We start from the raw sequence: 144179 nt of genomic DNA, 5'->3' as shown, positions 1-144179 counted from the left end.
TAAATTAATAAGCAATTCCCCAATTAGGTGATTATTTTAATTTTTTATTTAAAATAGCAGAATATGCATATTTGCATAAATAAAATCCAACTTAGTGAATTTAGAATGCTTAACTAGAATCACACTAAAAGCATTTAAGTCTTGTATTTTCATTAAAATCATAAATACCTATACCAATTGATTTAATAGCTTTTTTATTATTCAATTTGCAAAAAGAATTTTTACATTCATATTCAATATTAATACCTATTTTTATCTATCGAAACGCTTCTCCTTTTTTCTATAGTATGGTTTCATCTGATTATGGATTATCATTTATAATAGGCCAATGCCATTCTTGTATATTATTAAGATCTTCATCTATATTTTTTATAGCATATAATGGGATTTCTCCCGTATAGAGAGGTAAACCGAATCTCATATTGTCGTTTACAGCTATTAGCTTCATGTTATTAGTATTTTCAGTTTATGTTAATATTTTTGTATTTGTAGAAGTTTACTATATTTTATATATTTAGCAAGAGTTTTTTTTAATTTTAGGATCTTATTGACATAATTAGTGTTTAGCATCTTCTATTGTCATTGAAGGAAATACTTAAAGTGTTATACTATTATTATTATTTGGAGTTTAAACTAATATTGAATAATAATCTTCAAAATCAGCTTTAATTTTAAAATATGCAGGAAAGCAATCTCTGTAATAATTAAGGGAAGAATTTTAATTTTACATTCCAAATAATAATTATAGATTTATAGGGTCTGAACTAAATGCTAAATTTACGTATTTAAAAACAATATCAAATAATTTTACAAAGATTCTTTTACTGTATTTATTCTTACGATAAATGCATTATAAATGATTTAGAAATATCGTTTCTACACATAAATATAAATTTATAATCTTGGCTTTATATAACTTCTTATTCAGTTGTTATTATGTATTACTTTATTATTTTATTTAGTTACTCTTTTTAATATGCATCTAAAGTTGATATTTTTGTTAATGTTTTATATGAACCATTATTATTATTATTATTGTTAAAATTATTAATTACATCTACTAAACTTTTTGGAGAATCTCCTTTTATTTAAATAATATATATATTCATCCTTTTTTTATATATATATAAACTTTGATTTTTAAATTTTATATTTTAATTGATATTATTCTTTATCAATAAAAAATATATAAATATATTATAAAAATTATAATATATAATTTATCCTCTTGTTGTTAGTTAAATAAATAAATAATTTGGATCTTTTTATTTAATAAATATTTAATTATTTAAATATTTTATTATTCTTTATTTTTATTTAAATATGTTAATTACGATAGAACATGCCTTTAATAATGTTTATATAATTATTTTATTTATTTAAAAATATTTGGCAACAATTTTTTAAGTTATTAAATTTTGCATTTTTTAATAAAAAATATTAATTTTTTCTAATAATACAAAAAAAATTTATATTTTAAATTAAATACTTTTTTTTAAAGGGGTTTCTTTATTATTGCCATTATCATTAATTTTACTATTATTAAAATTAATATGATTTTGAGTATTATTTTAATTGTTATTTTATTCATTATTATGATCTGTTTCTTTATATTTGTTTAATTATGATGGTTATTTAAAATTTTTATATTTTTACTTTCTTCATTTTTTTCATCAAATATATTTTCTTAATCATTTTAACTTAGATTTTATTTTTAATAATTTTTATGTGCCATCAATATTTACTTTTTTTAAAATAAAATATTATTTTATTTATAATAAATGTATCTTTATATTTTATATCTAAAAGTGTTTTATTTTACAGAATAATCTTACTCCCTATCTAATTTTTTTTCATCTGCACAACAATTACCCATTAATAATTTAACAATGTAAAAAATTAATTAAAAATTATTAAATTAATATAATATTTTAGTGAAAAAAAATTATATAAATATAAATATTTATTAAATATACAAATAATAATAAATAATATTTGCTCATATATATGTTATATTTTAAATATTAAAAATTAATTATTTATGTTTAATGAATATTTTTAAATCGTTTTAAAATTTTATTGATTTGCAAAATTATCATAATTATCCCTATTTGGTTAGTTGACTTTCAAAAATTATATTTATTAAATAGAAATATCTCTTCTTTTTCTAGCAACACATTAACTAGCAATTTGTTAATTTAATTTATATTTAAATGGAAAGCGATGATTTTATAATAATATAATAAATTTTACTAAGACCTGTTGCCTTTGAAAAGTATTTATATTATTTCTATTTAAATGTCCTTAATAATTTTATCTTGGTCTAAATATTTAATTTTATTAATCTTCAATAGCTTAAACACAATGGGCTCAACCTGCTTTTTATTTGAAAATCCCATAGCATTTATAAATTATATTTGGGAAAAGTTTGTTTTAAATAAAATATTAATCCAATAATCCGAAAATTTTATTTTTTTAAGTTCTAATTAATTAACGATTAATTAATTCAAATATAAACAATTTCTTCATATAATATTTTACCTATAATTGCCGTAGAATCTTTATTTAGATAATTTTAATGTACAAATCCTTTATTTCTTTCTATTTATTATATGTTATATGAATTATTGATATTTTCTAAATTATTTTTAATACATTTTTTTTTATTAGACTTTTATAATATATTTATTAAAATAATATAATATATTATTAAAAAGTAAAATAAATTAATTACGTATTTTAAGCCATTTTAGGCTGCTAGAGCATCTAAAATAAACAATAAAAATTACTACCACCAAAAGAAGCAATATAACTAAACCAGAATTAGTGTAATTAACTTTATGTTTTGTATGAAAAATAAATAAAACATCTAAAAATTTAACTGTTTATTTATTCGGAATACATGTTTCTTAATTAAACTTATATAGCATATATAATAAATTTCCTGTATATTTCATTTATGTTTTCGGTTTATTTGATGATATTTGGATTTTATGAGAATAAGCGCAATCACTAAACTTGAAATTTTTCACTAAATTTTATGAATTTATTATTTTTATCTAATGGATTATCATTATATATTATTTTTTTTAGGTCACCATTCGAATAAATAGTTGACATTGTAAATATTGGTTTATAAATGTAAATTTTTAAATTATTTTTTATATTTTATTTTTTTCTAACTTTTCCTTTCAAAAGCTATATTGGATTTTTGATAGTAATTATTTATATATCAATATAAAGCTGCTTCTAAAAATGTAGAAGTTTCTAGATATTGTTTAATGAATAATTATATATATATGTAATGTATAAAAAAAAAGTTTTGTAATACTTATTTTTATTTAAAAAATATTTGGTATAATATTAACTTCAAAAATATATATTATTTTTATCAAGCATTTATTCTATATGCTTTTATAAATTATTTTTTATTTATTTTATTTATATATTCATTTAGTTTATCAATTTATAATTATTTATATTTGTAATATTCTATAAAAAGTTATTTAAAACATATAATTTTCAATATCATAATTTAATTTTATTATTAATTAAACTATTCTCATAAATAAATTTATATATCTTATTTTTTTTGTATAATTACTAAAATAATATTTTAATATATTAAATCAGTATTTTAAAACTAACCTTTTATATGTGACCAAAAAATAATAAAATACTAATTTTATTTTTACCAATTATAATAAAGCTAAAAAAGATTATTAAAATAATATATATTATATGATTGTTCAACACATATAATAATTTAACATTTTTATTTTAATTAATAAAAATAAGATATATAATATATTAATGTGAAAAATATTTTATAAATAAATTATTTAAAAGTAAAATAAAAAGTTAAAATGAAAAATATTTATTATTTTTAATGTATTTTAAAAAATATAAATTAATTTTATAAATAAAAAAGGAAAAAAATAATTATATTAATATATAAATATTAAAGAAAAATAAAAAAAGAAATAAATATATATATATATATTGCATAATTAAAAATATATATAATTAAAATAAAAATAAATGATTAGTCAAACTTCATTAAAGATATCTTATAATTTGAAGCTTTCTAATTTGAATTCAAATGCCCTTGTAATGAAATCTTAATTCAATAAAATTGCTTGGGAATCAAGTAATCCTTACAATAAACGTTGGGAATATAAATTCAAACATTCTTATTATACTTATCCGAGAGATTATGAGCACACACACGTTAAAAAACCTTAAGATTCATGGGATGTAGTACCTTTATATTATGCTTATTTCAAGGATTTTGTTGACAGATGGATTCCTGGAATGAATATGGTGTGGTAAAGACGTAATAGAGTATTTGATAAATTTAATGTATATTTTTTACCTGCAACTTCCTTATTTTTTTATCAATTTGCACACCTAGCGATTGGATTTAAAGTAATAAAATATAATTTGAAAATTGATATTATAAATATTATAAGGTTTTAGCTGCATATCCATTATTCCTTATTTACACAAGAATTAGAGATAGAACTTTAGATCCTGATTTTAAAGAAACGTAAATAAATATAAGATTTTAAATAAAAAATAAATATATATATATAAAAATATATATAAATATATATATATATATATATATATATATATATATATATATATACATATATATATACATATATATATATTAATAAAATGAAAATTACAAAAATTATAATTAAAAAAATCGATAAATTGATTAAATAAATAACTAAATTTATTGAATAATTTAAATATATATAATTTTTTTACATTTTTATTAAAAAAAATTATTTCAGTTTTACATTTGTTATTTTTATTTTAGATATTTGAGAGATATGCTTTACTAAAATTCTGAAATTTCTAAATACTTTAATGAAGAAACTATTCATGTGTTAGATTATGATTTCGAATATTTACCTGGATACTTAGATACTGCTAAATTCCCTGAATATGAAAATAAAGTATTCTAAAATTAAAAATATAAATAATATAAATAAAGGTATTCAGATTCTTTAATACTGATACTTCTTAATGTTAAGGATTTTTTAAATTCGGAGATGTTGAATCAGGTGCAACAATGACTCTTAAAATGAAAACTATGCCAATTCCAGGAAAATATAGATATTAAGTAGGAGAACCTTACTACTTTTATGATTTAAGAGGTATTTTTAGTTTATTTTTAAAATATTAAATTATAATTTTTAATATAAATTATTACCTATTTTTTTTTTTTATTAAATAGCTGAAATAACTCATAATGGAGTTTTTAAAGAAGTTGTTTTAGTTGATGAGAACGAAACATTAAAAAAAATTCGTCCTTACTTATTTTTAATTTGATGGAATTAATAATATATTTTTATTTTATTGCTATTTTTTTATAAATATGTTATTCGTTTAATATTATTTTTACAGACATCTAAAAAAATAATATGAAAAATAAATAAATTTTGTAAAATAATAATCTATTTAATTTATATCATTTATAGTAAAAATTAAATACAAAATTATTTTATTTTATATTTTCTTTTTTAATTATATTAATTCTTTGTTATTTTTTATTAAATTTACAATTTATTATAGTTTTTAAGTGAAAAAAATAAAATATTAACTTTAAAATAAATAATCCACCAAATAAAAGTAAAATTTAATATAATTTTTATCAAAAAATATTTATGACTTTTCTTTAAAAATATATAAATTATATTTTATTATCATATATCATATTAACAAATTCCAAAATTAAGCGATTATAATTTTTATATTTGTAAGAATTTCTTTATTTTTAATTATTATCGTTTGATTAAAATTAAGTTATGTTTTTATATTTAATTTTACAAATATATAGTAAACTAGCAATATTTGGTTTGAATGTTTTGATTAGAAGAATTTAAATTTTATTTTTAAATTTAAGATTATCATAAATAATCTATATTATTTTAGCTTTTCATAGTCATAGTTTCTGATCTTTATTATTTTAATTAAATAAATTATTTTATAGTTATTTATAAAATTAAAAATAAAAAATTAAAAATGGAATTTTAAAATATAGGAAGAATTTGTACTGTCTAAATATGCCATAAAAAAAATTTTTTACCATTTAAATGCAAATTTTGTTTCGCACCTGTAAAAAAATAAATATTTTACATAATTTTTATAATTAAAAAGTATTGTTAAGATCATTTTAAAGTAGACGATCACGGTTGTAAATAAAAAAATAATTTAGCAAGTAAAGCTATTTCTTGTCCTTATTGTTTAAAAACAGTTAAATATTTAGGTTCATTAAATGAAAATGAAGCAGTAAAATAAAAAAAAATATTTTTATTATTAAAAAAAGTTGGATATACATTAAGCAACTGAATGTAATCCAGAAGATATAGAAAAAGTAATGAAAGAAAAAAAAAGTGTATTTTGTGAATCTGAATAGAATTGTAATAAAAAATTAACTACTTTAAACACTTATGTTTGTAAATAGTGTAATAGATAATTATGTTTAAAATGTAGATTTCCGGAAGCACATATATGCTAGAAAATAGATAAACCATTAAATTAAAAAAGACTTGTTTAAATAGAAGATTAATTAAAGCAAATAAGAATCTAAAATTAAATATAATCGAACAAAAATATGATTGGAGGAAATGTTAGCTTAAATAGAGAATATAAAATGAATTTATACTAATAATAATAAAATATGTTCAAATAACAATAAGAGGAACAAAGAAAATAAGAAAAAATAAAAGAATAAAAAAGAATCGAAGAATAAAAATAATAAGAAGAATAATAAGTTAATTAAAATCATTAAACTTAACATAATTAAATATAGTAATAAGATAATTAATAAAAAAATTAACAATTTGAAATATGTAATTAATGTGGATTATAGTTTTAAGATCTTAATTAATTAGTTTAACATATTGACACTTAGCATTACAATTAATAATAATAAAATACAAAATAAAAAGTTGTTAGAGAAATTTGTAATGTATGTGGTAAAAGCTTTATTGATTTTAATGAATTGATTTAACATGCAGAATAAACACATTATATTTAAGGTATTATAATAACTCAATTTATTTATTTTTATTTTTAAAGGCTGATATAAAAAGAAAATAATCGCTATGAATGTATTTTAATATGATTTTATATTCAATATTATATTGTACATTTTATATTTTTCACTTTATATTTTATAAAAATTTGAGCATATTTTTTATTTTTTTCTAGTTTATTATTAGTAAATAAAAAATAATATGTTAATATTCATTTTTTTTTTTTGAAAACTATAAAAAATTTATAGTGAATTATTTAAATAATTTTCAAAAATTAAAAAATCAACTTTAATTTAAAATTTTATATATGTAATATAAATAAAATATTTGTAAGTTTATTAATTAATAATATTTAAATGATATTTTAGAAAAAAATTAAATCAATAAAATATTCCTTAACAAAAATATTAGTATTTATCAAACCTTTTAATAATAAAATAATAATAAATTATTAAAATAAGTACCATTTTGCTCTCCAATTATCTAAAGATTTATTTATTAGACTATTACAATGTATTCCTAATTCACCTGTATTCTCAACATCTTTAGGGTTAAATCTTTATTCTAATTCTTAAATACATTTTTAACCTTAATTTGAATTTTAAAAAAGTAGATTATAATGTGATATTAATAAAATACCTATTTTAAAGCAAGGTAAAGATAATCCATGTCCACTATACATCATTTTAACAAGAACAAGTATTTTATCTTGATGCTTCATTGCTGCTTAAAATCCTTTGAAGAATAACTTTCTAAACTATTAAAAAAGTTCACTATCAATACCTTCTAAAATTAATATATATTCAGAAAGAAATTTAAAGGGAATAATTTATTCAAATCCTTTACCAGGAGCATTTGATAAGAAAAATCCAAAATCAATATGTATAATATTCCCTTTTTTATGTAAAAGTATATTTCCATTATGTCTATCTTTTATTTACAAAAAGTAACAAATTAAACTATATCCTACTAATGAATAACAGAAATTTTTTCTAGCTTCTTTTATATGTTTACCATAGTATGCAATAAAGAACTAATTCAAATCTTAAATATTACTATAGCTTTCATATATATTTTTCTTTAAAGAATCTAATGTTATTGCGTTTTTACACATTTCTATAATTCCTGAATTCGGATCTAATGATAATATTTCATAGGGAGTTAATTTATAATCAAGTCCTTCCATTTTAAAAATTTAATCAAACTAGTATATTAATTACAAAGCAAATTATTCTTATTTTAAATTATCTCCTGTCTTTTTTTAATATTTATATATATTTAATTAAAAAAAATGTTAAAATTACCTTAACTATAAAATGAACTAATTTCCAACTTTTAAAGTGTCCAAAAGGAGACTAATCTTTTATTTTTTTTCTTATTCTTGTAAATCTTCCCCAAAAATATTATATTCTATTTCTTTCTGTTCCTCTTCGTTCATTAGTATTGATTATTTTTAGTTTGTGTCTTGTTTTTAATTTAATAATTTTTGTATATGTTTATTTTCCGATGTTATTTAACTATCTTTATGGGAGTTTTTATTAATTTATTATTTTTAATCGTGTATTTTATTAGCAAAAGAATTATTTAATGTTGACTAATAAACACAACCTAATCCGTTTTCCTATATCATATATATTTATTATTTTTTGTATATACTTTTTTATTACTACTTTCTATTCTTTTTCTTCTTCTTAATTATTATTATTATAACTATTTTCTTAATTATTACTATTATTCATTGGTTCTTCATTAAATATGGAATTAATTTAAGCTTTTTTTAAAAAAAAATAGTGTAAATTTCAAATTTTATGTAAAAAAAACATTGATATTTTTATTGATCTATAGATTTATATCCTTAGGGATTTTTGTATATTTATAATTAATTCTATTTAAAATAATATGAATATAATTTTTATTTTTATATATATTTTTTTTTTTAATTAAAAATAAATAAATACATTAACAGTTAATAATTAAGAAATTTATATATCATTATTCCAAACTGTAGTATGGTTTCCATTTTTAAATGTTTAAAGTAAATAAAGACTTTCTTTATCTTAATACTGCTTTTCTTCTGGTCTAAAAATTTCTAAACAAATATAAAACGGAGCTCTTTCTTTTGTTGAAAAAACTTTGCTTTCCAAAGCAACTATATTAAGTATAGTATAATTTCTTATATTACCTAAATTATAAGAAAGAAAGAAAAAAATATTTAAAATTTTAATAATCAATCAATCAAATAAATATACTATTAAAAAATGGAATATAAGCACATGTTGGTAATTGTTCATTAATTTTCTATAATTCATGTATTAAAGAGATTATTTTAGGATTTGCATCTTTAAGTCTTTAAGCTATTTCTATTAAATCTTCAAAAAAGTTAATAGTACTATCAAAACTAGAAGAATTTTATTCTAAAAAAGTATTTTATTAGTAATTGTTTTAAATATCTTATTCTTTTACCTTTTAAAAATATTTTTGTTAAAGATAGTTATTTAATTTTATATCAGAAGGCTGTATTTGAATATTGGCGTTACTTTTATAATAAATAGTTCCATAATAAGATATAATTTATTATTTTTCAATATCACTACAAATCTAATTATCTTAAAAATTTTAATTTTAAGATATTATATAGTTTGTAATAAGCAATTTATTTTAAAAATAATTTGAAAATGTATATCTTATTTCATTTATCATTTACTTTACTCTTTTTTTATAAATGAAAAAATAAAAATTGATATATATTTATTTTACATATTTATTTCTTAGCATACTGTATTATTTTTATCAATTATTTATCCTACACTCTTAATATAAAAATATAAAAGGTGAGCAAAAAAATAATCTATTTTTCCAGCTTCTATCAATAAGTATTTTAATTAAAGATTATTAAGCTCTTCATGAAAAACTAAAAAATTACAAATCTAAGGAATATAAAATTCTAAGTCATTTCTTTATATATTATTAATTCTTAAATCTGGATTTATTCTTTTTATAATTTACAATAAATTAAAATTTAATAAAAAACCTGCAATTTTCTAATAATTTATATAAATCTTAAGATTAATCTTCTGTATAAAATCTAATTAGTATTTATATTATATTTAAATCAGTTGTAAACTTTTTTTATAATATATAAATTATTTCTTTATTTTATAAAAAAACTTCATTATTTGATTGATTATCATCTTCTAAAAATTACTGTATTAATTACTTTGATATTTATTTTCTTTTTGTAGATGTAAGTAAACTTTTGTCATCTTCCTTTAAAGAAAATTAATATGAAATATAAATTATAAATATATATATATTCTTTTTTTTTTAAATCAACTTATAAATATCTAAAACATTTACAACAAAATATTTTTTAAATAAAATCTATTTTTTATTTAAACAAAAAATAAAATATATAATATTTTAATTTTTATTAATACTATATTGTTTTTTTCTTTTTATAAATATTTATTCTTGATCATGTTAAAGTAAAGGTAAAGAATTTTAAGAAGTAATATTTTATGCTTATTATTTATTAATAATATTATTATTTTACATTTTTCAACAAATAAATATAAATTTATACACTTATATTACTTAAATTTAATTTTTTCCAATTAATATTAAAACAAAATTATTTTTAATAAATAAAGATTAATATTTTTTATTTTGTCTAAATTTATGTTAATGAATGAATTATTAATATTAAATTTTATGTTTAATATATAATATTTGTCAAATATATTTTTAGTAATTTACTTGCTTTTTATTATTTAACTAATAATATTTATTTTTAATATAAATTAAATTTTCCATTTAATTGCAAAAATATCTAAAAATAATTTTTAATAAAAATTCTAATAATATATATAAAACTATTATATTTAATTTTTTGGTTTACTATAAATATTTTTAAAAAAATTTCTACAATTCAAAAAAAAAAAAAAAGTTATACAAAAAAATATTTTATTATCCTATATTTTGAAAAAAATAAAAAAAATTATTAAATAAAATATTTAATTTACAAATGGAAGGCGAATCAATATATAACCTTATTCCTAAAGAATATGTTCCCCCACCTAAAGAAAAAAGGTATAGATCATAATATCCTCCTCATTTAGCTCCTACAGGATCTACATTAATAAATCATACTACATCAAGGCCTGGAGTATGAATAAAAAATATAAATTAAAAATAAAATAAACTTTTATTTATATAATAACAAAAAAAAAATAGGTTGCTAATTTAATTGGTGATTACAGCTTAGTTAAAGGACCTCATTCTCATAAAGATTTTTCTAAAACTTTAGGAAAACTACCAGGTGAATAATTTAAAAAACATTCATTTATATTATTTTTGTTATTAAATATATATTGATTAAAAAAATCCTAATAAAAATAAAGGATCAATATAACCTTATACTAGTGAATATAGAAAAAAAAATACTGGTACAATGGGTTCTAATAAAGTAATTATTATTTTTACTTATTTATATATGTAAACACTTTATATAGTTACCTGATATTTAAAAATTCAAATATCCTGACGAAGATAAAAGAAGACCAAATGTACCTTTAAGGGTTGAAAAACCTTTAATGGGATAAGTTTCTCATAAAAATTATATTGTTAGCAACGCAGTTGAGAATATTCTTAGTGTATTCTTTTTTTTTTTAATAAAATTGTCTTTATTTATTCAATTTAACAAAAAAAATTAATAGGCTCCTAAAATGTTAAAATAAGAATAAGATTATTTAACTAAAAAAGATTTTGGAAAAATTCCTGATTATTTAATCAAAAACAAGGAAAATTTAGAAAATGAATATAAAATGATATAAAATCTTCATTTATCAGAAGCTGAAGAAGTTGAAAAACAAAAGTAAAATAAAATATATATATTTATATAATTAATATTTTTTTTAGATATATGATGAGTGTAGCAGAAGTAAAGTAATTAAGAGATGGATTAAAAGCAAAATGGGAATCTGTTAATAATAAATATCAAACAATAACTCATATTAATAAAATAGATACTATTGGCTTAAAAAGAAAGTAAAAAAAATTAATATTTTTATGTTTCTTTATATTTTTTTTTTTAATAAAACATAATTTTATATTAATATAAAAAAGGAAAGAAGAAAGTGAAAAAGAATTAACATAATTAGAAAAAGATATAGCAAAACTAAATAAATAGTATGTATTTGTAGATACAAACATTTGATTTTACATTTAATATATAAATAATCAATTATGTTAAAAATTTATAAATAACATTAAATACATATCATCAAAATATATAATTTTTTTAATAATTTTATTTTACAAAAAAATTAATTTACACTATTTTTTTATTAATTAATATAACAATCTTAACTTAAAAATTTGATATTTAATTCAACTATATAAAATTCATATTTCTAAAAAAAAAGCAGTACAAATATTTTTACTAAAATACGATAATTTATTTTACAGTATAAAAATAAAGTGAATTAAATAATAAACGTCCTTTTAAAGTTATATATTAAAGCAGTTGAATATTATGTATGATTCAATTAATTAAAATATTATTATATAGATAAATATAATTTTTAAAACCGTATAGAATCAATAAAAAAATACCAAATAATTAATAAGGCAGGTTTATTATTTTATAGTAATAATTAAATTTAAATGCATATATTTTAAATAATTTATAATAAAAATGATTTTAAAAAAATATAAGTGTGATTTAGAGTAATAAATTATCGGGCATATATAATAATATAGAATAAATATTTGAATATTGTTGAAACGTAACTCTGGTTTAATAAGAATTAAACAATAATATGTCTCTAAAAATATAAAACTTTATTTTAAATATTTAATATGAATTTAATTAATAATATTGATTTTAAAAATAATTATTCTGATAATGATTAAATTTATATGATATATATTTAAATATTTTATAGTATTGAATATAAAAATTTATAGAAATAAATTAAGTTAAAAACAAGTTATTTCAAACATCAATTGGATTTTGTATATATAAATCTTATAAGATATTTAGTAAAATATAATTAATTAAAAAAATACTATTATAATTTTTCATTAAATAAATTTTTAAAAAATAAAATAAAATAATTATTTAAAGTTTTATTTCATGCAGTATCAGCATAATAATTAGGAATAACTAATTAATTATCATAATTATGTTTTAATTTATCTAAATTAGTAACACCCGTTAAAACCAAAAAAGTATCAAGTCCTGCATTTTATCCAAGTTAAATATCAGTTTCTAAATTATCTCCTATCATCAAGGCCTTAGATCTATCAATATTATGTTATTCGCAAAGTAGTTAAATAACAAAAGGATTAGGCTTTCCTGTCACAATAGGTTTTTAATCAGTTGCAGTAGCAATTGCATTAACAATAGTACCACCTCCAGGCATTTTTTTATCTCCAACCATAATATATTTATCTTCATTGGTAGCAATAAAATAACATCCTTACTATATATAACTGCTTGCACAAGCCATTTTGAAATAATTTAATTCATAATCAATTCCTACTACTACTGCTCCTACTTCTTTGTCTAATTCTAAATTATTGAATTCATCTGGACTCATTAATTTATTTTTGCTGTGAATATCATTACTCCAAATATATTCAATTCCATAATTTTATAACTCTTCGCATATTCCGGACATACCTACTACATAACATTTTTTTACCAAAGGAAGTTTTTCTTTTATATAACATGCTGCTATATTTGATGCCGCAAACACCTTTTTTTTATTTTTAATTATTTTTTTAATAATTTTTTGAAAATACCTTATCATTTTCAGTTTCAATTTAGTATTTTTTTAATTTTTCAACATATGTTTAACGCGATTAACTACTATTATTTGTTATGAAAAAACATTTTTTTCCTTCACTTTTTAGAATATTATATGATTTTACAGCATTTTCTAATTTTTTAGATCCATTCCACTTTATTTTTTTTTATTTTTTTTTAATTTTTAATTTTTACAAAAACTCCGTCCATATCAAAGAAAAATGCATCGTAACTATCTTTTAGCTCAATTAAATTCGATAACTTTTTTGGAAAATGTCTTTATTACATGTAAATAATAATTAAGGATTTATTTTATAATAATTTTAAATTAAAACAAATATATAAAGATATAATTAAAATAATGTTTTTTAATATAACTTGAAAAAAAATAAGACCCGAAAATAACAAATTGAATAATTAAGGAACCTAAAATATTTTATAATTATATAAACAGCTAATTAAATATATTGTAAAAGTATTTTTAAAATTTAATAAAAGAAAATTCACCGGAAATAATTAATATGTTGATTATTAAATTTCTTTTAATTTAAGTTAAAAACTAATAAATAAGAAAAATAAAGAAGTATATACTCCTTTACACTACTCCTTATAAAGGAAATATAGAAACAATCTAATATTTAATAAAAAATTGGTATAATATAATACTAGAATAAATTGATTATCAGTAATAAATACTGTTGTGTAAAATAATAAACAAATTTATTTAAGCTTATTGAAAAAATATATGTATGAAAATAATGTTTAAAATATTTTTTTTGAATAGTAAAACTATAAAAATGTTAAACCTTTGCATTGTTCTGCTTTTTAGATTCAGAAATTTGTTTAAACTTTTTATTATCTTAAATTTTTTAACTAAATGACAAACATAATATAAAAGAATCTTTTTTTAAATAAAATTAAAGAATGACTTAGTTAAATTTAGCTGTAATTGAAGGAAATTTAAGAATTGTAAAAAAATTACTATTAAAAAGTGCTGATAAAAATAAAATGGATAATTAGAGTTAAAAGGTTGAAAAAAAAAATAAAAAAATTAAAGAATGCTAGAAGAAAAAAATTTGGTTAAAAATGCTTGTATATATAATAAGATAAAAGAGAAAATTAAATATTTTCTAAGATATCTTTATTTATTTGATTTATTATTCCGTTTTTAGATAATAAAAAAAATATTATTATTACTTAATTTAAACATCTCTAAGTTTTTAAGCATTTACATTTATATTTTTTGCTTCGATATCACATATACAAGAAAAATTTATAAAAAATATAGATTATTAAAGTTATAATCTTATCTTTTTTATTAGATAACAAATAAAAAGATGATTTTTTAATTTTTATTGAATGTAAAATTTTTAAACCAAAAAAATCAAAACATTGCGAAGTTTGCAAATAATGTATAAGTAATTGTGTTAGGAGTGAAAATTTTATTTTTTATTTTTAGGGGTTATTTATTTTTACGGGTTATTTTAACTTAGAATATAAGCTTTTAATAATTTATCAAAAATTTTAAATTGGATAAAATAATATTTAATGCCTTAAATATTTTTCTATTATAAGATATATTTTTTTTGGATTTGCTTAATATACAAGCTGGCTTTTTTGGGCTCCTCTTATTTTCATATTATATATTTAGTTTACAAATATTTTTAGTAAACTACTTTTGAAAGATATAATTTTTACTAAAATGATTTTTAACAAAACTAAATAAATGAAAGTAATGAACAAACATTTAATATATAAGCTAAAAAAAATGGCTGATAAGTCATAAACTGTTATTTTATGTGCTTCAAAAATTAATATGGACTAATAATTTGGTTTTTGTTTTTAATACAAATAATAATTAGATTATTAATATCCTAACTATTTAAAAATTGATTTAATAGAATAACAAATTTTATATAAATAATTTAATTATTATTAATAGAAAATTAATTATCACTATTTTTTATTTTTTTAATTACTTAAACTTATAATCCATTCTAAAAATATTCATTATTTCTTTACTAAAATATTTATTTTAATTAATTTACTTTCTCATTAATAAATAATTTCAAAAGCCATAAATTCGCTTTAATATAATAATTAAGTTTCGTTTTAAATAACATGTACGAAATGAGTATTTTAGAGTTTAAAATATTAATTATAATTATAAGCTTGTATTAAATCTTTATTTTTTTCTAAAATATATTTAAATATTTACTAATCTAAATTACATTCATAAATTTAATAAGGAAAAACCAGTGCAATTTTTTGATTTTCCATATCATCTTAATTTTATTATAAAACATAAATCTAAATAATTTATTCATTGAATTCATATATTTTTTATAAATTAATACTTTTATTATTTAAGTTAATTAATAGTTAAACAATTGAATTATCTTTAGTACTATAGTAAAATATGATGTTATTATATTAAGATTAATATACAAAATCAAACTTTAAAATTTAATTTTTTTATATATCTTTCAAATATTCTTATTCTTCTTGATTATTCCAAATAAAAGGAGAAAAATCAAAATTTTAAATATTTAACACTATAATGCTATAAAGTTAATCTATAATTATTAATGTTTAGTTAATTAAATCATATTAAGCATATTTAATTTAAATATTAATGGTTTAAATTTTATTATAAACTTTTTAAATAAAAGAATTTTTTTCTAAAATTTATATTTAATTTTTATAATTTAATAATAATAAATGTTTTCCTATAATTGCAAATTTGTAAATGCTATTTTAAATATCATCTTAAACATTTCTTATATATTATTTCTATTCTAGAATAATAATATTTTTATTTTTATTTTAATCATATTTTTATTTTAAGAGAATTTTTTATACTGATACATCATAAAAAGAAATTAATAATTATACACTATTTTTATCATATTATACTTATATAATATCTAATATTTTACTTTTTGAGTCTAAAAAAAAATTATTTCCAAAGTATGTGTCATCTTGCTATTTTGTTAACATCCATATATTATCGTTATTAGACTAACATACAATCAATATAGAATTTAAAATATCTATAGTGTATATTAACTATATTTAATCAGGAATAATTATTGATCCTAATTTATTTATTTTCATTTACTTAAAATAATTAAATGAGTTATTATAGTTTAATTTTTATAAAATAAAATATATATTTGATTATGTAAAACTATTTATATTGATATATTTTTATTATGGAAAAGCAATTAATTTTCTAAAAAAATCATAATTTTTTTAAATATTGATAAATAATGAAATGTAATTGAAAAATTAGATTTAAAAAAAATATTTTTAAAAAATTTATTCAATATTAAATAAATTTTAACTATTAAGTATTATTTATAAATAAAAAAAAAAAATTAAAAAAATGGAAATTAATAAATTACTATATATAATAGTTTTAATTTCATAAATATCATTTCAATAAGATATTATTGATGAATAACAAGATAAATGTTTTTTAAAAAACTATTTATATTTATTACAAAGCAAAAAAAAATAATAGTATTAAATAATGAACAAGGATAATTAATAAATTTAATTGAAAAAGAAGTACTTACTCAAATTTTTAATGAAGTAGAGTAAGAAAAAATGTAAAACTCTTCTTAAATAGATACCCTTTAAAATACAATCGAAGAGTTAGTTAATCAGTCGATAAAAAGTTAGTTAATTTCAGATATTGAAAACAATTTATAGTCAATAAAAGTAAATAAATATATCTTAAAAATAAATTAACAAAAAAAAAATAGATTATTGATTAAATATAAATATTGGATGATTAAAAAGAATTAAAAAGTGATAAATTTTTATAAAAAGATGATTAAAACTAAATTATGATAATTTAATAATAAGTAGAAGAACAAAATAAAAATTAATTATAATTTAAAACTGATGAAAATATAAAAGAAATACCATAATAAATTTAAGAAACAAATTAAATTGAATTAAATTAAATTAAATCTAAAAAAGATAATAAAGAAATTGTTTAATTAGAAAACGAAATTTAATAATAATAATAAATTTTGTAATAAGAAGAATTATATCATATTAAATAAACAGAATAAATATCTCAAAATATAAATGAATTATAAAATTTTGAATCTATATAAACCAAATTAGAAGGAACATAATAGGCATAAACATAAAAGAATAAATAAGATTAATATAATTAATAATAATATTTATCTTAAAAATAAAAACCTTAATAAGATTAGTAATAAAAATTTTAATAAATAATAAATTAATAATAATAAAAAGTAAATAATAAAAATGAAAAAAATAATAATGTAATACAAGAAACTAAATTAATTAAAAAATAATATGAAGATTAATAAAAATATGAAATAAGTAAATAAAATTTAAAATAAGAATTTAAAAAGGAATAAAACTAAATTAAATAAATCTAATAAAAATTTTAAATAAACTAAGAAAATGAAAATGTATAGTAAATTGATACCGTAATGAAAATAGATAATATTTAAAAAAATATTATAAGTTAAACAAAATAAAAAAAATAATTAAATACTAAATAAAATAAAAGCTTAATTGAATAAAAATTAAATGATGATAATGTTTTAATTACTAATTTAATTTTAATATTTATTATTTTTTTAGCTATTTGTATAATTATATATACTACTAATTTAAGCATTATGATAAGAAAATAAAAAAAATAATATCAAAGATATGATGATGAATAAAAACAATAATTAATATAATGATTTTTTTTTAAATAATTATAATATATTTATTATCAGATAAATTATTTATTTTAATGTTAATTTTTTTTTTATTATTATTTTTTTTTTTTTTTTAATTTTGTAACAATTATAATTATATTAAATTTTAACATATTTTTAAGGATTTATTCCTTTTTAAAGTTTAATAAATTTATTTTTTCTTGTATTTTATTATTGTTCTTCTTTAATGATTTTTAATTTATTTAATAATTATATAAAAATTAAAATAAATATTTAATTTTTATATTTTTTATATTAACAAAACATTTATATTTATTTAGAGACATAATTATTTAAATATTTTAAATTAAGAATATAAATTAATTAAAATAATTTTTATATTTTATATTTTTTAATAATATTAAAAAAAATTAGATAAATTATACAAATATATGGACGAAGAAATTTCTAAAATACCAGAAGACAATTTTTCAACAGGACCATTTTCTTTGCTTTTTAAAGCTGTTAAAGCAAATACTTAAGTACTTATAGCACTTAGAAATAATAGAAAAATATTAGCAAGAGTAAGAGCATTTGATAGACACATGAATATGGTTTTAGAAAATGTTTTGGAAATGTGGACTGAAGTTCCAAGAGGATCTCATGGATAAAAATCAAAACCAATGAGAAAAGAAAGATATCATTCAAAAATGTTTTTAAGAGGAGATTCAGTAATATTTGTTTTAAGAAACCCAAATAAATGATAAATCTAATTATATTTTTTATAAAAATAAATAAATGCATCTGTAATTGCTTAATTTTAATTGTTATTATAATTTAAGTATTTTTATTTTATTTATTGATTCTATTTTTCTTAATTATTTAATTTATATAAATTACATAAAGATAGAATAGGTTATATTTTATTTTAAATTGTGACATTTTTCATTCATTTTTTTTCTAAAATATCAATAATAAATTATTTCTTATATAATTTTTTTTTTTTTTTTATAAAATAATATATTCAATTTTAAATAATATCTATTAATCAAAATTTATAAATGTTTTAATTTATTGATTTCTCTAAAATTAATAAAAATCTCTATAAATATTAGATGATAAATCAATATATTTTTATTATATACTTTGAAATAAATATAACTTTTTTATTTTTTTTATTTTCACTTTTTTTTTTCAAAAATAATTATCAATTTTTTTTTCATTAATTTTTTGTTGTTTATTGAGTTTTTTAAATAAAAAATAAAAATACGATATGCGCAATTAATAATTCATCAAGTAACCAATTAAATATTCTATTGAATTTAATATATATATAATTTTTATACTATTATAAAACAATAAATTAATGAAAAAAAATGTAAGAACTATTTATAATTTATATAAATAAAAAATATATTATATAATAGAAATTAATTCATGAATTTAAATAAGCATTAATATAAGAATTTTCCAATATAATATCTACAGTAAGTATGGTAAGAGATTATCTAGTTTAAGTCGTCTACTATTAAACATTATAACAAAACTTTAGCCAACCTAAGAAATAAATGAAGATTATGAAAAAAATTTGAAAGAATAATAAAATTAATTAAATTTTTGTAATATATTCAAAATACAAATTCATAATATTAATTAAAAAATCTTTTAGGATACTAATAGTTTTAGTAAGAATGATAAAAAAATTATCATATTCTCTTATATTTAATTACTATTCCCAAATAATAGCAGTTTTATCTAGTTTTTCATAATCATTACTGTCATAAATTTAATATAAATCTTAAAAACTATAAAGGTTATACAAGAAATAATTTACGCTTATAATAAAACCTTATTATAAATAACTTTTCTATATATTCATACATTCATGATAATCTATTATGTTGCTTTCTTTCACAAATTATGGGAATTTTTAAATTGTATCACATAGATTTTCATTTAAGACTTTTTTAAAAAATTAATCATAATTTTCTTATTGAAAATGATTATTTGCATCAAGCCTCTTTATTCTATTTTATAGTATTTAAACTTTAGAATTTAGTTCATTTTTTAATTCGAGAAATTTATTTTTATAATATACTTAATTATATATAAGATAATCAGGTATTAATATAAATGATAAGTAAAAATAATTAACTGAGATATTTGATGCAAACTAAGAATTCAATTCATATAAACTTGCTTTATATAAAAAAATAATATAAAATATTAATGATATTTTATTTACTTATCAAATCTATATTTGTATGTGATTCATTATAAAGTGAATTAATAACATAATAATTAATTGTAGGTTAAGCAATAATTAAAGCATAAACAAAAATCAAAAGAATAAATAATTTTGTATTGAATTTAGGAAGTTTATTAGTATTAGAAATTACTTTTTTTTTTTTATTTTATTCCGTTAATATTTTTACACTCTTTGTAGAGAATTTTTAAAACTGTAATTGATTTAATAAACAATATAAATGATTGGGTTATATAGTAGCAAATAACTAAAGAAGGTTTTCTCTTTTTTTTTAAACATAAAAATAAAGTAAAAGTAAAATAGATATGAGTATTAATAAAATTAATATATTAATAATAAATAATGCAAGTGATTAACTTAAAATGAAATCTAAATTATTAATTATTTAATCTTAAACTAAAGATTGGAAAATGCTCATTTCTTTTATAATATTAGAATAATTATCTTATTAAATACCTGTAAGATATAAAAAGTTTCTTTCTTAATCATATTTTAATACAAGAATGTTTAAATAACTTGCAAGAATTTAAAGAAATATTCCTAAAGAAATTTCAAATCTTACTTTTGAATCTTCATTATAATCCAAATATTATATACCTTTTTACATTTTTACTACAACAATATCAGTTCCTAAAATAAATTCTGTTTTTTATTAATTTATATATTAAAAATAAGACTATGTTTCTTTATCTGAATTTACATAATCAAAAATTAATTCATTTAATTTTTAATTAGAATAAACAAGTCTCTCATGTATAATTTAACTTTGATATTATTTATTCTAAGATAGATTTAGAAATATATCCTTTTCAACCAATTTTTAAAAACCAGTATATGCTAAAATAATACTAATTTAATATTTTACATTAATTGCCCAAGGCAAATAATATAAATCTTTTTATATTTGATACATTTAAATATCTATCTTTAAATAGACAAGTATTGTTAGACCCAAAATAACTCCAAAAGAAAAAAAACCAAAAAAATTTATAAATTTAATAATAATTTCATTATTTTTTTAATATATCTTTCTTAAAATTGCATTTTTCTAATTATTATGATATGAATTATTTGTTTTTACTGTACTTTACGCCCTAACTTTTTTTTATTAAAAATCACTATATTCATATGAATCATTATTTTAAGATACATGCTCTTTATAATTTAAAGAATCATTTTCGTTTTAAATTTAAAATTAATCTTAAAATGCTGATTCTTCAATTTCAATTTATATATTTTTTAATGTTGATTTTTTTTATTATAATGCATTAAATGTTTATATATCACTTGCTTATTCTTATTCTTATTCTATTTTTACAATATCTTAATTTGTTTCCTATTCTTATTTATTTTAGGACTCCAAAATATAACTTTTAGTTGTTTATGAGTGATTTTTAGATAATTTAAATTAGGTATCGTGAGATTTTTCTTAAATAAATTTAATTAATTCTTAATATTTGTCTTATAAATTTTAATTTATATACTATTAAATATCAATTTATTTAATTTCATTTTAATTTATTTATTATTGATTATTTAAATTATTAGGATTACAAAAATCTAATAATTATTAATTTTCCATATTATTACTTTAAATTAATGAAAAGCTGCAATTCTTTTAAAAAGATTAATTTAAATTCAATTAAAACTATTAAAAAAAATTCTATCTTTAAGACTTTTAAGAATCATTTTATAATATATTATCTTTATAAATATATTATATATATTATTTTTTAAAAAAAAGTTAAATTAATACTTGTATTTTCATAATCTATATAACTTTAATCATATTTATTTTAAAGAAATTTAATTTCATTCTTTATATCAAATTTAATATTAAAAAAATTTTCTAATTAATTTTTAATTAATTATAATGCATTAATTTATTCTTCTGAATTTTAAATTAATTTCATATTAATTATTTCAATAACAATATATGAAATAAAATTATTTTATTTTATGTGATACTTAAATTTAATATTATATAAATTGAAATTTGTAACTCCATATTTATTTATTTCATTTTAAAAATCTTTGAATTACAAAATTTCAAATAAAGACTAATTATAATTATAGTTAGTTTTTCTTAAATCTATTTTTGGTAAAAAAGCAATTGTTTTTATTATTTATTTATTTAAATCTTCGCTCTTTTTAATTGTGGATTACATCTAGAAATAATTTAATATTGGAATTATTCTATTTAAATATATATTCTTTATGTTTTTTTGAGAAGAATATTATTCTAAGAAATTCCTGTAAAATTATTCTGATATAATTTCTGCTTGGAAATTCAAACTTTAGGTTAAAACGAACATGCTTTAACTATTTATCTTTTTAATATGTCCAATTAACCCATAATCATTAAAAAGATGGACACTTCTAAATTCTAACTAAATAGGCACAGCAAAACCATCCTAATGTTATCCTATTAAAAGATTAAAAAAATCATTATTAATAAATTATTATTATTTTTGATTATTAATATAATTTTAAAGAATTTGATCATGTACTTTTTTAATAGACTAAGGAATAATCAAATTTATTTTTTAATTCAGAATTTAAGATTCTTCATATCCAAATATATTTTCAAATTTCGATTAAGTTTTCTTTACAGTACCAATTTAGTCAATTAAAGTAATATAAACAATACAATTATCTTTTTCGAAAATAGTATAATCTAAATTAATTTCATGCTTATGATTTCGAAATTTTTTAAATATTTTATTTTCAAAATCAAAACTTAAAAACTATATATATTTATTAATATAATATTGCAATTTTTAAGAATTATAATATATTTTGCATAATTAAATAAGTTCATTCTAAATCTCAGTTCTTAATTAAATATATTCTTATGATTATATTTACAATTTTTATAAATCTATATAATCCACACATAAATTTAATAATAGTTTTTGCTTTTGTAAAATAGCTTAATTACATTTTTATTAAATATTATTTAGTTATTAATCGAAGTTTAAGCATATTTTAAATGTTTGGCTTTTTAATGTTTTTTATTCTTTCCTTTCCTATTATATTATAGCTGTTGTAAAAGAAGATTAAGAAGAATATTTCTCTGCTTATTGATTACTTTCGAATATGTTTTTTATATTATTATATATTTCTCCCAAATGGCTTTAATCAATATAGCTTAATTTGTATTTTTATAGGGTATTTATTATTTGTATAAAGCATTAAATTTATGATTCTTTTATTTCAGCATTAAAAGTGATATATGTTAATATTAGCTTTCCATCATAAATATTACTAGTAGGTTTATTTTTTTATAGCTAGTTTATATAAAACTCTTATTTATATGCTTACTAAATATAGTATATTATATGTTATCTTCTTTATTCACTAAATATGCTGTTTTAATACTTTTTTTTTTTAAAAAAAATTATATGTATAACAAATATTATTTAAACTTTTTTAAAGCAAAAACATGTACGAAAATTATCACATAACTTTAAATGGTTAATTTATAAATGTTCTAGAATCAAAGAATTTTTATTTATTATGTAGTCTTCATATTCAGTTTTTAACTATGTTAGTAAGTTTTTAACTAAGAATTCAATATTTTTGTTATTTTTGTTTTAAAATTAATAAATTATTCTTTCTAAATTATATTGGTATTTATGAATATTTAATGAAATTTCAAAACAAAAAGGAAATAAAATAAAAATTATCATAATTATGTTTTCTAGTTCTTAAATAAACTACAATACTAATAAAAAAAAGAAATAAACATAAGTAATAAATTCGAATAAAGAAATAGAAAATTAGTAACGCTTTAGTTAAAGTAATTATATTTAATAATATTCATTAGTTTTAAGAAGTTTATAATTGTAAACATTGTTAAATCAAATAAATAATTTGAAATTCTATTTAATATTATTATATTTAAAACTTCACAAGTAGTAATTATTATATCATATTTAATATAACTTCTTTTAGATAAATAATCTTTTGAAATAAAGCTAAAGTCCTAATCATGAATTTGTATTATTATTCCTTTAAAAAAATATATAAATAAACTAATAATATATATATATATATATATATATATTAATTAGAATTTTTTTTATAATATTAAAAAAATAAATTATATGAACTTTTATAAAATAACCAATTAAAAAAGTATTTATTATATTGTATATATTAATTATTGTAAGTTATTCTTCTTTTAAAGATAAGTTAATAAACGGAATAATAATTAAATAATTATAAATTTGAATTAAAAAGCTATTTATATACTAAAATGTTTGGAGTAAATGCAAATTACTAAGAAAAACAAATACAATATAAGTATTTACAAATATTATCGCATAAGAAAATTATTAAAAATTAAAAATTTATCATAATTCAATAATTAATTCATAATCTAAAAATCTAAATCAATTATTTAAATTTATTTATTAACTCGTTTATTAAATATTAAGGAAACATTATAATAAAAATTAATAAAAATCAATATAAAGCTAATTATTTAATTTCTTTTGAATTTATGGATTAAAAAACAGAACTATTTCGTGTAATAATTATAGAAATATAATTTAATTCTTTACATTTTGAAATCAAATTATAATTATAAATTTGAATTATTTTTTATATATAATTATTTTTTGTTTGTTTAATTAAAAAAAAAATATTTAAACATTAAAAGAAAAAAAATTATTTAAAAGTTTAAATAGAAAAAAAAATATTATTTTAATAAATAATAAATTATATACTAATAAAAATAATAATCATATCCTCTATCGTATATGTATAAATATAATTTTAATAAAATATAAAAAGATAATAGAAATGAAAATAAGTAAAATACAAAAAAAAGATAAATTAATACTAAATAAAAAAAAAATTAAGTTAATATAATAAATATATGTATAATAAATTGTAATAAAAAAAAATTAATATTAAAATAATATCAGAAAAAAAAAGAAAATTAAATATTTTTTAAATGAATAAACAATATTTAATGTTTAATAAAATAAAAATATTAAAATTATTATGGATATAAAAATAAATAATAATATTAATTATTATATTAAAATTAATTTAAATATTAATTTTAATATTAAATATTAATATTAATATTGATATTAATTTATTTATTAGTATTTAATTAAAATAAAATAAATCAATATTAATATTTATTAATATATTAATTTTGAAATTTCTATTAAAATTAATTAAAATAAAAATATTTAAATTAATATAAAAATACAAATTAATATTATTAATAAAATAAAATATATTTTAATATTAATAAAAATTTTAATATATTTAATTTTTATTTTTATATATACATATATTTATATTTTAATTTATACTTATAAAATTTTAAATATTTTTTTTTATATATATAAAATTTATCATATATAAATAATTTATTTCTTTAAATTTTATTTTATATATATTTCTATAAATTAATTATATTTAATTTATTTTATTTAAAAAATAATTATAATCAATAATTATTCCAATTATTTCTCAAATATAAATCTATTTTTTTTTTACATTTAAATTTCAAATATTAATAACTTTTACATTTTTTTTTGTATTGAAAATATAATATTTATATCTTCAACAAAATTTTTATATATAAAATAAAATATATATAACTTTAATAATAATTTATAACTTTAATATTAATATTTTTTTAAATTTATCATTTTGTATTTTTATTAGAAAAATATCTTTATTTTTGTTATGAATATTTAATTTTTTTTAAGATTTTATAATATAATATAAAATCTTTAAATCTGCTTTTTAAAACATTGAAAACAAAATTTATTTTTTAGTAATTTTTTATTACAACTTTATTAAATTATAAAATTTGAAATAAATCAAATAGTAAATAAAAATAGTTATTACAAAAAAATAGAACCTATGATTTTTTTTACCTTTGAATTAAATGTATGTCATTTATATTATAATTAATATTAATAATTTGTTTTAAATTTAATATGCAATTATAAATAGGTTGAAAAGGGTTAAATCGTAACTTAATTTGAAGAAAAAATAATTAATTAAAAATAGTACCAATGATATTAATACATAATTAAAAATTAATAAGTAAAAATATAAAAAATTATAAAGCTTTTATTGAATAAGTAAACAAATTAAATTTGAAAAATAATAATATTTAATAATGATTTCTTAAAATAGTTTTTAAGAATAAGAAACTCAAATAAATATGTAAATTATAAAAATTATGAAACATACTTTAAAAATAAAAATAAGCTTTATAAAAAAAATTAATAATAAATTCCCGATAATTAATCAAATACTTCAAATCAAATCAAATAATTAATAATTATAATAAAATTATGTTTTAAATACATTAGTAATGATTTATTTATATATATTAATGTACTAATACTTTTTTGAAAAAATTAAAAAATAATATTAATATATATATTATAATTAATCTTAAAATAAATAACTTAAATAAAAGATAATTTAAAATAATAAATGTTAGAACATTAATTATTATAAAAAATTAATATACAATTGCAATAAAACTAACTTTGTTGTTCTAATCAAAAGAAATTATTTAAAAATAATCTAACTTCAAGATAGTTTGATTTTAAAAATATTAAATACTATGTTTAAAAAATAAAAAAATAAAATATAATATTATTAAATATAGAATAGTTAAAATAAAAGCCCTTTTTTTACTTAATATTAGATTCAAACGGATCAAAATAATAATGAAGGTTGTCAAGTATTTCGATCTTTGAATAATTCTAATTTAATAAGCTCGAGATCATAATCATAACATTAAATAAAAATAAAATAATAAAAAATATTTGATGGTGATTTATTTGTAAAGAAAAAGTTTTCAGAAGGAAATTTAAATAATTTGATTTAAAAATAAGATAATAAATTATCTGAATAAAATTAAAAAAAATATCATTATCAAATTTAAAATTATTTAATATTAACACTTAAAAATAAATTTCTATAGATTAAAAATTTAAAAATAAAATTAAAATCTAGAATTTGTAAAATCAATAAGAAAATGAAAAACAAACAAGTTTTTATTTAAATAAAGCAATAAAATAAAAATAAGATAAAATTCAATAAAGTTTTATTTAATAATAAAATTAGAAAAAATTATATTTAAATTATCTAAATTAAAATGATGGCTTATAAAAGTATGAAAATAATTTGATATTTGCAAATTAAAGAATAAAACAAGGACATAAGATTTTTAAAAAAAGTAAATAGATAGTATAAATAGTAAATAATTTTAAAACTATAGAATATCCAAATAAAAACAGAAACACTTTAAAAGAGGAAAATATAGAATTAACATAGGAAGACAAAACTGAATTTATAAATAAAATTTAATAATTTGTAAAAGAAATAATTTAAGAACTGCAATAATTTATAAAAATGTTAGGTTCAATAAGAATAGCAAGCAATCAAATTAAATGTTTAAGTGGATATAATATATATATTGAGAAAATACTTTTTACAAAAAAATTAATACGAAAATATTTGGATTAGGAAACTTTATTTAATTAGATAATGTTAGTTATGTAATTTTATAGGCTAAGAAAATATTTAAATTTTAATGGAGATGTAGATGATTAATTAAATTAATAATATGAAATGATTAAAAAGAAAATAAAAAAAGTTGAAGAATAGGAATTTTTTGATATTGAATTTTATAAAATGTTAAAACTTTTTTAAAAAAATCTTGAAGCTAAACTTGATTACTTAAATGATTTTTATGTCAAAAGATCATGTGAAAAAACTAATTTTTAATGTTAAGAAATAGATAAAATACTTTAAAAATATCTCTTTTAAACTTCAATTGATAAAATTAATACAAGAAAAAAAGTCTTCAGTTTACTCAAAAAGGGTATTAATTCATCGAATTAAAGTTTTATTAATCCTAATAATTCTTTAAAAAAATTAATTAAGTATGAATATAGCTTAGGTAAATTTGAATTAATTACGAGCCACTAAAGATAAACAGAAGAACAAATCACTAAATTATGTAAAATTTATAAAGAATATTGAAATTTTTCTTAATTAAACTTTTATGTGTTTTAATCATTATAAATGAGGAAATTTTAAAATAATTATTTATTTGTTTTTATTAATATATAAATATATTAATTTAATATATAAAAAGAACAAATTAAATAATAATTAATATATTATAGTAAAAATTCAAAAAAATTATAATTTATAATTAAAACTTATAAATTAAAGTCAATAAATAGACAAATAATAATATTTATTCCCGAAAGTATAAGTATAAGCAAATAGATTTTTATTAAGGTTTACATTTTGAGAAATTTTAAGCAAAATTAGTTTAAAATTATATTTAAATCTATATAAATATTATAAAAAAATTAATATCAAGAATTTTTATAAACATTTCAAAGCTTTTAATTTAATAAAAAAATAATTAAGAATATAAAATTAATAAATAATAAAAAATTAAAATAACATGAAATTAATAATTTTTTTTATCTTAATATTTAATAACAAATGTTTAGTAGAATTTAAAGCCAGTAACATGTTTATTATATATAAATAAACTCTATAATAAATAAAATTAATAAGTATAAAATATTAAAAAAGTAATTTAACTAATAGCGATGTTTGAGTATTGTGAATTTAATATATTTATATAATCATATATAGGATATAAAATAAAATAATTTAGATTTAAAAAAAATATATTATTTTGCTAAACACTTGTAAGATAATAAAAGAATTAAATATTTGGCGTCAAGATGTAAAGATTACAAATATACTTTTTAGTGCATTAATTAGAAGGCAAAATAATTGAAAAAACGATAAATAGCATAAATCTAAATGCACCCTTAAATATCTTTCGCCTGGACTTTAAATTGTTTATTATTAAAAAAAGAGTATTAGATTAATTATTATAATTATTTGAATGATTTTAAACTATTTTGTAATAATGTTCGCAGAAGTGTTAAGTTTGAGCAAATTAAAACTGAAGTTAATAATAGGTTATTTATGAATAACATTAAAATTATTTAAATGATTTAATTAAAAAATGAATAAGATTATATTAATGCTCAGTGTAAAATAAATAATTTATTAAGAACTAAGAAAAATTATAGAATGATATATAGACATGTTTGATATTTTAAGTAATAAATCATTAGTCTTAATGACACTAAAATAATTTAATAAAACATATGAGAATATAAATACTGCCTAATCATTTATTAAATATAAAGAGAATCCAAAAATTTCTAAAATAAATAAAATTTTTGTATAAATTAATAAATTAGTAATTATAAAATAAAATTTATTTAATATATAAATTCTAATTTATTTATTTACTATTTATAAATAAAAATATAATATACTTTATTTAATTATTCAATATTATATTATTTTTTTTCTTCTATATATATTTTATAATATTTTAAATAATTTAATATTAAAGACTTTATTATAATACAAATAAATACTTATATAATTTAGCACTTATTTGCTTGCAATTTTTATGAATTTAATTTAATTAATCGTTATTCCAATACTTTCTATAAATATAAAAATATGAGTATATTTTAGAATTTTTATAATTTCTACACATTACATTTCATATATAATTTTAAAAAAACTAATTTATTTTAAATTTTTTATTATAAAAATATTTATTTTTAAAAAAAATGAGAGAATCAATTAGAAATATATTTATTTAATAACCATAAATCATACAATATAAAGACAATTAAAAAATAAAAATAAAAGGAAAGTATAATTATAACATTGATATATAATTAAGAGGCAACTAATAAAACATATATTAAAATTCAAACATAGCAATAAATATTACGCCATAAAAAAATCAAAGCATAAATATTCCTGCTAAATATAAATGGTACAGAATAAATGACGAAACAAGGTGTTATTTACTTGAAGGGATAAATGGAAATACATACTAATTTAGCGCTTATGATTTATTTTCCACAATAAAATGTGAAGTATACCCTTAAGAAGAAGAGTACTAAGGTATTGCAACTATTTTAATAGGACCTATTGATTTTGATCCTAATACAAAACAAATATTATTAAATATGATTAGTAGTGAAAATTGTAAATTTTAAGGATAAGCTTTATGTTAAGGAAAATATTAGAAAGTAGAAATTATAGTAAATATGGATTTTATGAGATTCATTTTGAACGATTAAAGTATAAAATTTAAATATTCGCTTGATTTTCCAAATATTATTATGAATTAATTTGATGTACTTAAAATTTGTTTAGATTTTGATTAAAATCTTAATTTCGATGTTTGTGAAAATCTAATTTAATTTTTATAAAAAAATTTTGGCTAGTAGAATTGTAATTTAAGAAATAATAAAAAAGTCTGCCTAATTATTATTATGGAAACTAGAAATTAAAGAGATTTTTTTTATCTTATTACTAAAGCTTTTGCAACTAAAAATTTTTTAATTGATTAAAAAGTAAAAATAAATATATTTTATAAGAACATGTATTTAAAATTAATTATATTTTATTAGATATTGAATACAATTGGTTAAGATATAGATTTTTCGTAAATAAATTAAGTAGAAAATATGTATTTATTATAAAGAATGAAGAAAGAATATGATATTGTTCTCGAAAATAATAAATATTTATAAAAAAATTAAGAAAAGCTTTTATAATAAGTAAAAAGCTTAGAAGAAGAAATCGATTAAACAATAATTACATATACATAATTAATTTAATAATTTAAAAGTTTTGACGATTAAACATTGATTAATAATTCTACATTAATAAATCAAAGTATTATACAGGCTAAAAATATGTAAGAAGAATATTAATTAAAAACTCAAATAAAGAATTTACAAAAAGAAAAAGAAAGCTTATTAGCTTAAATAAAGTATATAAATTAAGAAAAGAACATTTTAAAAATCGATGGTTTTTTGGATGAATCTATTCTAATGGATTCTCCTTTAAACCAAAATAATCAACAATAAGTAATATTTACAATGAGCAATAAAGAATTAATAGAAGAAATACAATCTTTGAAACAAAAAAATACACTTTTATTAAAACAAATAAATAATTTTAAAAATAACTCTTCCGGAAATAATACAAACAATAGTATTTAAATAAATAAATAACCGTTTGAAACGAAAAAATAAATATCTCTTTTGCAAAAATCTTATTCAATAAGTGAAAAACAAGAAAGTTAGTAAATTTAGAATCTAAAATACGAATTAGAAAACTTAAAAAAGCATTTAAATGGAGAATCTAATTTAAGTAAAAATAAAGATAAATAAATCTAATAATTATATGAAAAATTAAATGAAAAAGAACAATATATTTACAATTTAAAAAATAAATTTAAGAAATTAAAATAAATGATATTAATTTAATAAATAATCATGATAAGTTAAATAATTCTTTTTTAAATTAATCTTCTATTTTTCTTGTTGAAGATTTTAATTTTTTAAACACATAAAAAAAAAAATTCCTTCACAAGAATAGTTTGAATAATTACTATGTGATAATAAATAATTACAAAACAAAATAGAGTCTTTGTAAAAAGAATTAAATAATAAATTTTCTGTTAAATAATAATAGTAAGATTTCGAAGCTTTATTAAATACTAATCAGAAGCTCATTAAAGAAATCGATATTTTATCAAATACCAATAAAAAACTTCTTGAATAAATTGAAATTTATAAAAACGCTTCTTTATCTAAATTACCTGACATGACAATTATTGTATATTATATTTATTTAATTTTAAATTATTTATGAAAAATTAATTTTTTATTTAATAAATAATAATAGAATAACTCTTTTACGAATGAGAATTTATAAAAAAAAATATAAGATTTATAAAAAATAAATGATATGTTGATTAAATAAATGAAAGAAATCAAATAATAATATGATTAAGCAATTTAAGATTAAAGCAATTCAATTTTATGTTTAAGTAAAGGTCCTTAATAAAAATAATTATAAGAATAAATATAAATCTTGCAAGAATAATGCTTTAAATATTAACAAAGGATAACAGAATTAGAATTATAAAACGGTGATGAAAATGGAAATTTACTTACAGCCTTGTAGTTAAATTTATAATCTAAAGATAAAATTATTAATTCAAACAAATAATAATTAGAATAATTAATGTAAAAGAATATGAAAATATCCGAATAGTTAATAGAAACATAAAACTTAAATAAGAAATTGTAACTAGAGATTTAAGATTTTAAAAACGAAAAATCCAAATCTAAGTTAAATAATGATAATAAGATATTTTATGATTAAAGTAATATAGAAAAAATAATTAAAATTAATGAAAAATTACAGAATGAAAATATTTAAATGACTATATAAATAAAAAATCTATAAGCAGAAATAGACGAATTGAAAAATAGAAGCTTAATGGACTTTTCTTTATATAGAGATAAAGTTTAGTAAGAATAAGAATAAAATAATTAGTTTGATTTTTAAAATTATTAGAATTAAATTATTTTAAATAATAAATTATAAAATGAAAATAATAAAATGCTTTAATAAATAAAATATTTATAAGAAGAAATTGATGAATTAAAAAATAGAAGCTTAATGGATATTTCTATTTTTAAAGAAAAATTGAAACCGAATAAAAATATTAATAAAATTAATCTTTTAATTCTTAACATACGACATATAATACATAAAATAATGAAAAACTTTTAAAATTAAATTAATAAATATAATAAGAGAATAAATAGCTTATATTTTAAATTTAAAAGCTAAATGAAGAAATTTATGAATTAAAAAATAGAAGTTTATAAGATATTTCAATTTATAGAGAAAATATTAAATAAGACAAAACATAAAAAGAAGAAGAGTTATAAAAATAAATAAATTAATACATTTAAAGCTAAAAATAAGTATTATTAGTAAACGAATAACTACAAAAAGAAAATAACTAATAAAATTTAGAAATTAAATAACTTTAAGAAGATTTAAACAAATCAAGAAATATAAGATATTCTGAAAATTCTAATTGGTAGGAAAAGCAAGAATAGTAAATAAAACTATTATAAAAGGAATTAAATGAAAAGTAAAATGAGATAAATATTTAAATTCAAAATTATTAAATTTTAATTAAATAGAATGAATAACTTTAACAGGAAAACAGTGAATTAATCGTCTAAATGAAACTATTAAATGATGAAATAGAAAAATTAAGAAATAAAAATTTAATGGATATTTCAATGTACACAGAAAAAGATGTTTATGATAAATAAAATTATCAGAAATTATAAAAGAAATTTATTTTTATAAATAATAACATGAAAGCTTATCCAAATTAAATTAATAATTATAAAATGATAATAATTAAATGATTATTTAAATAAAAAATCAAATTGAGGAAATAGATGAATTAAAAAATAAAAGCTAAATGGATATTTCCCACTATAAAGATTATTTGCAAAACTAACAATTATAACTTTTATAAGATTAGAAATAATAAATAAATGAAAAGCAATAAGAATTTAATTTAAAAATAAAAAATTATGAGATCTTAGATAAAAAAAATGAATCTTTGTAAACCGAAAATACTTATTTAATGAGTTAAATTAAAATTTTAAATTAAGAACTTGAAGATATAAAAAAAAGAAGCATAAATGATATGAAAATATATTAAGAGCATAAAGAATAAAAAAAAACTATCTCAGAAAATAAATTTTAATTTGAAAATTAAGAAAAACTAATAGAAAAACTTTAGATGGAAAATAATCAACATATTGTATTAATAAAAAAATTATAAGAGGAAGTTTATGAATTATCAAATAGAAGTTTAATGGATTATTCTATATATAGAGAATAACATTAAAAATAGTAAGAGGAATAAGAAATTAATCAGGAATAATAAAAATAAATTAATTATTATGCCGAGTAAATAGAATAATTAGATAAAGTAAATAATTAATTGATAAAAGAAAACAATTAGTTGACTTCTTAAATAAAATAATTATAAGAAGAAATTGATTATTTAAAAAATAAAAGTATAAGTAAAGAGATTCAAATTGATTAATAACAAATCACAAACTAATAAGAAGATACATTTTAAAAATAAATGTAAGATTTTAAAAATTAATACGAAAAATAAATATTTGAATAATAAGTTTAAATTCAAAATTTAGAAAATATTAACAATAATTTACAATAGTAAATATAAACTTTAAATGAAAATTAAAAACTAATAGATGATGATAATTTTAAAATTAAAAATTAAAACTTATTAACACAAATTGAATAATTAAGTAATACCAATTAAAGATTATCAAAAGAAAATTTTGATTTAATGAATAAAATAAAATTTTTACAAGATTAAAATAATGGTTAAAAATAAGAAAATATTAATATAGACTCATAAAAAGATTTCTATAATAAAATTGTTGCTGAAAAATAAAATATTATTGATAAGTTATAGCTACAAAATAGTAAGTTAGCTTAATAAATATTTGAATTATAGGATAAAATTTAAAAATTATAAGAAGAAATGGATATGATGCATTCCAACTATTCGTAAAATACTTCGATTGTAGAAAATTGATCAAATTTATGTTAGAAATAATTATAAAAATTAAAGTTAACAAAATTGTTTATTAATATTTTTTTATATTAGTTGCTAAATCAATTTTATTTTATATTTTTTTATTATTTTTTTTTGTATTTATAATATGAAAAAATTTATTTTAAATATTAAGAAAAAATATATAAATAATCTATAAAAAATAATTTTATATAATTTAAAAAAAAATATTATAAAAATATGGATAATAATAATTTATTATTTAATTAATTAATAACCCCATATGAAAGGTTTTTTGATTAAACATACAATAGACATTATTATTATAATACAGAAACGAAAGAATCGGTATGGGAACTTCCCGAAGAAATACTTGAGAGAGTAAAAGATTTCAGAGAGCAATATGAAATAGAAACACAAAGAGAAAATATAAAAAGCAATTAGTAAAATAAAGAAGAAGAAGAAGAATAAGAATAAGAAAAAAAAGAAAAAGAAAAAGAAAAAGAAGAGCCAGAATAAAAAAGTATAGACTAATTTCTTTCACCAGAGGTTTTACTAAAACTCTAAAAAAAACAATTAAGAAATCTATCATTAATGGAAAGACCATCAAGAAAATAATTAGAATAATCATTAGCAGAAAAATTTGCATATAAGGAAGGCGATCAAGAATATAATATATGGTATGGAAGGCATTTATCAGATACAAAAAGTCTAGTTAGAGATCATAAATAACCTGCAGTAACACGCTGTGATAGTGAACTTGATACAGGATATACAAAAGCAGATATAAGTGATAAATATTCGGCTTACTTTTGCCATCATTGGGCCAAAGGATGTTGTTCTGAAGGGGTCAAATGCAGGTATTATTTAAAACAAAACAACAAAAATTAATAAAAAAAAAGGTATTTTCATAGGGTTCCTAGTTTTTCTGAATGTCTTACAATAGATAATAGTAGAGATGTTTTTGGAAGGGCAAGACATTCTTAACATAGAGAAGATAGAGGAGGTGTAGGTTCATTTTTGTAAGATACTCGGAGTTTAGAAGTGAATGATTTTAAGTGTCCTCCAGAAGGTGTAAGTGGTATAGTAGCATAAATGTATGAAATTTTATATAGGCATTTTGGAGAATGGGGAGATATTGATGATATTAAATATATCCACGGATAAAATAAGGCTTTAATAAGATATTAACATAGATGTATGGCGGAGTTTGCAAAAGAGTCAATGCAGCATCAGGCATTGGATTCGGGAGAAGTAATAAATATTAAATGGTTTCTTGAAAGTAAAGATGAAGAAAATAAATTAAAATATGAAAATGAATAGTATAATATGATAAAAAAAGCTATTGAAAAAAAAAATAATGAAAGTTAAGATAAACAAAGAATGAAATAAATAAATGAAAGTAGACAAAGAAATAAAGATATTGTACCCACAGAAAGTTTAGGCGCTCAAAATAATCATGTTTTGGATTAATTAGTCAAATAAAATGAAGTCTTTGAAAGGATTGAAAGAATGAATAAAATTCTTGAAAGTATTGAAGATGCTAATAACGGAAAAAATATGCAAAAAATTATTTAAAAAGATTAAGTTTATATAAGACCAGAAATTAATGAATTACCTTTGTGTTTTAATAAAAAAAAATGATTTTTATTCTTAGATAAATATAAAAATTATTATTGTTAATATATTTTAAATACATAAATGCATTATATTTTTTTTTATTTAAAATTATTTTTATTTTTTTTCTAGATGCATTATAAATAATTTAAATATAATTTTTTTTAATAAGTCATATATTTAATATAAATATTTATTAACTTAATATATAAATTTATTTACTAAAATTTTTATTATTATAATTTGTTTAAAATATATTATATCAAAATTATACAAAATAATATTAAAATTATAATATTTTATATAATATATATTAATTAAAAAAATTATAAATAAAATATATTTCATAAATAAATTTTAAATAATTTTTTTAAATAATATATTAGCTAAATCAAATATAAAAAATAATAATAATTTATATAAAAATTATAAATTTTATTACTTTTTTAATTTAAAAAATATAAATTCAAAAATCTTAGTTTTAATCTAAACCTTCCAAACTTTAAAGCACAACATCAATATCAGGCCTTTCGGAAGGCTCTTTTAACCAACAAAATCTTATAATTGTAGCAACTTCATTAGGAAAAGATTCTCCTTTTATAATTTTAGGTCTTTGATTTTCATTAACAATGATATTTTTTATATTTTCAAAAGATAGGTTATTTAAAAAAGTTTATTATTCGGTAAAAAGTTCCAACAAAATGAATGAAAGGCTATAAATGTCAGATTTATTATTAGGTTTATTCACTATAGCTCCGCTTTAAATCAGATGTTCAGGAGCAGTAAAATAAGTTTTATTTTAATATTTTGTATTTTTAAGACTTAAGATTTTTTTTAGACTCTAAAAGCCCAAATCAGAAATTTTAACATTATAATTATCATCGAAGATTATATTTGAGCTAGTTAAATGCCCATGAAAAACATTAACGCTATGCATATTTTTTAGTATTCGAGCAATTTGTATTGCTATTCTGATTTTTGTTTTGAGGCTAAATTTATTTTGTTATTATTATTAAATAGTATTTTAGTCTGGCTACTCATTATTAATTGTACTTAAAGCAGGACTTTAACATGTATTTTATCTTATGTTATCAGAAAGGGAGCCATTTTTTAAAAATTAAAAAATAAAATAAATCTAATCATTTTATATTTATATACTTTGTATTAAACAAAGATTTTATATATTTAAATTTTATTATTCTTCTATTTAATCTTGACATTCTTTTAAAATAAATTCAGTTATTTCTTTTCTCAAAAAAATTCTGCAAGCAATATCATTACTTGATGATATTTTTTCGATTTTTCCTAGATTATTTTTACGTTAATTAATTATGAGAAATTAAGTTTATTCTCTTTAAAATTCATTACTTTAATTTTAAATTAGTTTTTTAACTATTTCGCTTCGTTATGTGCTTTCTATATTACATAAAGATCTTATTATTTTCAAATTTAAAGATAATATTATAGGAAGTACTAATGTTAATATTTGATGTACTGGGATTAAAAAATAGCTAATTATATTCCAAAATCTTTATAAATTATAATTATTTAAGAAAATGTTTTAATATAATTAATCATTATAGATTAATAATGTTATACAAAAAGCTAAATTTAATACATTTCGGAAAACCTATTAATAAAATAAAGGAATTTTTTTTAATAAAATACATATATATATATATATATATATATATATATATATATATATATATATATATATATTTTACCCAATAATATCCAACTTTTTCTATAAATTTATTATTCTTTTTACTTTCAAATGATGTATATATGCAACCGCTGAATTTAACTTTTAGAAATATAATAATAATAATAAAATACAGTAATGATACAGAGTTAAAAAAACCTATTCCAAAAACATATTATCTATTATTAATATTACCAAATCTGTATAAAAATATGTAAGCACCATTAATTAAATAATAAATAAAAATTAAAATTAAGTAAGTGTAAGTATACTTTTTTGATAAAAAAGTTATTTTATTGTCTTCGTTAACAATTCCAAGCTTAATGTGAGAATTGTAATTTATTATTAAAATTAATTGAAATAAACTAAAAAAGCAAGAGCACATTATAATTTCAGAAATATAAAATTCATTATAAAACATATTGCTGATTTCTTTAAATGTTGAGTTATTAATAAAACAATCGGCTATTAATAAAGATTCAAAAATAATTTTTAAAATACTCAAAATAAATATTTTAAAATAAAAAAATTTTATTATTAGAAATGTTCGAGAGGATTTCATTACAATTCTATTTCTAAAAAAATAAATACAGTTAATATTAAATACATTAATAATAATATAAGTATAGTCATTATAAACTAATTATTTTAATTTAAGTTAGCACTTATACGGAATACCATTTTAGTATATAAATTACAATAGAATAAATTATTATTATATAAATTAAAAATATATATATATATATATATATATATATTACTTATTTAATTAATTATTTTTAATAACTTAATTTTATATAACTTTTTATAATAATTTTAAGATTTATTTTATTATATGTTTTTTAATTTAATGATTTATTCTAGTTTAATTAAAATCAAGAAAGCTTTAAGAAAAAAAATAATAAACACTTTTTAAATAAAATAAATATTTTTATAAAATTAATATTTTTCTTTAATTATGTAAATGTTTAGTATTTCAATTTCTTAATTTATATATAAATATCTATTTTATTACTAATTTAGTATATAGATTTGTGTTTTTAACATTATTATAATATAATATAATATCTTTTTAAAAAAAATTATATTATTTATATATTTAATTTTTATATAATTGACGTTTATTACTTAACAGAAGAAACATTAATAAAATTGATTTTTTCGTTTAATTTTTAACTATTAATATATGTAATTCTTAATTTATTTAATTTTTTTAAAAAAATAACAATAAAATATAAATAAATATAGTAAAAAGTAAAAAATTCAAATAACTTCAGGAGCTAAATAAAGATCAAAAAGTAATAAATCTTCTTAGTTAATTTATTATTACTAATTATATAATTTATGATATTATTATTAAATTTAAATTTAGTTTTAATTGAATTTATTTTATTATAGAAAGTAATTATTAACATATTTAAAAGCACAATTTAAAATTGCTTTTTTTAAATAACTTTATTTCTTGTTAATTTATGATTGATATTTTTAAATATTATTAATATTTAGGATTTATTAGTTTTATTAAATATTTTAATTTTAAAATTGTATGTTAAAAATAGATGGTTTTAGGCATTTATATTTATTATATAAATTTACAGTTTTAGAAGCTTTATCATTGAAATTATTAATATTAGAAACTTTTTATTTTTAGATTATTTTTTAAAAATTTAAAGAATTTCTTTTACTCAATTCATTAACTATATCAATACAAAAATTTATTTCAGGAGCTGAGTATATTTTTCTTAATTCATAGCAAAGACATTACGGCTAAGAATAAATTAAGGCAATATTACTCATTGATATAAAAAATAAAAAAATAAATTATAAAATAATTATATATTAAACAAAAAATCTAATTCACTTTTATCAAAAATTTATTATAAATATTTATATTAAAAAGTGGGGAAAATATTTTGATATAATGTCAAATATATATATATATTATAATTATAAAAGATTTTTCGATAATTATACGTTTATTTAATAATTCATATAAAATTATATATATTTATTAATTTTTTCATATTTAATTTAATAGAAATTTAAAAAATTATATGTACAATTTAAATAATATAAAAAATTAAAGAATAAATTTTTTTAATAAAAGTCTCTAAATTTATATAAATATAATAATAATTATACAATAATTTTAACTTAAATAAAATAAAGTTATTAATATTAATATAAATATAAAAAAATAAATAAATATATAAATATAATTTTTATTTTATGTTTTTAAGATTAACATTAATTATTTTGTTTTTATATATAAAACATTAATAATGTTTTAATGGATAATTAATAATTATAAATAAGAACTTGTTTTAATTACAATTAGATTAGAATTATAGTTTTGATAATCAAGATTTATAATAAATATTTAAAATTGAATCTAATCAAAATTTTGAATTCCAATATTTTTTTTAATAAGAAAACTAAAATTTGATAAATATATATTTGACTTATAATTAAAGTTTTCTTTATAGGAGATTTGAACTTTAAAAAATGAGAGATATATAAGATTAATAAGGAAATATTTTATAAATTTAACCTTCTTCGATAAGTATTGATTATTTCTTTCTCTATAATTAAATAGAAATATAGATTTATGATAATGTAAAATATATAACATGGTCATTTTTATTATCATTTATTTTAGTTTTATTAATTTTTATTATTTTAAGAATAAATAAAATAATACTATGGTTATATTTAGATTATTATTAATTGCTTAGTATTATTTTGTTTTTAGAAATTTTTAAAAGTGAATCTTTAAATATACTACTCTATGAATTAATCAAAATTAATTTTATTAATATACCCAATGTTTTGTGGGAATTAATTATTTGCAATTTAATAGATAAATAATAAATATTAAATTATAAAAACTAAACACAATACAATAACTAATATATAAAGTCAACACTTTTTATAAATAATAGTGGAGATTGTCTATCAATTTTGTTTATTTATTTAAGTTTTACATTTATATTTTCAAAATGTAAAAATAAAATTATTAAATTTTTATTTAATTATAACGCTTTTTTACGAATATATGATATTTTATTAGTTAACATAATTTTTTTTTCACTAATAAGGATAAAAACATATAGATTTGAATTAGAAATTCTTATAATAATTGATTTTATTTTGGCAATAATAATGTTCGTTTCATACATATTCTATGCTTTTATACCTTTAAAAATAATGTAAAATTATAAAATATTTGTTTAAGATATTGAATACTGTAAGAAATATAAACATTTTTTTGAAAATCAATAGTTAGTGAACTTTTATAATAGAAATTATTGCGCTTTTAGAATTATTGTTAAAATAATAATAGTTTGTTGTATAGTTTCAACAATGTAAACTTTTTTAGGAAATGGAATTTTTTTATTTTTTTTTGCAACTTATTATCTAATTACGTTTATTTTTAATTATAAATATAATGTTTATTAATATTTTGCTCTTAATTTTACTTCACAACTTATTTATTTTAATTTTATTTTAATTTACGTTTGCTTAATTGTTGTGTGGTCTATATAAAGCTTTTATTAGGTAGCTTTTATAGATAAAGATTAATTAAATATTGATAAGTCATATTTAGATAAAGATTTTGTTACTTTCATTATTAATATATGTTGGACAATTAATGCTTTAGTTTGTGTTTGCTAAGTCATTTGGGTAATTGTCGTGGTAGTATTTTTAATAAAATAAATTAAAATTAAATTATGCAATTAAAATGAATAAAATATCTAATTTGATATCGAAATGGAATAAAATAAACATGAAAATCTAAATAAATAGTTAACACAATAATCTGTAGATATATCACTTTTTTCTATTCAAACTGATATTAATAAATAAGAAGTAAATAAAACCTAGCTTAATAATATATAAGGAAACGCAGAATTCAGATAGAGTAAAAATCCAAATTAAAATCAAAATTAAAATGTAAATTAAAATCAAAATCTCTAGTTTATTAAAGAATTAGAAGAAGAAAATTATAATTCTGTAATAAATGTTACTTAAGAAAAATTATGATTTTTTGATTAAAAATAAATTATATATTTATAAACTTAAAATAAAAATTTAGTTATAAATCAATTATAAGTAATAATAAATAATATTAACTTTATATTTTTAATTTTGTTTTTATAATATTTATATAAAAATTAAATTATAAACTTTAATTATATTTTATTTATTAATATAATATATACTTTTGCTTTTTCTTATACTATTATTTTTTTTAAACTTAATTAAAAAATTTATAAATTAAAATTTTAAAAATATTAATATAAAATAAAATAAATTAATTTAATTTTGTTAAATTATAGGTATTAATAAAATATTAATATAATAAAAAATATGAATAGAAAAAATAAAAGAATTAATAATATATAATAAAATAAATATTTATATAATTTTGTATTAATCATTTATTATTTTTTAAATACATAATTAATTTATTGATATTATTTAAATATATAGTTTTTAAATCTTTTAATAATTTAATATTTTCTTTATACTTATTAATATTTTTTTTTATTATATTTTCATATTTAACATATATATTTACATTTATTGTTTTCTTCAAATCATAAAAAACTAAATAAATTATGTAAATAAAAATTCTAATCTATATCTTTTTAAAATATTAAATAAAGTTAATTAGAAATCAATAATAATAATATATTTAATTCTGACTTTAAATATAAATCTTCTAATAATTGTATTCTATAAAGTTAATAGAATATAAATAGAGTATATGTAAGTAGGAGTTATTGAAAATCTATTAAAATAATATTTAATAAAACAATAAAATAATTAAACAAAATCTTTAAAATATAATGTAATAAAATTAATCACAAGAAAGAAAGTATGAAAATAGTTTAAATAATTCATAAATATTATAAAAATAAGATTCTTAATCTCTTTCTAAAAAATGATGAATGATGTTAAAAAGTAATTAATAAATATTAAAAAGTTCAGAAATAAATAATTTTTTATTAATTTTATTATATTTTTTTAATCTATGTAAAGTTTTAAAATAATATAAAATTAAAAACAAAATTCAATTCTCAAAAAAATATATCCCTTTAGAACTAATAAATAAATTTATAAAGCAAATAAATAAATTTAATAAAAAATTTGATAAATCTAGAGAATAGTTTTTAAAAGTTTTAAGTAAAAAAATAAAATGCTTTTTTTTTTTTAAAAACAAATGAATATATAAAACCTAATGATTTACATTAAATTATTGAACATACAACTAAATTGTTATTGCAATAAAATTATGAATAAGCGTAAATGAATTTTGAGTAAATATTTATATATATAAACGAATATTATTAATTTTATTATTTGCTTATTTTATTTTTCATATTAAAAATTTGATTTAAAAAGAAAAGCGTCAAATATCCAACCACAAATATAATAGCGAAATTCCGGTTAGGAAAATTATATTAAAAACCAAGAAAATTAGATAAAGCCAGTGAATATTATAAAATAATAGTTTAAAACTAATCAATATATACAAAGCTCATTATTAATTAAATTTAATATATGTAGGACGGAAAGAATATAAATAAGCACAGAATAATTAAGAGAAGTTCTAAAAATAAATTCTAGATTTGGAGCTTTGCTTCTAGTGTAATAGGTTTAATATTTTATACAAACAATAGCATTAAAATATTATTAGAAAGCTTAAGAATGTGATACAAATGATATAGAAGCTAAAATTAGTTTAGCCAACTGTTATTACTTATTAGAAGATTTTGATATGGCAATAAAATATTATAAAGAAATATGTATATTATACTAGAATTATCAAATTGAGTATAATTTAGGATATTATTTTTATATGAAAAACCTAATTGATAATGCCATTTTTAATTATAAAAATTCTTTGAGAATATTTGTCGTGAAATCTGATTATTTGTATAATTTAGGTAATGCTTTTTGTATTAAATAATAATTTAAATAAGCCTAGTAATGATTAGAAAAAGCTATTATTTTAGATATTTAAAATACCGCAGCTTTATATAATTTGGCTGATAATTATTATATGCTTGATAATTATGAAGTTGCTTGTGAAAAATTTGAAAAAGCGGTTGAGTTGGAATCTTAAAATATTCGAGGAATTATATTGCCTCGATATATTTAGAAAAGTAAGATTTTTTTAAATGCGAAAAATTATTTACAAAAAGCTTTGTAAATAGATTAAAATAATATAGAAAGAAATATGAAAATAACATAACTTAATATAGCTTTAGCTAAATATGATATTGATTTGGTTTATATAAATGTATTTTTTAATTTATCGCAATTAATTTAAAAGTATTTGTTTTAAATTCTACCATAAGGAAAACTAAAAAGTTAAGGATAACTATATGATTTAATCTTTTTATAATATGTATTATGTATTATTTGTTATTATATTTTTTCTTTTCAGTATAAAAATAAAATAAAATAGATAATGACACTTTTTTTAATATAGTTTTTAAAAAAATACAAAAGAAATAAAAAATATTAATATATATATTTTATTAATTAAATTAATAAAAATATAATTAAATAAATATATATAAAATTATTTATTATATATTTCATTAATAATATCCTTTTTTATTAATAAAATAGCTTTATATAATTTCAGTAGGTTTATCTTTACTTTTAATTTCAACTTCTTTAGCCCAAACAATACTGTAAGGACAATTAGGATCTTTTTCAATCCAATCTTTAGTAGATTAACTAATCATTACTTTTGCAGGATCCCCACTTGATTCCATTTTATTTGCAATTCTAATGTCTCTTCCATATACATCATATCTAACTACATGGGTTCCTAAAATACCTCCAATTATTTTTTTGCTCTTTTTATTTATTTAGAATATATATATTATTGATATTTATTTATTTACTGTATGTATTCCTATTCTCATGTTTAAAAATGTATAATCTTTTCTGATATGATTTATTGTTTCAATCATTTCCAATCCCATATTTACGACTATTTTTAATTTTTTAAATATATATATATATATATATATATATATATATATATATATATATATATATTATATATAAATATACCATTTTTAGCTTCTTAACATATTTCTTCTTTAATATTCTATCTTTCCGCAACAACGAAACTCAAGACTACATAACAATCACCAATAGTATATAGTTTAAAAACGTTATTTTTTAAACATAATTTATCGAATCCTTCAAACAAATTTTTTAACATTTTAAGGACTTTCTTAGGATCTTTTACTTTATCAGAAAATTCAGTAAATCCTTTAATGTCTGCAAATAATATTGTTACATCTTCGAATTCATCTGTTAATTCACGTTTATTATTTAAAAATACATTTTAATTTCTTAATTTATTTAATGCCTTTTAAAAAAATATTATATTTTTTAAATTTCTTTTATGTTTTTTTACCACTGCAGGTAATAATTAATTAACTAATCCTTACATTTTATCTTTCTTTTTATTAATTTTAGATGTAAAATTGTAATTTTTGTACGAATTTCGTAAATAAATATATGATTTTTAAATAATAAGAATAATAAAAGCCCAAAAAAAGAAACAATTAGTGACATTTAAATCATCAAATATCAAAGCAATAAAAAGAATGCTTATAATAGTAGAATAAACAATAATATCAATAAAGTTAAAGATACTTTTTATTAATAAAAAAATATAAAATTTAAAAATATATTAAAGAATACACAATATAAGAGGACGTCATATAAATAATTAATGCTTCAATAATTTAAATAGTTAAGAAATCATCCTAAAAGCAGAAATAGCCTTAAAGTAATGAAGGGACACAACCAAGCATAAGTATAAATTATGTTATATATCTAATTTAATCATTAGAAAAAGAATAAGAAAGAGTAAACAATACAATAACTAAAGCAAATATATAAATACCTCTAATAATAAAAATAGCACTGGAATATTAAAAAGCAGATCTAACAGTAATTAAGAACATAGTACTAATCAAATAAAGAAGTATAAGAAAAATAATCATTATTCTGTTTACATGCAAACTATATTTTTTTGTTTGATTTCTGAATTTATAAATAGAATCGTTTGGAACGTTTTTGTCGATCATGAGTAATATGTTTGTTTTTAAATCTCCTTGTTCTAATATTACATCTTCTTCAAAATCTATATCTTCATCATTTTCATCATCATCATCTTGATATTCAGTATCAGGACCATATTGGTTATTTGTCATTAATCTGTTTTCTTCATTTTATTTAATTGTCAACTATTATTATTCAGTATTTTATTAATTTAATATCTAGTTTTGTGAAGATTTATTGTTTTTTTCTTAATTAATAGGATTTTTACCTCTTAAAACATTGATAATATTATTTTATTTTTCTGAATTATTATTAGATCCACCTGTAATAGAGTTTTATTTTTTAACTGTCTAATTGTTACTTAAAGGAATTTAATTAATAGCATCTTTATGCTTATTGAGATTTTTAAGGATTCCCTAAAATTTTTTTTGAGTAGCAAGGCCTGCAATTTCATATGCAGTCATCACATCTTTACCTTTGGGTTAAAAAGTGATAGGTTTGAAGGAATGATTCATATTTTTTACTTCATCTTTAATTTTTTAAGTAATCATTATTTTACCATAAGAGCATTAAGCACAAATACGAGAAGTTGTATTTACAGTATCTCCTATTAAAGAAAATTAAGGTTTAGGATTTCCTATAACACCTGCCATTACTTCCCCTTTATTAATACCAATTTTTAATTATATTGGCTCTTATTGTTTTCCCCATTTTTAATTGCTGGCATGCTCTAACATCTCTTTTGCCATTGTTACTAATCTTTCGCCTTTTCCTCTTTACTTTATTTGTTCTGACACGTTTATTTCACATTCTTTTATACCTGTTGCTGCCATATATGTCTTTCCGACAGTCTCGATTTTCTAAGCACCATGTTTTTCACAAATGATATCAAAATTTCTGAACAATTCATCAAGTATAGAAACTATATTGTTTTATTCTTCTTCTACCATGTCATCGAAATAACAAATATCAGCAAATAAAATGGCAACTTCGTCTTAATCATCTGCCATTTCGAATTTTCCTGTATTTAATTTGTTTTGGACAAAATCTGGGACTAAAATTGATAATATAGCATTATTTTGTTCTTTGGCGTTTTTTATATCTTATTAAGCTACAAAATATTTCCTTTTCTCACTTTCACTTTTGTATATTACATATACAGATTATACGAACACATAAAAAAGCATAATTACAAATGAAGCAATTAAAAAGAAATTATAAAGATCTTAATTAGTTCCATTTTAATCGTAATAGCCTTTGTCATAATAAATAAAAATAATTCTTATAATAAAGCTACAAGAGTTCATTAAATTCAAAATAATTACAGAATAAATATTTAAACCAAAATTAAATGTAAGAATGCAAGTAGTAATCATTGTAGTCATTGAAGTACTGAAATTTGATTCGATCCAATCAAGTATTATTTTGAAAACTACCCCAATGAAAAGAAGTGAAAATGATAATGAATAATATAAATCTTGAAACTTTTAACTTAATACAAGTATTAATCCTAATACGAAAAAACCACCAAATCCTGCTCGTAAAAAGCCTCTAATTTAATCTAATTCTTTATCGGTTATAGTATCTACTATTATGTATACGACAATTATTAATACTATAATAAAATATGTAAAACGGAATATTGAAGAGCTTGAAGATGTACGTTCATATTTGTATTTATTTTCTAATTTTTAGTCATTAAATTTTAATGAATATGGATTTATTTACATATGTGTTACATCAGATTCAAATGCAGAAACCACTAATAAAATTTATTATTTTTATATAATTTGTAATTTTTTATTTACTATCTAAAACTGATTATTCAATAATACTTTATGATGTAAAGATTTTCTTAATTAAAAGTCCTAAATCAATTTCTCTTTTCAGACTTTATTCAATAATTATTTAATTATTATATTCTTTCCAATTTACTAATAATAAAAATAAAAATAAATAAAATATATATATAATAGTTCAAACATTTTTATTATTAAATTTTTGAAGCATTAAGCAAATAGGTATTAGGTTATAGATATTCGACCATAAAAACATTTACAAAATGAGAAACAATAAGAGATACAATAACATTAAAAATCAAACAACAAATAGTATCACCTCTTTTGAATATTTCACCAGTTGTCATAACCCAATCCCAATTCGAGAAATTATCAGTATCATTAGCAAAAATAAATACTATAATAAGTACCAAAACAATTAATTGACCAGCCCAGACAATTCTTACTTTATGACTCTCTGAAGTTAAGATAATTTTAAAATTAAAAACAAGTATGACACTATAAATAATAACTAAAGACATGATTCCAAAGTCAGAATTATATCCATCAATACTTAGAGATCTGGAAACTATATAAATGGATACATAGTAAATAAGAGTTCCTTAAAAAAGACCCTCTAAGACACTCTGTAGTACAAAATTTGATAAAACTCGTTATTTTTCAACTAAACCAGATACATAAAGTGAAGGGAAAATTTATAAGACGATTTTTTGGAAAGGAGTATCATATAGTCCGTATAGAATCACAGTTCCAGCATTAAATATGAAATCGTACAAGAATACCCACATAGATTCAAACATAGAAGTACCAAGAAAAGATGAATACCAATTAAAGTAAAATAAAGAGAGTCCAAAAAGTAAACTTTTATAAAACAAAAAGTATATCAAATTTTAAGTTTAGAAAAAATTATTAACTCCTTCTAGCAAAATTAGATCTTTTATATCTTTTATTTATGATAATTGTATATCTCCTCCATTACTTAGTACATGAAATTATTCTCCTGTGCAAAATTCAGTATGTGACTAAGGACAACTTTCAACTATTTCAATTGAAATGTCGGCATTTTTCATCATTTAAGTATCTTTGTAACCATCTCCAATTGCACATACTGTTGGATTAAAAAGCATCCCTTTTTTAATTATATTTACTAGTTTTCCTTTTGACTCTTAGTCAATATTATAACCTATTACTACTCTACAGAATTATAAAATAAAAGTAAAATGTTATAAAAGAGTATTATCTTAAGTTAAACATAAAAAGCTTTTACCATTTAAATGTAATTAATATTATTAATTTATTTTTTCAAGCATAATGTTTTACTATAATGCTTTAGAAAGTCTTCTTTCTAAATCTTATACTTCCTCTTTTTAATTAAGATTCTTATCAACGGTTTCTTATTACTTTTTTTCGTCCAAAGGTTATGCAAGCTCGTAATTGTTTCTTTTGGCTTTTTCTGCTTGAATTTTTTGTTAATTTTATGTAGAAAATATATCCTTTAATTATTATAAAATCTAACGGACTTAATTCCATACTTATTCTGTGTTATCTTCTGATATTTAAAAATATTATTTATTAGCTTATCTTCCGAAACCTTAACTTATTCCTATGTTTCTTTTAAAAAAAAATTATAATTTTTTTTTTTTTTTTTTTACATTGCAGTATTTAAAGTTTGTTCTTAAGTTTCGCTTGATAATAAGTATAAATTCAAATTTGATTTTTGGAATAAATTAATTAGAGGGAAAATATCTTAATTAACTCTTTATTTTAAACCAAATAGTCCAATAAATTATAAATTAACTTCTATTTCTAAACCTAATTATTTTAATTCTTCTTCTTAAACTTAAGGATTATTTTATATTTATTTATATAACTCAATATATTTATTATACTAAGCTTAACTAAGTTGTTTCTTTGTATAAACAATAGGCTAAAGGCCTTATTTTTAAAAGCTTTATACTAAAATATCAAAATTAATGCTTTCTTAAATACTAATCTACATTCTGTTTCTCATATAAGCAGGATCTCCTTTACAATATAAATAAAATGATTACTTTTTATCTTAGGTCAATTAAACTATAACAGAAAATGTTTTTTTGTCTCCTCTTTAATAATTAAACATTTTTTCATCAATTTAAACAACATTTTTTTTCTATTTTTTATTAATTTTAAAATAAAATATAATTTTTTTACACCAAAATAAATATAGGATTTATTTTTTTAAGTAAACAATGTAAAACCAGATTAACTAGCAAATTATAAAACTGAATTTTCATTTTAAAGTATACTAGAATCAACAATTTCCAAAGTATCGTGTTTTGAAGGCTCGGCATGGTTACAAATAAGAGAAGCTATTATTATTTATGATAAATCTCCTTTTATATTATTTTCATCATACATTTCTTATATCTTTTAAACATATTAATAAGTTGTATATATTTGGGCTTTCGATAATTCATTAATAGGCTATTATTTATCAATGTTTACCGTTTCTGATTTCGATTCTTGTTAAAAATTTTAACTAATTTGTTTTTCTGATATTTAAGAATATTAAATTGCTTATTTTTCTGATGTTTCAGGATTTTTTGTATTTTGAAGCTCTTTCTATAAATATTCTTTTAATTATAAAGGTAATTTATTAGAATTTTCCATTTAATTACAAAACAATTTATCTTAAATATTTTTAATGTCAAAATCGTCTGTTTACATACTTTAGTTTTAATTAGAGTTTATTGGATTAAATTAAGCACCATTCGTTTATATTTTTATATTTTATATATTATTATTATTATTTTCTTCCTTTTTATTATCTTTATATATATCATATTCATCATTTTTTTCATCTACTTCTATGAAATTTAATGTAAATTGTGCATTTTATGTTAATTAATTTATTGTTTAAAAGTTCTTAAAATCCTTATTACTGAATTCTTTTCCTTCTAAAAATTTACTAATATCATCTTTTTCAATTCTATAATCATCATTATAAGTAGTGATTCTTGCAACATCATGTATTTTTTTATGAATAGCAGTAAATTTATCCATAAAAATATAATCAATCTTTTAATTTTATTTAAAATATTATAATTTAAATTAATAAATTAAAAAAAAAATACATGGCCCATATTACTAAAAACATTTGGATCGTTAATTTTAAAGTATTTTTTTTTTTTTTTGTTTTGTTTTTCAATTTTGAATTTTGATAATATAGTAACTATATCTAAAACCCCGTAAATAGAAATCGGAATCATTTATGAATAAAGTATAATATAAGTGAAAAATCTAATGGAATTAGCAACATCCTTATCAACATAATTAATTAAAAAATCAGATTCTTTACTTTTAGCAATAAGGACAATTATACTAACAATAGCAAAGACAATTACTAAGGAAACATTTGCTAAAAAATAATATTAAATTAATCCTTCCAAATAAGAATTTTTATAATTTTAATAATTTCTATTAATCATTATTTTAGTTTTCATTCCTGTATAAAGAACTAATCCATATATCCAATCCTTACTTTTTTATAAATAAACTGTACTTCCTCTAGGAATGAAATTATCATTTGTTAAAAATTCTATTTTTGGATCTTTTTTTAAACGTAATTAGCCATTAAATTCGTTAATATTTTAATTTGGAGGTTCATATGATAATTTTAAATTTAAAATAGCCCTGTATTTATTAAAAAACGATTTCTTATAATCTTTGAAATTTATTACTTTTATTTTATTATTTATTTATTTTATATATATTTTAAAAAAATATTACTTCTAGTTAGAGAACTTGCACTTATTTACCTTAATTGTTCTTTACCATCTACTGGGATTGTATCTATATAGCATATAGCCTATTTATCCCTTATTTTATTAGAATCTAATAAAATCATGTCTGCCGGTGCGGTTTCTCCATGTTGAAGCCTAACAACATCTCCCACTCTTAATTCTTCCCAATAAATTGTTTATAAATTTTCAATTTATTCTTTTTAAGAGTTTTATATTATTTGTTCTTTTTAAATTTATGAAATTTATTTCTATCTTAAAGTTTGATTTGGATTATTAGCTTAATTTGCTAACATGATTTTTTTCCTTTAAATTTTTTTCTATTAGGTTAATGCAAAAAAATATCAAATAAAATATTAAAAAAAAATTCTATTATTTATATTCATTTACATATTCTTCTATATTTTTTATATTTCCTCTCTATATTCAATAAATTTAAAAGTTTTAATAAAAAATAATATTATTTAAAAACCTAGCATTTTTATTTATTTTATTATTCATCAATCTTTTATCTTTACAAGTCTATTATGTATTCTTTATAATGTGTATTGTGCAAAAGAACATTAAAGGGAAAAATAATAATCCAGCTATGTGAAAATAAATAATATATAAATTAAATTAAATTAAGAAAAATATTATTTTTACTTTTTAAAAGAAGATAAATCCTATCTTATTAACATAATTAATGACACTACTAAAAAAAAAATATTTCCTAATTTTGTAAAGTATTAATAAATTGTTTTAGGTAAAATAGACATATTCTATAAAAAATTAATAAAAAATTTATTATTTAATTTTTTTTTTTTTACAGTATATATATTTGTTTAAATTTTATTTGATTAGTTTTCATTTATATGAGATGTAATCCGACCTTTTTTTAATTCGATCTTATATTATATTAAATTAATTAGTATAAATTTAGGAAAAAAATATTTTTTTTAATAAAAATTATTTATTGTATTCATTTACTGATAGGTAGTGAACCTCATCTTTAGAACAATATGGACATTTTTCCTTATTTTATGAAACTAAATTTAACATTAATAATCTTTAATAGAAATTAATTTAAAATAATAAAGTTAAAAAAATTTAAAATATTTTTTTTATTAAAGATTTTTACAACTTATATTTATTATAATTGTCTATTTTATTATAATATCCCCATTTAATTTAAAATTAATAAAAATATAATTTATTAATTAATTTTTTTAAAATCTTAGATACATAAAACTTTAAAAATTAAATTTAAATTTTATTAAATAAATTTCTTCTAAATTTTATAAATATTAATAAAGTCCTCTTTAATATTTTTTTTTTTTTTTTTCAAAAATAAATTAATTATATAATTTTATTTATATAATAATATAAATTTTTAAGAATTATATAAATAAAAGAAAAAAGTTAAGATTCAATTTTATTTTGTTAAATCATTAATTGTATTCTTTTGTTCATTGTCAACTAATTTAAGCATCATTTCTTTAAACTCTTTAAATGAAATCTAATAATTTTAAAATATAATAAATATTTTTCTTAAAATAAAAAAAGATTTTTACTTATCCATCTCCATTATCATCTACTTCATTGAGCATTGCTTTCCAAACATTTTCTGATATTCCTAGTTATGTACCAAACATTTCTTTTATTTCATCTACGGAAAGACTTCCGCTTCCATCCTTATATTTTTAAATGTTAAAATAAATTGTAAAAATAAATACTTTATCGAAAATTTTAAATGCCAACTCTAATCTTTATTTAGATAATAATTATTCTCTATTGATAGTTGCCATTACCCATTCTGTATAATCAATTGAACCTGAATTATTTTTGTCCACAGTACTCATTATTCTATCTACTTCTTCTTCAGCTTCGATTTCTTCTCCTTAATTAAGTATTTTTTTATAGCCATTTATAAGTTCTTCTCTACTTAATTTACCATCTCCTATTAATTTTTTTTTTTTGAATAAAAATTATAATATAAAAACCATTAGTATCTAAAGACTAAAAAACTTTTAATAATTCATTTTTTTCTTCTTTAGTAGCTAAATTATTCACAAAAAACATTAAAGTTGCTTCTTATAATTTTTTCTCTGCCTAAAAGCATAAGATATAAATATAAATATAATAATATATATAAATATATATATATATATATATATATATATATATATAAATATAAAAATATATATATAAAAAAAAAATTTATAATTAATATATTTTAATATATATATCATCAAAATTTATACTCTAAAATTTCTCATATTTTTAAGTGAGTTCATTAAATTAGGCATATCAAGTTAAATTTTATCACTATGTTTTTTAATCCAAGGATCATTTAATGCTTCAATTGCCTTTTAAAAGTATTATTAATGTTTTTTTTTTTATTTATATTTTATTATTTTTTTACAGAATATCTTTTTTTTATATCTTTTTCTAAAAGCTTTTTTATAAAATTTTTTGCATCTTCTGATACATATGTCCATTCTTCTCCATCAAAATTATATTTACCAGTTTTTACTTTATCCATTATAACATTGTCATTACTCCCGTTAAAAGGTGGGTATCCACATAGCAAAATATATAAAATAACACCACAAGACCAAATATCACATTTATTATCATATTTTTTTCTAATACCTCAGGTGCTATATAATAAGGTGTTCCAAGCTTTTAAGTTAACTTTTCATTAGGGTCGAACGCTATAGATGTTCCAAAATCAATTAATTTCATTAAAGCTCCAGGTTTATTTGATTCATATAATATATTTTCTGGTTTCAAATCCCTGTGGACTATATTATTTTAATGACAATAATAAACTGCTCCAAGTATTTGTTTTATTGTATCAGCTGCTTTAGCTTCTGTAAATTATTTTTCTTCGATAACTTTATCAAATAGTTCTCCTCCTTAACATAATTCAGTTACTATGTAAAAAAATCTTGAATCTTGGTAAAATTCATAAACTTTTATAATATTTGGATGATCCTATTATTTATTTTATTTATTATTATTATTTTAATTTTAATTTATCTTTATATAATAATTTTTTTATTTTGAAAATAGTAAAATGTTATTTTAAAATATATATGGTTTAATTTATTATAAAATATTATAATAAAAATTTTGAAAGTTTATTATTTGAAAGTATTTTATTATATTCAGTTTATATTAATAAAAATTAATATATTTTTAACTTTTATTTTAAATTTGAATAACTACCTTATAATAATATATATTATAATTTAATTTATTACCAAACTTTTGAGTATTTCAACTTCAACTTTTAACCTTTCTTACTCTTATTTTGGTGTCTGAGCTTTACTAATAATTTTAACTGCTTTAATCATTTATGTTTATTTATGAACTGCTTTTCTTACTTCTCCATAAGCACCTTAATATTTTATTTTATATATTTTTATTTATAATTATTTTAAAAATAAAAACATTTTTAAAAATATATGCCTTTCCCTAAAGGTGGATTCATTAAAGTGTAATCATTATTAATTTTCCCCATTTTTTCTCCAACCATATTACCGGCAGAAAAGTACACATCTTTTAAATTATCAATATCTATATAAATAAGTATTTTTTAGTCAATTAATAAATAAATTAATTGGATATTTTAATATTATTATTTTTTTTTAAAAAAAATATATATATATTTTTAAAACATTAAATACTTTATTATGGGTTTTGAATTTTTTAAGAAATTTAATTTATATTTTTTTGATTTCTGTTGTTATTTTGTTTCTAATTTTAACTTTTTGATGTATTACAACCCATTTTTTTTTTATTTAAAAAAAATTATTTATTTATTATACTAAAAAAAATATTTAAAATATTTAAAATGTTTAAAATAAACAAATTTATCTATTTTATATATATAAAAAATTAATTATATATTTATATTTTTATTGAATTAAATGTATTAATATATATTTATTTTAAAAGTTCTAACTATTCATTTTTATTATATAAAGATTTTAATATATAACTAACTATTTTATTTTAATCATTTAAACTAATAAGTTTCATTATTTTAAATATTTTTATTAAATTTCTTAAGCCAAAAAAATTATTTCTTAATTAATAGCAACTAAATTATTTATTTTTATTTGTTTAATATATTTTTTAAAATAATTGACAAAAATATTATATTTTAGTGACATTATTGTTTTTAAAATTTCTCCATTCTCGAAAATATATAAAAGAGTTTTCAAAAATTACTAAAACTAATATGAGTTCAAATTTTATTTAGGAAAATTGGTAACAAATTCTTAGAAAATATTCTTTTAGAATAAAACATATTAATGATTACTTTTTTTAATTTATATATTTTAAATAAATAAAAAAATTTTACTAAATATTTTAAAATTATAAATTTAAGAATATACATTTTCATAATTTATAAATTATTTAAATTATATTATTATTATTTTTTTAATTTTAAAAATATATATTTATTTTAATTAATATTATATAATTTTTTTTTTACTGATCGCATGATTAAAATAAATTAATCACTATTTAAAATGAAGCTTTTTTTAACTTTAATTTATTTAGAATAAAAAAATATTTTTTAAAAAAATAAATAAAATACATCATCTTGACATTCTGATTCTATATTTGCTTTGAAATCTTTTTAAATAATATCACTATAAATAATTAAGTCCTTGTATTCATTGCTACATAAGGATAAATCTTTTAAAGTAATATAACATTTTTATTTTATTACTAAAGAAAAGTTTTTAAAAATGCACATTTTAATTAATGGAATAAAATCTTCTTTGGTCAAAATAAAAATTTGCTAATTAAAATTACTTTAAAGTATAAAAAGTGTAAATAAATTAATTATTGTTAAGCATTAACTCATATTATCTTATTAAATTATGTTAATTTTTAGAATTTATCTTATTTATTGCTAATAATTGATTAAAATTTGTAAAATCGTATCATTATTAGCCTCTTATAAATATTTTATTAAATTCAAATTAAATAAGTATTAGTTATTTAAATTATTTTAGAAATAATTTAAATTATTTTAATAAATTTATAATATAAATTATAATATTTTTTCTTTCTCATTATTATTACAGACCAAAAATTAAAAATAATTAAGTAAATAATTCATTTATTCTTCTTTTAATTTGCAATTTACTAATATCATACTATTTATATTTTAATTATTTTAATTATTTATAACCTTTTTATCATTTTAATAAACTTATAAATAAAAGTTTCGAGTTTATTAAAATTTTTAAGCTATTTATTTTCTTCTTAATTACTATCTATGATTATATTTAAGAAAATCTATTATATTTTTTGACATTTCTACTTTTTTATATTATATTTATTTTCTATGAATTTAATTTTTATAAAAATATTTTATAAAAAATAATAAATCAAAAATTATTCTTAATATTTTTATATAATGGAGAAAAAATAAAAACATATAATGCATATATATAAAAATTAAATAAATTATTATATATATTCTAATAATAGTATTTTATAATAATAATATATGAAATCGAAAAACTTAATGGTATTTTATCACCTTTAATTATTACGTTATACAAGCTTTAATTTTTATAATTAATTTTATTATTATTATATTTCTTTTTCAAATGAGTCATTAGATTGTTTTTATTCTTAGTATAATTGTTAATACTAATGCTTCTATCTATAGAAGTAAATACAAAATCTAATAATAATAAATAAAGAGATAGTGAGGCTTAAAGATAGACCTACAATAAAAGCAATGGTTGTATTTTAAAATATTTCTCTATTAAGCTAAATATATAATATTTCAGTATAATTATTATTAAGGGTATATATTCTAATTTTGCAATAATAGTCGTATTAAGTATCTTCTAAATTATTTGAATCGCACATAAGATACGGCAGTTTTTCTTCTACTTAATATATTTAAAGTGTATTTTTATTTAAAGTTATGAAATAATCATAAAATTAACTTGTCATACTTATATTACCTGGATATATAATTTTTGATTATTATTAGTTGTCAAGTTAAGTTTAATTAATTGTCAGACTAGAATTATATACAGTACTAAAATTTTATTTAACTGGATAGACGTACAAAGGCCACATATTATCTATATTATTAAAGCATCCAATAGTTTGCTAGAAATTATTTTTTTTAAATATAGTTTAAGGAATAAATTTCCAAATTAAAGCTACAACATCATCTTACAAAATATATAATAATTTTTGAGACATTTCAACTTTTTAAACCTAAGAGCCTAAGTTATATTTATTTTATTAAAAATCATAAGTAGTTTTTAATATTTCTAAATTACTGTTATTTTTTTAACCTTTTCTTTTTTATTTTAAAATATATTGAATATCATTTTCTGTTTTTAATTATGTTATCAATTAATTATATTTTACATTATTTATCAAAACGTATTTTTGAGTTTATATATTATAATTGAATATTAATAGTTGTTGTAAATTATATTCAAAAATAAAAACTTAATATAATAATTCTGATTATTCAACAATTTAAAGCAATTTGATTTTAATATTGTTTAAGTGATCATTTAAATATGCTTAAACTTATATATCACCAATTAAAATTAATTAATTTTAAGTAAAATTTATTTCAAAAATTAAAACTATGTTTTGATTAATGTTTCCTACAAATAATTTATCTTTATATAGAATAATTTAAGAGGGATCTATTTCTTAATTAAAAGTTTAGAAAAAAAATATATTATCTTCAATAATACACATTTAATTATTTCCAAATAAAACAAAGTTTAAATCATATACCTGATTTGGGACAATCACTATAAAATTATTTTGTACTTAATTATAAAGTATGAATTATTATAATTATTATTTAATAAATTACTAATTTTAAAAATCTAATTAAATTATTGATATATTATTTTATTATAAATTATAAATATATAATTTATTATATATATTTATTGAAATCAAGCAATCGTTTTCATTACAATATTCATTTAAATTTATTTATTGAATATTTTTTGTTGTAAATTAAGATTATACAAAATTACAAAAATATGGATGCTTGTATTTGTCAATTATATCATTTCCTTAATCAAATTCTACGAATATTGCTTCGTTGTAGTTCATTGTAATATTTGAAGGTTTCCCATAATTTATTTCTATAATTTTTTAATGTTATTATGTTTAGCAAAAATGGAAAACATAAAAAATTAAGAAGAACATATTAAATTAAAAATTAAAAATTTTCTAGTTAAATGTAATTATATTATAATATATTGATTTTGCAATTTATTTATTTTATATAATTAATTTTAATTTTATTTGAAAAAAATCATAATAAAGTATTTAAAAATATAATGTAAAGAAAATTGAAATCATAATAACTTTATATACCATAATGATTATACATAGTAGCATAAATAAAAATTATTATTAGATATTATATCTTTAATTTATTTTATTTTAAAGTAAAATAATTTAAAAAAAAAAATTTATTAAATTTTTACATAAAAAATATTATTATATTAAAATTTATGAAAATATAGAACTTTTACATTAATAAAAATATATTATTAACAGGTGTTACCGGATTTTTAGGTAAAGTGATTTTCGAAAAATATCTTAGAGCGCTTCCATAAGTTGGAAAAATATATTTACTTATACGTTCCTTAAAAGGATCGACAATATAGGAAAGATTTAATAAAACAGTTATGGATTCTGAAATATTTGAAACACTAAAAAGAAGATATGGTGAATAGTTTACTAGTTATGTATAAGAAAAAGTCCATTTAATACAAGGTAATACAATAAAAAAAATATATTATTTTATTTTTTTAAAAAATAAAAGGTGATTTACTCTAAGAAGGTCTAGGCTTATCGACTGAAGATAGAAGTATTCTAATATAAAATTTAGATTTAATAATAAACTGTGCAGCATCGGTAGATTTCAACGCTAAACTTACAAATGCAATTTAAATGAATGTACGTGGGACTTTACGTATTTTTGATTTGGCAAAGAGTTGTCAAAATTTAAATCAATTTATACATGTTTCAACTGCCTATGTAAACAGTGACAAACGAGGATGGATTGAGGAAGAAATTTACGATATAAACTAAAATACAGAATAATTAATGAATGATCTAGAAGCTTTACCTGAATAAGAAATGCTTACATAAACCAAAACAATATTAGGATAATATCCAAACACTTATGTATTTACAAAATCTGCAGTAGAAAGAATACTTAAGAAATTAAAACCTCCTTAAATGACTTTAACGATAATTCGACCTTCGATAATAGGTTCTTCAGTGGAATAGCCAACCCAAGGTTGGGTAGAAGGGGTAACAGCTGCTTCTGCAATTTTCATATTGAGTGCAATTGGAATGCTCACTCATATACATTGTGATGCACAAAAAATAGGAGATATTATTCCTGTAGATTGCGTTTCTGATTAAATAATTGTCGTAGGTGCTTTATTTTCTAATAATTAAAAATTAAATGTTTTTCATTCTGCAACTTCTTCAATTAATCCAATGACATGGGGTCTTTCATTTAAAGTTGGGAAGAATTATTATTTACATAATCCTCCTGAGAAAAAAATATAAACTATAAAGTTGCAGCTAATGACTAATTAGAAATTATTAAAATTTCATTAAATAAAGAGAAGATTAGAAGCGTTTTCTCTAGTAAAATTCGCATAATATTTTGGTGATAAAAATTAATAAAAAAAAGCAAATTCATATTAAAAAATGGTTTATAAATCAGAAGAAGTAAGTGCTCTTTTTAGTCATTTTTGCTCTAATGAATGGATTTTTAATAATAGTAAAATCATTCCTTTGAGAAATTAATTAAGCCCAGAGGAATAAAAAATGTTCTTTTTGGATTATTCCAATATTAATTGGGAATAGTATTTACTTATGTTTTCTTGGGGTTTACGTAGATTTATTCTTAATGAATAAGTTGAACCTCCTACCAAAAATATTCTCTAAGAATCATATTATTTCTCTGATATTAATTGGGTTCTTTCACATAGTCCTCCTATTAAAATAAGGCCTTAAAGTGAATATTAAATTCTAGTTCTTAATTCTCAATAAGTTTAAAGCGCTATTTAATAGGTAATTGAAGAAAGAACGTTAAATGAAGGTTATTCAGCACAATTAGTTGATTAAATTAACTAATAAGCAATAAATATAATAAAGGAAATGTTTTCTTCATATAATCCCACTTGGATAAAAATTACAGCTTGGTTTTTGCATAAAATATTTAAAAAAATATATGAAAAAATATGTATTAATGAAGAATAATTCTCTTCTTTATTAAATCACGACTCTTCAATTCATGGGCCATTAATTATAATACCTACTCATAAATCATTTATAGATTCATTATTAGTATCTTATTTGTTTTTTGCTTATAAAATGCGCTCTCCCCATATACTTACTCATTAAAATAGTTTGTTATAAAAGCCAATTCTAATTCATATTTTGAGAGCTTTTGGGACTTTTTTTTTAAGGAAAAAGCAATCAAAAAAATCTGAAAAAATTTATTCAGCTGTATTCTAATAATATATTTTATAGTTATTAATGGATGATACTCCTTTGGAATTTTTTATTGAAAATAGTAGATCAAGAAATGGAAAAATAAATAAAATCGATAATAGTTTTATTAGTGTAGTTTTCGATGCAGTTAAAAATGGGAAGATAAAAGAAGCTACGATTTTACCGATAACACTTAATTATGAAAAGGTTTTCGAAGCTGATTTTCTTCCATTTGATTTTTCAGGAGATAATTAAGATAATATGCCTAATTTAATCCAATATTTAAAATCTTTTAAAAATAATTATGGAAGAATTTATGTTAATATATGTTCTCCTATTTCTGTTTAAAAACACTAGTCTTTAAGTATTTAAGATATAAGTTAATTAATCACTTTTTAATTGAGTTCTTAATTAGTTTGTATGCCTACTGGTATTGTTTCTGCGCTTTTATTAAGTAATAGAAAAGGGTTGAGAGAATAATAATTACTTGAAAAAATATATTGGTTAAATTCTAAAATACTTTAAAGAAAAGGAAAAATATCTATACCTAATGATAAATCTGGAGCAATAATAACTTTAAGGACAGGAATGAATTTATTATAAAATTCAATAGTGAAGAATAAAAAAGATCCCTTTGAATTAAAAGAAGTAAAACCAGTAAATTCTTTCACAAGTTTATTAACTTTAAATTATTACAGAAATTCAATATTTCATGTATTTTGTACTGAAGCAGTATTTTCGGTTGCTTTGATGTCTTTTGGGAATCAAATGGCCTTTCAAGAGGGAATTCTAGCCCAAAAAATATGGAAAGAGTATTATTTTTTATTAAATTTGTTATAAAAGGAATATATTTTAAATGAAACCATAACTAATATATCAGAATTTGAGTAGTAGTATATACCTAAAATGATTGAATTGGAAATTATAAAACTTTAAGATAATAAAGTTTATGTTATTGATCAAGAATAAATAATTTTCAATTGTAATTTTATTTGGCCAATTTTAGAAACTTATTGGCTTGTAACAGTTTATATATATCCTTTATCAAGATATAAAAATAAAAATATTCCGGTTTAAACTTTCTATTAATAAATTTAAGTTTTTGGTGAAAATATGCATGACGAAAGGATAATTTAATTCCATGAAAGTTGCTAAATTGATAATATTAAGAATGGAATTGATAAATTTGTTTAAGAAAAATATTTGGAAATTGAATAAAGTGATAATAATAATGAAGTATTTATTAAATGTAAAATTTCTAATGAGTAGATTGAAAAAATTGAAGAATCTATTTATAGATTTATGAAAAAAAATTTACTTTAAACTAATTCTGTTACTGAATTAGCTAAAAAGGCTATTTTTGCTGATTATCCTATTATTTCTAAATTATGATTTATTTTTTCATTTTTTTTTATTTTTTTTTAAACATAGAATAAATAATATATATTAGAATAAAAAATTTGTTTTCAATTTTATAATTATTAACTAGATTAATAGAATTGCTTAACAAAACAAAGAGGATTTCCTTTCAAAAATCCATCGATATCGGAAATTAATCTTTTTCTTTAATATTTTAAAGAAGGAGCTTCGGAATCAGATCCAGAAAACTCAGTTCTAATAAAGTGTTTAAACATTCCATCCGAGTCACAATTATCTTTCCAAACTACAGTATCATCATTTGTGGTTATTTAAAAACTAATATGAGATTAAATAAGAAAATCCTAAACAAATATAAAATCTCTACGAGTATTTACTTATTAGAAAGCTTTTTTTTACATCTAAAAAAGTTATTCAGAATATTAATTAAATTCATTTTAATCTTATTTAATTATGCCTGTTTTTAAAAAGAAAGATTTAATAAAAGTTCTAAAAGAAACATCATTATTTTATTTTTACTCTTTAACAATATCATTTATTTATTCTTTAAATTTTTCTTTTTTTGAATTAAATTTTTCAGGTGCTAATTCTTTTAAAGTTTTATCTTCGTATTTATCTTCATTTGTAAACCTTAATTGGAATTTCAAAGTATTTTGATTTTCTTTATTATATTTATACTTATGAATATAATCATTTTTAGTTCTATCTATATTCAAACCATATATTTTTAATTGTCCTAAATTTTTTATTTGAAATGGTATATTAGAATTTGTCTGAATTTTTTAAATTTTTAAATTTTCTTTTTTTATTATTTCTATTGAATTTTCTTATATTGCTTTTTGTAATATATTGTTTATTTCTATGTTGGTCTTTTTTTTATTTTTTGGTCTATAAAAATATTGTTTATTATATTCTCATATTAATCTTTTATTTGATTTTATTCGTTTTATGTTAATTCTTCAATTAATGGAAATGATTAAAATAATGTATCTATTTTAAATTTATATTCTGTTTCGGTTAAATTATTGTTAGAAAATATTATTTTTTATTTTAATTCATTTATTAGAATTTAGTTTATATTTTAATTGGTAAAATATAAGTATTTTTTATTTTGTAAATCTATTTATTTGAATAAATTATGGATTTTTAATTTTTTTATCATATTTTTATTTTATTTATAGTTTTAAGATAGATATTACTAAATAAAAATTTATATTGTATATCATATTTTTTCAAAATACTATTTTTATTAAATTAATAAAAAAAATATATATTTATTCTAAAATTTTCTATTTAAATATTTTTATTTTTAAACTTTATAAAAAAAAAAGGGGAGAGTAGTGAAAAAAAAAGAAAACTCCGTTTCTAATAGTAAAGATTTTGATGAAAAAAATGGTATTAGACTTAATTTAATAAGTAATCATAATAATAATTAAAATTGAAATTAAAACCATAGTTAATAATGATGTTTTCAATCAAAAAATGCTTAACCAAAAAAGTAGTTTGCATATACTTTAAATTGAAATCATCAAATATCAATAATTTTCAAAAAAAAAGAAGCAAATATATCCTAAATAAAATAAAAAATTATATAATGTTTACAAAAATTAAATTTCTGCTTTTGTTTAAATTAATTATGATAAAGATTTTATTCTTAAAGTTTTAGAAATAAGATTAAAATTTTACGGCTATTTAATTGATATAGCTAATAGTGGAATTATTGCTTTATATAAAATAAATTATAAGAATTATTTATTGTAAATTTTATAAAACTATTGTTATGAATATTTATATGCCTATAAAAATGTTAATTAAATTACTTTTTATCATATCTTGTTTTAATAATATAAAATAAGTACTAAAGTAATTTTTTAGTTTTTAAAAGTAAGTATATGATTATCTGCTTGTTTATGCTTGTATTATGTTCGTTTAAGATATTGAAAAGAAATAAGCTAAATTAATTGTCTTGCATTACTTAATAACTTATTAAACTTATGCATATTTAAATAACAGAAAATATTTGGGCTTAATCTTTGTTTAAAAAATAATAAATATAAATTATAATAATTAATGATTTATTAGGAGAAATAAATATATATTTAAATTGGTTATTATTATTTGAATATTAAATATAATTGAGAATTGTTTAAAATAATTATAAGAATTTTTTATTTTTAAAAATTAAATAATAAATATAACATAAACTAATATATAAAAATATAAAATTAAAATATTAATAATAATTAAAAATTTATTTTTTAATTAATAAAAAAATATAAATATATATTTTAAACACATACGTTCTATTAAATGTATTTTAAGAATTATTTAAGTAACTATAAAATTTAAAATAATAGTAGATTGAAAATAAAAAATTATTTTAATAAAAATACATAAAAAACATCACGAATCTTTTATATAATATAAATTTGATAAAAAGAAATCAACTGAAATATATAATTCAAATAAAAAGGAAAAATTAAAATGATTAAAATATATAAATTTATATTAAATCAAAATATAATAAGGCTTTTAATATTTGAACAATAACAATACTAAAAAAATTAATATAAATAAATAAGATATAATGAGCAGTAAAGATAAATTTTTGCAAAAATATGTAAAAAAATAAATATATAATAATAAAAAAAATATGAATTTTAGATTTTTATAAAAATAAAAATAAAATTAAAGAAAGATATTAATTTATAAAATAAATATAAAGAAAGATATCAATTTTTAAGAAAAATTATATATTTGAATTTATTTATTATTTAAATTTTATAAAAAAAAAATAGAGTAAATATTAAATAAGTTTAAAAATGTAAAAAAAAAAATATATATAAAGTTATTTAATATGAAAATAGATATTTATATAAATAAAATAAGAAATATAAATTAATAATTATGATACTAAATATTATATAGTCAAATAAAAAAAAATAATAAAAAAAAAAATAGTATAAATAATAATAAGGTTAGTTAAAATATTATCTTTCTAAAACAGAAGAAATAGTATATAAAAAAAAAAAAATTAAAAAATATAATCAAAAAAATAAAAAAACAAAACAAAACAAAAAAAATATTAATAATAATAATAATAATAATAATAATAATAATAATAATAATAATAATAATTAAATTTAAAATTTTCAATATTTTTAATAAAAATAATTATTATTATACAAATATTATTATTTCAAACTTAAAAATTGTATTAAACTTAAGATTTGATTTATATATAAAAAAATAATACCATTATTTCATCTAAATTAAAAATAAATTTATAATTATTTTGCAAATACTTATAAAATCAAAATAAAAATTTATAATTTTTTTATATAATCTCTAATTTTTTTAAATATACTTAGAAAATTTTCAATATAATATTTTATTCAAATAAAATAAGGCAAAATATTAATTGTATTTGATTTTATTATTAAACAATTATTATTTTTCATAATAAAATTTTTTATTAATTTTTTTAATTTCTACAATTTTTATGAAATAGATGCAAAAAATTTAAATTCATTTAATTCATCTATTATATTATATTATATTCTTTATTTTTAATATTTTTATAAAAAATTAAATTATTTGAATAAATAATTAACAAATCAATACTTTTTTTATTTGAAATGTAAAAATAATTTGAGTTTTAACTTAAATTCCTTTATTCTTTTCATGTATATTAATAAATATTACTTGTTTAAAATAGATGATAATTATTAAATAAATATATAGTATTTCTGTCAAAAAAAAACTACCATATAATATTCATTTTATAAATACGTAAATTTAATTTTCCCTAACTATATTTTTGTAAGAAATTAATAAATTAAAGTAACTTTATAGTGAATAAATGAAAATTTAAATTTAGTTTATTTAACTAAATATCATTTAATAAAGTTGGCTGATTATTTTGAATTTTATAAAATATTAACTCGTGATAAGATAAAAGTAATTTAAATTGGTATCTGTTGATAATTTTTTGGATCACAATTTAAATAAAAGTGATGAAAAATAAAACAATTGTAATATTTTGATGCATATAGAAAATTTCGAATAATATGTATTTAATTTTATTTTTGTTTGAAACTCATTTAAAGTTTAATAGTGCAATTTTTATTAAATTTTAATTACAAAATATATAAAATAGTTTTAATTATAAAAATATATAATATTAAAATTTATAAATAATTTTTACTTTTACTCAACTTTAAAATATAAAAAAAAATTAATAAAAATTTAAGCTTATTTTGTTAAAATGAAATAAAATTTATAATTATATTTTTTAAAATATAGTTAACTAAAATAATATTTTTAATATGTAAAATTGTTCTCATACTATTTTTTTTAATTTATAATATATATTATTTTATATATAAATTTTATATATTTAATATTGTTAAATTTCTATTTATTTAATTTGAAAAAATTTAAATTATTTTTAATTTTTTTTTTTTTTTTTTCAAATTTAAATCTATTTTTAAATTAAAATTTAAATCTGTTTTCGTATTAATATTTGAATAAAAAAATAAATAATTATTATATGATAATATAACTCTTTGTTTTAATAATAAAATTTATTTTTAATATTTTCATATTTAATAATTTCCATAAAAAAGTCTTTTCCTTTCGATAATTATAATTATTATTATTATTTTATTATTTTTATTTAAAATTTTTTATTTATAATTAAGAATTTCATTATATAAAAATTATGTGTTTTTAATTTTTGTTGTTTTTTTTCTCTATTTTGATTATTTTTAATTATTTTTAACAGAAATTAATTTTTAATAATTTGAATTTCAGATTTTTTTTGTAAAATACTTAATTAAAAATAAAATTTTTTATTACATTTATTTTATATTTTTTATAAAAAAATGATAAATTAAATATTTCAATCTTGCTATTATCCAATTATGGTATAATATATTATATAATTTAATATTATTAATAAACATAAATAAATTATTCTAGTAGAACACTTAAAACTAATAATTAAATCTATAGAATAGTAAATAACTGTAAAATGCATTTTCAAATAGAATATTTGGGACAGATATATCAAACATATCTACAAATAACTAATAAATAGATGTATTTTAAAACATTAATAATATCAATATTTATTTTTATATTTTAAAACAAAATAAAAGAAAAGCAAAATGGATGTAGAATATGATCATATGAGTTAAAAATAATAAATATAAAAATTGGATATATAATCAAAGGTAGAATCCTAACAAAAATTATTTTCTAAGTAAAATCTTGAATAAGAAAATATAAGAATACCATCATAAGTCAAATAATATATAGACGAAATAAATAATTATTTATTATAAAAAGAAGTAATATAAAAATATATATATATATATAAATATATATAAATATATATATATTTATATTTATATATATATATAAATTATAATTAAAAAAAAAGAAAGAATTTATTATTGAACCATATATAGAAAATGGATACTAACCAAATATAAATACAAAAATGAGATTAATATTAATAGATTGGCTAATAGATGTCCATTTTAAATTTGAATTAAAAAGTGAAACATTGCATTTTACAATATAAATAATAGATATTTATTTATCTAAAATATAAAAAATCCAAAAAAGTAAATTTCAATTGGTTGGAATTTCAGCCTTATTTATTGCTTGTAAATATGAAGAAATATATCCTCCTAAATTAAAAGATTTAGTTTATATATGTGATGGAGCTTATAGTAAGGAAGATGTATTAAATTGTGAAGGTAATATGTTAAAAGCTTTAGATTTTAATATTTCGATGACAACTCCTTTCCGTTTTTTGGAGAAAGCTCAAATTATTTTATAATTTAACAAATAATATTTTTTTGTCGTATAATATTTTATAGAATTATGTATTTTTAATTATGAAGGAATTAAATTTTCTCCTAGTTTAGTAACAAGTGCAGCTATATATACTTTAATAAATAAAAATAGAAAAGGAAATCTAGAATAAAAAATATAGTATTTATTTAATGAATTTAATGTTTAAGAAAAATAAGTTTAAGAGATTTCTAATTTTATATGTCAATTACACATTAAAAATGAATAAAATAATCAGTAAAGCGCTCTAAAAAGAAAATTTCAAAGCGTAAAATATGAATTCGCTTATATGATTATTGAATAATTAGATTTATCATTTTGATAATTTTTTAATATTTAAAGATTTATTATATTATGAATAAATTTAAATTAAAAATCATATTTTTTAATAAAAAAATTAATAAATAAATTAAATAATAAATTTATTATTTAAAGAATTTTTATATATATATATATCTATATCTATATATATATATATAATTACATGTTTTATTAATTTATTTTATCTTATTTTAATAATTTATAAATAAATATTTTAATATTTCATTATGTTTTAATTATTTTAAATACATTTAAATATTATAATTTCAATATATTTATAATTTTTTAATTTTTTTTTTTAATGATTAAATAAATTTCATTTTATTTTATTTTATGTTATCAACTAATATACAACTGAAAAGTCTTTTCTATTTAATCCTGACTTAATAATTTATTCATAAATATATTTCGCATGAATTCCTAATGGTGTATCTGCATTAACTTATTTAGCAGCTTCCACAGCTAGCCCAAGATCTTTAATCATTAATTCAGTAGCAAATCCCCCTTCATAATTTTTACTAGAAGGTACATTTTCCATAATTCCAGGACATGGGTTATAAACTTCACTACTCCAACATCTACCGCTTGAAGTATTAATAATATTACTTAAGATTTTTGGGTCGATTCCTAATTTAACTCCTAAAGAAATGGCTTCACTTGTAGCAATCATTTAAATAGCTAATGCCATATTATTACAAGCTTTAGCAATTTAACCAGCTCCAGGTTTTTCACAGTTAATAATATTTTTTCCCATGAATTAAAGCAAATTTTTACATTCGTTAAATATTTAAATATTTTCAGCTCCTACCATAAATGTTAATGTTCCAGCTGTAGCAGCCCCTACTCCTCCACTAACAGGAGTATCGATATATTTTTTGGAGTTTTATAAAGCACTTTTGTATAAATTTAATGCTGATTAAAAAGAAATAGTTGATGAATCAATTATTAAACTTCCTTTTTCTGATTAAGCAAACAATCCTTCAGGACCTTCACATACAGTTTGAACATGTGAAGAATTAGGCAACATAGTTATAAATTTGTTTGCTTTTTTTGATAACTCCTTCAATGTTGTGCATGTCTTTAAACCTTCTTTTTAGTATTTATTTAATTATTCTTAACTAACATCATATGCTATAACCTCGTAATTACCTTTTTTTTATAAATTCAATGCCATTGGACCTCCCATGTTGCCTAAACCGATAAATCCTATAGTTTCGATTCGAAGATCTTGAGGTTTTATTGTTCGGAGAAATTTTCTCATTTATATATTTTTTTATAGAATACTATATCAATATCAATTATCTTTTATAAAAAATATATTTTTTTGGAATTAAAGATAAGATAGTATTAAAATATTATATATTACATATTATTTAGTTAATTAAATATTAATTAACAAGTAAATAATTTATTTATTAAATAATAATATAATTATAAATTATAATTTATATATATATATATATAAATAATAATATATATATATATTTATTAATATTAATACATATGTACTATATATTAATATATATATATATTTTATATATCAATATATAAATATTTATTATATATATCAATTTAAATAGTTTTCTATATTATATATTATTGAAATATTCTTTTTAGTCATAATTAATAATTTTTATAAATTTAAATGTCTTAGTTTGTACAAAATATAAATTTAATCATTAAAATTATTTATGCTCATTTATGCTCGTTTTTCTTCATATTAATTTTAACATTTTATTCTAATTATTTAATAATGTTCGAATTTTCTTAAATATACATTTAATATCTTTTCAGCTATTTTATCTTTTTTATTAAAATTATAAAATAAGATTAATAATATTTATATTTAAAAAAAATGTAAATGCTAATTTTATTAAAATACTTCATCTTAAAAATCTGTAAATTCATTATTTTCCATTTATATTTTTTTTTCTTCATCAACTAAAATTGCAGCTCTTTAAATAGGAAACCAAGATGTATCATTAGATTTGAGTTTTTCAGATACATAGCTTTCTATTCCAGTATATTCAGTACTTTCTTTATCTTATAAAAAACCCAAATAAAACACATAATTCCATAAGTAATGCTCATTTTTTATATGTTGAACAAATCCTTAATCACTTTTTCTATCAAATAGTTCCCTTATAATGTTTAATTTTATATATTTTTTAAATGTTAAAATAAATAAGACAAAACCTTGTATTTCCACATATAAAACACATCTCTTAAATATCCATAATCTTCTCTAATTCTTCAGATCTTAGCTAACTAAATTTATCGATAATAATACCTGAAAAAATTTATATTATTACAAGGTTAATACTTATATTTGCGAAACTTTCAATGAAAAATCTTTCATAATTATAATCATTACTTTATTTAGGATCATTAGATTCATAAAAACCTCCTAAACCTCCATTATTTTTGAATGTTTAATCAAAAGTTTCAAAAAAGCACAAATATAATTCTTAGCATCTTCCATGATATGCTTTATCAAAAAAAATATATCCGAATAAACTAAAGAAATAAATAAAAAGTAGAATCAAAATAAATGTTAAAGCCAAAGAAATATAAGGCTCATAAACAGCCCTAAGGATATTTCTTAAAGTGGGATATCTCAGTAAAAATTCAGTTAAATGAAAAGCAAAGAAAAATGGATGAATTTCAGTTGCTAAAACAGCTAAGGTTCCATATGTCAAATAATAAACTACTTCAGGGTTTATAATAAAACGTATTAAACTTGATACTATAATTAACAAATGTTTTACATATTATACAATTAATCCTAAATTATTTTATTTTTCAAAGAAAAAAATATTTTTAAAAATTATATTTTTACCTGTTTTAATTTATAAAAAAGCCTCGTTTGTTTACCATACTTCTTTTAAATAAAGAGGTCCCTTTTTAACTAAGAAGAAAAGTAATACGAGCATAGAACAGAAAATCATTATGTATCCAAAAATTTTAAAAAGTTATTTTGTTTATTATACTGTTGTGTCATCATTTAATTTAGGACTCCATATTCTATCATTATTAAATTCTGAATAACTAATAATTATAAAAGCATTTAATATTATTGTTAAAATAAATGCTATATCTCTCCACATATCTACATAATTTGCAAATATACTTGCAAATGTATTTCTATTGAAAAATAGAGCCAATTATTCTTCATGCTTACATATTATTATAAAATTTTTATATTTATCAATAATTCCTATTTAAAAATTATATAAATAAATTTATAAAAAAACCTTATATTTTCGAATGAATAGAATCTCTTATAACATTATTTTAAAATTCTACTTTAGTTTCTTTAGGTAAATAATGACAATAAGGTAACTTAATGAACCTAACTTTTTCAATTTAATTATCTCTAACAATTTCAATAGAAGCCGAATTAGTTTTAAAAAAAAGAATTCCTTCATTAAAGAATTTATTAATTATGTCATCTTTAGAATATTTCTATTCATTTTTTTTATTAAATTTTTTCATTATATAAGTTAAATAACTATATAATCCTGCTAAAATGGCATTTGAGAATTTCCATAATTATCCAATTATATTTTTTTATAAAATAAACATTCCCTTTATAAGTTATTATTAAATTATATTTTTTTTAAAAAAAAAAACAACCTGCTTTTGAATAAAGTTTTTTTAAATATCATCAAGCTCTTTTTTTGTTTCAATATCTAAATCTTAATCAATAACTTTATTGCCGCTTTTTAAAGAAATTTTTGAAGGTAAATCAAGGTAATAAGTGATTAAAAAATATATATAGAATCCTGTTTCTGTAATTAGAGTATATTATCTTAATTTTTCTTTTTTTATATTTTTATCTGGAGAATTTAAATTAAACTAATATATAATACAAATTACAATAACAATAATAAATAATAATAATAATAATAAAATACACTATTAAAACAATCAATAGTATATTAGTCTTTAAATGTTTTTTTATATCTTTTATAAATAATAGCTAAGTTAATTTTTAAAGTACTTAAAGGTAAACTTCTCATAACTCTTTTAATAACTAAGCTATCAGAATTTTATTCTAATAAACTGGTGACTAAAATCATTACTTTATATTTTAGCCTTTCATGTTACCATTTAAGTAATTTATCTGACTTTCCTTCTTTTTTTTTTTTTTTTTTCTTTATTTAGATTATTAATCAAATTAGTTATTTTATTCTGCAGATACTAAATTCTATTTACTTTTTTAAATATTAGATTTTCCCATTTATATTGGGTTATTATTTTTTTCAACTTTTAATATTTTTTAAGATATTTCTAAAAACTTTGAGTCAATTATTTTTTGTTAATTTTCATTACAAGGACCTTATACAAATTCAGTTAAAGTATCTAAGCATTTTATTATTTTTTCATAATTTTATTAAACTAATTTTACACAGAATTAATCCAAAAGCTAATTTTTAATTTTTTTAAAAAAAATAATTTATAAATTTTTATAATAAAATAAGAATAAAAATACATCAACAACTAATGTTATTAAATCATAAGAATTTCTACTATTAGTTTAATATCGTAAATAATTTTAAAGATTTAGATTATGTCCTTCGCAAAATAATTATAATAATCTTAATAATTACATAACGAGTTCTGAGTTTTTATTTTTTTATTAATTTGTAAATACTTCTTATTTCTAATTACTACTATCTAAGTTATTAGTTTTATTTAAAAGCACGCTTTAATTAATATTGGAAATATAAGAAGTAGCAAATCCAGAAAATTTTACAGTAGCATGATTTGTTTAATTGAATTAACTTTGTTCATTTATATGACAATTATATTAATTATAAAATGTACTAACATTATGATTAATTAATTTAATCTATTCTTCTTTTTTATACATTTCTTTAAGTTCTTCAATAAATTCAAGTAAAATATTATTAAACTTGTTAAATAGCATTTCGCTTACAGGATAACATAAAAAGTAATTAAAAATAGTTTTTTAAACTTTCGAATTACCACCTGAAGTAAGTTTTGTCATAAAGCTAAGTAAAGCAATTAATAAATTATCTTCAAAAGGGTATGTTTTTATATTAGATATTAAATTAAGAAACATTTTTGTGGCGTCTAATTAGTCAAATAAATTTTACATTTCAACTAAATTTCCTTTTTCTTCACTAATATCAATTATTTTTTCTAATATTTACAATACATATATCATGTTATTAAAATCCATACTATTTTAAACTCCTTAATCTAAATATTCAATTAATTTTTTTAATAAAAATTTAAATTAAATTTATCCTTCATATAAGATTTCTATATTCATGATAGTTTCTGCAAGTGCAGAAATTTCATTTTATTTTGCATTAAAAAAAACATCACTATTAATACATAAATTTATTAATTTTTTCCAATTCTCTTAACTCACCCATTATTATTTTAAAAATTAACATTTAACTTAATTTTATTCAATCTATTTTAAATATATAAAAAAATATTTAAAAATAAAAATATATATATATAATATAAATATTTATACATAATTATATATATAAAAATATAAATAAATAAATATATATATATTTATTTAAATATATATATAAATTTAAATATAAAAAAAAATTACTATATCTTAATTATTTTTAACCAAATCTATTTCATCGTTATTATTGTAAATAGGCTAGCTTAATAATTTTATTTAGTCTTTATATGATTCTTCATTTACTGATAATATAAAATTTTAGATTATTTCTATTTATTATACTGTAGCTCGACTTTATAAAAATAGGATTTTTAATATTTAATTGCTAAACTAATAAATTCATTAATTTGTAATCTTTTCTTCTTCCCTTGTCTTATTCACTATTTATATTAATGATTAAATTAGTATATTTAGTACAAAAAACAACAAAGTTATCCAAAAAATAATCTAAATATTATTATTTAACATTATCGTAAAATTATAGATTTTAAAACCTTTCTTTTTCATATTTTAAAAATTCAAAAACTTTATTAATATCTTTTTCTAAGCTTTCAATCATTGGCTATTTTAAAAATTAAAAATAAAATAAAATAAAAATTACATAAGAACTATTTAAATAAGTTTTATTAATTAAATTTAATATTTTTGGTTTCAAAATAGAGAATCCATTTTATTTATTTTAAATTCTTAAAATTAAATTATTTTTATATCTTTTTTCATATATTTAATTATCATTAAATTACAAAAAGTCTTTATTGTTAAAATCATCAATTAAATCATCACTTTCTAATAATAAATTTAATATGTAATCTAATTGAAAAGTACTTTTTATTTTTTAAACATTCATATTAAATCCTTCATCTCCTTCAATAGCTAATGTTAATATTTCAATAAGGACTGCATGATAAACAAAAGGGACATCAATAAAATAATTTGAGTTAATTTAATTTTCTAATAGAGATTATTTATCAATGTTCGTATAATCTTATTCGAATTCATCTTCTATAGTTAAATCGAACCTTAAATTAAGCTTTTTATTATCTACTTCTCCATATAATATTTAATCATACTTATTTAATTCTAATATTTAAGTAAATTGATTAGGTATAAGCCATTTAAATATTTAAATTTAATTCTCAATTAAATGAATATTTGAATTAAATGAATAATTTTTATAAACTTAAATTACTTTTAATATTTAAATGAACCTATAAATTTTCGATTTATTAAATATATAATATATTATTTATATAAAAATATTTTATAAAACCTTGGTTGTCTTCCGAATTCTTTAATATTATTTTAAATTTATTTGAAATTTTAATCAGAAAAGCTTTCACATAAAAACTTATTATTTGAATAAATAGCATCTAATAGGTCTAATTATCCGAAATCGAAAGCAATTTCATCCAAAAAAAATCCTATATATTGAGAAAGTTAGATTTAATTTTCCTCTGCATCAAAACAAAAATGTGTCAGAACTAAATATAAACTTTTTAATAATTATATTATTTTTTATTTAATTTAGTCAGGGACACCATTTTATTTTAAAAATTTGGCTAATTAATTTTATGCGTCTTTAATTAAATTTATTACAGGCAAACATCCTTCTAAAAAAGTGAATATTTTTTATCTTGTTTTATAAATTTATGAAACGCTTTATTTCTTAATTTTCTCAAATACATAATAACAGTTTGGTTTATTTAGGTTTTCTATATAATAATCATAAAATTAAGAAGATATAATCGATCCATCTTCATTTACTAGGCTTCCTATAAAAAATAAGCAATTAATATCGTTTAATGCATTAATAGTTTCTTAAATATTATCATTCTAATAGTTTTCTACTTTTATTTATTCTGATATTTAATTTAACCAAACTTCAGATTTTTCGGCTATTAACTTTAATTTATAGATTCTATCTTAATATACCTTTTTATAATATTAATTAAGTTTATATTTAAAATAAATCAAATTAATACTTTGTATGGCAATATATCTTCCTTATCAAATAAAATTTCTAATTACTAAAGATTATTAAATAAATGCCATGTTTAACTAAATAATTTTAATATTAATCCTAATAGATTATCTAAAAATTAAAAATCTGGGATTAAATAAAAGGTTAGTAATAATGATGGCAATATTTCTGAACTAATTATCTAAATTTTAAATGATAAAAATAATTATATAAATAAATAATATTATAATTTGTGAAATTTTACATTATTATTTGTTTAATTTCCAACTAATAATTAGTCTAAATCTGGGAAATAATTTTATTATTCATTTACATAATCAATAAATGGCTTTTATTTACTTTTAATTTTTTAATTATCTTTTTAAAAGAAAAATCTAGGTATTTTGATTCCTTTTTAAATTGGTTTAAATTAAATATCTATATCATAAATCCCTGTTTTATAAACATTAGGAATTACAGTTATTAATTTATCATCTATTATTTATTATAATTTAGTTTATAATTATTCATCATTTAATTCATATAATTTAAAATCTTTTCCTTAATAAAAATAAAATTCATAATTTTATTAATTTGTTTATTTTTTATAAAAAAGTACCTATTATATCAAACCAAGTTAAGAAATTATAAATTAAATAATCCATTCTTAAATTTTGAAAAAAATGAATGAGATTACAAATTTCTTATTTAAGATCTATTTCAATCTAATTTTTTTAATTTTAATCCTCATTTTATTGTTATCCTTTAATTAATTAAATTAAAGAAATTAAGCTTCCTATTAAAGGATTATTTTAAATATAGCTTTCACTTTATTCAGATAATTATTCGATGACTTCTTTTTTTTTTAATTACCCATTCCAATGAAACATTCTACCATTTTAATAGTTCCAATAGTTAAATTTTAGGTAACATCCATAATTTTGTTTGCAACAATTTTAAAGCCACTAAGGCCGGCAGAAAAATAACTTTAATTATGAACAGTTTGAAAGGTTTCTATTTTTTCTTATCTTTTTTTTGATAAATTTAAAGTTAGGACTAAATTATCTTAATCATATTCAAAAAGTTAAACTAAACATCTTAAAATTTCAGGATATAATTATTTTTAATTAATAATTTCTAAAATATTACATCTGATTAAATTTATAAATAATTTTATAATATTAAAAGTTAAAATATTTTATAAAATTTTTGTGTTCTATTCATTAACTATATTAAAATGCGAATTTTAAAAAAAAGTTTTTTTTTATTTTTAGAATCTTAGGATTTATTAAAGGATTTTATAATATTAATATTTTAATTAATGAATGATATGCAATCGAAAACAAGCTTTTCAAAATGTTTTTATCTTTGTTAAAAAATAGTCTTGTTTTTCTACACAGTTTTTAAATTGAATTATTTAAGAATATCATTATCTTCAACTTCTTCTATATGTTTTTATTTCTTAGAGTTATATTTTTAATATTTTGATTTATATATTCTACACATTTTCGGTAGTATAAGTAAATTTAAAGGCTCGTGATCTACATATACAGTTGATACTAATTGGCAAAAAGCACTTCTGATTTCATCATGAAGCTTTTCGTTAAATACTTAGTTGATTAAATATTCTAAAGGGAACATTTTTTCAAGTCTATCATTCCATAAGTAATTTCTAGAAAGAGAAAGATCAGAAAGAAGTTTTATTTATTCGACAAAATATAAAAGTTGTTAATTTTAATAAATAGAAACGTCTTTCCCTAGTATTTTTTCGTCTAAAAGTGTTTTTTAGTTATCTTTAAAAAAAACAAACATTTAATTATGATTATTAGGATTAATAGAAATAGGAATGAAAAGACATTTTTCTAAAGTTTATTTTTATTAGAGAAATTTATAAATAATTTCCTAATTAACAGAAATGCCTTTACCCTTAAATTTGCATATAGATCGAAAAAAATACAAGAAATTTGGGTTCCTATTTTAACTTCCTAATTATAAAACAGAGTTAATAAAATACAATAAAATATTATTATTTAGTTAATTAAAATCTAATTCTTATTATATTACTGATATTTAATTAAGTGCATTTTATTTACTTATTGTTAATGATTACAAGGATATTAAATTTCGTTTTTTTCTTTCAGCTAAATATATATCATCTGTTAAATTATTTAATATAAATTCATTTTTACCTACTATAGAAATAATAAAATCTATAGCTTCTTTTATATATTTTGATTGAAATTTTATTAGTCCTATTTTTTAACTATATACATATTTTCCATTTTCATTGTTATTTTTGCATATTTAGATCATTAGTTTATAAGCATTTTATGCTAAAGAATATTTCTATTTTAAATAAAATACATATTTTTTCATTGTTTTATTTTTTTAATGTTAGATTAATCTAAAAATATTTGCTTTTTCTTAAATAATATTTTCAGATTCTTCAATATAATATTTGGACTTATTCATTAGTTACATTTCTAGTTTTCTTATGTTTATTTTGACTACTTTTTATTTTTTTAAACAAGACTTTATTTTTAGAGCAAATTTTTATTTCCTTTCTTCCTAAAAAATATTCATTATTTCAACTAATTCCTTTTCTTTTAATAAATTTTATAATAATTCAGTTATCAAATCAATGTAATATAATTATGTTAATAATTTTTATCTTTAATAATTTAATTTCCCAAAGTTCAAAGTTTACTCTTCTATTGATATATTTATTATTTTATTTTAACAGAAATCGTTTACATCATTCAAACATTGATTTAAAGTTTTAAATCTTTCCTCAAAGTCTTATTTTATTAATTCTTTTATTAACATATTACGATCTTCAATATTTTACAATTATTTTAACCATTATATCGAAGCTTTAAGAATTGGAAAGCAACTTACTAAAAAATTAGCTTCTTATATTTCTGCAATTGTTGCTTTGTAAAGCTTAAAGGCATCTTCATCTAATGGTTAATTTATTCTTATTTATATTATTAGTTTCCCTATCATATTAAAAAGCTATTCATCTTTTATATGCTATAAAGATTAATTTTCATAATATTATTTTTCTTTTATGTGAATCCATCCCTTTTTATTTACATATTTATGTTTGTTTATATAATTTTTGATATTTTACAAAAAATTACTTTATGTAAAATAGATTTTAAATAAAAGATTGAATCTTTATTTATAAAATTGCTTGTTTCCTATTAAAAATTTAGTTGAGTAAACTGAAATAACGAACTGTGATTAGGAGCATTCAAAACATTAAAATATCCTTCAAAAAAAAATTCTTCATTATTTTGGACTATAATATTTAGATATTATCCAGTAATAAAGTTTCTAAGTTATATGATATAAATAATTTTTTATTTTAAAATATAAACCTTAACAAAAAAATATCATCCCAATTAACTTTTCCACCTTTTTAAAAATTAAGATTTTCAATGACCCACATTCCATTAGTATTACCTTCATATTTTTAAAAAACTTCTCTTTAAGTAGCGCTTTCAATAGTAACATTTAATTATTATTCTATTTTTTTCAAAATTAAAGTATTAGCTTATTCAATATGATGTAACCAAATAATATCGCCATACATTAATAAATTTTAGTCATCTTCGTAATTATTATATTTTAAAATTCTCCATTTAGATTTCTAATCTAATGATACATTAGCTTCTTAATTATACTTATTAGATTCTAAATAATTTAAATTATTACTAGAAAATCTTCTTTTTTGAGTTTAAGTTTGTCTCATTTAATTTGTTATTGATTAAGTTGAATTGGTTAGAATATCGGTAGTTTATACAATTTAGTTTTAATTTAAATTACTTGAAGGTATATTTAAATATTGTTTTTGTTAGTTTGAAAAAATCTGATTTATTAGTTGTAATCTATCTCCATATAATTTTATCTTATTTTATGTATCTACACTTTATTTTCTTCTAGATTTAAATTAATATTGTAGATTTACTATAGCCTATAAATAATAACAAATAGATTTTATTTAATATTTTTAATATTTTTTTTATTTTTTTTAAATATATAAACTTATTCTTAAGCAATTTCAGAATAAGAATACGTTGTCATTAATGAATTTTATTATTGTATTTAAATCTATTTTTGTTATTATTCTTATTGAAAATTTTATATTTATTAATATTAATAACTGTTTTATCTTTATGTGTTTTTTATTTCTTCGGTATTAATGATTTTAATTGTATTAATATTCTTTTCTAACTTTTTTATTTCTGAACAACGAATATAAGGTATTCTACCAAGATAAGAATTTTAACAACTAATATAAACTAAATCATTAATATTTACTACCCTATAAATTAATTTATTTTAGTAAAAATATTATAAAAAATATATTTGAATATTCATAAAATAAACTAAATAATTTAACAAAAACTTAGATTTTACCCATTACTTCTAATTTAATATGAATAAGAGTTTATAAATCTGAAAATTGTATTTTATGACGAAAACTGTTATAATTCTAACTTAAAGTTTTCTTTTTCAATAACTAAAAATAATTTAGAAAATAAAATAAAAGAAAATGTTTAATTAGTTTAATTAGAATTTAAAAATATTAAAATATGAAAAACAATATATTTTTATAAAAAACCTGATTCTGAGTAATTACATACTAAAAATTTATTGGAAGCTAAATGAAATAGTTAAATATCCTAATTAAAAGTTATTTCTTAACCTTTAATTTTTTAGAATAAATCAATATTATTTTTATATTCCTAAATAATATTATTTTATAAATCTTATTAATTAACAACTTTTTTCAAAAGTTTTCCTTATTTTTTAGATTCCTAATTTTAATATTATTTTTATTAATTATTTGCTAAAATAATATCTTAAAAATTAAAGCTAAATTTTGGATAAATTCTAAATAAACATCTATCAAATAGTTATCCGTTACCATCATATTCTAAATTTTTTACCTAAATTTTAGTTTAAACAAAGCCATCACTCATTATAAATTTAAAATGTTAATCATCAGGGCTTAAAGATATTACATCACCAAATTTAAAAGGGATTGATTATCTTTACTCTTGTTATTCTTATATTGAAAATATATCTGTTTACAATAAAGTTTTTAAATTGTTTGAAATTGAATTTTAATAATTAGCAAAATCTTATAAGTTATCACAAAAATTTGAATTACTTTATATTATTTAAGTGGAAGATGATATATTTTTTTATCGTTCTTTATAATTAATAGTTAAAAAATTGGTATTCATTATTTCCAAATGTTTTGTCAATTTTCTTAATAATTAAAATTATTAATTAATTTATATTTTTAAATTAATACAGAATATATTTAAAATTTTTAAATACTTTTGATTAAGGCTTGTAATAATTTTTAACTAAAATATTTAAATATATTTTTCTTTATTATATTTTTAAAATAATTATTGTTCATTTTTAATTATAAAAATATGCTTAATTTTTCATTTTAATATATTTTTTTTAATTTTTTAATTAAAAAACGTCAATTTATTAAAACACAACTTTTATATAAAAATAGATGAAATAAAATAATAATTTTTTTAAAAAAATTAAAAATAATAATATTATTATTACTTTTAAGAGCAAGAAATCAATACTTTTAACTTAAATAATTAAAATTTAGGCTTAATTAATTATAAGAGTTCCTGAAAGCAAATCATACTATAAAATTAAATGGTTAAAAATATAAAATTAAAATGTTTATGATACAGATGTTGATACCTAATAAAAATTTTCTTTCTTTTTAGTTTAATATCAATTAATATTAATTTATAATATCTAATTATACCTACAAAAATCTCTGTTAAAAAATGAAATTTTATTAATTTAAAAAACCCCTACTTTAGAATTATATAAAAAAATTTTCTCCTTATAATTAAATAATTATATTTTAATAAAAAAGATTTGAGATTCAGATATGGATTTAGTCTAATGAGGCAGAGCAAATATTTTATTTGATAATTAAACAGAAGCAAATGATAATAAAGTTATGTTTTCATGCTAAAAATGGAAAATATGATACATAATATTTAATAATTAAATAAATAAATTAATACTTATAAATGATATATATTTTAATTATTTATTAAGAATAAAGATTTAAATTTATATTATACGAACAATAAAATATTAGTTCATTATATTATTTATTTAAAAGACTTATAAAAATTAAAAAAAAATACAAATTGTAATGGTTTAGCACATATTAAATAAATTTTGATTAAAGTTTTTTATTAATATATATATTAAGTAAAATAATGTTAAGAAAAAAATTAATTAAAAATAACAATTTTTTACTTTAAGTTGTATTGTAAAATTAATTATTAAATTTGTATTTATTAATTTCAAAAAAGAAAAAATTAAAATTAAGTCAAAATTAATTAATTATAAAATCTAAATATAATAGCATTTTTTTAAATATTACAAAAAAATAAATATGTTTTTAACTTTAGACCAAGATAAATAAATCATTTATATTTATAATATATTCAATTATATATATTAGCATATATTTTTTTTTATAATATATTTATTAGTCCTTAAAATAAACAAATAAAGGTTTTTAAAACAATAGAAAGGTAAAAATAAAATAATTTATTAACTCTAAATTGTTATTTTTTATAGAAAAGCAATTTTTTATTAATATCTTAATTTTCAATTAAATTAAAAAATTTACATAATTAAATTAAAAGACATTATTTAATATTTTCTCTTGTCTTGTTTGAAAATAAAAAAGAAAAAAAAAAAGTTTAATAATTTCAAATAGAAAAAGTTATAACAAGAATGGTAAATATGTTTTTATCTGATTTACTAATACAGATGTTATTTTACTAATAATCAATAAGAAAATTTAATCTAAATTTATTTATAATTGGAAGTTTTTCTGATATTATTTAAATAAGTTGAAACTAAAATATTATTATAAAAGGATTTATCTTTTTTATTAAAAAAAAATTAAACTTGGATTTTAAAAAAATAAAAAAGATTTTTTGAAATTAAAATATAAATAATTAGATTTTAAATATTATATATATTTTTTATATTTATTTACTAATAATATATTTATAAATAAATTAGTATTTATCTTTTAATGATAATTAATTTAAAAAATATAGTTAGATTATATTAATTATTAATTGTTTAATTCCTATATGTTAGCCCATAAAAATTTATTTATATAAATGTATTTAAATATATTATCATATAAAATTTTGATTTTTTTTTTATATTTAAGATTTTTTTTTTATTTTAAATTTAATTTATTATATAAATAGAGTAATATGTTTTTTTTGAAGATTTGTATAAAAAATAAAATATAATTAAAATATTTCAAATGATTTTTTTTAGAGATAATAAATTTTGTATAATATATATTAGTTATTTTATTATTATAATGTTTTTTATGTTTATAAGGTTAATAATTTTTAAGTTAGTTAGCTTTAATTTTTCTAAAATTGAATTTTACTTAATTAAAATATGCATTAATTATCTATTTTTTATTATTGTATAATTATTTTTAAAAATTTTAAAACAATTTTTATGTTTAGGTTATAAAAAATATAACATTCTAAATGAAATATAATTTATAAAAATATTTATAAACATCGATTATATAATTAAATAAATAATTGAATATAGTATATTAAAATATAAAATAATGAGCATAAAAATAATAATCAATAATTATAAAAATAATATATTGATATCTAAATTATATTTGAATAATGTTTTTTAATACAAATAATATAATAATTTTGAATTTTATTTAGAACAAAATAAAAATAAATAAAAATGATAAAAAAATAATTATTTACATTATATATAAAGTAAAAATTATATAATTGAAAATAAAAAAACAAATCTCTTATGTAAAGATATTGTTTTTAAATATAAAAAAACTATATAGATAATAAATTAAATTAAATAAATATTGTTTTTTGATATATAAAAAATTATAATATACAATTATTATTTATTTAATTTTTAATAATACTTTATTATTTGATTTATGTTATGTTTTTGTTTTTAAATAAATAAATTTATTTTGAAAAATAATAGATTTAATTAATAATGTTAAAACTATATAATTACATATAATAACGAAATAAAATAAAAAAATAAATAATTACTTTGTTTTTTTCTTTTTTCTAAATAGCATTTAATTTTATTATTAAAAAAAAACAATAAAATAATTAAAAAATAAAATGAATTTAAGTGTTTACTCTAATAATAATTCAGGAAACAATTTTAAAATATCTTCAACAAAAAATAAATCATAATAATCATAATCATCATTATATTAAGCACAATAACACCATAAAATGATTTAAATAAAATTAAATGTATTAACTAACCGCATAAATAAATTATCTAATGAAGAATTAATGTTAGAAAGAAAAGCCTACGATACTGCTTTAAAAGCAGAATAAATTTACTAAATAAAATAAAAAGTGTCTGAAAAAGTAATTTATAAATTATATATAAAAAAATAAAAAAAATATAAAAGAATAAAGAATAAGAAAGAAAAAAAATAGAGGTAGACGAAGTTCCATTTACTCATCCAAAAGGATAATTAGATATGTTAAAATGTTAAATGTCAAAATAATAACATTATGACAATAATAAAGAAAAAAGATAAGAATTTAAAAAATAAATAGCTGAAGAATTAGCAAGAAAATAACGCGAAGAAGAATTATAAATAAACAATTTAAAAATGAAATATTAGATTATTAAGTAACAGAAATTACTTGGAAAATAAAAATAATAAAATTATTTTTACTATAAATAATAAGAAATCAAAGAAATATAAAGCAAAAAGCATGAATGGGAAATCACATAAGCTAAACATAAAGAATCTATTATTAAAAAGTTAGAAAAAATAGAGTAAGCTAAATTTTAAAAGTTAAATCATACTAAGGATAAAAGTCTTTAAGCTTAATAGTAGTTAGAATTTTGTAAAAATAATCATCCAGAAGAATATCAAGAAAAGTTTAAGTAAAAGAGCGAGACTGATTGGCATAAAGAATACCTAGAATAATAAAAACTTTAGAATAATTAAGTTTTGATTTAATTAGATATTGATAAACATGGATATACTGTTATAAAATAAAAATAATTTTGATTTTATTTTTCTTATAAAATAAATATTTTATACTTTAGTATTTTTTTTTTTTTTTAATTAAAAAAATTGTTTTATTTTATAATAAAAATATTCTTTTTATATAAAAAAATTTAAATATCATTAAAATAAGAAAAAATGAATTAAAATATAATCATAAATAATGAATCATGTAATCAAAATATAATTATTTATTTTTAAAAATTTATTCAGAAGTTAATATAATGCAATAAACGTAATTAACAAAAGATCAAAAACTTTAATAAATAAAATAAATGGAATTAAAAATGAAATAATTAAAAGAAGAAAAACAATAATTAGATTTATATATATAATAAAATTAATTAAATTCAAATTAAATATAAATGAATAAACCTATAATAAAATAGGAAATAATAAATCCTTTAAAATCTTAAAGTTAAGATTTCATAAATAAACCTGTTTAATAAGTTTAATTTGAACCCATTTAAATAAATGAGAATTAATTTTAATAAAAAGTTGATATTTTACTAAAAGAAAACAACGATTTAGTTAATTAATTTTATGTAGTAAAAAAAGAACTTGAATAATTAAAAATAATGTAATTTAGAAATTAATATAAATTTTAATTTAAATAAATAAAAAAATAAAAATGTATATATATTTTTAACAATTTTATTTATATTCTATATTATTTATAGAAAAAGTAATGAAATATAAAAAATGAGTTAATTAGAATAAGATTTTGATTATTAACATAATTTGCTAATTTAACTTGAATAAAGAAATAATTAACTATAAGAATAAAATATATTAAATTAAAATTAACATAATTAAGAATTAAAGAACTATGAAATTTAAATAAAGGAGTTACATATTATAATCGAAAATTTAAAAGTAGGTTAAAATCATTTAAAATCAGAAATATAAAATAAAACTGAAAAACTTTAAAAATTACAATAAATACATTTAAATGATTAAGAATAAATGAATATGCAAAAATAATAATAAGAATAATTATATAATGAAATCGACTAAATAAAACATTTTTAAACAAATAAATTAAATGAAGAAGAAGATATTGAATAAGAAAAAAGTGAACTTTTATTAAAATTGAAAGAATATGAAGAAATAAATGAAGAATATTAAAATTAAGTTAATTAATTAATTGAAGATAATAACATATTGCAAAAAAAGTATGAAAACTAAATATAGGAAATAAAAACTAATAAATAATAAGAAATTAAAGAATATAAAAATTAAATAAAACAATTTGAAGTTGACTTTTAAGAATAAAATAAGTCCATTAAATAATTAAATTTAGATTTTGAGAAAAGTGAGGAATAGAAATTAAAGAAAAAGAAAAAAATATAATAATTAAAAACTGAGATAAATGAAAATTAAAAACTTTTATCTGAGTTTGAAGAAAAAATTAATTAATTAAATAAACATTTGAATAAATAAGATATAAATTATGAAAAATTATAAAGATAAATATAAGAAAAAGAACACAATATAAAATAAGTACATATAAAATATTAAAATGAATTATAAAATCTTTAATAAAAAAACATTGAAAACAGTTTAAATACCCAAAACGAAAAATAGAAATAAATATAATAATTAAATAATGACTTATTAGAACTAAACTAATAAATAAGAAAATTAAAATAAGAATTATAGGAAAAAGAAGAAACAATAAATGAAATAAAATTAGGATTTAATGAAAAAGAGCGCTTATTTAAAAAATTAAATGAAGAATTTTTTCAAAACGAATAAACATTTTCCAAAAACAATAAGAATAATACTGAAAAAATACTTGAATTGAATAATAAATTAAATAAATTTTAAGAAAATAATTAATATTTAAATAAATAAAATAAAACTTTTTAAGAAAAAAATAATGATTTAAAATAAACAAATATCTAAATTTTAAGAAGATCTAGATAATTTGAGAAATAAAAATAATTAATTAACTTAAGAAAATCAAATTTTAAATAAATAAGTTGAAGATTTAAAAGAAAATTAAATTAAATTAAAATAATCTCAAAAAAACATAAATAATAAGTATCTTTAATTAAATAATAAATATGCCTAATTAAGTTCATAATATGAATTGGAAATTTCTTCTAATTTTTTGAAAAAAGAAAAGACAAAATAAGAAGATTATGATTAGAATTTATATAAAGAGGACATTAATATATAAATAGAGAAGGAATTTTAATAAAAAAACTAAATTTTATAATTTAAAATAGATAATTTAATATAGATTAATAATGAATAATAAGAAAACAATAGTAATTTAAATAAAAATATAAGAAATATGTAATAAGAAATATAATAATAAAACGAACAAATAAATAATTTGAATAATTAATTGAAACATTAAGAAGTATTTATTTTAGAATTAAAAGAGACTAATGAATAATATTAGTTTTTAATTAGTACTATGAATAATAAAAATAATATCGAATTATTAACTTAATAATATTTTTTATAAAAAAACCATTTTCTGAGTAAATTAAAAAGTTAGAAATCGTATTAGAAGAAAAGCTTAAAAATGAATAATTATATGAGTAAAAATTATATAAAATAGTTTTACATGTAAATGAAATGGAAATTAAAAATAAAGAATTAAAAAATGATTACTAAAATTTATATTAAAAATATCAAAAAGCTTTAGAGTTATAATAAAATTAAAAAAACCTTATTTAAGATTAAATACAAATTGAAAATTTAATTGAAGAATAAATAAATTTAAGACAAAACCTATTAAATCAATAAAATTTTGTTAGTGATAGGTCATAAGAAAAAAATTTTAGGAAAAAAATATTAAAATTAATATTTCAAGTTCTTAGGATGATATATAGGATTAATTTGAGGTCAGTTATTAATCTTAAGATAATAATTAAGGATAAGATTAGTTTTAAAACGAAATTGAGAATTAAAATTTATGTAATTTTAAAGAAAATAGGAACTTCTTGAATAAAAATTTATTTAAAACTTAAAAAAATGCTTATATAAATAAACAAATAGGTGATAAAAATTAATTTACTTATAAAAAATATCAAACTTAATATGATAGTTTAGACAATGAATGATTTTATTTTTCATAATTATTATTAAAATTTTTATTTCTATTTTAAATAATTTATAATTTAAAATTATATTCATTCACTGAAGAAAATTTTGAAATTTACTTAAAATGTTTATATTTTATTTTAAATATAATAATTATGTAAATATTTTATTTTTTTAAAAATAAATAAATAAATGCTATTTTTATTGAAATTTAATTATTTAACTAAAATATTACTTTGTGATATTTTTTTATAGAAATATTAATATAATAAAAACAAATAAAATATTTATAAAAATTTAATTATTATTATAAAAATATAAATTTTATTCAAAGTCATTAATAATGAATAAATAAAAATTATATTAATTAAAATATACACAAAAATAACCAAGAAGCATTAGTGTTTCGTAAGTTTAAATTCCTTAGGATAATTCAATAAGCACATATTAATTAATAAGTCCGTGTAATATAACTTAACAATCATTTTAAATTTTATATAGTCCTTCTTAGGCTAATTAATATTAAATATATTAATTATTTTCTCCTACTTAATCAATTAATAATTAATAAAATTCAATTCAAAATATTATTTTATAATCAAATAGAAGTTTAAGTTAATAAAAAGATTAAAGCTAAGATAAATATTAGGAATATAAAAAGGGATTATAATTTTAAAGAGAAAGGGATTTAAATAGAAGAATTTAAAATTTAGAAATATAAAAGAAAATTATTTCCGATTAAATACAATTCACAGGATAAAAAATAGAAGATTTTTAAATAGAAAACAATAAATTAAAATAATATGTATTTAGTTTATAAAATGAACTTATTAATATAAATGAAGAAACTAATAAAAACTAAATATTGCTTATTACTTAAACAAAAAGATTATAAAATGCTATTGAATAACTAACTATATAAAACTAGTATTTAAAAAACAATTGATAAACAAGCAATAATATAAACTAACTTATTAAAACCACTTACATTATTATAAAAATATTATATGTTTAATATATATATATATATATTATATTTAAGCTTTTTTATTTTTTTTATTATAAATATAAATTATTATTTTATAAAAAATATAATTTTAATATTTAAATTTATATATTTAATTTTTCAATATTTATCTTCTTATTCTTAATTTTCTTTATTTTCCTCTTCTTCTTCTTATCCTTCGTTATTTTGCATTTGAAATTCTTGTTCACGAATATTTTATAGAATTTAATCTATCTTTTTTTTCAGTACAGTAATATCAGATTTATAAGATTAATTTTACATTTTTCGTTTTTTTTCTTATGTAATATATCTATAATTAAATATAAATAAATATATATATATAATTAACTTTTTATAAACAATTTTACTTTTCATTTAATTTAGATAAACTTTCTTCTAATTATTTTACTTTATTTAAATACAATTTTGAAACTTGATTATATTATTCCTTTATATTAAATAAATAAATAAATTAAATTTATTAAAACATATTTAAAAAATATTACTTTAAGCATTTAGATATTTTCGTCTTTTTAATTTACTTTATTTCTATAAGAATTTGTATTATTATTAATTTCATTTTCATTTTGTTCACTTTCCTTATTATTTTAATTAACTAGAATATATAATTTATTAGCTATAACAGTATTTTTTAATCTAATCAGTTCATTTTCTTCTTAGAATTTTCTTTCTTTTTCATCAGTAGTGATTTTTAAAGTATATAATTCTTTAACCATATCTAAATGTTATTATTCTAATATTTATGATTATTTTAATAAATCATTAGACTTTGAGTTAATTTCTTTTTATTTTGCTAGTCTTTTTTCTTATTTAGAATTGATTTCTGATATTAAATTACCAATTTATTCCATTTTTTCCTATCTTTCGTTTTCTATTTATTGCCTAATATTTTAATTTTAATCTTCTAAATTATCTAAATTTTCATTTGGCATATGAATATTTTTTATAACACATTTTCCTTATCCATTAACAATGCCTTCTTTACCGCTTCTATTTTTATATTTTATTTAATTTTGTTTAAAATATATTATTTTTTGTTTTTACTTTTTTAATATATTTTCTAAATTTTGTTTATTTCTGATAATATTTGTATCTACTTTTTAAAATTAATAGCTTATTTCTGGCTTTTAATTTCTATTTATTATTATGTTCTCTTCTACTGGTTCAACTATTGCCCTTAAACTTTCTAATTTTTTTTAATCTTCAAATTATTTCAATTTCAGTAATTCATTTTCTCTTTGTATGGCTAATACTTCTTATCTTTCTTAATATAAAACACCTCGAAAATTATCTAATGTACCTTATAAAGTATTTATTTCTTCTTTTCTTCTTTATAACTCCCACTATAATTTATGCTTTTCTGATTCTGAAGCTATTATTCCGTTTAAATTTTGCAGCCATTCTGCTCTTTCTTTATCAAAATCGTTTATTCTATCTCTATAGTAAGATAATAAAGAATTTAGCTAATCTTCATTATTGCAAGCCATTTTAAATAATAAGGCTTTATCCATTTATGGAAAATTATATGCGCTTTCTAATATATTATACATTTTTTATTTATTATAATCTTTTTTTTTTTAAATAATTCTGATTTATATTTTTTTGTTTTTTTGAAATATTTTTATTTAAATATAAGTTTTATAAACAAAAAATATATAATATATAAAGATATGTAAAGCGATCAATAAAATAAACTAATAGCAAATGATTAAAATTATCAAAAAAACATAAAAGTTAGATATAACAATTAAGGTATATAAATGTAAAATTTAATTCAAAAATTTTTAACTTTGGAAAAGTAATATGATTAGTTATAATAAATAAATAACATTGAAAATCAATCAACAAGTAACTAAAATTCAGCTTAAGTTGAATAATCATATGAAGTAAGCGATAATGAAAAAAGTTAAGAAAATATAAATATTTATCAATTAAAAAAAGAAAATAATACTTTTCATTAAAATAAATATGAAACCCATTAAAATTCAGAAGAAGAAATTTTATATTTAAAAAGATAAGCTGATTGTATGAAGAGGCTAAAATAAAAAAAATAAGAGTTAAAAATTTAGAAAAAATACTAATAGTAAAATAATATTAATTAATAATAAAACTAATATAACTATTAGAATTCTCCAATTAAAAATAAACAAAACGTATTCTATTTTATTAATTTATACAATAGAGGTTTAGAATAAAAGAAATAGTAGGATTAAATTAGATAATAAATTCAATTTGTTTAAAGTTAATAATAATTAACTGAATGTAGTTTTAAACCTTAAATAACTAAAAGAGCTTAAAATTTATCTTATGAAAAGTAAATTTATATGAATATAATACTTATTATTTTAATTAAAATAAATTATAAATTAATTTAAAAAGTAATAATTATATCTCTATATAAGACAAAACAATTATATTTTAGAAAAGAAAGGAATTTCTAAAAAATAAGCGTTTGATAGAATTATAAAACAAGGAGATTTAGGAATGTATATTTAAGCCTTAAATAAATAAAAGCAAGCACATCAAATAAAGCTAAACCTATACCTCTTATTTTTATGAAAGATAAATGGATTGGAAAAAGAAGGTTTAAGAGAAAAATTAAGATAGAATGAATGCTCACTATCATTCTTTAATTAAGCTTGAGCCTAATATTAATAGGAGTTTATAATATAATAACAAAAATAAATATGCATATAGATCATGTTTTGATACTAATTTTTAAACATAAATGAATAAAAAATATTATTAACGTTCTTTTGAGGAATTTAAAAAAGATGAATATTTCATTTAGAATTCATTTGAAAATAAAAAATAAAATAATCAGGAAATATATAATTAATATTAAATTAATTTAATATCATCTTGTATAAATAATTAAATGAATAAAAAAGTGTTTTAATAAGCAAAAAAATATAACAAATCTTCATAAAAAACTACTTAAAATTCAAAAAATGATTAGAATTTTTAAAATAATAGTAATGTTGACAGAAAATTTAAATAAATTATTTAAAAAGAAAATTTAATTATTAACAATAATATTTTAAATTAAATTGATAATATAAAAATAAAAAATAATTAATATATAATATTCAATAACGAATTTAAAAAATAGTAAGATTTTTAATAACTTAAAAATGCATTTTTAGTTTAGCCTTATATTTATAATAAAAAAATATGAAAATAATATTAATTATTTATTTTACTAAAACTAATTTTTATATATTTTATTTAATAATAATTTATTAATTATAAAAAATAATTTTTATATAAGATATATATATTTATATAATAATATTTATAAATATATATATATATATATATATATATATATATATATATAAATATATATTTTTATTTCATAGTTTAAGTTCTTACGAAAAGACATTTTATTAATTCGTTTCTGCATCTTCTTCATATTCCAGATCATTTTCAATCTCCGAAGAGTATTATTCTTCAAAATATTATTATTGATTATTTAAATCTTTTGCTAGATTTTAATTTTAAAAAGCCTAATTTTACTCAAGGGGTTTAAGTCTTGTAAAAATATCTAAATTTTATAAATTTTAGGTAAAAAATAAATGACTATATTTTTTAATTAATCTCATTTTATCATGTTCATGCATTTTATTCATACAAAATATCATAACAGGTATAGTACTACCTCTTTCTTTTAAAAAATTGAAGAAAAATTCATAAGAATTAATAGTTTAAAATAAAAAATTTTGAATTTAATATTCAGATTTTCCAAATTAAAATTCAGTGTTTTCTTCTTCACAATAATTAATAATAATTCTGAAATAATGTGAACTTTTATATAGTAAATTCGGTCTTAATTTAAATAAATATTGCAAAAACTATTGAACTTAAAAAATAGCATTAAATTCAATAAGTTTGATTTCTTCTTCTTCCATATGCATTTTTATTTCTTCAAAATTAATATTCTCTTTTTAATTAAATAACCAAATTATTAATTTGCCATCAATTTTATTCGATTTTCCTTTTATCGTATTCGTTGTTTATTTTAAAAACTTTTCTAATTTTCCACTTATATTACTTATATTGCCTACAATATTTTTCTATAAAGGAGATCTATAATCATAATCATAGTCAAATGCTATTCTAATTGTGTTTATTGTTAAAGCAAGTAATAAAATAAATATTATATTTCTCATTCCTGTTAGCATAGTTACATAAACAAAATAATATTCTTATAATGTCATTGATTATTTTATTGCTTGCTCAATAGTTTAATTATTTAAATCAACTATAAAAAAATTAACCATTGTTTACTAAAAAGTAGAAAAATGTTAATTATAATCTTTCATTGCTACATGTATTGCTAAAGCCCAAAATATATAAATAATTAAAATCATACCTATTAATCTAATTTATGAATATAAAGTCCTGCATTATTTTAATATATACCTAAATAAGTAATATAAATAATATATATTATTTTTTACCTAAATAATGAATGTAAGTATTTTGTTAAAAAGTTTAATGATTTTATCCATGATATTAATGAAAATACTTTACAAGGAAGAAAAATATTATTCACTATAATAAATATTGTCCTTAATTTTTAAAGAAAAAAAAGTGATTCTAATTAAATAAAATTATCATTCTAAGTAAATTTAACAGAGGTATCTCTTCTCTTAAATATAGATTAAAACTCTCTGATTTCCAACAAATAAACTATAATATAACATATTTCAGATATGATTTATATAAAATAAATATAAATCTATTTTTATATATATATCCGCATTCTATTATATGTTTAAAAAAGAAAATTATATTTATAGCAAAATATATTGCTAAAACTATATTTAGATAAGTATCATTATTATTTTAAAAATAATTCAATTCAAAAATATCTTAAGTAAATTAATTTTTATTATACCAATTCTCTATTATAAATTAGCATTTGTAAATAACATCATCTTTTCCATAATTAAATTCAATACCTTTTATTTATTTATTTTGAATAAAAAAAAATATTTATTTATAATTATTTTACCATAAACTCTACTATTTTTATAAGATATCCAATTATTTTTAGAAATTTTTAAGAAATTAACTTTTTAAATTAAGTTTTATTTTCTGACTTTAAAGTAACTATATATGTTTGTTAAGGATATTCGCATTTTAAGTAATTTGTATAAATATGTATTAAATTATTCTCTTATAATTTAAACTCTTCACAATCTTATTCAATACAAAGGTCAATATTATAATTATTGATTTGTTATTTTAACAAATTTCTTATATCTTCATATGATTTTGGATTACATACTTTGGAATATTTTAAAATTTAAGTCGTAAAGCATGTGTCTGGATATTAAATATAATAATTAAATAATCTTGGAGCTCCGTAAATAATGAATTTTTATTGATTATATTCATTATTTAATATTGTGTCTGCGAAAACATTTTCTACCCAATTATAGAAATCACTTATATTATTTATTTACTTAAATGTTGTTTTTAGCTTTTTATTTATTAAAAATATTTAAGTTGCTGTTAATGAGTTTGTGTTTAAATCATATACATATTCAATTAATAAATATATAAATATCGTAAGAAATAATAATGTTTTTTCTAAATCTGGAGAAACAAAAAAATATTTTACTTATCTTATATATTTTTTAGATATAAATTGCATTATATAATATTTAATTTTAAGATTTTAACATTTAAAAATTTAAAAATTTTCTACAAATAAAAAAAAGTAATATATATTTTTCAATTAAAAAGATTTATATTTTTATAATAAAGTATCAATAATGAAATATTTTTTAAATTAATAGAATTTTTTGTCATTAGGATCCAATTTTAAAGTACGCAAATTAACTTTTTTTTAAATTACTATATTCTTATTATTATTATTATTATTTTTTTGGGGAATCATCTTATTGCAAAGGGCTCAAATAAACTTTATTATCATAACATATATTCTTCATTTAGCTGGGACTACTTTATGAATGTTCGTCAATTGAAGATTCACATCTATCTCTCTAAAATAAAAAATATTGATATATTAATATTTATATATATATAAATACGCTTTCATTCAAACCAATAATTGGATTAATTAATTCTTTATCATTAATATCAAATGCTATATAATAAAGATATAAAAACAAAAAAATTAAAATATTGTATAACCTTCATTATTTTATTTATCAATTGAACTATTTAGTGCTTATTCATATAATTCAGTATATAAATTATTGGCACTTTAGTAAAGGCTAGTATCTTTTTTATTTGTATTTTAGTTAATAAAATCACTAAGACATTCTTTAAAAATTTAGTTTTTAGAAATCAAGCTTTTTAAAGCAACACTATCCTACATAATATTATAAAATATATCAAATATTTAACAAATGACATTGTGATAAGTTTATTAAAAATTAATTCTTCTAACTAGATATACAAATTTTTTACAACAAGATCTCATTAATTCAGACTTAATCCATGAGCTTTTTTTAACAATTAAATTAATAACACTTAAAATTTGATTAAAATATTCGGTGGAAGGTAAATTTAATTAATAATCAAGAAGATTAAAAATGACTTTTTTATTTCTATTACTAACTTTACTTATTTCTGCTCTGAATAAAATAAATTTTAAAACATCGCAAATTTTAAATATAACGTTTTCTGTTAACTCTGTGCCTTCAATTTACTAATAAATTTCTAATATATCAATTAGTTTGTCAATAATATTAAAATTAATGAAAATTTCAAAGTTATTATTTTAAATAAGGCTTATTATATTTATTAGATTTATTATTTATTCAGAATCTTATGTTTTTAAATGATCAATAAGTATTTTAGGATTATTTTCTTTTAGTAGTTCGTATTTATTTAATGTTGATTCGTCTTTACATAATACATATAATGTAGTTATGCAATCTTTAGCAATCATAAAATCATTATTATTAGATAAATTTATTATGTTTAAAATCAAATTTTTGAATATTTATTTTTTATATTCTTGCATTCCTTTTTGTTAATTTTCTTAATAATATAGAGCTATACTATTAATACAAGCAATTTAAATCCTTGATTTATTAAAATTGATATTTAAAAAATATTAATATAATTTCAATAGGACTTAAGGTTATAATTATTAAAATAAGAACTCTATAATAAAACATGTTTGTATTAAATTTTACATTACCTCTTCATTGTAGTAATATAATTCTGGATTTTCAATAAATTGTTAAAGATCTTTTACTAAATTCCATTAAAGTGATGATATTTTTTTTAAGCTGCTTTATTAATCGTTTCTTACTATATATACTATTTCAGTTAGTTCTGAATATTTTTTAATATAAAGTAGAAAAGAAATCAGACTCGAAGTCATATCTTAGTCATCAATAATCTTTGTTATTAAATACATAAAGTTAAATTTGCTATGTATACTTCCGGATATACAATAACTGAGTAAGAAAGATATTTTCTGTAACCAAAATCATTTTCATTTCTTAATTATTAATAAATAATGTTCTTTGCATTATTTTGTCTACTACATCAAAAGGAGTTAATTATTCATCCATTTATACTATACTTTTTATATGTTATTAATAAGTAGGCTTTTTATTTTAAAAATATATAAGAATTAAATTATATTTATTAATTTTTTTTTAAAAATAAAAAAAAACTTAGTATTTTAATTAATTTATTTCTTCCATCAGTTTCTTATCTTCAATTCCTATGTATTTAAAATTACTAATTACAGAAATAATAAAAGGAATGCCGAAAATTTTATTTTTTGAAATAAGTTTTTTTTGAGTTGTAAAATAATTGTAATCACTAAATTTCTAATATATTAGGGAATCTAATTATGATTAAATGAGACTTTCGAAAGGCTTTTATTAAATCATTTTATAAAGGAATAATATTATCAATAATTAAAGACGCTGTGTCAAAAAGACTAACCTCTTTATCTCCAAAAGATTTTAAAGGTAAATTCAAAAAATTTCCATAAGGAGATCCGAAAATAATAACGTAATAATCTATATAATGATATTAGGAAGGAGGAAGATACTTTTCTCTAATTAAAATAAAATATATATCTCTATAAAGAGTTCTAATATGCATTTACCATCCCTCTACAAAAATATTGATATTCTAATCATTAAAATAATTACGTTTATTATATTATTTGCTATATAAAATAGAGTATATTTCATCGTTTAAAAGAATATTAGTATAAATAATATTTTTGAATATTTTTTCTGCATATGTTTATAATTACTATCTAGATCCTATTTCATTAAAATATTTTAGAGACATGCGTTAACTTATATCTACTTATATATTTACATTAGGACATTATATATGGTAAAATGATTTCTCAATATCTTTAAATTAAACGAAGTTTTTGTCTATTTATACTATGTAGTTGTTTATTATTATTTTATGGTTGTTTTTCAAGTACAATTATTTTTATTTTATTCCTGTATGTACCCATTATTATTATTATTATTCTTGATAATACACTTATTTTTTAGTCCATAATAAATCAGATACATAAATTGGAAGATTCTATAATATATTATTTTAGATTATTTAATCTGTCTTCCAACAATACTTTAAATGGTTTAGTAAATTTTGCAAGCATTAACAATAAATTATTGAATTACCTTAAAGGTTTTCTATTGTAATTTAAGCGTTTCTATTAATTTGTGTTTTTAGTTGTGTATAACTTTTCTAATCTTGTTAGAAATTAAATACGAATTAAAAAAAACTAGGATACTTTTTATCTATTAAGATTCTTGTTATATTTGAATATTATATACTCATAATTATTTTGTCAAATTATTGGTCTATTAAATGCATTTTATCTTTACATAAAACTATATAACTATTAAATGGTATTTTTGAATTTACTTTAAATTTCCATGTTATTAATGTTAAAAATTCTATTTCTGTATTTAAAAGTTTATTTAAACAAATTAAAAATTCTTCAGGCAATTGTTATGTCATTTATTATAATATGTAAATTTTTTAGTTTTTTTTGTTATAAAAAATAAAAAAAATTGAATTCAAAAATATAAAAGAGATTAAAAAAAGCTTTATAATATAACATAAAAATATGTGTTTTATTATAAAACATTAATATAAATTTATTAAATAAACTAAGCTTTTTTTACAAATAACATCATTAGTATTGTATTAAGAAAAAACTATTAGATAAAGACTATATTTACATTATTTTTTTTAATAATGAAACATATTCGCTTATTTTTTTTAAATGTATATTGACACAAGCTGAAGTAGATTATTAATTTTAATGTTTTATCAGGAATTAAATAATTAGAAAAATTAATTTATTTTTATTAAAAATATTATTTATTAATTACATAGTTCATTAAATTTTTCTATATATTTTATAATTATATTTAAACCTAAATGTTCTTTTATTTACTCTATATAATTAAATACATTAGGAATAAAAGAAATAATGATAATATAGTTTTTTAAATTTAATATCAATCCAGTAAGAGATTATTTAATTTTTTTAATATAATATTAATCAAATTAATATTTAATCTTTTTAATTTAAAAAGGGGTTATTTTTCATTTTATATTTTTAAAGGATTGACATTAAGTATAGAAAAATATATATTATTCATAAAAAAAATATAATTTCTTAATTTATTTATGTAAAAATAAATTGTATTGGATATAATACATTTTTTATAATTATAAAAAATTAAAAGTTAATAAATCGAAATTTTCTTCAAGTAAAGAAAAAAAATTAAAGATAAAAATTATGTTAATTGAATTAAAATAAATATAAAATAAATTATTTTAAATAAAATTTGTTAAGAACAATATAATATAGAATAGAAAATAAACTAATATTTTTATAAAAAAAAATGTAATAAAAAATAAGCAAAAAAATTTTAGAATTATATATTTTGGAAAAAGATACAAATATTTATAAATAATATTAAAATAAAATATATAATTATAAATTATAAAAATTATAAATATATAAATATATATTATTTAAATATATAAATTCATAAATACAATATATATACACATATTATTTTAATTCAACTTTTAATAATTTAAAAAATTTTATTTATATATTTTAAATTAATTTTTTTAATTATTAAATATGTATCTATTAATATATTTATATAATAATAAAATTTTTTAATATAAATAATAAAGATTTAAAATAAGGCAAATAAAAATATAAATCATATAAAATTAATACTTTTAATAATGTATTTTAACTATTTAATCATTATTTTTATAATTTTTTTTCAATTCTATTATGTATTATTATTATTTAAATTCTATTGCATAGAATTTCCTATAATCTATTATTACATTTTCAATTGTTACTTAGCCATTTATTACATCATTTACATATATTATAAGCTATAATCATTTCCACCTTGTTATTAAGTTTATTGATTTTGCATGCTATTATTTATTGTTTGTGCTTAGTTTTAATTATTTTGACTACTACTTAATTGTTATTAATTCATTTAAGTAATATAGTTTGGTTACATGTATTTTTGTTAAATGTTGTTTATGGGTAAAAAACTAGGATTTAATGGAATATTCATCATGGGATATTACTATATTAATTTTTTAAAAATTATTTAATTTAAATCTATATTAATTTTTTATAAATAAATAATAATAATTACATATGGAGTTTCGAAAGGAAGTCCTTATTATTAAGTTTATTATTCATTTGATTAGTTTTATTAAATATTAAATTGCATTAAATTCGGGAATTACATAGAACAAGGATTGTACATATTCATCATGGGATATTACATTTACATCATTTATACTAATGATTGAATTTAATACTATTACATTTAAACTGTTTAAATTAATTATTAAGAATATTATTCTAATTATTAAAATTTATCAGCTGTGTGTTATTAAGATTATTCAGTTGACGTTATTTATTATTTATGATATTCATCTTATTATTATTATTATTATTATTATTATTATTATTATTATTATTATTATTATTATTATATTTACTATTATTCATTTGTTTTTACTTCTTGTTATTATGTTTATTATTATGCTTAATTCTATTATTATAATGAAATATTTGCTTAGGAAAATCTTTGAGGTTATTAAATAAATTATTCAATTAATTATTTTTCTTATTAAGGAACTTCTTCTATTTTCTTTTGTATTTCTGGCATTTTTTAACCTTAAATAGTTGGTTCAGTAGTTTAGGGAGTAGGAGTTGCTTTTGGTATAATAGTTTATATTTTAATTATTTTTTCCATTTTTTCTTATTATTTATTTTCATCTTAAGATTTTTCAATTTTTTCTCTTTTTTAAAATAAATAAAAAATTAATATAATTTTTTTTTTATAAAGAAAATATTTTTTTTACTTTTTTTAAGCTTATTTATTTACAGGCTCTTAAGTTTTGTTTTTATTTTTTTTAGTGTTTTCAGTTTTTTCGTTATTTTCTTATTTTGTATTTTTAAAAGTATTATTATTTGTATTTTATTAAGTGGAAGGTTAAATGTTGTTTTAGAGTTAATTACTTTAAGGAATATTAGGAACTAATTATACTTCAGTTATCTAAGGAGTTATTTTGGGTTCAGTGAATTATTATTATTAAGATGCTTAATTATTATTTTATTAAAAAGTATTAGGCATATGAGAAACAGAACTTGCTTAATAATTATAAAAAGGATTTGATACATTAAATTAATTATTAGTGTTTGATGTAAATTATTCCAAAAGTGTTTCATTTTATAAAGCTTATGATTAATAATTCTAAACTGATTATACAAACTATGATTATAAATCTACTATTCCTAAATTAGTTTTATTTACACTAGCAGAAGTTGTTTTTTATTATTATTAATCTTAGGTTTTTTAAGGACTTTTTTATTAATTTTGTACTTATTATTATTATTGTGTCTATGTGTTTTCTGGTGTTTGTTATTATTATTATTAATTAGTTTCTAATTATTAATTTTATTAAGTAACATTTAAATTTTCTTGAGTATTTTTTTCAACATAAATATTAGTTTTTTATTATTTTTCTTCTGTTTAAGTAAGTTTTGGTTTTCTTACATAAGTAAATTATGGTTTAAGTTCTTATTTCTTATTAATATTTAATTAATTATTGTTATTTCTTGAATTAGAAGTTCTTATTGAGTTTTATTATTTTATTTATTAATTATTGTTATTTTTAGAGCTAGAAGTTCTTATTTAATTTTATTCTCGTTAATTTTAAGAAAGAGGTTATCTATAATTTTTTGATAAATTTATCTCTTTATTTTTATTTTCGATATTATTATTTTCTTTAATTTGTGAGTTCATTCTTATATTATAAACTCTTCTTTGTCCTAAATTATTATTATTTTCTTATTGTCTTTTTCTTGGTTATCTATTTTTTTAATTGTTTTCATTATTTCTATTGTTTCCAGCGTTTCCATTATTTGCTTCTTAGTATTTCTTTTTAAATTATTTTTCGTTATTTTACTTTCCTCCTTATTATTTTTAATCTCTCTATCTATTCTATACATTATTAAAAGCTTTTTCTTATTTTTGGGAACCTTTTACTACTTTTGTCCATTAGTTATCGTCATTTTAGCTTTCTTAGAATCTTTAATATTATATATTTATATGGTTAAGAGCTATTTTTTTATCAAAAGAAAACTTTTTGCATATATTCCATACACTATAAATCTATATATATTTATTTTATTTAAAATATTTTAATAATTTTATTATTTTTTTTTTACTTCTAAAAAATCTTTATATTATTCATATATTTCCTCAATTAATTCGGTTTCTTCTTCAGTCAAATTATCTTTAGCGTTTTCATATTCTTGTTCAGTTTAATTCTAATAAACATGTTCATCGGTTTCTTCTTCTTCTTATTTTTATTTTAATTAAGCGTTTCTTAACTAATATAATTTTTATTAAATATTCATTTTTTTAATTTTTTATTTTAATCTTTTCTTTTTTTTCTTAAATTTTTTTTTCTTTTTTTTTTTTAAAAATTAATTTAATTTTAATGTTATTTTAATTTCGAATTTTTTTATTTTCTTCTTTGTTTTTTAATACAAATTGACAAATATATACTTTTAATATTAATTCTAATTATTCAAATATTATTTAAATTTTATTTTTAATTAATGTAAATAGTAATTAAAAAAAATCTAATAAATTGAAATTTTAATCCTTTCTAAATAATAGCCTTTTATAATTTATTTCAAATTATAAAAGATATGAGTATTATATTTTTAAATTAATATAATTTTAATTTTAATTTATAAGATTTTTTTAAAAGTATAAATTAATTAATTATTTATAATAAAATTAATAAATAATTAACAAATAATTTGTTTAATATTAACAAAGTCTTAAATAAAAATAATTAATTTATTTAAAATAAAATATTATTTTATTAATTTTTAAGCACTATTAAGAAATATTTTTAGTAAATAATTATTTTTTAATATTTTGATTATTTAATTTTTAGATTTAATAATATTTTTTATTTATTATTTGTTTTTATTATTTTTTTGTAATATATTTTGAAAAAAAAGAAAATACATAAATAATAAAAAATTCAAAACAAATAATTATACATATTTAATTTTTTATGGTTATTATTAAATATATACATATATATATAATTACCTAAATATATCTTTTATCTATAATAAGTTAATAATAATAAATATTTTTAATATTTATAGAAAAAATAAAATAATTTTTTCTATTTTTTATATATATTAACAAGCTACAAAAATAGAAATTTTGCTCCATTATTTTTTAGATTTAAAATTTAAATCAAATAATTTTTATAAACAAATATAATATAATTCATAAAAATATAATTAATTAATTTTTATTATTAAATATAAATAAAATATTTAATAACTTTAGACTACTAAAAATTATAATTAATAATAATAATAATTAAATTGAAAATATATATATAGGCATAACCATCATAAAAAAAAGTAAAAAAATTAAAAAAAAATCATAAAATGATTAATTATATATTTATTTAAACGATAGCTCATATAATTTAAAAATAAATAAATGTCTGATGTAAAATAAAATACATATAAAAAAAAATGAATATTATAAATTAAATAGAAATTATTGATAAGATAAGATAGACGTCAAAATTTTATTATACATTAATCAGGAAGTATAAATTATGACTCACAATAAGAAAATTATAAAATAATTGACAAAATAAAAACAGAGCAAGATACTTAATTTATAATATAATGTTTAAAAAATCATTTTATTTTCTACAATCTATAATAATCATAATTGTAAATAAAAATAAAATAAAATAAAATATATATATTTTTTCAATAATAATTTAATAAATACTTTTTATATTTAATATAACAAAAATAATAGAGAAACACTAGTTTAAGGTATGAAATATTGCTACGTTGAAGAAAACGAATTTATAATGAAATAAGGAGATAATAATGCATTTACATTTTATATTTTTGAAAAAGGAGAAGTGGAAGTTTAAATAAATAATTAAAAAGTAAAAAAATTAGAATTAGGCGATGGATTTGGTGAATTAGCACTTCTTTATAGTGCTTAAAGATCCGCTTCTTGTTTAGCTTTAGTGAAGAGTTATTTTTGGATAATTGATAGAAATACATTTAAATAAGAAGTAGAATAAATGATTAAAAAAGAATATTAATTAAATAGAAAGTTTATAGATAAAATTCATTTTTTCTGTAAAAATATAAATATAAAATTTATAAAAATTAAAATTTATAGAAAACCTTACTACTGTTTAAAAAGATTCTATAGCAGGAGCTTTGATAGATTAGCGTTTTTATAAAGATTAAAATATAGTAAATTAAGATGAACCAGCAAGTTCTTTTTATATTATAAAAGTAGGATAAGTAGAAGTGTTTTCTGATAATAAATAAATACGAACTTTGAAAGCAGGGCAATCTTTTGGAGAAACAGCTCTTTTATAGGGGGTTCAAATAAGAACAATGACAGTAAAAGCTTCGGAAAATACAAAATGTTTGGCTTTAGGAAGGGATGTATTAACGTAATTATTAGGTGATAAGATAGAAACGATTATTTATAGAAATATTGCTAAATAAACTTTAGAAAAAGCATAAGGGTTTAAAGAATTAAATAGTGAATAATTAGATAAAATAATAGATATAATGAATATTTAAAGAAAATATAAAGATGAAAAAGTATTTATTAATGAATTATAGCCTGCTCATTATTACTGTATTATTCTTAAAGGAATAGTTAAAGTATTAGTTTTTTTTGCTAATTGTAATTATTTATTTATTTATTTTTAAAAAAAAAAGTTTAGATAAGAATAATATTTAAAAGGGTAAATTATAGATTCTTAAATTTTAAAACAATTTGAAAATTAAGAAATTTAATAAAACTTTATTTGTGAAGAAAACTCTATTGTTGCTTTTATTTCTTATTAATTATTATTTTAAAAATTAGAAGGTACTCTTTATTAAACAATATAGAGAAATATTGCCCAAAATCTTAAATTAAAAGCAAAAAGTGAGAAGCTAAAAGAAAAAGGGGCAAACATAAAACTTGAAGATCTTAGAATATTATAAAAACTAGGTGTGGGTTAATTTGGGTCTGTTTATTTAGTTAAAAACATACAAAATAATTAAATTTTTGCTTTAAAAATAATATAGAAGCATTATATAGTTTAAATAAATTTAGAAAATCATATGATAGAAGAGAAAAAAGTAATGTAAATGATAAATCATAATAATTTAGTTGTTTATATAAAATCATTCAATGATCAATATTTTATATATTTTCTATTAGAATATATTCATGGGTAAGAACTTTACGAAGTTATAAGGGAAATAGGTATATTGAGTATTTGGGATTCGTAATTTTATATAGGATCTTTGATTTTAATTTTTGAATATTTGCATTCTTTAAATATTGTTTATAGAGATATTAAACCTGAGAATATTATGATTAATGATAAAGGTTATGTTAAATTAATTGATATGGGGGCAGCTAAAATTCTCTCAAATAATGAATATGGTGGTTTTGGGAGAACTTTCACTGTTATAGGTACTCCTCATTATATGGCACCGGAAATTTTATCAGGTAAAGGTTATAATTACTTTGTTGATTTGTGGAGTATAGGAATTTGTTTGTATGAGTTTTTGTGCGGATCTTTACCTTTTGGAGAAGATATGGAAGATCCGTATGAAATATATGAAGATATTATCAAAAAAAAATTATAGTTTAATCATTATATTAAAGATTAAAAAAGTAAAAATCTTATTTAATAATTACTTAATAGATAACCATAAATGAGGCTTGGAGGGTCTTTTAATAATTTAAAATAACATTAATTTTTTAAAAATATGGATTGGGTATTTCTTTTATTTTATTTTTATAGTTTTTTTTTTATAGTTTTTTTTTAGTAAAAATTAATAGATATGGAGTATGAAGCACCTTTTATACCAAATAATTATTTAAAAATAGATTAAGAAGAAATTAATAATACATAAGGTAAATAAATATTTGAATAAATATAGGAAGAAGAAGGTTAACTAATATTACCTGAAAAATCATCAGTCGAAAATTGGGATAATAGTTTTTGATTTTTATATTTTTTCCTAATACAAATTAAGTCTATAATATTTATTATTCAAATTCTACTATTTTTTAATATTTATTTATTATACAAATTCTTTAATTTTTTTATTTATGAATATTTTTTATTTTCGTATTTTTATAAATATTTTAGATTTATTAAAATCTTTATAAAAAATTATATTATTTTTAAATTTAATTTATCTTGGATTTTTTTTCTTTATTAATTAAATATTTGTTCTAGATACTTTATTTCAGTAATTTTTAATTATATATATTATTTAAAATAATATTAATTTTTTTACTAAGAATAATCAAACATTATTGTTTTTATTATGTTTATTGTATTTTAAAATTATTAAAACATTATAAATAAAAATATTTTACGTAAAAATTATAAAAAAAACTATTTTTCTTTTTAAAAAATAATAATATATAAAATATAAAAAAAATAAATATTTAATATTTATTTATTAATAAAAAAAAAGATAACTTAATCAAAATCGCATCTATTAAAAAATTTATAAAAATATAAAAAAAAGAAATATATTAAATAAAAATAAAAATGAATGTAAATATAATAATATAAAATAAAAAATAATTTATTTAAAATTATTTTAATCAATATTTATATATTTATTTTTAATTTAGAAAAAATATATTATAAATTAATAATAATAATTTATTTTTTAATTGAAGTTTTTAAAAAGCTAATAAACAAATAAAAAAACAAATAGAAAAAGTTTATTTATTTTTAAAATAATTGTTTAAAGATTTTTAAGAATTTCAATAAAAATAAAAATAAAAAAAAAAAATATATAAAAAGATATATATATATATATATAAATATATATATATATATATATATATACATATATATATTTTTTTTAATATTTAAATAAATATATTATCAAATTACTTAATTTCCTGTTTCAACTACTCTACTATTATAAGTAGTTGTGTAATTTTCCCCATTTGATCCTTTTCTAGCTTCAGCAAGCATTTTTTAAATATAAGAATCTCTTTCTGCTTCATTCATAGTTTGTCCATTATTATTTGAATATCCTTCTTTATTGTTAACTTCATAAGTCTCATTAACTGGAACATTATTATTAAAACCATAAGTATTTTCTGAATAACTATTTTCAAGTTAACTATCATAATTTTTTTCACTTCTTTTAATATTTTCATCTCTACTTACTCCTCCGTAATTATTTTAAACAGTATAATTACTTTAAGGTACATAATCATTATGATAAGTATTAGTTGTATAATTAATTCTTTATTCAACTACATTATTATTCATAAAATATTAATTTCCATTTCTTTTATCTACATCTTCTACATTATAATTATTTGTGTTATTATTAATTTGTTAATAATTTAAATTTCTGCCTTAATTTTAAGCATCTTCATAATTTGTCTATTATTATGGATTATTATAAGTTTTATTGTATTATAAAACTTAATTAACTGGTGCATAGCTATTTTATTAGCTTACTTCATAATTAATATTTTTGCCAGTTTTTTTAACTACATCTTCAACTTATACAGGATTATAATTAGTTTGATAATTATTTTGATAATTACCTTGCTATATTTATCCACTTCTTTTAGATTCCTCCATTACCTAAGTGTCTGTGAATTTATTTTCTTAAGCAATAGATTATACTTATCCATATCTTTTAGCGTCTTCCATTACATAAGAATTTGTAGATATATTTTATGGTTATACTTATCCATATCTTTTAGAGTCTTCCATTACATAAGAATTTGTAGATATATTTTATGGTTATACTTATCCATATCTTTTAGAGTCTTCCATTACATAAGAATTTGTAGATATATTTTATGGTTATACTTATCCATATCTTTTAGAGTCTTCCATTACATAAGAATTTGTAGATATATTTTATGGTTATACTTATCCATATCTTTTAGAGTCTTCCATTACATAAGAATTTGTAGATATATTTTATGGTTATACTTATCCATATTTTTTAGCGTCTTCCATTACATAAGAATTTGTTGATATATGTTGTGATTATACTTATCCACATCTTTTTAAGTCTTCCACTGCATAAGCACCTGTAGGTTAATAACTAGAATTATATGTTTAAGTTATAGGAGTATAATTATTAACTTCATAAGTAACATTTTTTTTTCCGGATTATTTTATTTATTCGACTTGCTCTTATATATTAGTCTTTTTTTTGTATTAAATAAAAAAGTAAATATTTAAATATATATATTATTACTTCAGGGACTTAATAGTTATTATTATTTGTAGTGGTAGTAGTAGTAGTAGTATAAACATTAGATGATCCATATTTCTATACTGTATCTCTACTCATTTTAAGAATAGCCTCAATTCTAGAATCAAGATCATTATTATTATAATTGGTATTAGATTCTAATACATAAGTATTTGTAGTAACAATAGGATCGACTGCATAAGTATTTGTTGTAATAATAGGATCGTATTTATAAGTAGGTTAAACAGCAAAATTCTCATATTTAGCGTTCTCATATCTTACTGAAGGCATAGATTCTTAAATTACTCTATCATATTTGATAGGTTCGGCCACATTATTTTAAATTATAGTACTATTATTTTAAGATGCTATGAGATTTCTAATTTCTATAGTATTCAAACCTGATGCTTTACTATTTTTTGCCCAAGGATTTTCTAGTTATTCTAAAAGTTCTTCAACAGAAATACGTTAGGGTTCAGATTCTATGAGTGTTTTTTAAAGTAACTAATAGAAATTGGAAGAATATTAATATCTGACTCTTGATAATAAAGTATTGACTTAATTCCAGTCTATATTATAGTATTCTCTATCATAACAAGTTAGACTTACAGATTCTAAAGTTGCGGCTTCTAAAACAGTTGCTCCTAAGGAGAAGATTTCGCTTTTATTAGTATCAAAAGCGGGACTTTAGGCGTGTTTTTTGAGGTTTTCTAATAATTGGGGTGATATGTAACAATCTTCGGTGATTCCGCTTAATAACTAAGCATAGTTAGACATACTTTGTTATTAAATGTACATTTCTCCTAATTTAACTTGACCATTTTCATTATTTACAAGAACATTATAAGGACGAATATCTCCATGGACAACACTTCTCGATTTCAAGTAGAAAACAGCACTTGCAAGAGATTAAAGTAAGTATAAAAGTTCACTTTCAGAATAACTTTTAGATACTCTCTTTCTTTCAGAAATCTCAGTCTTTAAATCATTAGTGTAGTATTCATATAAAAGACCTATTTTATAAAAAGATGAACAGAATTCATTATTCATTGAAGAATTAAAGTTCAATAATTTCACTAAATTAGGGTGGTCCAGTTATAATCTAAATTTAAGCTCACTAACGCGGGTTTACCATTGTTTTTCGTCATTTAATGTCTTGGTTATCTCAGCACATAATTATTCTGTATCTTTTTTTTTTAATTATTTGATGTTTCCGTACCTTATGTCGTTTAGAGAGCCTTGTTGGGTGTAGTCAGATGGATTGTATAATACTCTTTGGACTAGTGATGAAGAATTGGTATTTCCCATTTTTTTTTATTTTATTTTTTTTGCTTTTTTTTATAGATTTTTTTTATATTTTATTTATTTATTCTTATTTTTTTTTATTTAAATATGTATTTTTTTTTCTTTTAGTTTTATTAGATTTAATATTTTATATCTATGAATATATATTATTTCACATAAAAAGTTGCTTTTTTTTATTTTTTATAAAATATATTTTTATTTTTATATTTATCTTTTATTTAATCAATATATCATATTTTTTTAAATTATTTATATATATTTTTTAATTTATAATTATTCTCCTATAATTATTTTATTTATTTTATCTTTTTTTTTTAAGTTTTAGATAATAATTTTTATTTTATTATAAATAAATTTTATAAAAATTTAATTTTAGTTTAAATAAAATAAAATCATTTATTTTTATTGTAATAAAGCAATGTAAACATTTACGAAAAATCAAAATTAAATATAATAAAAATCTTAATCATTTCAAATAATTTTTATTAATTACTAGCAAAAAATAAAAATAACAAGTATTAAATTTTTTATCTTATTAATATTTTTAAAAATAAACAATAATTTTTTATATTTTTTATTTTTCATAACTCTTTAAATAAAATATTAAAAATTCTTTTATTTTAATTATTTAATTAATTATCATAATATTCCCCATGTCCTAAATTAAGATTTTTTGCTTCAGTTATACTTTTAAATCTTTATTGATTAAGATTTTTTGTTTCAGTTATACTTTTAAATCTTTATTGCTATTGTTTGATAATTTATATATATACAAATTATTTTTATTTTATAGAAATAATTAATCTATAAATTAATGTACTTTGATTCCAAAAGATATATTTTTTATATTATTTTTTTATAGACTTTAATTCAGATATTAACAATTAATATAAGTTTCTTTCTATTAAAAATCTATATTTTTTTAATGATATTGTCTAAAAAAAATGAAAAAAGCAATTTACTTTAATTTCTTTATATTTCCTTAAATCGAGCTTCTCCAGTAAGAAATCCAGGCCTTTTTATTGCTAATTCAGTGTCATATTCTTCATCTTTTTTAAACTTGCTACTAATATCATAAATATCTACATTATAGCTACCTGGGGCTGGAATATCTATTTGAATAATTTTATTATAAATAAATATACACTGTCTTTTATCATTAAAATTATAATTTTTAAAAAAATGCATTTTTATTATTACTTTTTTTTTTAATATTAATATAATTATCTTTATGTGTTTTTGAATAAAAAACAGCACTAAGTTTTTGATTTTCATCTTTTTTTTCTATAATCGGATTTAAATATGCACCCGGTATATCCTTTATTCGAAGAATTTTTATTAATATTTAAATAAAATTTAATTTTATTTTTTATTAATTTAAAATGAAAGCTACATATATATATATATATATATATTATAATACTTTGTTTTCATCATATATATGTTTAAATCTTTATTATGAAGACCCAAAGTTGCCTTTGTACCCTTTTTAAATTTTAAATATTAATTGATCTTTAATCTAATTAAAAAAATAAATATATATTTTCTTAAATAAAATACTGTATTTTTATAATCATATTATCCTGGAGCAGGTTTTATGTCCTAATCTTGTTTATTATCAAAACGTATACTTTTAGAATTAAAGGGTGTTTTTTTTTAATTAAAAGTTTTCTTTTTTTTTTTTTTTTTTAAAAAAAAAAAAATATTTTATTATGTTTCATTAAAACCATTTTTTTATACTTTTTATGCATTAAATTTAATAAAATCATTTGGATTAAAATCTCCTGGACCTAATTAAGTATATAATTTTTAACTTTTAAATCTTTATTATTTAGAGCCAAAGTATTAAAATTTTTCTTATTTTACTGTTGTTTTCATTGAACTTATTTAAGTTTAATTTAAATAACTTCCAGGTCCTGGAGTAGCATCCTTTTTTTTTTAGAAAAAAATTTAAAGAATTAATAAAATTAAAAATATAATTTTAAAGTTACTTCAATATATTCATATTCTGAATCACTAAAATTAGTTACATTTAAATCATATTTTTAAAAAAATTCAATTGTTTTTTGGTCTTATTATTTTATAAATTATTATTTTTTTTCTCCTTTTCGTTATACTTTTATAGATTTTGAAATAAATGAAGCACTTTATTTTAATTTATATAATGGTTTATTATCTCCAATATTCAAAATATCATAACTTCCAGGCCCCAAAGAAGAATTTTGGTCATTTTATTTCAAGGACATTGTTCTATTTTAATTATTCCATGAAACTCCTCTTTTTCTTTTGTTTTCAAAAACATTTTATTAATAATAATAGCCTACCTATTAATTTCATTATTATCAAAATTTTTTTGTTTAATTAAATGAAATTTTGTTGATAAAAAAAATACACTTTCTTTTGATTTATTTAATTTCAATTCATTATCTTTATATAAAAAAATTATTTCAAAAGAAGAAAAAACATTTTTTGTTTTTTTTTCATACTTTCGTTTACTGTATAACCGTATTATTATTATTTTCCAGGAATAGAAGGAATATTTGAATATCTATTTTTTAACATAAGTTTGTTAATTAATGAAATTTACTTTTTTTATGTTCTTGGATAATCCTTTAAGTTTTTTTTATATAAAAAATTTCCTATGTTATGTTTTCCAGAACCAGGTATTTCAACATCATTTATTTAAAATCGTTTTGTTTGGCTTTTAGATGTTCCTGAAGGTTTTGGAATTTTAATTACTTTTAAATCATAATTTTCATATATTATTGGGTTATCTATACATTTATAATTTATATTTTCTTTTATTTTATTAATTAATGCGCTATTAGTGTTTTTTTTTCTTAAATTATTTCCGTTTGTTTTACTATTGAATAATTAAAAGGCTTTTTGATTTTTTAATAATTAAATCTGTTTATATCTAAATATGATCCGGTTTCTATATTATGTGATGTTTTATTCATTTTTTCTCGTTGTTAATTTCTATAAACGCATGCCATTATCTATTTAGTTATTTTTAAAAAAATATATAAACCTTTTTTGGTTAAATTTAATTGCTTATTTTTATTTTATTTTATATATAAATTTGTGAAATTAAAAAATGCGTTTTTATAAATAATATATTTTTATAAATTCTCATATATAAATAATTTTTTAAATTTATTAAAATGCAAAGTAAATACTTTTTTAATAAAATAAAATATTTTTAAATAATAATAAAAATAAATTTTAAATAAAATTAATTTTAAACTTTAATAATTATTTTTTGAATAACTTATATTATTAATATAATTTATTTTATTTAAAAAAATATATATTTTTTATATTTAAGTATTACTATAGCATATATTTATATTATACTTCGTTTTGATTTTAATTTATATCAATAAAAATGGATTTTTTAAAAGAATATAAATAATTTTTGTATATTTTATAGTTAAATTAGTTAATTTACTAAATGGAGAGTAGAAAATATAGATATCATTTGTAATAATTGATATTTAACATTATATATAAATATATATATATATATATATATATATATATATTCTAAATTAAATATAAATTTTTAATTAATTTTTAATATTTATTTAATTTATAATTAATTAAATTCAGATATATAAATATATTTTAAATATTAATGAATTTATTAAAAAAAAAATTATAAATTAAAAAAAGAAATATTTATATATAAATAAATATTTAAAAAAAATAAACATTTTTAATAATATAAATAAAAAAATTTATTCATAAATGGATTATATAAATATAATATAAGAGTTAGATTAATCAAGTAATATTTGATAAATTTTAGAAATTTAATTAATTAAAAAAATATATATAATATAGAATAAATAGATATGGGTTAAAGATGGTGTCAAGAAGAGTTATAAATATTTGTTTAATGTATAATTAATTATTTTTTTAAAGTTGATACAATTTTTTTTAAATATTATTGAAGTTTTCAAAGAATCAGAAATGTAAAAGATAGAAGAAATGCAAAATACATTTAACTCAAAAGGTTATAAAAGGACAATTATTAATATAATAAGTCTTTACTTAAAAGTATAAAAAAATTATTTCTTTAAAAATAGTAATCATTATAATTTTTTAATAAAAAAGGAATAAGAACTTTCTAAAGTCATTAGGACAATAACTTACTGGATAATTATTAAGTACAGTATTGGCTGATTATTATGATAATTTAGAATAATAGTAATTGATAAATTAAGTATAGTCTAAATACCATGATTAAAATATTCATAGGGTATATATATAATTTAAAAAAAAAAAAAAAAATTAAAAAAAATATAATTTAAATATATTTTATTTGGACAACTTTTTATATATTTATAAATAATTAAAAGAAAACAACTGATAATAAATACTTGACAAAATACTAAAAAAAAAATTAAAATGCAAATAACAATAACACATTTAATAATAATAAAATTAATAATTTAGATGATTTAAATATATTATATAATATAAAAATCTAAAATAATGAATAATAAAGCAAAAGAAAAATAAAATTCAATTAGGGGAAATATATAACAAATTTACCAAATAATTCCGAATATAGAATATAATATATAGATAAGTAAAATAAAAATTGTGGAGGAAATATATAAAAAAAGTGTAAATAATAAAAATTCGGTATAAATGAACGACAAAGTATATTATTAAAAAAGAAAAACAAATTTCTTAAATATTTTTGTTTAAAAAATTAAATATATAAATAAAAAAAGTTTTTATTACTCATTTAATCAGAATTCTTTTATAGTACATTAGACAAACCGTTTTTTTAATATAATGAATTTAAAGAAATGTTAAATAAGGTAGATTTAGGAAATATAAATAAATTAAGGACTACAGAGTGGTCAATTATAAGAAAAGCAATGGGTCGTCAACGTAGATTTTCGAATACTTTTATAAAAAATGAAAAAAATAAACTTTAATTATATAGAAAGCTAGTTAGAGAGTTTTTAAAAAGTTAAGTAAAAATTATTTAAAACCTATTAGTTTTTTTATTCTTTAAAAAAAGAACCAAAGCCAAATAGACTTAAAGTTCAAAGAAAGTTTATTAGAATAAGTATTAGCAATATAACCATTTAAAGTTGGATAAGTTGTTATTGGAATACATCCAGATTGTAATCATTTCCATTAAGGTTCTATTCTAACTATAAAAGATTTTGTAACTGTTAGATTTTCTACACATGATTTAGGTGTTCATAAAATAAAAGATTTTTAATTAACTACGTAATTTATTTATATAAAAATAAAATAAAATATTTTATTGGTTAGTGATTACATAAATAATCAGCCAATTAAATATGAAGAAAATAACTAAACTAATGGTTTAAATAATTAAGGATTTATTAATGATAATAGTAAAAATAAATAAGATAATTAAGTTAATAATCTTGAAAATTCAAATGAAACATAGAAACACTATTAATCTATTTTATAAGATTTAGATTTTTTTTCAATGGCGTTTTTAATAAAATTATTAGATAGGTAAATATATATAAATAGTAACAATTTATTTTTTAAACAAAGAAAAACACAATTAATTAAATAATTAAAAGAATTAAATGATTTAAATTAATAAAATGCAAATAAAATAAATGAATCATTCTATTAAATATATGGGTGGACAGGAATATAAATAAATTTAATAGATAATGCTTTAAAAAATGTTATAACAAAATTTAGACTAAGAGGATTAAATCATTATGGTTTCAATATATAAATAAAAAGATATATATATATATATATATATATATATATATATATATATATATATATTATATATATATATATATTTAAATATTTTTTTTTATTTTTTTTTATATATATTTATATTTATATTTTTCTCTTATTATTTTTAATTCTATATTAATTATTTTAAAATAAAGATTAAAACTAAATTGCCAATAGTTTAACTCAAATTTTGTAAATTCCATTAACCTAAATTGAAAACGAATTAGATAATTAATAAAATGATTAAAACTTGATAACTGAAATTAAATAAATTTCTTTAAAAACATTAGAAGTAAATTTATATTATATATTTTCAGGATTTTTTTTTTTTTCAAAGGAAAATATATCTTAAAATGTTTCCGATATGATAATCAAAGAATAATAAAAAGTGCTATCTGAAAAAGGAGAAGAATATATAAAAGAATTAGAAGACAATTAAAGCACAAATGGATATGGAAATTTAATTAATATAATATATAATTGCATGGGAATTTTTAAGTCACTTTGTTATTCAGGTGATAGTTATTAATTAAAAAATAATAATTTTTTAAATAATTTATATTGTAGTATTTTCAATTAAAATTAAGACCTTTATTAAGAAATCAATAATGTTGTATTTGATATTTTAGAAAAACATAAAAATAAATAAAATATTATAGCAAATTAAAATGATAATTTTAGCAATAATAACTGCTCAATTAATACTTATATTAATAATTTAACTAATTAAAATTTAATTTAAACTAATAAAAGTATTATTTATAATACAAATTAAAAAGATTAAAATGAGTGAAATTATTATTTATTTTATAAACTAAAAAAATATGTATTTGTTTTTTTATTTTAAGAATTGAAAATAAAAAAATAGCTTATAATAGTTTAATTTATAGACTAATATAAAAACTATTAAAATAGGAATATGTTTTTATAAAATAATTTATTTCAATATTTTTCTTTTAATTTATAAAGTATTTAAATAATATATATTTTTAATAAATTTTAATTATTATTCGTATTTATATGTAAGTAATATATTTGATTTAAATTTAGATAAATAAAATATTTTTATACAAAATTAACTTTTAGGTTAATAAAAAAATAAATAAAATTTAAAATATACAAATTTTAGTATTAAATTTAAAATCTATATAATGAACCTTTTTTTAAAATACTTTGTGATAATAAAAAATTGAATTATTAAAAAATATTATTATTTATTTTAATTATGATAAATTTCTTAACAAAAATTTTTTTAATTATATAAATTTTTAAATTAAATAAAAAAAATAACTATATGTAAAATTAAATATTTTAGATAATTATATTTTTAATTTTAAAATAATTTAATTTATTATTAAAAAAAAAAAAAAAATACTATTTTTTTATTTATATTTCATAATTCAATTTAATTTTTAAATACATATAAAATAATAAAGTAAAATCAAATAAAATAAAAAAAATAAAAATAAATATTTAAAATCTTAAAAATGGACTATAAAATTGATAATGATAGCGGATATGATTAGCCATAAGATTTATATGGACCTTCAGTTTAAATTATTATTTAAATAAGAATTTAATTTAATTTATATTTAATAATTTTATATTTAAAAGGATAATAGTTAAATATAATATTCTAATAAATAAGTCGATATTGAATATTAAAAATAAAATTCAACAAACGAAACTAATGATATAATTAGGTTTTAAATGCAAGTAAAAAAATATATATTTATAAAAAGTATATACATTTTTTATATAAAATAAATAATATAAAATTAAGAAATAATAACTTGGAATATGTGGATTTTTACAATTAGAGTATAAAATATAATATTTTAATTTTATATATTTAAATTATATATTTATATGTTTAATTAATTTATATTTTTAATTTTTAAATATATTTCTTTAAAAAAGATACTATTAGCCATATTTTAACATAACAAGTAATGAAATAAAATAAAGGGTAAAAAGCTGCTTTTTACCAATAAAGCCAGATTTTTTAAATATTATCAAATAAAAACCTGATTTGTAATTATTATATTTAATAAGTTAAAAAACTTTAATATATAATTTTTTCTATAAAATATGAAAACACAGATGGGGACCCTTTTGGATATTAACTACATTGATATTTATGCTTTATTCATGTGGAAATTTATCATAATATATTTCTGTAATTTATATATGAATTAGTTAAATGTATTAATAATTATTATATTAAGGAAAAAAATAATTACAAAGTAAATTTTAGTTATTTACCAGTTGCAGCTGCTATTGTAAAATATATCAAATTTTAATTATAGATTATAATTTTAATTAAAAATATATAGGTTTATAGCTTTGGAATAGGATTTCCTATAGTTCTTTGTATTTTGATAAAGTTTTTTGGAGGTGATGTTTCAGTATTTGAAGTAAAAAAATATTATTATAAAATTACTTAAAATAACTGAAAGATAATATGTCTTTATGGTTATTCCATGGGATGTTTTATAATTGTTGCTGTTTTTAATATGATACCATTATATGTATTTTTATCAAAATTCTATTTATTTATTTATATTAAAATTAAAATTGTTTAGTGGATGAAAGTTTTATCTCTTGTTTATGGGCTTTTAAATTCATCTATATTTATTGTAATGAATATTTTAGGGTTAATATATATTAACTATATAATTAATTTTCTAATTTTAATTAAACATTAGTTAAATATAAGATATTGGAAATAATAAAAAATATATTATTTTAGGATTAATTGGTTGTTGTTAACTTGGTTTGATGTTAACATTCTTATTATATTTTTTTAAGTAAAGTTGATATAAATACTTTTTATTTATGAATTAAGCAAAATATTTTATTAAAATTTAAAAAATTAAATAAATAAAATTTTTATATAAATAAATATAATTGTTTATTAATTTTTTTTTTAAATTAATAAATATTATTAATTTTATATTTACATTCAATATAAAATAAATTTATTATATTAAAAATTCTCGATGATTAGTTTTTTATTTTATTTTTATAAGTTATTTAACCAAAAAAAAATTTTCATGTCAAATTAATAACTTCAAATATATTTATTTCAGCTTTAATTTACCTTTATGAATTCTTATCTATAAAAATAATTTCATCTAATTTAAAAAACCCTTCATTTAAAATAAAATATTCAAATTAATTAAATTTTTATTCCCCAGGTTCTATAATTCTATATATTTTTTTAGTTTAAAATTAAATTTCTTTAAAATATATATTAATAAAATAACCCGAAATCAATTTCTTCTTCTTTTAAAATAGCAATTACTTTATGATTTTTATTCTAATAATTAACAATCTATTAAGGAAGCTATAATCTCAAATCAAGTTTAGTATGAGATATATTTTTAACAAATATTTTAAAAGCATAATATTGATTGAGTTAATTATTTAATAATTTTACTATTTAAATTGAAAAATTATCAAATCAAAATAAAATTAAATATAATACTTTTCTATATTGAAACAGATATGATATCACTTCCTTTATGTTACCATAAAATTTTATATTTAGAAATAGTATATATATTAAAACTATAGGCACTTTACCATCTAATTAATAAAGAAGTATTGTTTTAAAGATTTAAATTTAAATTTTATAATATTTAACAATTACAATTTTTATTTAATTAAATTTTTTTTAAAATATTTTCAATTTCATTTTCTTCATTTATTTTATCAATAAATAATTCTTAGTTTATTGGTTTAGAAACATTTTTCTTTTTTTTTTTTTTATAAAAAGATATTTTTCTTTTTAATAAAAAAAAATATTTTTACTAACTATAAAGATTATTATTATTTTTATTTATCATTTGCTTAAAATGCTTATAATTAAGAATTATTGAATAATATTCTTCGATAATCATCTGATTATTATGTAGAAACTGAATAAGGTTTTTATTAATCAAAGATCTATTATTATTATTAATTACTAATTGTTAGAAAATCTTAAAAATCGCCTTATTATAAGCTTTGATTATAGTTTTATAAAGATAATATTGAACGTTAATCAATTGAACTTAAATTTTAAATGCCTTTATATGATATATCATTATTACACTAATTGCATTTTTACAAATATTTCAATTTTTAAAAATCTTCTGTTACTTTATTATTAAAGCGAGTTAATTAAACTGCTAATGTGTATTCTTAATAAGGATTTATTTCAATTATTTCATTTTCTCCCTATAATTATAATATATTTTTAAATTAAAATAATTTATTAATAAAGGTACTTTATTTTCAAATTTTTTCAAATCAAAATAATTGTCAATTGATTTTAGTTAATAATTTTATTTCCCGATTAAATTTTTTTCTATTATTAATTTTATATATTAAATTCTTTTTTTTTTTTTAATTAAAAACCTTAAATAAATGTTGATTATGTTTAATTTAAAACAAAATCTATTTAGTCTATTAAAAATGTTTTATCCTTTATAAAATTTGATTCTTTATTAATTAAATATAAATTAAAAATAAATTTATATTTTTTTTAAAAAATACCTTTATTATCGCATTACTAATTTAATATATTATTTAATCCATTATTATTTTCAATAAAATTACACATTTAAATATTATGTTTTATCTTTTTTTTTTTTTTTTTTTTTTTTTTAAAGTTAAAAAGTATAATTAACATAAAAGAATATTACTGAAATTTATATAAAATTTTTATCTCCTTGTTAATTATCATCATATTATATTAAGAAAGGATTTAATAAAATAACTGTTTTAGTAAAATTGGTTTCTATTTATTATTATTTTTTTAATGCACTGTCTTCGTTTATAATGAATTCTAAAAACTATTCTTCGTTTTAAGTAAAAAGTTAATCTAATTATTAATCTTTATCATTAAATATTTAGTATTTTAATTAAATTAATAAATTAATATTCTCATTAATTAGCTCAGAAGGTAAATCTAAAATAATTTATATGTAAAAAATTGAAAACATATATATATTTTTTTACGAATTGGCATTTTAATGAAAAAATATATATTTCTATTTTCCTAATCAAAATAATATTAATCAGGGTAAGATTTTTGATTAAAAATATATTATTTATGAATCTATTACTGTCCTAATTAATCTAATTATATAAATTAGTTGCATTAATCATACGAAGATTAAGATTATATTTAATTTTAATTTTAATAAAACTAAATTTATATCATGCAATTTTTCATAAAATTAATTAAATTTTCTTAATTTTTTTCAATATTAGGCTTAATTATAATTATTATTGGTAATATCTCCCCATTTAATATATATGTTCTAAAACATTCTTTACCTTTATTTATTTTCTTTAAATACAAAAGTTTTGTATTTAATTAAAATACTATGGTTTTATATTTTTGATAATAATGAATTTTCTCTAGAATTATTTTATAAGTTTAATATATCTTATAAAGTATGTGAATGAGGAATAATTATTTCTTTTTAAAATTGTTCTAAATCTTAAATTTCAGATTAATTAATTTACATTACTATATAAATTAGAAAAAAATATATTTTTATAATTTATATTATATATTAAAAAGAAATATTAAATATAATAAAAATTATATTTGTAAATTTTTTATAAATTAATTTAAAAAATATTTATTAAAAAAAAGAAAAATAAAAAAAAAAAGATATATTATTTTTTTATATATATAAAATAAATAAATAAAAATAAAATATTATACGAAAAAAATATATTTATTTATATTTTTATATTATTAATATATATTTATTTTATATAAAATAATAAAAAAAATGATATGTTTATATAGATAATAAAAATATAAATAAATAATTATATTTATCAGATTTACAAAATGTTTTTATATATTTAATTCCATTTTAATATAATATATAATGAAAATATATTTATTTTATAATTTGATTAGAAATATTCAAGGAAATGAATAATATAAATTTAAGTTTTTTAGATTTACAATTTAATTATATTGAAGTTATTGAATAAATTTTTAAAAAAAATAAAAATATGAAATTGTTAATAAGTTTTAATTTTAAATAAATTTTTGTTTAAATAATAATAAAAATATAAATTCTCAAATTTTAAGTTAAAAAATTTATATTCACCTCTAAAAGTTTCAAGAAAAAAATTATATTAAGGATATTTAACTATATTAATATAATTTACTCTGAAGTAAAGCATATTCTTAAAGGATTTAAACATAATAAAATTAAATAACTATAAAAAATAATAATTAATATTAAAAAGATATATAGAAAGGAAAAATATTATAAAACTAAACAAAATAATATTAAGATTATATAAAAAACAGATCAGAAAGTATAGTTAAAATGAAATTAAATATAAAAAATCTACAGAAATATCTTAATTAATATTCAAAAATTAAATAAATATAACAAAATAATATTTATACAAAATATAATAAATTTTAGGATTTATTATATATACATATTATAAATAAATAATATAATAAAAGTATAAATTAAAATCTAAACAATGACTATTTATAATAATTAAAATAATTATATTCTTAAAAAAGTAAATATATATTGATTTATAATTATAAAAACGAAAAAATTTATCAAAAAATAATAGTAATAATACTATTGAAACAAATGATTCTTAATAAAGTTACTAAAAATAAATGCTAATATTTAAAAAGTCAGATGTCTTATTATAATTTAAAAAAAATTGAATATAATAATAATTTACAGATAAATTTAATTAATTAAAAAAAAATATGATTTATATAATATTTAATCAATATATTTATTTAGTATTTTTAAATTGAATAAAGTAATAAATAAAAAAGTGATTTTAAAAAATAAATAAAAAAATTGTTTATATTATATAATAATAAAAGAATTAAGAAAAAAAGAAAAAAAGAAAATATTTAAAATAAAGAAGATTTTAAAGAATTAATTAAAAAATATAAAAATATATAAATATATTATAATCAATATAAAAACACTATAAAATATTATTAATTTCAATATGCTATATTACTATATGAAGCTATAGAAAAAAAATTGTTTAGTATAGATGTCTAATATATAAAGTGTTTATCTAAACATAGAATTTGCATATTATAATTTAAAAGAATTTATTTTCTGTAAAATTTAATATTTTTTTTTTTATAAAAATATATTTAATAATTATTTATAACAAAATGATTATTAATATAATAAAGATATTTTTTTTTATTTTTATTTTATTTTATTTTATTTAATTTTATTTTATTTTCATAAAATTCCATTATTAATTATTGTATTTATTTATCCATTTAGTTCTAATAATATTTTTTCAGTTTCAATTTCATTAACTAAAACATCTTTTATGCTATTTAAAAATTAATCACATTAAACATTATATTAATCTAAATTATAAAAAAATTAAATGCTAATTTAAAACAAAAAATACCTATAAGAATATTTAACATATCAATAGCTACATCTTAAAATTTAGGATTTGATATTTTTTTAGCAATAAATTAAAATATAATAGAAAGCTAATTCTTAATATTTTATTTTTAAATAAATATAAAATTAAATTTAATATTAAATAATATTACTTAATCAAGGTTTTTAAAAGCATTTGATACTTCTCCTCTTTGCAATAATTCTTCATATAAAGCAATAACAACATCGTTTTATTTAGACTCAATAGCTTTTAGCATAGCAGTTTTATATTGGAATTTTTTTAAATACTTATCATATTAATTCACTTTCTTGTTTTTCTTTTCCTCATACTTTACATCAAATTATTATTATTTTTCATAAATACCTCTATTGAAATATTTATAACTTTAAACTCTTCTTTCTACACCAGTTTTTCTTAAAAAGTCAGGAATAAATTCATTTGTTAATTCTTTATTTTCATCTTCTTCATCTTCACTATTTATTTATTCACCTAACTTTTTTAAATTACTTCTTATTTCTAAAGATCCATCACTTTTAAAAAATTATAAAAAAAAAAATATAAAAACTAATATATATATAAATCAATAATTTTACGACATTCCTACTAAAAAGCATTTAGTATTTAAAGACATATCAAATGAAAGGATAGGATTAGGTAACTTAAATTAATGAGTTAATGAATAAGTATCTGTTCTGTAGATTTTCATACTTTAATCAACTGAACCAACCATTAATCTATCTCCATTACCTATATATCTAGCAGAAGTAACAGTCTTTTAATTATTATTCATTTATTCTATACTTTTACCATTTCTAATATCCCATATATTAGTATTAGTTCCACCAACAGAACAAAAGGAAAATCCTGAAGGAGATATAGTAATTTCTTCAACTGGTAATTCATGATTAAATTATAGTTAAGGTTTCTTTATGGTTTTTTTTATAAAAAAAAAATTAAAAATAAAAAATATAAATAAAAGTACTTTTGACTTATCATTAAAATCAAATAAATGAATACTACCATCATAACTTGATGTAAGTATGTTTTTATCGGTATTAGGGATATAAGAAATGCTTCTAATATAATCTGTATGTGCTTCTGGCAAAGTTCTAATAATACTATTAGCAGCAACATCAAATAATTTGACATTCTTAGTTTAATATGATAAATATATTAAAATAAATATATATTAAATAAATAATATATATATATATATATATATATATATATATATATATATATTAATTTATATTTACATAGTCATCAGATCCAGAAAATAATAAACTTTCTCCTTTAACAAAGTCTAGAGCATAAACAGGTTTTTTATGAAAATTAAATTCTCTTAATTGATGTTTTCTTTTTATATCAAATACCTATATTTTATTTTTATTTAAATAACATTTTTATAAATACTCTTATTATTCCATTTGATTCTGCAGTAGCAATTAATTAAGCTTTTTTATTTAATAATTTATGTACAATTTAATAAATATTATTATTTATTATTTTACCATCTTATCTTAATGTCAAACCTGTTACTTTGTCTTTAAATTTATCAAATTCAAATTTAATTTTATCTTTTATTGAATTATATATAAATACCTAATTTAATGATAAATTAAATTTATAAAAAATAAACTTAATGCTAATATATATTGTGTTTTACAATTCTTCCATCTGTATAGCTAAATAATTATTTTTAATTTTATCCATTAAAAACTTTACTTATCGCATTTGAATAGGTTTTATTATTTTATACCTATGTTTTAATTATTATCCTTATTTTAAATTAATTTGTTTTACTTTAAATTTTTTCCAATATTTATTTTCTGGTGTATCGCTTATTGCCTTTTTAGCAAATCTATTTAATTAATATATATATTATTATGATTTTTGATGATTTGTTTTAATACTTTTTTATTTGAAGAGGTTTGTAGTTTTGTTATTACATTTTATTTTATTTATATTTTTTGGGGATTTAATTACTTTTATCTAAATACAAAATTAGTAAAATTAAAATAATTTTAATTTTATCGGCTAATAGAAATATATTTGAAAAAATAAATAAAATAAAATATAAATAAAATATAATAAATATCAAAATTTCTATTAATATTTATAAATTATAATAATTTAATTAATTAATTTTTATTTAATATTTTTTTTTTATTATTTATTTATTTTATTGATATTTAAAATTTTATATTAAAAATGGATATATTTTTAAATTTAAATTATATGATTAATATCTTTTTTACAAATTTCTATTTTTATTTATATATATATTTATTATTTTTCAAATTATGTTTTTTGTGTAGTAAAAATATTTAATCCTTTTAATTCGTAAGAATTTTTTAGTAATATAATTAGTAAAAAATACAATATTTTTAAAGTTATAAAATATAATTATTATATTAAAAAAGCAAATCTAATAAATTAAAACCAATTAATATGGAAAACTTTCCATTTTAAAATAACTTAAAACAATTAAACTATTATAATTAACTGGTTAATATAAGAATTCTTTCAAACATGATTACATAATGTTATAATGATAATTTAAGTTATTTTGCGTAATTGAAAATAAATATTTTATTTATTTAATATAATATAATATATTATTAACAAAAAAAGTTTTGAATGCTTAATAGATAATAAGCATATATCTTTGTATCTTGTTTTTGATATAAAAAACAAAAGCAATTTATTTTAAATAAAAAAAAACGATACTATAAAAGCTTATGATTTTACTGCATATTATGAACAATAAAACGACAGTAATATAATTTTTTAATATAGTATATTAATAATTAAAATAATTATAAATTTATTAATAATAATAATTTTTTATTATTCAAATTAAAATTTAAAAGATAATGAAAAACTTATATGTTTGAAACTTACAAAATATAAAATAATTTAACCAATAGAGGACGATGATGAAATGAAAAATAATACAGAACGAATTTTAATTGAATAATAGAATTAAAAAATAAAAAACCAAATTACTAATTGCGAAATAGTTATCAACAATAATAAATAATTACTAAACTTGAATTCTAATTCTTAATAGAGAAATAATATTAATTCTATTTTTACTTTTGAAAGTTATGTTTAAAAAATGAATAAATAAATAAAAAAGATATAAAATTCAGGCATTAAATTTTTAGAAAGTTTAAAATTAATATAAATAAAAGATCTTAAATTTGGTATGTGTTTATAGGATTATAAAATCAAAGGAAAAGTTGTAAAAAAATCATAATTATATAAAGGAAAAACTTATTAAAGATATTTTTTTATCTAAATTTAAGATGAGAATAAAAGTTAATTAAATTTAGTGTTCTGGAAGGATTCTGAATATTATTATTAATTAATCAAAATTAATAAATGTTATTATTTTGTTGGGGGGATACTTTAAATTATTTAATAGAAAGAATCTGATAAAATCTAATTATAAATATAATTTTCTAAGAGTTCTTAATTTGAAATAATCAGTTGTAGAAATAGTTAAACTAAAACCATCTAAATTTAACAATAAACAAGTAAAATTAAGTTAAAAGAACATTAAATTGCTGAACTTTTAGATGATTAAAGTTATTGTAAATAAGAAATCTAAATGTAATAAAGTTAATAAACATATACTATTCAAGAATTGAATGAAATTGAAATAAAAAATTAAACCAATTAATTTGTAAATTTTAAAGGAGTTATTTAAGTAATCTACTTTTTTTAAAATCATATTTTAACTTTTATTATAAAAAAAAGCATATTTAGCATACTTTAAAAGGTTTAAAATATCTAACTATTGTTGATAATAAAGGAATGAATTAAATAAAAGTTGTAGTATTTGAAAATCAACATATTAAATAATTAGAATTAAACAAAGTCATTCTTTTTAAAAACTTCAATTTAAATTATTACAATTATTAAAATTAATTAAAAGCAACTAAAAATTCTTGTATTATTTATTTAGAAAATGAAGACATAAATTAATATTGTTTACCTCCTTAAACTCCTTAAGTAAAAAATGAAGTTTAAATCAATAAACCTTACGAGTTTATTGAAATTAAGAATTTGAAGTAAATATAGGAAGAATTTTAAACTCATAACAATGATTTTATAAAAAAAAAATATTAAGTTTATGCATTTTTAGTATAATTATAATTAGATAAAAAGCTTATTTATTATGTTTGCTAGATTTGCAAAAAGAAAATATATTAAGAAAATAATTAAAATTAACAATAATATTGTTAATTCTGTAATAGTTATACTTAGGTTTAACTTAAACTATTATTAAAAGCTCATATTTAAGATTCTACTTCAACAATTCCTGTTTTGATTTTCGATTCTATTTCTACTGAAATTTTATGTTTTTTGTTTTGTTTTTTTTTATATATGTATTTTTTTTTATTATTAAATAGAAAAGAATGCTTAATGGGTAAATGGATGTATAGTCAATAATAACTTTAAATTATTATAAAGATAGTATGAATAGTGTTAATATAAAAGATTCAAATTTAACATAATTTGTGAAAAAAAGAATTTTAATAATTAACTTGAAATCTAATATAAAGTTATAAAAGCAGAAAAAGAGTAAACAATTGAAGAATCTAAATATTTACTTAACTATATCTAACAAAAATCAAATTGATGATATATTATTTTAAAAAATACTTTAAATAAAATATCATTTTTTTAAAGCAAAAAACAAAACAAAAAATTGATAAACTTAAAAAATTAAATAAATATAAGTTTTATTATTTTATATTAAATACAGCAATAAATATATATATTTATATATAAATAATATTCGTGAAATTAAAATAAGAATTAATTTTTTATATATACATAAATATTATATATAATTAAAATATATATATAGATGCAAAGTAATAGTTAAAATAATAATTAAAACTAAGATATTGTTGCTGATTTAATATAAGAAAGATTTTAAAATGATGTTCCATCTTGTATTTTTTATATTTTTTTTTATTCAAATTTTGTTTTAAACAATTAACTTATTTATAGAAAATATCAATGATTTAGTAACAGATTATATATTAAGATGTATTGAAGGACCTTTTGCAGGAAATTTTATTTATTTAAATTTAACTGAAGAAGGGGAAGTTATAGGAAGTGATCCATAATAAGACTATACTCTATATATTGAAAATGCAGGCCTTTCACCAATTCACGCAAAAATAAATTATTAATAAGATGAAAATGATGAATATTCATATATAATATAAGATATGTAATCAGAAAAAGGTTCAAATATAATAAAATATTTAAAATATATATATATATATATATATATATATATATATATATATATATATATACATATAAATATTTTTATTTTTTTTTAAAAAAAAAATTATTAATAAAAAATAAGGGACATGGATTAAAGCAAGAGCAGGAAATTTTATTTCAATTGAAAATGATATGATATTTAGAATTGAAGATTAATAATATGTATTTAGATTAATAGGTTCATTTTTTTTATTTATTTTTTTTCTTAAAAAAAAAAAAAACAACAACAACAACAACAAAATATAAAAAGAGGAAGATAATTTTGATATAGTAGTTGAATGGCTTGCTAGAATAGAATTAAAATATTAAATAAAAAATTTAAAAGAATATAATGTTAAAACATTAAAAGATATTAAAAATCTAACACCAGAATCTATAGATGGTATTTTTGAAGATGATGAAGAAAAAGAAAGATTTAAATAAGCAAAAGATAATATTGGAATAGATTTTTCTGGTTTTATTAATTATTATTTAAAATATTGAGAAAAAACAAAAAAATAGAAGACGAAAGACCAAAAACATTAGAAATCGAAACCATTGGAAAAGATTCAGAAGTAAACATAATAAAAATACTATATAACCAAAAAATACTAGGAAGAAAAAGAAATTTTCGCAAAAGTAAGATGGTCAGGTGCTATTATAAACAAAAGAAGTGAGCTATTTGAAGTTAGAGGTATGGATAAATTCGGAGTAGATTGTTCTAGTAATTTAGAAATGTATATTTCTTTTTTTCAAAAAAAGTATTTTCTTTATGTATCTCCGAAAGCTCCTGGTTAAGTTTATGTAAAATTACTTCCTGGAGGAAGATATAAATTATAACCTGATGATATAATAAATATGGGCCAATTAGATTTTTAAATTTAAAGATTTAATACTGGAATGTGGTGTGATAGGGGAACTAGAATTACTATGGAAGATAGATATTAAGCTTAATAAAATATTTATCTTTCTAAGTATTTCTCTATGTCATATTTTGCTGTTTTTGATGGGTTTTTTTTTTTTTTTAAATAAAAAAAAATATATAAAGACATGGAGGTGAATAATGTTCATAGTTTTTATGTGAAAATTTTTCTGAAAAATTTAAAGAAAATTTAAATAATGATGATTGTTTAGATGAAACTAATACTTTTTATGAATATATATCGAAAAAAATTGTAGAAGTAAATTATAAATAATTAAAATACATTTTTTATAATCAAATTTTAATTTATTAGACAGTATAAGGAATTGATTAAGAATTTTTTGAAAGATAAAGATAAATTTTATAAGATAACAATTATGTTGATAGTGGTAGTGCAGGAATAATAACTTTTATTTTTGGAAATAAAATAATAACATCAAATACGGGAGATTGTAGAGCTATTTTAAGTAGAAACGGTTAAGCAGTTTAACTTTCAGTAGATCATAAACCGGTTATTATTTAAAAAAATATATATAAATATATATATATATATATATATATTTATATTTATATATTTATTAATTTTTTATTAAAAAAAAAACTTTATCATTTATTAATTTTATGTAAATATTTGCTATGATACTATTTAAATAAAAAACTTTTTAAAAAAATATATCTATATATTATTTGAAATCTTATTTTATATTTTTTTTTTATATAGTATTTAGAATCTGAAAGAGAAAGGATTTTGAATGCTGGTGGAACAGTAGATAGTGGGAGAGTAAATAAAAAATTAGCTGTAAGTAGAGCATTTGGAGATTTTGTATTTAAAAAAGAATAAACTGGTGATAAAGATATTATTATAGCTACACCTGATGTAAATTTAAATTTTACTTTATATTTTTTTTTAAAAAGAATATAGGTTAGAATTTGGGATATTGATTTTTTATAAGATGAATTTATAGTTATGGGATGTGATGGGTTATTTGATATTTATAGTAATTAAGAAATAATAAATATGGTTAGAGAAAGATTAACAGAATATCCTATTACTGAATAAGTTAAAATTTATAAAATATAAATAATTTAATATATTTTATCTAGGATCCTTAAAAAGTAGCAAGATAATTATGTTTAGATGCAGTCAATTAAAGTAAATTATAAAGAAGAGGAAGTGATAACGTAAGTGTAATAATAATATTGCTTACTAGAGGAATTACTTCTTTTGAAAAAATGATTATAAAATGATAAAAAAAAATTCAGAATTAAAAAAATTATAAGTATAAATATAAAAAAAAAAACTTATATAAAAAAAAAAATTAATTTTTATCTTGAATTTTAATTAAATTAAATACATAAAAAAAGGTTATTATTTTTAGATAGCAAATATAAATTTATTACATAATAAATAATTAAGAGAAATATATACATATATAAATATATAAATATATAAATATATATATATAATTTTTAATATTTTATAATATTATATTTATTTAATATTCTATTGAAATAATTCATAATTAATTATGTAATAATATATATTTGATACAGCATTTTTTATAAATAAAAAATAATTTATTTTATAAATAAATATATCTATTTATTTATAATTTTTTTTTATTTTCTTATTAATTATTAAAAAAAAAAAATTAAATATGGATAATCAACCAATAAAACTTAAAAGTAAAGACGGTGAAATAATAGAATTTGATCATAAAATAATAAATTTAAGTATCTGGATAAAAAATGCACCAAACTTTGATGAAATAATTCCTGTTGAATTATCATCAGATTCTTTAAAATTTATATTAAAATTTATGTAAGTACATGATTATGAAGAAAGCAGTATGAACTATAAATTCCCTTTTGAATCTGATATTTTGAAAGATCATATAGATGAAAAATCATATGAACTTTTTAAGTAATTCAATACTTCTGATATTAAGGAGAACGCTAAAAAGCTCGCACCATTGTTAGATGCAGGATTTTTCTTGGATATAAAAAAATTTAGAAAAATATGTAATGTTACTTTACAAATTCCTCTTTTCTGTGGAACTACTGAAGAATAAATTAAAAATTTCAAAGAAAAATGGGGAATCACAGAAGAGGATCTTTCTCCTGAAAATTAAAGGAAAATTATGGAAGAAAATAAACCTGTTTTTGATGCTATCAAAAAGAAATATTAAGAATAGCTTGATGAACTTTAAAGAAAAGCTGAAGAAGCTAAATAAGATTGAGATTTTAATTTTTTTTCATATATATAATAAGTATTAAATAATTTTATTTTTTTTAATGAATTATAAATTGTTATTTTTATGTTTAATTTTTTTTATTTATTATTTTTTTTATTTAAAAAAAAAAAAAAAATTAAAAAAAAATATATAATAACAAATAAAATTAGTAGAAAAATTATTTTTATATTATTTTTTTTTTTAATAAACAATTTTATAAATAAAAAATATTTATATATTATAATTTTCATTTTTATTCTATATGATTATTTAAAAATTCTCCCTTTGAATTATAGTTTGCTGCTGAAAACTAATTCTAATAAATTGGCTATTTTATTTTAGGCTACTAAAATAAATTATTTTGTTATAATTGTTATTATTGTTATTAATAAATTTTATCTGAATTATTATAATTTTATTGAAATTATAAGTTGGTATTTTAATTATTTTTTTAATTTAGTTAAGACATTGTTTTTGTATTTGTTTAATGAACTCCGAAATATTAAGCTAGATTTATTTTATTTTTATTAGGTTAATAGAATTAAAATTAATTATTTATGAAAGTTTGTTATTAGTTTAATTTATCATCAATAGGATTTTATTTATTTTTTTAAATTTATATTGTATTTTATTATTTAATTTATTTTATTATGTTATTTTGTTGTTATTATATATGATTATTTATACTTTTTTTAATTGAAGAAGGTCTATATTTATCATTATTATTATTTGCTTATTTTTCTTCAATATTTTATAAATAATTATTATTTTCATTTTAATTTATTATTTTCTTTTAGTTAATAACAATTTTTTATTAAGGAAAACCTATTTAATGTTAATTTTAGGAAGAAGATGCATTTTGAAAATCATTATTTTTATTTTAAAAATTTATAAACTTTTATTAAACTTAGTTTTATAATTATTATTATTATTTTTATATTTAATTTCCTTAAAAATTCATTTATGTAAAATTTTTTTGTAGATTTTTTATACTATTATTATTAATACATACTTCATTCATATTTTTCATAATATTATATATGTTTTAGTTATTATTAATATTATTATTTTAATTATTATTGCTATTATTATTACTGGCAATATTGTTAACATTATTTTAAATAATATAATTATTAAGTATTTTATTTTTGTTTTATATTTCATTATTATTTTTATTAGTTTTGATTGTTTTACTATTATTATTATTATCAATATGAACATTATTTTTTTATGTTTATTAATATTTATTTACATTATTTTTTTCTTAACTTTGATTATTAACTAAATGATTTTAAATGACATAGTTTTTATTATTAACATTTATTTATTTTTATATTTTATTTTCTGTTTTTTCTTATTAAGAAGGATTTATTTCTTAATATTATTTATTTTATTTAAGACAACTACTACCAATAGATGCATTTCTTTAGAAATTATTAATATTTTTAGAAATTTCAGCATTTTATTATTTTTAAATTTATTAAATAACCTGAATTTAACTATCATAATATTTCTAATTAATTTTATTTTTTTAACCATTTTATTTATTTTCATCCATATTTAAATTACTTTTAGTCTATTCTTAAAATAAAATGTTTTTTTTCTCATCAAATTATTCATTAAAACTATTCTCAAAATCACTTATTGAATTAAATTAAAATTATTTTCTTTTTTATAATTCTAAATAAAGCTATTCTCTGTAATATTTAATACTATATTTTTTATTATCATCTAAAGGTATTTAAACTATCTTCCCACAAACCGGCTCATCGTTTCTATTGTGGAATTATCTCACATATGCGTGATCTAGAGCCTAATCTGCCGTAATTCTTTTTTTTGGATTAAATTAAAGCAGATTTTTTATCAAGTCTAGTCCTTCGTCACTTGCCATAGGAATCATTTGTTATAATGTTTTTTTATTTTAAATATTATTTACTTAAATTGCTTCTAACATAGTTTTTGCTAAATCACTTTCTATAGCATCAATATCAGCTAAACTTGGCTTCCCAGTAAATTATAATATCAATTCAAGTTAGTTTAATGTACTCTTTCCTGCAAATAAGGGTTTTCCTAATAAAATTTATCCCAATATACAGCCAATGCTTCACATATCAACACCTTTTGTATAATTTTATGAACCTAATTTAAAATTAAAAAATTTCTTTAAAAAAAAAAAAAAAAAAAAAACCTAATAATATTTCAGGTGCTCTATACCATCTAGTAGCTATATATTCAGTAAGTATAGGCAAGGAGCCATTTTCTTAACAAGCAATAGATCTAACAAGTCCAAAATCAGCAACTTTAACTAAGCAATCAGAATTTATTAATATATTAGAAGCTTTTAAATCACGGTGAATTAATTCACCTGAATGCAAATATTTTATTGCTTTTAAAATTTAATAAATGACATATTGTTTATGGACCTCTTCTAATATTCCTACACGAATAACTGCATGCAAATCAGTATCCATATATTCAAAAATTAAATATATATCTTTATCATTTTAAGCTCTTATAACATTTAATACTTTTATAATATTTGGATGATCTAATTCTTGCAAGAACATTATTTCTCTAAATGTGCGCTGAGCATCTGTTGAATTTTAAAATGCATCAAATATTTTCTTTAAAGCTAATGTTTTTCGAGTTTGTTTATCTATTATTTTCCATACTATTCCATATGCTCCTTTTCCTAATTTACTTATTATCTCATATCTTTTTAATATATGTGGTTCTATATCTTCTGTAGTCATTTTTTCTGGTTTTTGGTTTTTTTTTTTTTTTTTTTTAAAAAAATAAGTTTTTTATTATTTTTTATTATTTGTAATTATTATTATTTATATATAAATAAAATTCATATACTTTTAATTTTATGTTTATATATATAAATATAAATTTATATAAATACATTTTTGATTTTATTTTAATTTATTTATTATTTTTTTCAAATTAAAAATAATTTGTATGTTTACTGTTTTTACTTTTTATTTAATAATTTTGATTAATTATTTTTTAAAATAGAAGTTGAAATAATTTTAAAATTTATATTTTTAAATAAAATATATATTAATTTCAAATTTTAATATCAAAAATTTTCTGGTTTGTTTTTTTTCCATTTCTATTATTATATTAAATATTATAATTACATATTTTTATAAAATATATAATTTCTTAGTTTAATTTAGGTTATATACATATTATATTATTTTATTAATTAATAATAAATATAAATATGAATATTTAGTTTTTATAGACAATTTTGATAGAAATATATTTATATCTATAAAAACATAGTCATTATTTATACGGATAGCAAATAATACATCTTAATTCTTTATCTTCTTTGGAACATAACTATATTAAAAAAAAAATATTAAAGAAAAAAATTTTATAGAAAATTAATATTTTAATTAACTAAATGTGCTTTGTGAAAGCATTTTATAGATTTTTTAATTTAATCATTAATTTAAATTTTCAATTTACAAAAGATGCAATAATCATGTTAATATTTATTTATTTAATTTTTAGATTTACAAGAATTATTTTAATTTAAGATTTTTGATTTTTATAAATTAATTTAAATACTAGATTTATGAACTTATTCATTAGTATTTATTCTATATTTTTGGCATTTTTAAACTTTAATTGATTTACTAATTATTTAATTTTATTTAATTTCATTTATCATTTTAGATTTACTTTTATTTATATGATTAATATCTTCTTTACTATTCTTTAAGTTTCTATTATTTTAAATTTATATAGGATTTTTAAATTTGTTATTTCTTTCTTTTATTTTATCATCTTTAAAAAAACAAGAATTTTAATCACTAGCTTTTGAAATTGAGATTTTTTGTTTTAGTTTTGATTAATTTTATACGGTTTTTTATTTCGTTTCCTTTTAATTATTAATGTTTTTATTATTATTATTAATAAAATTATCATAACTTTATTTAAAATTGCTTATATTATTTTAATTTTTATTATTTTATAAATTATTCAAAAAGAAATCATCTTTAAATATTTACTAATTGTATTATGTTTTAGACTATGTTTTTCCTTATTATCTTTAATTTTATTATTCTAATATCTTTTATTTATTATTTTAATTTAAAATTTATTTTCTTATATCAATATTAAATGGATTATTTTATTTAGTATCATCGACGCTTTTAAAAATTATTTTTTCCTAATTATATTATTTTTAATTTATTATCAATTATTAATCAAATAATGTATCATTTTTTTAAACTGAATAGTAATTCAAGTCGAAATCATCTTAAAATAATTTACTTTTTCTAAGATTGTGTAATAAAATATCATCAATTTTAATTTCTGAATTGTTCTAATTTAGATTTAAATATAAAAAAATGAAATACTATTAATTTTTTTTTACATTTTGGTTTTCTTAAAATAAATCCATTTGTTTTGAAATTGTATTTATTATTATAAATTTTAATTTTAATTTTTTATAATATTTAAATTTCAAAAATTATTTTTTTTAAAACCTAACAAAATTTTTTTATAAATATATTATTTTACAATAAAAAATGTAATTTTGAATAAAACAAAACATAATATTATGTAAATATATAAAAGCAATTTTTCGAAAGCAATATTTTTTTAAAAATAATAATAATTTAAGTGAAAATAAATTTTTGATTTAAAAATATAGATAAATAGTTTGTACTTAACTTAAAATAATAATATAATACTTTTTATAATAGAGTATTTTATTAAAAGTATAAATTAGCAAATAAGCTAATAAATATTATTACTAAATTAAAAAAATAAAAAATAAAAAAAAATATAAATGGATTAATAATTATAAATTTAAAAAGGTTAATCATATAAATGCCTAATATGCTATAGATGCAAAGAAAGATATAACTAAGATTAGAGAATTCCATTAGTCCTACCTTGTAGTCATTCTTTTTGTAAATAATGTATTTAAACTCATGTATTCAATAAACTTCAATTTAAATGCAATTATTGTAATTAAGAACTTGAATAAAGTAATTAAGCATTATAAAGTATTACAGTTAATATGGTAGCTTTACTTATTATTGAATAAATGTAAATATAACTAAATTAATAAATATTTATAAAATAATAAATAGGGATATTTATGATTAATAAATAAAAATTAGTAAATTGATAATTAGTATATGAATAATATTATATGAAGAAAAATAAGAAAACATAAAATTTACAAAAATAATAGAAAATAATATTAAATAAACTTTAGTAATTATATAAAAAAATAAAATATATTTATATATAATATAAATATAATTAAATTAAGAAAACTCTAAAAAAAATAAGATTAATAAAAATATTATAAAATAGATTTATGAATAAAAATTATTATCATATATATATAATTTTATTAATATATATTAATATTAATATATATATATATATATATATTATTTTTTATATTTATTTATATATATTAATTTATTTTAATTTATATTTTTTATATATATTAATTTTTTATTTATAATATATTTTTTTCTATATTTTATATTTTATATCCTCATTACTTTTTTTTTTTAATATTTTATTAAAAAATTACATTATTATAAAAATAATAAATAAAGTTAAAAACTAATAATAAAATATATATATAAATTTTTTGTTAAATCAAAAATAGTTTTATATTAATAATATATATAAAAAAAATTCTTATTAATAATTTAAAATATAATGATAAAAATATTAAATCTCCAACGTACTATTCTAATAAACAATATTTTTAAATCTTTAAGATTTAAACCTATATGCTTTTAATTTTCTTTCACCAATTATCTCAACTAAAATGAATCTTTTAACGATTAACAATTATAATTTAATACTGATAAAATTATTATTAACTTTATGGAATAATCTTAATATTAAAAAAATAGCGAAATTGGAAAAATTATTCTTATTACATACCGTTAATTATTTGCCAATCGTCTATGTATTAATTTTATATATCTTTTTTTTAAAAAAAACTGAAAATAAACAAAAATTATCTGTAGAAATCAATTATGTAGGAATGCTATTTTAAAAGCTTCTGAGTTAAACTTCGAAAATAATTAGAGAAAATAAATTAAATCAATATCATATATTAGAATTAGCATAATATCTTTCTTATTCAGGGATAGTTGAAACATAAGTATGGAATGAGATAATTAATTACATAATTAATAATTAAAAATAAATAAATCCTAATATATATTTACATATATTATATATATTGTAAGACATTAAATGCAATTTAAGTAAAGGTGATTTTATTTTAGATAATTAAGATTAAATTGAATACTCGATACCTAAAACATAAGATAATGTATAAGCTTTTATATAAGGAGTATATATGTTAAAATAAATAAGAAATATTAAATGTGAAGAAATGAATAGCTTTAAAAAAATTATCTAAAATAAATAATATGAAATATTTAAAGATTAAAATCCTAACAATTTAGCCGATATAGCTTTTTGTATTTATTCTATTACAATATCTGAATAAGACAAAGGTTAATATATTTTTTTTTATATATATATATATATATATATATATATATATATATATATTATATATATATAATAATATTTAATTAATTATATTATATTATAAATTTTTAATAAATACAGAAGTAAGTTCTTTGATTTTTAAAATAATAAATACTTTCTTAATTAAAGATATTGCTGTATATGATAAAATGCTTTAATAAAATGAGTTTGCTGATGATGTAAATGAAGAATAAGTAGTTGATAATTTAAAATGGAGTTCTTTAGCTAAAATTTTAACTATTATTTAGGATAATGATTTTATGAATCTTTCTTAATATAAAAGGTTTTTTTTATATTTAATAAAAAAGATATTTTAAACTAAACTTTTTTAAAAAAAATAATAGAATTGAAGATGCTATTTATAGAAAAAGTGAGACCGATATTATCGATTTAGAGAGTGCAAGTATTATTTTAGAATCAATGATTTTTATTGATTAAAATATTGATATCGGAATACCTTTAAGAATTTTAGATATGCTTGAATATAGATTTTCAAATGAATATTAAAAAATTGAATAAATTATTAATTTGAGTAGCATAATAAGACTAGTTTAAGTTTTAAATTTTTATATGTAAAAAAGAATAAATTTTGAAAAATCAAAATAAATATAAGTTGCATTATGCTAAATTATAAAAAATGGAAAATTAGATCATAAAATTACTTAAGATGATATTATTGAACTTTAAATTGTTTTTAAAGATTCGTTTGTTTGTTAGAATGATAAAGAACTTTTCAATCACTTGGATAAATTAAATAAAAAATTAGAGTAAATATGATATAAGGATAGAAAGTATATATTATATTAAATAAAAAAATGATATAATAATTAAAAATAAATATTTTTTATATCCATTTATATTTCTTATTTAGAAAAAATAAATAAATAATTAATTAAAAAATATTAACTGATATTATAAGAAATTATATTTTATATTTATGTTTAAATTAATATTTATATTTTATTTTTTTTTAACAAAAATAAATAATGTAGATTTTATTTTTTTTTAAGAAAATTAAATATTTATATTATTATAATTAACGAGGATAAAACAAATAAAATAAAATTATTATTATAAATTTAGCTTTTGACTTTATTTAAATAAAAAATATATTTCTAAAAATATTGATAATACAATTGAAAACAAGATTTAGTTTACTAAATTAATTAAATATACTTTATATGATATTTAAAATTAAGAATCTATTTTAAATATTTTAAAATAATTTATATTAAATAATTTTAAATTAATATATTAATAAATAAATATTAAATAATTTGTTTTATAATAAATTAATATTAATTATATATATTATTTAAATAATATTATTTTTGGTTTACTTTTTTTAATGTTATTTTTTTTTTTTTTTTTCAAAATTATATATTTTTAGAAACTTAATTCTTTGAATATTAAATAATATTTTAAATATAAAAAATACATATTTTTCTATTTCATTTCAGTTATTTATGTCAATTAAAATAATTAGTTATAAAAATTTATTTTTTGAGTATTCACTAATTAGTTAAATGTAAAAAAAAAAAACATATAATAATATTAATATTTATAAAAACGAGATATTTTTTTTAAAAAAATAGTTATTATTAAATAATATAAAAATAGAAAATTTAAGCACAAATGGAAGAAAACGTATTAAGAAAAAATAAATAAATAAAATCTTAAAATTATATTTTATTTTTTTTTAAATGCAAAATATTAATATAAATATATTTACATATTTATATATATAATTAATAAAATAAAGTATTAGAAAAATTATTAAAAATAAAAATAAAAAAATGGATAATTAATAAAGTTCTAAAAGTAATAATATCACAAATAAACATTGGAAAAGAGAAGAAGATTAATAATTAATTAAACTTTATGAACTTCACAAGGGAGATTTTAGAAAAATATCCTAAAGTTTAGGAGATGATAAAACTTATAATTCTTGCTATTAAAGATACTAAAGAATATCTTAAAAATAAGGAAAAAATAAAGTTCCTTTTACTTAAAGTGAAGACTAGAAAATACTTTAAATGGTAGAAAAGCATGGATATAATTGGTCTTATATTTCTTAAGCTTTTAAAGGAAGAAATAGTAAATAAATAAGAAATAGATATTTAAATAAACTTGATAAAAATTTAAATTTCTAAAAATGGACAGATGAAGAAGATAATTTATTAATCGAAAGTTACTAAAAATACGGAAACAAATGGTCATCAATAGCCAAATTATTTAATGGTAGAACCGAAAATATGGTGAAAAATAGATTTTGTCATTAAATAAAACAAAAAATAAAATTTATTAATGAAATTAACACTTTAAAAATTATAGAAGAATAAGGAGAAGAAGTTTAAAATTAAGAGAAAATTTTTTCTTAAAAATAATAAGAATCTTTAGAATAAAAATAAAATAAAAATTAAAAATAAAATTAAATAGAAGACTTTTCAAATTAAATAAAATAATAAGATTAAATAGATTATTAAAACTAATAATAAATTTCTTAATTTATTTAGAATTATTGTGAAAGTTAAAAATAAATTCCATATATATCTTAAGATTCAATATAAGCTAACTCGTCTTAAATAACAAATAATGATTTTAAGTTTTAACCAACTTTTAATTCTTTCTAAAATATATAAATGTTGTACAAAAATACAAATGATTAAAAAACCTTAAATAATATGAGTTTTATTTTTAATGACTATTAATTAAAAAATAGTTGCCTTAATTTAAACTATTTCTAATTTTAAACAAATAATAATATATAAAATTAAGAAAATATGAATAATTAACTTGTTCCAAGCATTGCTAATGATATTAACTAAAAATAATAAACATTTTAAAATAGTATATTCTAAATTTAATCTTTAACTAACATATAAGATATTGAGACAGGTAAAATATTATAATCAAATATTTTTTTGAATAATTAAAAAGATAACATAAAAAATATGAATAATAATAAAAATAATACTATTTATACTAATATTTATACTAATAATAACACTAATAATAGTAATAATAATAGTAATAATAATAGTAATAATAATAGTAATAATAGTAATAATAATAATAATAATAATAATAATAACAATAACAATAACAATAACAATAACAATAACAATAACAATAACAATAATATTTATTTTAATAATAGCAATATTTTTAATCATTAAAATAATAATATAAATTAAAATCTAAATCAAATTGAGAATGGAATTTAATCTTCTGGTTTATTATCATAATTTTAATCTTTTAATCGATAATCATAATATTTTATATTGTAATAAATATAATAATTTTATTTAGCTGAGTAAGAAAAATAAAAAGCAAATTAAATAATCGAATAATTTAAGTAATTTGATTATAATTAATAAAAAGTAATCTATAACTTATTATTATAAAATTAATGAAAATATATTTTTTATTATTATTCATGTACTATATTGGTTATTTATATACTTTTAAATATTATTTTTATGAATAAAATATTTTATTAATGTTATAAAAAAATTAAATTATAATTCTCCTTTATATTATTTATAGATAAAAAAATAAATCATTTTTTAAAATAATTTATTAATAAAAAAATATAAAACACATAATGAGTTATAATAGTTTAACTAATAAATTAAATTTTAAAACATAAAATTAAATTTTAATAATAAATTAATAACTATAATTACTAGAAGAAGGATCTATAAAATCAAAAATAGTCAATTTTATAACAGTTTTGATTTTTATTTTGAATATAACATAAAATATAATGATAATAATTAAAAACTGTAGTAAATCATACATAATAATAATTGTTTTTTGTTTTATAGGAATTATTTTATAAATAGTTCTTTAATTTAAAAAATTTTAAAAGAGTACAAAAAAAATATTTAACTTAATTGCATTTATAAACCTTATTATATTTTTTTTAAATATTTTATTATTTTGGGGTTTATATAAAAATATATATTGTAATAAAGAAGTTTGTGCATAATATTTCAATGGGTAATGGTATAAAAATAACCATTCATAAGAATAAAACGAATGTAATTAATTAAAATCAGATAAGCAAATTTTTAATAAAATAATGATTAAAGTAGATTAATATTGCTAAATAAATTAAAATTAATATTAATGTGAAAATGATAGCAAAAACATTAATGTGTTTTCATATGAGATTATTTTAGGATTATTAGTATTGACTAGTGTATATTTATTCTTTTGTATTATTTATTATATTTATATGTCATAATAAATATCTAAACTTAAAGCTTAATTGTAAGATTTATAAGAAAAAAATGAATTTAAAGAAAACTAAGATTTTTTTGAATAATGAATTTATTTATATAAAAATTGCTATTTTTATAAAAAATAAATATATTTTTTTTTAATTCAAAAATTATTAATATTAATTTTTTTTTTATTTAAAAATAAAAATAGCAAAGTAAAATATTTTTATTTCAAGACTAGGATAAATTTAGAAAAAAAGATATTTTAAATTAATATTAAATACATAATATTTATATATATTAATCAATTTTTATTATAATCTTTATTATAAAATGATGTTTTTCATTAAAAAATAAGCAAATGATTTTTATTATATATAATATTAAAAATATATTTTCATAACTTAATGTTCTCCATAAAAGATATAGTTTTGATATAAGTATTAAGTATATCTTATATTTTTAATAATTAAATTAAAAACAAGCAAATATACTTATATATAAAAATATGAATAGATTCAATACTATTAATTATGGCATATAGACACAAATTGAATTTCAAAATATTTAAAAAAATGATAGTACTCCTAAAGAAAAATAATAAAAATTGTAGAAAAAATAATCATTTTATCCTGAATAGTTATAATAACTAAAAAATATAATAGAAAAAATAGACGAAGTGCTTATTTAAGAAAAAAATTAAACCATTTAAAATATATAAATTAAAAATGATGTAATAAATTGCTCATTTAGAGTAACTAATTTTATATTAATTATTTTCCATTATACCTCATAAATTTAATTTTTTTTTTTTTTTTTATTTAGACAATAAATTAAAATATTTTAGATGAAGTTTTATTTAGCAATAGTGAAAAAAAAGATGTAATATAATAATATAATTAAAGTGTATAAAATATGTATACGAATAAAGAGTCTGGAATTAATTATTATAAAAATAAAATTTTACATAAGGATTTTATTTGAACTCTCTTATTTGTTTTTAATTTAAAACATTTTTGATGTTTAAAAATAGATAATATATTTTTATTAAATATATAATAGTCTATATTATTATTTTGCTTATTTTTTTTATTTTTTTTAATCAAAATATAAGCATTTCTATTAATAATAAATTTAATTTTGTAAATTTTTGTATTTTTAAAAGAATTATAGAAACAAATAATTATTTATTTTATTTTATATTTTAAAAAAAATAAAAATTAAAGTACTAATAAATATATATTAATTATAAATAATTAAATTAAAAGTCTCTAATCTTTATTTTTATTTAAAATATTTATTAATATAATAAAAAAAATTATATTCATTACACTATATTAGATATTTTAATTTAAATCTTATAATATAATAAAAATATTCAAAATGAATTAATATAGAATAGAAA

At 16.2% G+C, this 144179-nt stretch overlaps 26 protein-coding genes across 26 annotated transcripts in view, besides 152 other annotated features; 11 read left to right on the top strand and 15 right to left on the bottom strand. All coding sequences in view use genetic code 6, as the record gives it.

The window, feature by feature from the left end:
* Positions 1 to 2748, bottom strand: part of IMG5_185730 (oxysterol binding, putative) — a gene marked incomplete at both ends in the record, with an annotated part of 5355 nt that extends 2607 nt beyond the window's left edge. Inside the window, 7 exons of the mRNA XM_004027286.1 lie at positions 1 to 189; positions 247 to 499; positions 1056 to 1081; positions 1335 to 1346; positions 1490 to 1536; positions 2542 to 2559; positions 2735 to 2748. The exon at positions 1 to 189 is cut by the window's left edge and continues 323 nt beyond it. Coding sequence (XP_004027335.1) covers positions 1 to 189; positions 247 to 499; positions 1056 to 1081; positions 1335 to 1346; positions 1490 to 1536; positions 2542 to 2559; positions 2735 to 2748 — 559 coding nt within the window. The remainder of the gene's footprint in view (positions 190 to 246; positions 500 to 1055; positions 1082 to 1334; positions 1347 to 1489; positions 1537 to 2541; positions 2560 to 2734) is intronic.
* Positions 1274 to 1305: a microsatellite.
* Positions 1737 to 1782: a microsatellite.
* Positions 2676 to 2729: a microsatellite.
* Positions 2749 to 4016: 1268 nt separating the features above from the next.
* On the top strand, positions 4017 to 5462 carry IMG5_185720 (hypothetical protein). The gene is made up of 5 exons (XM_004027285.1): positions 4017 to 4428; positions 4473 to 4549; positions 4832 to 4970; positions 5009 to 5171; positions 5252 to 5462. Exons 1-5 carry the CDS (start codon positions 4042 to 4044, stop codon positions 5344 to 5346), a joined length of 861 nt encoding a protein of 286 aa, XP_004027334.1. The 5' UTR covers positions 4017 to 4041; the 3' UTR covers positions 5347 to 5462.
* Positions 4583 to 4676: a microsatellite.
* A 577-nt stretch (positions 5463 to 6039) lies between the features above and the next one.
* On the top strand, positions 6040 to 7103 carry IMG5_185710 (zinc c2h2 type family protein, putative; the record flags this gene model as incomplete). Its single annotated transcript, XM_004027284.1, has 5 exons — positions 6040 to 6132; positions 6175 to 6306; positions 6344 to 6437; positions 6969 to 7058; positions 7099 to 7103. The coding sequence occupies 5 exons, from the start codon at positions 6040 to 6042 to the stop codon at positions 7101 to 7103; spliced, it is 414 nt and encodes a 137-aa protein (XP_004027333.1).
* Positions 6724 to 6787: a microsatellite.
* A 332-nt stretch (positions 7104 to 7435) lies between the features above and the next one.
* On the bottom strand, positions 7436 to 10228 carry IMG5_185700 (phosphatidylinositol 4-kinase, putative; the record flags this gene model as incomplete). The annotated part of the gene is made up of 6 exons (XM_004027283.1): positions 7436 to 7478; positions 7520 to 7643; positions 7695 to 8310; positions 9014 to 9237; positions 9305 to 9765; positions 9813 to 10228. 6 exons carry the CDS (start codon positions 10226 to 10228, stop codon positions 7436 to 7438), a joined length of 1884 nt encoding a protein of 627 aa, XP_004027332.1.
* Positions 8959 to 8994: a microsatellite.
* An 851-nt stretch (positions 10229 to 11079) lies between the features above and the next one.
* Positions 11080 to 12270, top strand: IMG5_185690 (hypothetical protein; the record flags this gene model as incomplete). Its single annotated transcript, XM_004027282.1, has 7 exons — positions 11080 to 11220; positions 11289 to 11373; positions 11456 to 11520; positions 11567 to 11707; positions 11771 to 11928; positions 11973 to 12101; positions 12180 to 12270. The coding sequence occupies 7 exons, from the start codon at positions 11080 to 11082 to the stop codon at positions 12268 to 12270; spliced, it is 810 nt and encodes a 269-aa protein (XP_004027331.1).
* Positions 12271 to 13189: 919 nt separating this feature from the next.
* IMG5_185680 (hypothetical protein) lies at positions 13190 to 14093 on the bottom strand (the record flags this gene model as incomplete). Its single annotated transcript, XM_004027281.1, has 2 exons — positions 13190 to 14021; positions 14062 to 14093. 2 exons carry the CDS (start codon positions 14091 to 14093, stop codon positions 13190 to 13192), a joined length of 864 nt encoding a protein of 287 aa, XP_004027330.1.
* Positions 14023 to 14052: a microsatellite.
* Positions 14094 to 15314: 1221 nt separating the features above from the next.
* Positions 15315 to 15351: a microsatellite.
* Positions 15352 to 17818: 2467 nt separating this feature from the next.
* Positions 17819 to 17852: a microsatellite.
* A 249-nt stretch (positions 17853 to 18101) lies between these two features.
* Positions 18102 to 18177: a microsatellite.
* Positions 18178 to 18194: 17 nt separating this feature from the next.
* Positions 18195 to 18242: a microsatellite.
* A 414-nt stretch (positions 18243 to 18656) lies between these two features.
* Positions 18657 to 18696: a microsatellite.
* A 322-nt stretch (positions 18697 to 19018) lies between these two features.
* Positions 19019 to 19330, top strand: IMG5_185670 (small nuclear ribonucleoprotein sm d2, putative; the record flags this gene model as incomplete). The annotated part of the gene is made up of 1 exon (XM_004027280.1): positions 19019 to 19330. One exon carries the CDS (start codon positions 19019 to 19021, stop codon positions 19328 to 19330), a length of 312 nt encoding a protein of 103 aa, XP_004027329.1.
* A 3191-nt stretch (positions 19331 to 22521) lies between these two features.
* Positions 22522 to 22553: a microsatellite.
* A 2322-nt stretch (positions 22554 to 24875) lies between these two features.
* Positions 24876 to 24901: a microsatellite.
* Positions 24902 to 25463: 562 nt separating this feature from the next.
* Positions 25464 to 25539: a microsatellite.
* Positions 25540 to 25654: 115 nt separating this feature from the next.
* Positions 25655 to 25707: a microsatellite.
* Positions 25656 to 25700: a microsatellite.
* A 142-nt stretch (positions 25708 to 25849) lies between the features above and the next one.
* Positions 25850 to 25933: a microsatellite.
* Positions 25861 to 25942: a microsatellite.
* Positions 25943 to 26015: 73 nt separating this feature from the next.
* Positions 26016 to 26111: a microsatellite.
* Positions 26069 to 26109: a microsatellite.
* Positions 26110 to 26173: a microsatellite.
* Positions 26153 to 26209: a microsatellite.
* Positions 26192 to 26221: a microsatellite.
* A 233-nt stretch (positions 26222 to 26454) lies between these two features.
* Positions 26455 to 26491: a microsatellite.
* A 2761-nt stretch (positions 26492 to 29252) lies between these two features.
* Positions 29253 to 29302: a microsatellite.
* An 826-nt stretch (positions 29303 to 30128) lies between these two features.
* Positions 30129 to 30175: a microsatellite.
* Positions 30176 to 34366: 4191 nt separating this feature from the next.
* Positions 34367 to 34406: a microsatellite.
* Positions 34407 to 34757: 351 nt separating this feature from the next.
* Positions 34758 to 34800: a microsatellite.
* A 741-nt stretch (positions 34801 to 35541) lies between these two features.
* Positions 35542 to 35641: a microsatellite.
* Positions 35569 to 35635: a microsatellite.
* Positions 35642 to 35681: 40 nt separating the features above from the next.
* On the top strand, positions 35682 to 36678 carry IMG5_185660 (hypothetical protein; the record flags this gene model as incomplete). The annotated part of the gene is made up of 5 exons (XM_004027279.1): positions 35682 to 35688; positions 35733 to 35921; positions 36033 to 36258; positions 36301 to 36484; positions 36595 to 36678. The coding sequence occupies 5 exons, from the start codon at positions 35682 to 35684 to the stop codon at positions 36676 to 36678; spliced, it is 690 nt and encodes a 229-aa protein (XP_004027328.1).
* Positions 35849 to 35905: a microsatellite.
* Positions 36679 to 37271: 593 nt separating the features above from the next.
* Positions 37272 to 37309: a microsatellite.
* Positions 37307 to 37381: a microsatellite.
* Positions 37382 to 38683: 1302 nt separating this feature from the next.
* Positions 38684 to 38737: a microsatellite.
* A 463-nt stretch (positions 38738 to 39200) lies between these two features.
* Positions 39201 to 39250: a microsatellite.
* Positions 39251 to 39304: 54 nt separating this feature from the next.
* Positions 39305 to 39334: a microsatellite.
* Positions 39335 to 39450: 116 nt separating this feature from the next.
* Positions 39451 to 39478: a microsatellite.
* A 158-nt stretch (positions 39479 to 39636) lies between these two features.
* Positions 39637 to 39670: a microsatellite.
* A 2975-nt stretch (positions 39671 to 42645) lies between these two features.
* Positions 42646 to 42692: a microsatellite.
* Positions 42693 to 43234: 542 nt separating this feature from the next.
* Positions 43235 to 43275: a microsatellite.
* A 1943-nt stretch (positions 43276 to 45218) lies between these two features.
* On the bottom strand, positions 45219 to 53269 carry IMG5_185650 (hypothetical protein). Its single transcript, XM_004027278.1, has 13 exons — positions 53211 to 53269; positions 53047 to 53162; positions 52874 to 52988; positions 52792 to 52821; positions 51736 to 52721; positions 50813 to 51679; positions 50275 to 50771; positions 48807 to 50218; positions 48632 to 48757; positions 46461 to 48585; positions 45819 to 46411; positions 45647 to 45735; positions 45219 to 45598 (listed from the first exon to the last, which is right to left on the bottom strand). The coding sequence occupies exons 5-13, from the start codon at positions 52462 to 52464 to the stop codon at positions 45332 to 45334; spliced, it is 6705 nt and encodes a 2234-aa protein (XP_004027327.1). The 5' UTR covers positions 52465 to 52721; positions 52792 to 52821; positions 52874 to 52988; positions 53047 to 53162; positions 53211 to 53269; the 3' UTR covers positions 45219 to 45331.
* Positions 45754 to 45817: a microsatellite.
* Positions 53270 to 53809: 540 nt separating the features above from the next.
* Positions 53810 to 55775, bottom strand: IMG5_185640 (hypothetical protein; the record flags this gene model as incomplete). Its single annotated transcript, XM_004027277.1, has 6 exons — positions 55650 to 55775; positions 54806 to 55380; positions 54645 to 54749; positions 54384 to 54492; positions 53955 to 54340; positions 53810 to 53899 (listed from the first exon to the last, which is right to left on the bottom strand). Exons 2-6 carry the CDS (start codon positions 54923 to 54925, stop codon positions 53810 to 53812), a joined length of 810 nt encoding a protein of 269 aa, XP_004027326.1. The 5' UTR covers positions 54926 to 55380; positions 55650 to 55775.
* Positions 53909 to 53957: a microsatellite.
* Positions 54506 to 54588: a microsatellite.
* Positions 54506 to 54590: a microsatellite.
* A 401-nt stretch (positions 55776 to 56176) lies between the features above and the next one.
* Positions 56177 to 56231: a microsatellite.
* Positions 56222 to 56254: a microsatellite.
* Positions 56255 to 56789: 535 nt separating this feature from the next.
* Positions 56790 to 56885: a microsatellite.
* Positions 56808 to 56877: a microsatellite.
* Positions 56835 to 56882: a microsatellite.
* A 2405-nt stretch (positions 56886 to 59290) lies between the features above and the next one.
* Positions 59291 to 59343: a microsatellite.
* A 584-nt stretch (positions 59344 to 59927) lies between these two features.
* Positions 59928 to 63324, top strand: IMG5_185630 (hypothetical protein; the record flags this gene model as incomplete). The annotated part of the gene is made up of 2 exons (XM_004027276.1): positions 59928 to 60192; positions 60242 to 63324. The coding sequence occupies 2 exons, from the start codon at positions 59928 to 59930 to the stop codon at positions 63322 to 63324; spliced, it is 3348 nt and encodes a 1115-aa protein (XP_004027325.1).
* A 2159-nt stretch (positions 63325 to 65483) lies between these two features.
* Positions 65484 to 65558: a microsatellite.
* Positions 65559 to 65988: 430 nt separating this feature from the next.
* Positions 65989 to 66061: a microsatellite.
* A 178-nt stretch (positions 66062 to 66239) lies between these two features.
* Positions 66240 to 66269: a microsatellite.
* A 62-nt stretch (positions 66270 to 66331) lies between these two features.
* Positions 66332 to 66392: a microsatellite.
* Positions 66391 to 66447: a microsatellite.
* Positions 66448 to 66882: 435 nt separating this feature from the next.
* Positions 66883 to 66922: a microsatellite.
* Positions 66923 to 67442: 520 nt separating this feature from the next.
* Positions 67443 to 67492: a microsatellite.
* A 279-nt stretch (positions 67493 to 67771) lies between these two features.
* Positions 67772 to 67823: a microsatellite.
* Positions 67785 to 67836: a microsatellite.
* A 135-nt stretch (positions 67837 to 67971) lies between these two features.
* Positions 67972 to 68023: a microsatellite.
* Positions 68024 to 68666: 643 nt separating this feature from the next.
* Positions 68667 to 68731: a microsatellite.
* Positions 68675 to 68735: a microsatellite.
* Positions 68736 to 69559: 824 nt separating this feature from the next.
* Positions 69560 to 69597: a microsatellite.
* An 18-nt stretch (positions 69598 to 69615) lies between these two features.
* Positions 69616 to 69653: a microsatellite.
* Positions 69654 to 69739: 86 nt separating this feature from the next.
* Positions 69740 to 69787: a microsatellite.
* Positions 69788 to 69811: 24 nt separating this feature from the next.
* IMG5_185620 (hypothetical protein) lies at positions 69812 to 70756 on the bottom strand (the record flags this gene model as incomplete). The annotated part of the gene is made up of 1 exon (XM_004027275.1): positions 69812 to 70756. The coding sequence occupies one exon, from the start codon at positions 70754 to 70756 to the stop codon at positions 69812 to 69814; it is 945 nt and encodes a 314-aa protein (XP_004027324.1).
* Positions 70757 to 70933: 177 nt separating this feature from the next.
* Positions 70934 to 71061: a microsatellite.
* Positions 70942 to 71063: a microsatellite.
* Positions 71005 to 71074: a microsatellite.
* Positions 71007 to 71090: a microsatellite.
* IMG5_185610 (hypothetical protein) lies at positions 71063 to 74821 on the bottom strand (the record flags this gene model as incomplete). Its single annotated transcript, XM_004027274.1, has 7 exons — positions 73991 to 74821; positions 73700 to 73924; positions 73415 to 73593; positions 72750 to 73334; positions 72335 to 72712; positions 71692 to 72280; positions 71063 to 71636 (listed from the first exon to the last, which is right to left on the bottom strand). The coding sequence occupies exons 1-7, from the start codon at positions 74329 to 74331 to the stop codon at positions 71063 to 71065; spliced, it is 2871 nt and encodes a 956-aa protein (XP_004027323.1). The 5' UTR covers positions 74332 to 74821.
* Positions 73345 to 73413: a microsatellite.
* Positions 73926 to 73975: a microsatellite.
* Positions 74822 to 74948: 127 nt separating the features above from the next.
* Positions 74949 to 75001: a microsatellite.
* Positions 74951 to 75087: a microsatellite.
* Positions 74974 to 75087: a microsatellite.
* Positions 74980 to 75085: a microsatellite.
* Positions 74982 to 75073: a microsatellite.
* Positions 75040 to 75085: a microsatellite.
* Positions 75088 to 77747: 2660 nt separating the features above from the next.
* IMG5_185600 (MIR domain protein) lies at positions 77748 to 82171 on the bottom strand (the record flags this gene model as incomplete). The annotated part of the gene is made up of 5 exons (XM_004027273.1): positions 77748 to 80091; positions 80219 to 80806; positions 81154 to 81243; positions 81339 to 81441; positions 81544 to 82171. The coding sequence occupies 5 exons, from the start codon at positions 82169 to 82171 to the stop codon at positions 77748 to 77750; spliced, it is 3753 nt and encodes a 1250-aa protein (XP_004027322.1).
* Positions 78068 to 78117: a microsatellite.
* A 1977-nt stretch (positions 82172 to 84148) lies between the features above and the next one.
* Positions 84149 to 84187: a microsatellite.
* Positions 84154 to 84196: a microsatellite.
* Positions 84197 to 85117: 921 nt separating this feature from the next.
* Positions 85118 to 85151: a microsatellite.
* A 258-nt stretch (positions 85152 to 85409) lies between these two features.
* Positions 85410 to 85452: a microsatellite.
* Positions 85453 to 86108: 656 nt separating this feature from the next.
* Positions 86109 to 86159: a microsatellite.
* Positions 86160 to 87266: 1107 nt separating this feature from the next.
* Positions 87267 to 87304: a microsatellite.
* Positions 87305 to 87497: 193 nt separating this feature from the next.
* Positions 87498 to 87543: a microsatellite.
* Positions 87544 to 87867: 324 nt separating this feature from the next.
* Positions 87868 to 87960: a microsatellite.
* Positions 87868 to 87976: a microsatellite.
* Positions 87879 to 87976: a microsatellite.
* A 302-nt stretch (positions 87977 to 88278) lies between these two features.
* Positions 88279 to 88308: a microsatellite.
* A 1903-nt stretch (positions 88309 to 90211) lies between these two features.
* Positions 90212 to 90254: a microsatellite.
* Positions 90255 to 90380: 126 nt separating this feature from the next.
* Positions 90381 to 91695, bottom strand: IMG5_185590 (hypothetical protein; the record flags this gene model as incomplete). Its single annotated transcript, XM_004027272.1, has 3 exons — positions 90381 to 90572; positions 90631 to 91135; positions 91190 to 91695. The coding sequence occupies 3 exons, from the start codon at positions 91693 to 91695 to the stop codon at positions 90381 to 90383; spliced, it is 1203 nt and encodes a 400-aa protein (XP_004027321.1).
* A 1721-nt stretch (positions 91696 to 93416) lies between these two features.
* Positions 93417 to 93494: a microsatellite.
* Positions 93495 to 100094: 6600 nt separating this feature from the next.
* Positions 100095 to 100185: a microsatellite.
* Positions 100102 to 100194: a microsatellite.
* Positions 100113 to 100185: a microsatellite.
* A 27-nt stretch (positions 100195 to 100221) lies between the features above and the next one.
* Positions 100222 to 101192, bottom strand: IMG5_185580 (hypothetical protein; the record flags this gene model as incomplete). The annotated part of the gene is made up of 5 exons (XM_004027271.1): positions 100222 to 100225; positions 100505 to 100600; positions 100688 to 100758; positions 100831 to 101012; positions 101183 to 101192. The coding sequence occupies 5 exons, from the start codon at positions 101190 to 101192 to the stop codon at positions 100222 to 100224; spliced, it is 363 nt and encodes a 120-aa protein (XP_004027320.1).
* Positions 100227 to 100287: a microsatellite.
* Positions 101119 to 101189: a microsatellite.
* Positions 101193 to 101663: 471 nt separating the features above from the next.
* Positions 101664 to 103084, bottom strand: IMG5_185570 (hypothetical protein). The gene is made up of 2 exons (XM_004027270.1): positions 102918 to 103084; positions 101664 to 102861 (listed from the first exon to the last, which is right to left on the bottom strand). The coding sequence occupies exons 1-2, from the start codon at positions 102941 to 102943 to the stop codon at positions 102489 to 102491; spliced, it is 399 nt and encodes a 132-aa protein (XP_004027319.1). The 5' UTR covers positions 102944 to 103084; the 3' UTR covers positions 101664 to 102488.
* Positions 102282 to 102392: a microsatellite.
* A 459-nt stretch (positions 103085 to 103543) lies between the features above and the next one.
* Positions 103544 to 103587: a microsatellite.
* Positions 103588 to 104350: 763 nt separating this feature from the next.
* On the top strand, positions 104351 to 106784 carry IMG5_185560 (protein kinase domain protein; the record flags this gene model as incomplete). The annotated part of the gene is made up of 2 exons (XM_004027269.1): positions 104351 to 104897; positions 104941 to 106784. 2 exons carry the CDS (start codon positions 104351 to 104353, stop codon positions 106782 to 106784), a joined length of 2391 nt encoding a protein of 796 aa, XP_004027318.1.
* Positions 104908 to 104944: a microsatellite.
* Positions 106566 to 106602: a microsatellite.
* Positions 106785 to 107273: 489 nt separating the features above from the next.
* Positions 107274 to 110339, bottom strand: IMG5_185550 (hypothetical protein; the record flags this gene model as incomplete). Its single annotated transcript, XM_004027268.1, has 4 exons — positions 107274 to 107285; positions 107696 to 108066; positions 108367 to 108982; positions 109035 to 110339. The coding sequence occupies 4 exons, from the start codon at positions 110337 to 110339 to the stop codon at positions 107274 to 107276; spliced, it is 2304 nt and encodes a 767-aa protein (XP_004027317.1).
* Positions 107591 to 107658: a microsatellite.
* Positions 107603 to 107658: a microsatellite.
* Positions 108335 to 108365: a microsatellite.
* Positions 108443 to 108852: a microsatellite.
* Positions 109196 to 109269: a microsatellite.
* Positions 110339 to 110419: a microsatellite.
* A 118-nt stretch (positions 110420 to 110537) lies between these two features.
* Positions 110538 to 110613: a microsatellite.
* Positions 110563 to 110607: a microsatellite.
* Positions 110614 to 110998: 385 nt separating the features above from the next.
* Positions 110999 to 111082: a microsatellite.
* A 124-nt stretch (positions 111083 to 111206) lies between these two features.
* IMG5_185540 (hypothetical protein) lies at positions 111207 to 113327 on the bottom strand (the record flags this gene model as incomplete). The annotated part of the gene is made up of 8 exons (XM_004027267.1): positions 111207 to 111448; positions 111482 to 111486; positions 111760 to 111821; positions 111897 to 112007; positions 112077 to 112265; positions 112328 to 112660; positions 112729 to 112763; positions 112823 to 113327. The coding sequence occupies 8 exons, from the start codon at positions 113325 to 113327 to the stop codon at positions 111207 to 111209; spliced, it is 1482 nt and encodes a 493-aa protein (XP_004027316.1).
* Positions 113328 to 113509: 182 nt separating this feature from the next.
* Positions 113510 to 113572: a microsatellite.
* Positions 113552 to 113582: a microsatellite.
* A 258-nt stretch (positions 113583 to 113840) lies between these two features.
* Positions 113841 to 113881: a microsatellite.
* A 19-nt stretch (positions 113882 to 113900) lies between these two features.
* Positions 113901 to 113935: a microsatellite.
* Positions 113936 to 114011: 76 nt separating this feature from the next.
* Positions 114012 to 114069: a microsatellite.
* A 2024-nt stretch (positions 114070 to 116093) lies between these two features.
* Positions 116094 to 116158: a microsatellite.
* Positions 116095 to 116206: a microsatellite.
* Positions 116144 to 116222: a microsatellite.
* Positions 116223 to 116810: 588 nt separating this feature from the next.
* Positions 116811 to 116848: a microsatellite.
* Positions 116849 to 117313: 465 nt separating this feature from the next.
* Positions 117314 to 117378: a microsatellite.
* Positions 117346 to 117378: a microsatellite.
* Positions 117379 to 117583: 205 nt separating this feature from the next.
* Positions 117584 to 118916, top strand: IMG5_185530 (hypothetical protein; the record flags this gene model as incomplete). Its single annotated transcript, XM_004027266.1, has 10 exons — positions 117584 to 117646; positions 117711 to 117812; positions 117880 to 117917; positions 118017 to 118130; positions 118200 to 118275; positions 118325 to 118378; positions 118433 to 118513; positions 118556 to 118627; positions 118682 to 118752; positions 118805 to 118916. The coding sequence occupies 10 exons, from the start codon at positions 117584 to 117586 to the stop codon at positions 118914 to 118916; spliced, it is 783 nt and encodes a 260-aa protein (XP_004027315.1).
* Positions 117960 to 117992: a microsatellite.
* A 56-nt stretch (positions 118917 to 118972) lies between the features above and the next one.
* Positions 118973 to 119014: a microsatellite.
* A 731-nt stretch (positions 119015 to 119745) lies between these two features.
* Positions 119746 to 119779: a microsatellite.
* A 76-nt stretch (positions 119780 to 119855) lies between these two features.
* Positions 119856 to 119910: a microsatellite.
* An 814-nt stretch (positions 119911 to 120724) lies between these two features.
* Positions 120725 to 120750: a microsatellite.
* Positions 120751 to 123307: 2557 nt separating this feature from the next.
* Positions 123308 to 123359: a microsatellite.
* A 72-nt stretch (positions 123360 to 123431) lies between these two features.
* Positions 123432 to 125487, bottom strand: IMG5_185520 (U3 small nucleolar protein, putative; the record flags this gene model as incomplete). Its single annotated transcript, XM_004027265.1, has 9 exons — positions 123432 to 123455; positions 123688 to 124066; positions 124130 to 124461; positions 124519 to 124686; positions 124793 to 124909; positions 124950 to 124990; positions 125048 to 125138; positions 125340 to 125397; positions 125450 to 125487. 9 exons carry the CDS (start codon positions 125485 to 125487, stop codon positions 123432 to 123434), a joined length of 1248 nt encoding a protein of 415 aa, XP_004027314.1.
* Positions 124072 to 124100: a microsatellite.
* Positions 124695 to 124781: a microsatellite.
* Positions 124719 to 124778: a microsatellite.
* A 105-nt stretch (positions 125488 to 125592) lies between the features above and the next one.
* Positions 125593 to 125629: a microsatellite.
* Positions 125594 to 125631: a microsatellite.
* Positions 125595 to 125631: a microsatellite.
* Positions 125632 to 128374: 2743 nt separating this feature from the next.
* Positions 128375 to 128417: a microsatellite.
* Position 128418: 1 nt separating this feature from the next.
* On the top strand, positions 128419 to 130998 carry IMG5_185510 (hypothetical protein; the record flags this gene model as incomplete). The annotated part of the gene is made up of 10 exons (XM_004027264.1): positions 128419 to 128506; positions 128589 to 128804; positions 128932 to 129011; positions 129100 to 129231; positions 129444 to 129838; positions 129877 to 130009; positions 130064 to 130261; positions 130472 to 130627; positions 130673 to 130810; positions 130855 to 130998. The coding sequence occupies 10 exons, from the start codon at positions 128419 to 128421 to the stop codon at positions 130996 to 130998; spliced, it is 1680 nt and encodes a 559-aa protein (XP_004027313.1).
* Positions 128830 to 128889: a microsatellite.
* Positions 130278 to 130325: a microsatellite.
* Positions 130999 to 131169: 171 nt separating the features above from the next.
* Positions 131170 to 131216: a microsatellite.
* Positions 131172 to 131216: a microsatellite.
* A 192-nt stretch (positions 131217 to 131408) lies between these two features.
* Positions 131409 to 131990, top strand: IMG5_185500 (hypothetical protein; the record flags this gene model as incomplete). The annotated part of the gene is made up of 1 exon (XM_004027263.1): positions 131409 to 131990. The coding sequence occupies one exon, from the start codon at positions 131409 to 131411 to the stop codon at positions 131988 to 131990; it is 582 nt and encodes a 193-aa protein (XP_004027312.1).
* Positions 131991 to 132187: 197 nt separating this feature from the next.
* Positions 132188 to 132220: a microsatellite.
* An 807-nt stretch (positions 132221 to 133027) lies between these two features.
* Positions 133028 to 133077: a microsatellite.
* Positions 133078 to 133657: 580 nt separating this feature from the next.
* Positions 133658 to 134551, bottom strand: IMG5_185490 (protein kinase domain protein; the record flags this gene model as incomplete). Its single annotated transcript, XM_004027262.1, has 3 exons — positions 133658 to 133813; positions 133921 to 134054; positions 134173 to 134551. The coding sequence occupies 3 exons, from the start codon at positions 134549 to 134551 to the stop codon at positions 133751 to 133753; spliced, it is 576 nt and encodes a 191-aa protein (XP_004027311.1). The 3' UTR covers positions 133658 to 133750.
* A 797-nt stretch (positions 134552 to 135348) lies between these two features.
* Positions 135349 to 135382: a microsatellite.
* A 666-nt stretch (positions 135383 to 136048) lies between these two features.
* Positions 136049 to 136094: a microsatellite.
* Positions 136095 to 137356: 1262 nt separating this feature from the next.
* Positions 137357 to 137440: a microsatellite.
* Positions 137357 to 137460: a microsatellite.
* Positions 137361 to 137474: a microsatellite.
* Positions 137398 to 137519: a microsatellite.
* Positions 137400 to 137519: a microsatellite.
* Positions 137520 to 138524: 1005 nt separating this feature from the next.
* Positions 138525 to 138608: a microsatellite.
* Positions 138526 to 138578: a microsatellite.
* A 1225-nt stretch (positions 138609 to 139833) lies between the features above and the next one.
* Positions 139834 to 139876: a microsatellite.
* A 550-nt stretch (positions 139877 to 140426) lies between these two features.
* On the top strand, positions 140427 to 140807 carry IMG5_185480 (hypothetical protein; the record flags this gene model as incomplete). The annotated part of the gene is made up of 1 exon (XM_004027261.1): positions 140427 to 140807. The coding sequence occupies one exon, from the start codon at positions 140427 to 140429 to the stop codon at positions 140805 to 140807; it is 381 nt and encodes a 126-aa protein (XP_004027310.1).
* A 695-nt stretch (positions 140808 to 141502) lies between these two features.
* Positions 141503 to 141689: a microsatellite.
* A 477-nt stretch (positions 141690 to 142166) lies between these two features.
* Positions 142167 to 142221: a microsatellite.
* Between the last annotated feature and the right edge of the window lie 1958 nt (positions 142222 to 144179).

The sequence above is a fragment of the Ichthyophthirius multifiliis genome (genome assembly GCF_000220395.1).
Source record: "Ichthyophthirius multifiliis unplaced genomic scaffold scaff_1120509251342, whole genome shotgun sequence".
NCBI lineage: Eukaryota > Ciliophora > Oligohymenophorea > Hymenostomatida > Ichthyophthirius > Ichthyophthirius multifiliis.
Note: the sequence above shows the minus strand (reverse complement) of the source record. Positions and strands in the feature narration are given on the sequence as shown.